The sequence below is a fragment of the Thermobia domestica genome, chromosome 1, assembly GCF_964235325.1.
Source record: "Thermobia domestica chromosome 1, izTheDome1.hap1.1, whole genome shotgun sequence".
Taxonomy (NCBI): Eukaryota; Metazoa; Arthropoda; class Insecta; order Zygentoma; family Lepismatidae; genus Thermobia; species Thermobia domestica.
In genome coordinates, this window is record NC_137454.1 from 331,991,874 (window position 1) to 332,136,052 (window position 144,179).

Below are 144,179 nucleotides of genomic sequence, written 5' to 3' on the forward strand. Positions count from 1 at the left end.
AAACGCATTAATTGTCATCGATAACGTTCACCATTCATAGTTTCACCCGGTTGCAGCAGCTCATAGTACACCACACCTTTCATATCCCACCATATGCACAGCATAACCTTTGCACAGTGAATATCTCGTTTTGGTTGTGATGGACCTGGTTCACCTGGTTCACCCAGGCCTTTTTTCGTTTAGGGTTCTCGTAATAGATCCACTTCTCATCACCCGTAATAATTCGATGCAGAAACCCCTTTCTGCTCTGTCGTTGAAGCAGCAATTCGCAAATGGTTTTTCGTCCTTCAACGTCTCTGTCTTTCAATTCATGTGGAACCCAATGTGACATCTTTTGAATCATTCCCATGGCTTTCAAGCGTTTGGAGACTGTTGTTTGATCAACGCCTAATGCTGCTGCAAGTTGTTCCTGCGTTTGACACGAATCCTGCTCGAGCAATGCTGTCAATTCTTCGTCTTGAAATTTTTTTGGCTGTCCAGCTCGCTCTTGGTCTGCCATGCCGAAATCACCACTTCTAAACCGTGCAAACCACTTCTGACACGTTCGCTCAGCTCGAGCATGGTCACCATACACTTCCACCAAAATACGATGATTTTCAGTCGCACTTTTCTGCATGTTAAAGTAATGCAGCAGGACACCCCGCAAAAACACTTTATCAGGCACAAATTGCGCCATGTTCACTTAACTACAAACTGGTGTTGTTGACACTTTAATCCACTGCCCTATACTACGAACGATACGCGATGACAGGGGTTTGCAACACATGTGTGGATACACGGAACTGTGGGACGCTCCGTTCGTTGCGCCATCTCTTGTCCACCCGCACGAATTAATTCCTAGACCAATATATGTATATGGGGGTAAGGCATTTATTGTCTCATTTTGAAATTTGAACCTTCAGACTATGTCCTTTGGCCTAATTTTATCCCCCCCCAATATAGATTATCTAATTCGCACACTGTGTATATATATATATATATATATATATATATATATATATATATATATATATATATATATATATATATATATATACCCATCCCCTGCTCCAAGTTGCACTTTCAAAGTGAAAAGATCCCAGGCTCAACCTTATTTATGATGAAAATTAATTGAGATTGGTCGGGTGGTTCAAAAGTTATTAAGTTACGAAAATTGTCACTTTCAATTTTATAGGTCTATATATAGACAAAACAGTGTTTAAGAAATAACTATTTGGTTTGAATAGTTGGTATTAAATAGATATCTCAGTAAAGCAAAAGTGAAATGTGCTAATGTAGATACTTTAATTGGTAAGAGCGCAATTTTTGATATTATAATTTCATTGGTATTTACATTTGTTAAAAAGAATTACAGATTTGAAGTTAATATGTGTTCTATGCGTTTGTAAAATTTTAGTTACAAGTCTTGTAATAATAAAATTTAAATTTTTACCGACGTGACTTCCCTCAGAAACCGCTACTGCTCCCAATTTGTTACACTTATTTGACCAACTGAATGCACTCACTAGCGAATTTATTACTGAATTTTCCTCTAATATTTCCTCGTTCTTAGTATCTATGTTAATGAAAGTCAAATAAGTGGACTACGATGAACAATTTTTGTTTCCTTATAAACTTGCATATCTACAGTCTATTTTTTTACATAGTCTCAGGACCCATATTTTAATAAAGTAGAGAATAAATAATAAATATGAAACAAACTTGGTTTGCTTTTAGTGTAAAATGTTCACCCCTTCTAAAAGAAGTCCTGCTCCCATAGGAAAAAAAATTGCTGGCTATACTGGTGCGTATGTTACAGAGCAGAAGATAAACAGAAATATACCTTTAGTAACAAATGCTTATATTATCCTTTAAAAAAGCGCTTTTAATGAAAAATAATCAACACATTGAAACAACTTCCAAGAAAGGTGTTTACAAAGAAAACTATTTTGTACTCAATGAAGCGCGAACGGTTGAATTGATTCATTTCACTGACAACATGGTTCTCTTTCTCTCTCTCACACACACACACATTCACTCACTCCCTTCCTCTCTCTCTCTCTCGCACGCGAACATTATGTATCTTAGACAACCCCTCCCCTGCATGGAGCTACCATAAGATTCGATTCCCACTTTGCTTCTTCATTGTCTTTGCACAATTGCGCCCTCTACTTCTATGACCTTGAACTGTATCGTCTCTCCTCATGCAAATTCAGTATCCCGCCAAGGATTTTCATTCGCTAGTGTTACAAGAATATATTCTTAAAATGTTGGTAGCTCTGAGAGTAGTTACTATTTTTAAACACAATTTCAAAATTGCCATATAGAAATTTAGAAGTTGTTAAACGCTCTTTCGTCGCACAACCAAATAGAATTATTTGATTGGTTGAGAACATGTGGGGTAATATCCAGCAATTGGAAACACTTCAAAGTCGAGAGGCGACCGGTTTCAAAAATAAGAAAACATCATTTTTAATTAATTAATTTTCGATGTAGATAATAAAACAAACTTTAGTGATATTAAAAACAAGTTCAGATAGCCAACATATTCAAACCTAGATGCACTAAAGACAACAGTTTTAAAAATATAAGCTTTTTTCTGATTTTAGGGGAGTCAGCGACCTTGATTTTTTGAAAAGTATATATTTTTTTAAAATTATCTTACGTTATTATTAACGGAATGGAGCGCAATTTTTTTCTAAAATTCTTTGTGTAAAACCCTAGCATATTCTTCAAATCCGGTTAAAAAATAACAAATAGTTTGCCCGCAGTAAATTTTTAAAGTTGATTTTTATCATTTTTGACTTAGTGCGAGAAGCCCATGTAAGGTATACAAACCAACATAGACTTCACTTCTGAAAAAAAGTCAACTTTTTTATTTGTGAATAGATACAATAGTAGATAATTCTTAGTACAATAATAACACCCTAAAATGAACTTTCCGCAACAAAACATTCAAATTAATTAACTAATTAATTAGTATTTTGCGGAAAAAGGTCAATGGAAGATTGAGATACATTTCACCAAAAAACTCATGGTTTTTCATACATGTTACAGAAACATTTTCTTTGACTTCAAGGAAAACAATTTGTTAAGCTAGGACATGAGAAAAGTTGACGAAAATATATTTCTTTTTTATCTACTACTCGGGGACGAAGCGACCGGTTGAAGCTATAGATAGATAGATAGATAGATAGATAGATAGACATAATAGCTCAAGTGGTAGATCATTGGCTTCGCATTCGAAAGGTCGGGGTTCGAATCCCGCGACCGATCATCTTGACTGAGGTTTTCCAGGGTTTCCCTCAGTCCTACCAGGCAAATGCCGGGATGGTACCTACTAAACAGGCCCTGGCCGATACCTTCCCAAATCCTTTCCATTGTTATTGTTGTTGTTGGATATCCAGTGTAAAATGGCCTCGGAGCTGTATCTAGTGATTGTTAAATAAATAAAAAAATAAATAAATAAATATATATATATATATATATATATATATATATATATATATATATATATATATATATATATATATATATATCCCTATTCTTGGGTGTATAAGCAAAACATTCGAAAGATGTTAGAAATTCAGGCTCGGGTAGCGTGCGACTTATACACGTAAATGTTAACAGACACATAAACCCAACAACACTGCAATATTCACTTACTTGCTACATGTGTATTTCAAGCATAAGTCATCGTTGTTGGTTTTTCGTTAGGACGAAAGTCGAACTACTGTAATTAATTTCAGCGTTTGTTGCAAACTATTTGGTCTAGGAATTAATTCGTGCGGTTGGTACGCACACATTGAAGCTGTAGTACAAACACAAAATACATAAATACCTTAAGAAAAATATTGTCCATCGCTAGCCACCACTTTCGCCCATCTGTCAGGCAATGTACGGATTCCGTGGCGAAAGAAGTCCTCATCCTTGGAAGCGATCCAGTCAGAGACCCATGTTTCGATATCTTCTGAAGAAGTAAACCGCTGTCCAATCAAATCGTTGTTTATGCAATCGAACAAGTAGTAGTCCGAAGGAGCAACGTCTGGTGAATACGGCGGGTGGGGTAAAACTTCCCATCCGACACTTTCTAATAGGTTTTGACCGGTTTTGCGACATGTGGGCGAGCGTTATCATGTTGAACAATAAGTTTATCAAGTCTGTTCTCCCATTCTGGTCGTGTTCTGGCCAGAGCTTGCTTCAAACGCATTAATTGTCGTCGATAACGTTCTCCATTCATAGTTTCACCCGGTTGCAGCAGCTCATAGTACACCACACCTTTCATATCCCACCATATGCACAGCATAACCTTTGCACAGTGAATATCTCGTTTTGGTTGTGATGGACCTGGTTCACCTGGTTTCACCCAGGCCTTTTTTCGTTTAGGGTTCTCGTAATGGATCCACTTCTCATCACCCGTAATAATTCGATGCAGAAACCCCTTTCGGCTCTGTCGTTGAAGCAGCAATTCGCAAATGGTTTTTCGTCTTTCAACGTCTCTGTCTTTCAATTCATGTGGAACCCAATGTGACATCTTTTGAATCATTCCCATGGCTTTCAAGCGTTTGGAGACTGTTGTTTGATCAACGCCTAATGCTGCTGCAAGTTGTTCCTGCGTTTGACACGAATCCTGCTCGAGCAATGCTGTCAATTCTTCGTCTTGAAATTTTTTTGGCTGTCCATCTCGCTCTTGGTCTGCCAAGCCGAAATCACCACTTCTAAACCGTGCAAACCACTTCTGACACGTTCGCTCAGCTAGAGCATGGTCACCATACACTTCCACCAAAATACGATGACTTTCAGTCGCACTTTTCTGCATGTTAAAGTAATGCAGCAGGACACCCCGCAAAAACACTTTATCAGGCACAAATTGCGCCATGTTCACTTAACTACAAACTGGTGTTGTTGACGCTTTAATCCACTGCCCTATACTACAAACGATACGCGATGACAGGGGTTTGCAACACATGTGTGGATACACGGAACTGTGGGACGCTCCGTTCGTTGCGCCATCTCTTGTCCACCCGCACGAATTAATTCCTAGACCAAATACTATTTATACAGGGTTTGTCCGGGAAGTAATAGGACTGATTTTATTCCGCCATGACTGTACTTCAAATCGTGCGCGCATCGACTAGATCCGGTAGAGGGCGTTCCTAGCTAACGAACGAGCGGCTGGTCAGTTGTCTCCGAGCACACGGAAAGTCAGGACAGGCTTTTTCGCGCGGCGTGTTTCTGTGAGTGGTGCAAGCCGAAAATGCAGCGTTCGTTAGAGCAGAGGTACGCGATTAAATTCTGTGTTAAACTCGGTAAATCTGCGACAGAGACGTTTGATATGATCAAGCAGGCTTACCCAGAGGATGCTTTAGCAAGAAGTGGTGTCTTTCGGCGGCATAAGGCCTTTTCGGAGGGCCGGGAAGAGGTCGCCGATGAAGACCGTGCTGGAAGACCTTCGACTTCGACAAACACCGACAATGTGACTCGTGTGCGCGAAGTTTTGAACTCAGATCGTCGACTAAGTATTCGCTTAATCGCCCAGATGTTAAATTTACCAAAAACTGTGGTTCATTAAATTGTAACGGAGCATTTGAACATGCGCAAGGTGTGCGCGAAGATTGTCCCAAAAGTGCTCACTGACGACCAGAAATTGCAGCGAGTGGAATTGTGCCAAGAAAATTTGAACATGTATGAAAGTGACCCACAATTTTTGAATAACGTAATCACAAGTGACGAATCATGGATCTTTGAGTATGATCCCGAGACAAAGAGGCAATCTTCCGAGTGGCACACGCCGGCGTTTTCTCGCCCAAAAAAGGGAAGAATGAGCAAATCCAAAGTGAAAACGATGCTCATTGTCTTTTTTGACATCAAAGGCATCGTCCACCATGAATGTGTTCCTCCTGGACAAACCGTCAATGCCAAGTTTTACGTAGAAGTGCTCAAGAGACTCAAACGAATGGTCAATCGGGTCCGACCAGACATCGGAGCCGACTGGAAGCTGCACCACGACAACGCCCCGGCTCACAGCGCCTTTCTTGTGAACATCTACCTGACCAAGGCCGGCATCCCAACGCTTCGACAGCCGCCCTACAGCCCAGATGTGGCCCCCCGGACTTCTTTTTGTTTCCTCGCCTGATACGCCCGATGAAAGGCAAGCATTTTGGGACGACAGAGGGGATCCAAGCAGCTTGCACCGCGGCTATTCCGGAGAATGACTTCCTTGACGCCTTCAATGCTTGGACATCGCACTGGCAGCGCTGCATCGACGGAGAAGGAGCCTATTTTGAAAGTTTTTAAAGAATTGTAACGATTAGCTCAATATTTTTTTTAAAAAATCGACTCAGTCCTATTACTTTCCGGACAAACCCTGTATGATTTGTTGGTAAGGGTAACAACGTTGCGTTGTATATACAGGAACGCATGGTAAGCATGGTACAATTTTCAGAAATGGTAGGTAAAAATTAAATTTATTGGTTACAATGAAATAAACGATATTTTGTAACGTAACAGAGGTTTTGGCATGTAGCAAATTTTGGCAAGTAGCAAATTTTGGCAACGCGACTGCAATTAGTTTGACAAGTGAATGTATTTAAATCTTTCAAGTTCTATAGTTGAACAATAGTATGATCTTGTTTGTGTTGCAGTTAAGTGAAATTTCTTATAGCTAGTGTATTATATAGCTAGACATAATATATAGAAGGGAAGTCATAGCGAAACATTTTGAAAGTTAACCGAAATATCTTCTGAGCTGTAGGTGAAATCAGGCCCGTGCTGGCCCACCGGGACATCGGGACATGTCCCGGTGCGCCGTCCGAAACATCACATTATACAGGGTGTTTCAAAACAACATCGACAACGTTTGGGAGTGATTCCTGACACCAGGATAAGACAAAAAGTATAGACCAACCTGGGTGCACAAATGCTTCCTTTCGGAGTTATAAACTCCTGAAAACATGACCCATACGCCCTTGCGAAAACACATCAAATATAAACTGTTTCATTTATTCTTCTGTGTCACAGTTCTGTACCATGAATACATACTGCTGGTAAAGAACCCGTGAAAGGTACAGTGCGCCCTTTACGTAAGGCGCCCGTTTCATGTGATTATTCCTGTGTGTTTTAGAGCAGTATTGGAATAATCAGTGCCTATTGTATTTCTGAAGTGTAGCTTATTAGTATATATTTAGCTTCATTTTGTTTGACAAAAAAATCTTACAAGAAGTAAAAAATGTTTCTCTAGTAAAGATGTTTTCACAGTTTAGCTATTTACGTCATTAAACAAACTTTGGGATTTAATACATAAAATGGCGCCCGTATATATACAGGGTACTTAACAAACTTCAGTTGACTCCTGACACGGATATAAAACGAAAAGTATACACCAATCTGGGTGTAAAAATGCCTCCTTTTGGCGCCTTGAACACACAAAAATTTGTCGGAAAAATGTAAGAACAGCCATAACTCAAGAATAAAACATCGGATCGAAGTCGGGTAAAAGAGAATGTCCATTATTTTTAGCCGTAGATCCCATTAGTGTACATTCGAATATAGTGCAGTGGCGACGCAAGGATGCCTCCCAAAGAAACTGGAGTACTCCTTCGACTATTTTATCAAACGTTGAACGAGGGCAATGAACAACAATCAAGTACAAGATTTCAACTATCAAAAGTAATAGTACATCGTTCAAATTAGAACACTTAGAATTCGAGAAAAAGAGAGTTGCACATGTGTGATTGACTATTTCATCTTAGCACAGAATAAACTCTCGGGAGAATAATGTAAACGAAAAGAACTCTTTAACGTATCACAGTTATATCTTCTACACACAGAACTACATGTGCATCATAGGAAATTTGAAACATTTACGTGCATCAAATGGAGCGTTAATATGTATAAATTTCGCTTTTGTCACTGATGCGCAGCATTTTCAACCCGAGAGAACGATCGAAAATAAAAAAAACGGGTCATTTGAGACATATAACTGCATTGTGGTTTAAGATTACTAGATTGATGCAAATTTTTACATCTGTTCTGATGCATTTCTTCTTGATGTGAGCGTCACCTGTCGTGTTTTGTTTGAAGCTAGTCTCCAGCACTTGCTGCGCATGCTCGACTGGTTTTCGTGTTGTTATGGAGCGAATTCTGACTTGTTATTGTGTGAGTTCATTTGTCTAGTGCTAACTGCTAAGAAAAACGGAGGTAAGTGTATATTACAATACGATATTACTGTGTTAGGTAGTGGAAGTATGTAGTTATTATGAAAGTACCGTTAGGAAAACAAAAATAGCAACAAGAAAAGAGACAAAGCTATAAGGGATTCTCAGAAGGAACTCGCTTCCTGCACAAATCCACAAAGGAGTGAACAAATATTTAGGTTAACTACATACAGTACATACTGTATGTTGAAAGGAATCTCATTTGCTTGTGATTCATTTAAAAGGAGTGAAAAAAATCACTTCACAAAAATCATAGTACCAACACACCAGTAATTCGTGACGAGTGCATGCAAGTGACTCATGCAACCAATTTACATAAAAGTACGTATGATTTCGAAAATAATTTCAGCTTTAAAACAAAAATGGTGCTGGCTGCTTGGTTCTCATTAAATATATCCGATGCATGCGTGAACTCCGAACCGCTGTTATTATTATTATTATTATTATTATTATTATTATTATTATTATTATTATTTTATTAATAATAATACTTAATATTCTTATTAGGTGAAGGTCGAGTATTTAGAAAAACTTCCTTTAGCTTGCGTAAGTGGGTAGTCCTGCACCAAGGGCGCAGATCCTGGGGATTTAGTGGCCTGGGACCCCCAAAGTTGAAATGATCCTCTAACGAGGGGGGCCAAATTGCTAAGTTGAAGCAGGTTCTCCTATTTCTACAATACATGGTCATTCATTTTTCCTTTCTACTAATGCATATCTTTTATAGGGCCCTCTAAAGTTACACAGAAAACGGTGCCCTTGTCCTGCACATACCAATAGTAGAGTATATACTAAAGGTCACACATGGTCACATAATTGTGATGTTTTGGTTAGAGTATCAGGCCAAAAGCCCCGATTTCGATATATTGAAGTAAATATTGACAAAACACGGGTATGCCTACTATTGAGCACTAAATAAATTGAAGGTTAAAAACAGTAGCACGGCATTTACCCTTATATATATATATATATATATATATATATATATATATATATATATATATATATATATATATATATATATATATATATATACAGTATAACCTCGTTAACACGAACTCGTTTAAGCCGAACACTCGGTTAGGACGAACAAAATTCCGGTCCCGGCATCGCTGTACGTTATCTTATAGGAAGTTTTATCGGTTAACACGAATTTCGGTTAGCACGAATTACGAACTAATTTTTAGTCCCTTGAGTCAGTAAAGGTTTTCATTTAACACGAACACTTTCAATCTTTTTTGTTTGTTTGTTTGTTTGTTTCTTTGTTGTTTCTTTTTGGATTAAGTTCAGATTTCATTCCAGATCGGTTTTTGTCATACAATATTTATACAGACGAAAATTGCCTTGTAAATAAGAGAAAAACCAGAAACAGGTATCTTTCCTCTCTTATGAGGTATTGATTCTGTCCCCCGTCAAGCGCTGAACATCCAGGTGCTTGGCAGACGAGCTGCTGGCGACAGCTCGAGACAAAATATATTATCTCCCCTGTAACTCCAAACTGGTGACAGCAGTCATAAATACCTTTCCGTTACTAGCGGTACCCAACCTGCTAGCGAACTTATCAATTTTATAACTTGACCTGGATTTTCTGCGTGGAAACTTTTTTTTTTTTTTAAATTTTCGAAGATATAATAATAAACTTACTGTACTGTTTTCACTTTTCAGAGGATAATACCGAGACCGAAACTAGTCTCGATCTCGATCTTAACTCAAATTTGAGACCGAGTCGTGCTTTCCGAAATCGAGACGAGACCGAAGCTCTGTCTCGTCTCGATACAATTCTGTGGATGATATCAAGACGGAAAATAGTCTTGGTCTTGTCTCGAATTTGGAACCGAGAGGAGACCAAGACTACTCAGTCTCGTCTCGATACCATCTCTAGTGTTTTCTATGACATACATAATAAACTGTAGTGGTATGTATAGTCTGTATACTGTAGTGCGTATGTATGGAGAAAATGTATTCGAATAATAAAATTTGGTTCCTCGGTTAACACGAATTTTTTTAACACGAACTCCTGATTTTTCAGTCCCTTGGAATTCGTGTTAACGAGGGTTTACTATATATATATATATATATATATATATATATATATTCATCCTCACGGCATTGTCAAGGCTCTATATTTGTATTTTACATTTATTATTGCAACCGGGTGTCTCTGACTGCCGTATTCGGTAGCCCGATCATCACCAATGTTCTTCACGCACAGAGTCATTCGAAGAACTGAAAACGTACTCTGTACACAAACAGTTTATGGTTGTGAACTCGGAAAGCCTAGTACTTCTGCTTGTGAAGGTCAAAAAGTGGGAGAAAAAAGGATGTGTAGAATGTAAAGAGGGTTCAACAGTGACTGATACTTGTAAGAACCATATTCATTTCTAGTTCGTGCACATTCCGCCTGTAGCGCTACTGTGGCACAACGTATATTGTAACTATATAACTCTTGTACACCGCATGTAGGTCTATTGGCGTATGTGACGACCGAAACTATGTTGTCAGCTCTGACTGCGATAAGACACTGCCGTGCTGCTTTTCTTTTCTTTTTTGTCCTTTGTCATTTGTGAGACGCCAAGCATGTTGTTTTTGCTTGTTGCACGCGCTGAACGAGTTCCTGCGGAGCGAAGTATTTAACAAGTTGACTACATATTCTTGTTTGCGATAGTTTTAAATTGGTTAACTGTTGAAAAACATACGAAAATAAAGCTGTACTTGTAAAGGTATATTAGTCGAGGACGTAACTACTGACAGTGTTGATTACAGATTTTTTCGAGGAAGAATTTAATTACAGTTGAGGTGAAAAAAAGACGTCCATTTAGACAGCCCCCCCCCCCATTATCAGACTCAATCGGAAATGATCTCAATCGTTTGTACACAAATGTGCAGGCGAAATTTTCGTTTGTACACAATTAGGGGCGCCGTCAGAACGAAAACAAAGTGGGGACTGTCTACGTGGAAGCCCCCCACCATGTCCAATTCAATCACAAATTGTCGCAATCGTTTGTACTTCGTTTGTACAGAAATGTGCAGGCGAAATTTTCGTTTGTACACAATTAGAGGCGCCGCCAGAAAGAAAAAACTGGGGGGTTGTCTAAATGGTAGCCTCCCCACCATGTCCAATTCAAGCACAAATTATCGCAATCGTTTCCACATCGCTTGAACAGAAATGTGCAGGCCAAATTTTCGTTTGTACACAATTAGGGGCGCCGCCAGAACGAAAACAAGTGGGGGCTGTCTAAGTGGTAGTCCCCCACTATGTCCAATTGAATCAGAAACTGTCACAATCGTTTGTACAGAAATCTGCAATCAAAATTTTCGTTTTTAGACAATTAGGGGCGTCGCCAGAACGAAAACAAAGTGGGGGACTGTCTAAATGTTAGCCCCTGACACCATGTCCAATTCAATCACAAATTATGGCAATCGTTTCTACACCTTTTGTACAGAAATGTGCGGGCCAAATTTTCGTTTGTACACAATTAATGGCGCCGCCAGAACGAAAACAATGTGGGGGCTGTCTAAGTGGTAGCCTCCAACCATGTCCAATTCAATCACAAATTGTCGCAATCGTTTGTACATCATTTGTACAGAAATATGCAGGCGAAATTTTCGTTTGTACACAATTAGGGGCGCCGCCAGAACGAAAACAAAGTGGGGACTGTCTAAATGGTAGCCCTTCACCATGTCCAATTCAAGCCAACATTGTCGCAATCGTTTGTACATCGTTTGTACAGAAATGCGCAGGCGAAATTTTTGTTTGTACGTAATTACGGGCGCCGCCAGAACGAAAACAAAGTGTGGGCTGTCTAAGAGATAGCCCCCCACCATGTCCAATTCAAGCACAAATTGTCGCAATCGTTTGTACATCGTTTCTACAGAAATGTGAAGCTAAATTTTCGTTTGTACACAATTATGGGCGTCGCCGGAATGAAAACAAAGTGGGGGCTGTCTAAGTGATAGCCCCTACCATGTCCAATTCAAGCCCAAATGGTCGCAGTCTTTTGTACATCATTTGTACAGAAATACGCAGGCGAAATTTTCGTTTGTACACAATTAAGAGCGCCGCCAGAATTAAAACAAAGTGGGGTCTGTCTAAATGGTAGCCCCCTCATTTCCAATTTAATCTCAAATGGTCGCAATTGTTTCTACATCGTTTGTTCAGAAATGCGCAAGCGAAATTTTCGTTTGTACAATATTAGCGGCACCGTCAGAACAAACACAAAGTGGGGGCTGTCTAAATGGTAGCACCCCACCATGTCCAATTCAAGCAAAAATTGCCGCAATCCCTTCTACATCGTTTGTACAAAAATGTGAAGGCTATAAATTTTCCTTTGTACATAATTAAGGGCGCCGCCAGAACGAAAACAAAGTGGGGGCTGTCTAAGAGATAGCCCCCCACCATGTCCAATTCAAGCACAAATTGTCACAATCGTTTGTACTTTGTTTGTACAGAAATATGCAGGCGAGATTTTCGTCTGTACACAATTAGGGGCGCCGCCAGAACGAAAACAATGTGAGGGATGTCTAAATGTTAGCTTCCCATTTCCAATTCAATCACAAATTGTGACAATCGTTTCTACATCGTTTGTACAAAAATGTGCAGGCTAAATTTTTGTTTGTACATAATTAAGGGCACCGGTAGAACGAAAACAAAGTGGGGGGCTGTTAAAGTAATAGCCCAACCCACGTCCAATTCAATCACAAATTGTCGCAATCGTTTCTACATCGTTTGTACAGAAATGTGCATGCGAAATTTTCGTTTGTACATAATTAGGGGCGCCGCCAAGGCGAAAACAAAGTGGGGGCTTTCTAAGTGATAGCCCAATCACCACGTTCAATTCAATCACAAATTGTCGCAATCATTTGTACATCGTTTGTACAGAAATATGCAGGCGAAATTTTCGTTTGTAGACAATTAGGGGCGACGCCAGAACGAAAACAAAGTGGGGGTTGTGTAAATGGTAGCCCCCCACCATGTCCAATTTAAGCACAAATTGTCGCAATCGTTTGAATATAGTTACACAGAAATGTGCAGGGGAGAGTTTCGTTTGTACACAATTAGGGGCGCCGCCAGAACGCAAACAAAGGGGGGCTGTCTAAATGATAGCCTTCACACCACGTTCAATTCAACCACACTTGTTTGTACGCCTTGTTTGTACGCCTTTGTACAGAAATGTGCAGCTGAAATTTTCGTTTGCACATAAATGTGGCCCCGCCAAAACGATAACAAACTATGGGCTCTCTAATTGATAGCCCTCCCACCATGTCGAATTCAACCAGAAACTGTCGCACTTGTTTGTACGGTTTTGTACAGAAATTTGCAGGCGAAATTTTCGTTTGTACACAATTGCGCGCGCGCCAAAACGATAACAAAGTATAGGCTGCCTAATTGGTAGCACCTCCCTACGTCCGATTCAAAAGAAAATTATCTCAATTGTTTGTACATCGTTTGAGCAGTAATGCACAGGCGAAAGTTTTTTCTACGCTATCAGGTGCGTAGACAGAACGAAAAAAGGGGGAATTGTCTAAGTGCTAGCCCCACCATGTTCGATTCAACCACAAATTGTCGCGATCGTTTATACATCGTTTGTGCAGAAATCTGCAGGTAAAATTTTCGTTTGTAATAACTAATATACGGGTTGTGAGTATTTTTAATATCTGCGATCAACGTTAACCGGTTTGAATAATGGTTGCTGAGTTTGAAAATGGTACCTATTACACTAGTCGAAAAAAAATTCTTTTTCTCTCGCATACGGAAGAAAATGCCTGATTCTAATAGAACGTTTCATGTAGAAATCGAATCTGCAATAAGTTTTTCTCCATCACCCTCAGTATTCCCGTGACAGAGGTGTTTTCGGAAAATTTCCCCTCAAATTTCTTTTCTTTTTTTTTCTTTTTTTTAAAACCATTTTCATACTTGTAGCTTGGGTACCTTAGGTATATAAACGCACAAATTATACTGTATGTTAGCTTGATTTATACTTAGTAAGCCCTCTAAGTTTCATAAGAATAGCATTATTCTATCTAGAGAAATAAACATATTTATATAAAATATGCTATGTGTACTGTTCATTTTACAATATTCATTAGTGCAGATAAAATCACATATAACTTCCACGAAAATTACAATATAAGCACGGTTTATATCTTATTGGATTTGTAATAAAACATATTTTCAATGATGCATACACCGTGTCACAATTTTATATCTACTTAATAAATAATACAATAGAAGTGAGTGGTATCTTCTTAATAAATGGACACTTACTTACCCCAACTAATATGTTTTAGTTGTCGACTTTCTTCTGTGTTTGGTTCGGGGGGCGCGGTGGCTCAGTGGTAGAGCGTTCACCTCTGGTGGTTGGGGTCCCGCGTTCGATCCCAGCCCCCGCCAAGTGAACTTTGTGGGGAACAAACACCATGCTCGTGGGTTTTCTCGGGGTTCTCCCGTTTCCTCCCACTTTCTTCATTCCACCATTTTCATTCATCTCTCATTATCACCGTCTCCTTTAGCCTCACCGGCATAACCGTTGGACGTAAAACTTAAAGATTTCATTTTATTTTTTTCTGTGTTTGGTTTCTGGAACATCTCTTTTAAGTGTCCAACAGTAATCAGCTAGCATTTTTGAACTCCACTGTCACTGGTATCTCTTTTCCATGGAGGAAATGTCCTGATGAAAATGTTCCCCCTACTCATCACTAACAGCACCAAGGTTTTCAGAAAAGAAATGCAGGTGGGAGTCTAGAAAGTGAACTTTAAGGGACATGTTGCAACCCATTTCATTGAATGATTGCCGGAAATCACTCACAATTTCACGGTAATTTGGGGCTTTCTTGTTTCCTAAAAAATTCTCTGTTAAACATTTAAATGGACACCAAGTTGCTTTCTCAACCAGAGTTAAGAGATCCGTAAATTTTTGGTCACGAATCAAACATCTTATTTGGGGGTCTACAAAAATCTTTAGCGTCACTAACCCGAGGAATTTTTTCCTTGAGGTAACAAGATCCTGCATTACTTTTGGCCATTGCCCTAACAAAGTTTTTTGAGCCCCAATTTTATGTGAAGAGGAGGTAGAATTATCTAATCAGGGCTCACCAGTGAGGAATAAACAGCATTCTTCTGTCCAGGAGTTAATACATGCTTTGGCCATTCCTTCTTGATGTAATGTTCCGCTTTGTTCCTGCTCTCCCATTCGCAGTGGAAACCACAATATTTCGTATAACCAAGCTGCAAACCCATTAACAAAGAAATGACTTGTAAATCACAGCAAACGGTCCACTTGTATTTCTCATACTGATTTTTTCTAACACTGTTTCGATGTTTTCATAGGTTTCCTTCATATTAGTTGCATAAGCCAAAGGCACTGAAGGAAATGTGTTGCCATTGTGCAAAAGGACAGCCTTAAAACTAGTTTTCGAAGAGTCAATAAGCAATCTCCACTCTGTACTTATATGTGCATGTCCAAGTGTATCCATCACAGCAGAGACATTATTACAATACACTAAGTTATTTTTTGAGAATAATAGTTTTGAAACTCTGTATGAAGGTTTCGAAAAATACACACTTTAGTGTCACGATGGAGCAGATTCCAGCCTTAAGTTTAGAATCAAGAAGTTCTGTCTGTGTCTTGGAAAGTTTTAAATCCCGTACGAGGTCATTTAGTTCACCCGGAGTTATCAGATGGGGATCGAATGTAGATGTGCTTCCTACATAAGTAGGATCATCTTCTTCATTTGGAACTTCAATAGTTGCCTCAAGTACGTATCCTCATTTACCGTAAGATGAGAAGGAGGTACTGGTACAGGTAATTCTGCACTGTTTGGAACTGGCCTAATTGCTGATGGCAAATTAGGGTACTGTACTGTGTGGTTAGATTTACTGCTTATTTCTTTTATCTGTGTCAAACAAAAGTAGCAGTCTGAAGAATGATCTTTTGGTTCCCTCCAGATCATCGGTACTGCGAAGTTCATGTTTCGTCCACCATTTGCCCACCCAGTCAGACGTTTCACGCAAGCACAACAAATGTAGTGAGGAACCCAGTTCTTATCCTGGTCTCCTACACAGCAACCAAAACATAACTGATAACACTTCCTCACAAGTGGAGTAAAACATCGACGTTGTGATTTAAATATCAGCTTCCCACATACATAACAGAAATTGTCCGGTTTATTTACACACTTCCTCGACATCTTGTATCCTGTAAGGTATCACACACACACACACACACACACACACACACACAGGAATCTACACTCCATCAAATTCCCACAAAATCCCTCTAGAAATTCCCTCATACAAAAATGGTGACATGGTGTACACATCATTGAAAATGTTTTATTGGAAGTCCAATGAGGTATAAACCGTGGTATATTGTAATTTTCGTGGAAATTATATGTGTTGAAGACCGACCCGACCCCACCCGTGACACGAATTGACTGACCCGACCCGACAACCCGACCCAAGCTGACCCGATTGGCCCGACCAAAAGTGACCAGAGTGAACCGACCCGAGGTGACCTAACCCGACAACCGACCCGAGTGGCCTGACCTTACAATCTAACCAGTTTGAGAGAGCTAGAACCTTACAAAACTGCCACCAGAAAAAAATGCTGACCAATTCTTATGCATAAACCATTGTTTCGGCTTTTTTTATTTGTAGTATAATTATCCTCCTCCTCCTCTTCAGTGTTCTGCCATTAATGACAGGCCAGTTTCCGTGAACTAGGTAAGAATCTTCCATTTTTGCGATTTCCCGCTAATATCTGCCTCGCAACCCAACATAAAGTACCACCCTCCTTATTACAATCTATCAATTGCAACCTTCTTACACACTCTCGCTCTCCTGATTATACTCCCTTTACTACATCTCTCAGAATGCAATCCCTTAGCAAGATCGAAACTTTTGATCCGTCCATTTTTTCGCTTCCTTATATCGTCTAATATTGCTCTCGTCTCTTGCATTTTTCAACATTTCCTAATTCGTTTTCCTCTCTACCCTGCTAACCTTCTTTATTTTTCTCCACATCCAAATTTCCAAGGTTAAAATTTAGGCAATCAACTTCGAAAGTCAAAATAAAATTTGACTGAGTTCTGAAGACTAGTTCTGAAGACTAAAAGAATAAAAGTTCTGAAGACAACATTATTTTCTAGTAAGGAATGTATATAGAACTTCTTTTAATATTTTTCGCTGTGTAACAAACAAAAGTTCATCACGTTAACATTCCGATTTTTCTATTTAAAAACATCGTTGCTGTCTGATAGAATCATAAGGAACTAATTGCACTGAAATATCATTCTGTAGGGAAATACCTTTTATTTTTTTCTTGATTAATTTATCTAGAAGATATTTGCAACGTTATATAAAGTTAGCAAGTATTTTATTGCGGAGAAAGTCAAATCACTACCGCAGCAATAATAATAATAATAATAATAATAATAATAATAATAATAATAATAATAATAATAATAATAATAATAATAATAATAATAATAATAATAATAATAATAATAATAATCTAAAGGTGACCAAGAAAGTTCTGTCTCTTTGTGGAAGTCTGTGTTCAATTGGCCCTCACACCGTGAGTAGAATGCGAATGGATATAAGGCGAAGGTCAGTTGTTGGACGAGACGAGACGAGACAGAATTTTCATGAAGGGGTACGAGATGAGACAGAGCTCTTTCAATAGAAACATATGCACTTTTCGAGACGAGACTACCTTCACGACACATTTTCGAGACGAGAATGCCCCAAACCTGGTCTCGTGAGCAACACTAGTAAGTATATAAAACATACTACTTGGTTGTGGCTATTCAGATACACCGTGAACGTGCGTAAGGACTGAGTGAACATGGGCCTTCACAGAGCGTCATAAGGGCTTGTTTGCTGTACGAGTTCAAATTGTTGCTCCGCGGGGCGGAAGATATGACAGGCCTTTGGTGAGGGTGTAGTGACTACGCGGAGAGTGCAGTGGTATGACGGTTTAAGGACGGTGACGAAACACTCGAAGACGCACCACGTGCCGGAAGACAAACAGATGTGTTCTTCAGGCAGCAATTGAGGCAAAGACAGACATGTGAGGAACTGGTACTACATTTCAGTGTGAGTGGAGAAACCATTCGGCACCACCTCCATCAACTTGGGAAGCACTGCAAGTTGGGTTGATGGGTCCTACATGATTTGACTTGGAGCCAGAAAGCAACGCGAGCAGACACCTTTGTTTCTTTGGTATCTCGTCTGAGGAAGGAGCAATTTCTGGACAGGGTGTTGACATGTGATGGGAAGTGGGTCCTGTACGAAGCTCCACGGCGCCGTGATTGTTGGTAGCATCCCATGAACCGGTTCAAAAACAGCCCAAGCCAGCACTACACCAGAATAAGGTTCTCCTGTGCATTTTGTGGACTGCTCGAGGCATCGTCCATCGGGAACTGCTACCAGCTGGTCAGATCATCAATGCAACTGTGTACTGTTATTATGTACTGTCTGAATCCAGCAGTTCTGAATCGCAAAGGGGTCCTCTTGTTACAAGGCAACGCTAAGCCCCACGTGGCTAAAATGACCCAGTACATCATTCTACGCCTTGGATGGAAAACACTATTGGATCCGCCATACTCCACGGACATTGTACCGTCCGATTACCACCTGTTCCATTCCTTGGACAATCACCTTAGAGAACGCCAATTCAAACAGCTAGTAGAGGTTCAATATGCACTTGATATCTTCTTCACTTCACGTCCCACCAAGTTCGACTGCGATGGAATCCATGGCCTTCCAGAACGTTTTCAGAAGGTCGTCGAGGCTGATGGAGACGATTTTTGATATTCCAGGTACGTCTTAGGTTACATACCAATGTTCGAAGGTGTTGGTGAAAAGGCGGCGGAACTTTCTTGGGCACTCTTAAAGTTATAATAATAATAATAATAATAATAATAATAATAATAATAATAATAATAATAATAATAATAATAATGTGTCCTGCCCAAAGAGGCCCATGGGTATTGATTCCAGCTCGTACCAAGTAAGTTTTCTGGTGGACAAACCCCATGTGCATGGGTTTTCTCGGTGTTCTCCCATTTCCTCCCACTTTCTTCATTCAACCACTTCAATTATTTCTCATCATCACTGTCTCTCTTAGCGTTGGTGCATAACGTGGGACGTTAACTAGATATTTCCTTTCAATTTCACTTAATGTGACATTTAACTTGACATAGAAACGCAGAAAGGAAAAAAGTCAGTAGTAATATTAATTACAATTACAATACCAATTAGTTAATATAGGGTAAAATTAAAATTTTATTACTATTTCACCTTCAATTAGTCACATTTATCATTCATTCACCAACTTCGAATTGAATTCCACAACAAAGCTCTTTATAGTATTCCGTATAGAAAATAAGTGAAGAATGTGACGACCCGACCCGAGTGACCCGACACGAGCTAACCCGACTGACCCGACCCGTAACCCGACCCGTTTGAGAGCACTATCAGAGGGGTACTATTTACAGTACAATTTATTTTGTATGGTTTAGCATACTTTAAGGCTACCATACTTTTTGAAAACAGAAAAAACGGGACATCTTACAAATTAGTAATAAATATTGCATTTTGTATTAATTTTATCTTTCGAATTTTACTACAGTATCGCACTAGTTATACAACTTAAAATAATGTATTAATATAGTCCATACTCAGTGGCGTATTTAGGGGGAGGGCTTCCGGGCTCAAGCCCCCCACCGAAATCTTACTTACTATAGTAAAGTATATGAAATATCTTGCAGAATTTTCATATTTTCAGGCAAAGCACCCCCGGAAGTTAGCAAAGCCCCTCCCGAAACAAAATCGTAAATACGCCACTGTCCATACTTAATCAACAGTGCTAAAAATTATTATAGAAGCTAGAAGCTGTTGTACAATATAAACGCAATCAGTGAACATACAATATTTAGGCAAAAATTATATTTTCAATATTATTACACATACCACCTTTACATGCTCTACATGTCTATAAAGAAAAAAATTTAGATTGATGAAGTTGTTTCCAAATTTCAATACACTGATTTATTTTTGTTAACCTAAAATGCGAACTAAAAGAAAGCAATTTTCATAATTGTTTTTCTGAAGCAGAAAAAAAATGTGTTTTTCGGGGCTGGTCTGCAATGTCACAAGAATTTGTTGCCACTTCGGGGTATACATTCTTACCTTTAGTGATAAGAGTGCTACTTAGGAGGATTTAAACATTGCATGTTATATCCGGGGAAGCAGCGATTGGAATAATAATAAAGATTAGAATGAAATTGTTCCTATAGTATTGTCGGAATTGAAAGCAAAAGGAATAAGTCGATTTTATTAACTTTTCAGAAATTTTGATATGTAATTAATAATAATAATAAAGAAAAAAACAGGACAACAATTAAAATTTCTGCACACCGGGACAAATTTTAAGAAACCGGGGCGTATGGTAGCCTTACATACTTATTTACATGCAGAGTGTCAGTACGGAGCCATTACGTAGCAGAGTTGAAACAAAACCTCGTAAATAGGTTGCCAACTCAGGAAAACAAAATTACCGGCACACCCTCAAAATTCTCTGTACAAATGAGAAACTGAAGACTGTATTGATAGTTATTGAATTTACCAGCAATTGCCACTTGTTTAAAATTATCGAAACAGATGAATAATACTGGATATTTATCTTTATGTAACAATAGTTGATTCATAAAATGAAATGTACTCTATAAACTTACACTGCAAGCAAAGGAAATTTTTTAAAAAAAGTCATTTTCTACTCTCAATAAATGTAAAATTCTTTTACAATAAAATATAAGTGTTATCAAATTTCTTATGTTAAATAAATAAAAAAAACTGCCATACATTAAAAAAAATATCGATAATGTATAATACAACGGAAATTTGTGTTTGTAAAGGCCCTGTTTAAAAATTTCGATGTTCAATGTTATATTCTGGATTGCAGATTGCAAAATACCGGTCAGAAGGGGGCTAATAAGAAGTTTGTACCGGTTACCGGCCTTATTAAAAATCACTGCAAATACTGGCCAGGTAGCAACTCTACTCGTAAATCAGAATGCTTAATGCACCAAAATACTTCACCATGCATTCTATAGTTTCTGCAAAATGAGCTTAATGAAGATGATCAAATAAAACAAAACACTGTGTTATAATTTTCCCTTTAACAGTCTACTTTCTGAATTTGTTATATCTTCCACTTATCAATTTCCTGTACGAGATGAGAATAACGGTTTCTGCGCAAGATACAAAAAAAAAAAAAAATTCTCATAAGGATTCAGCTCACGTAAGAAATAATGAATAAGTTTAATAATAAGAGCCGAGTTTAATAAACTAACTCAGCAATAATGATTGTAAGTATAAATATAAATATAAAAAAACAAAAAAACATTTAATTCCATCATCGTTAGAATAAGATCAATATAGTGAATCACACGATAGTGTGAAAATACCAATCGACACAATAGTGTGAACAAAGTCTTGTTAGAAAAATACTCCATAGTATGTGACACATTTTTTAATGTTTCTACCATTTAGACAGTCCCCCACATTGTTTTCGTACTGGCGGCGTCCCTAATAGTGTACAAACGAAAATTTCGCCTGCACATTTCTGTGCAAATGATGTACAAGCGATTGATATAATTTGGGATTAAATTGGATATGGTGGGGGCTACCATTTAGACAGTCCCACTTTGTTTTCGTTCTGGCAACGCCATTAATTATGCACAAAAGAAAATTTCGCCTGCACATTTCTATAAAAACGATGTACAAACGATTACGACAATTTGTGATTGAATTGGACATGGTCGGGCGCTACCACTTAGACAGCCCCCACTTTGTTTTCGTTCTGGCGGCGCCTTTAATTGTGTACAAACAAACATTTTGCCTGCACATTTCTGTACAAACAAAGTACAAACGATTGCGACAATTTGTGATTCAATTGGACATGTTGGTGGGAAACTACCACTTAGAGAGCCCCCAGTTTGTTTTCGTTCTGGCGGCGCCCCTAATTGTGTACAAACAAACATTTCGCCTGCACATTTCTGTACAAACGACGTACAAACGATTTCGACAATTTGTGATTGAATTGGACATGGTCGGGGCTACCACTTAGACAGCCCGCATTTTTTTTCTGTTCTGGCGGCGCCCCTAATTGTGTACAAAAAAACATTTCGCCTGCACATTTCTGTACAAACGACGTACAAACGATTGCGAGAATTTGTGATTGAATTGAACATGTTGATGGGAAGCTACCACTTAGACAGCCCCCACTTTGTTTCCGTTCTGGCGGCGCCCCTAATTGTGTACAAAAAAACATTTCGCCTGCCCGTTTCTGTACAAACAAAGTACAAACGATTGCGACAATTTGTGGTTGAATTGGACATGGTGGAAGGGGCTACCACTTAGACAGCCCCCCACTTTGTTTTCGTTCTGGCGGCGTCTCTAACTGTGTACAAAAAAACATTTCGCCTGCCCGTTTCTGTACAAACAAAGTACAAACGATTGCGACAATTTGTGGTTGAATTGGACATGGTGGAAGGGGCTACCACTTAGACAGCCCCCCACTTTGTTTTCGTTCTGGCGGCGCCTTTAATTTTGTACAAACAAACATTTTGCCTGCACATTTCTGTACAAACAAAGTACAAACGATTGCGACAATTTGTGATTCAATTGGACATGTTGGTGGGAAACTACCACTTAGAGAGCCCCCAGTTTGTTTTCGTTCTGGCGGCGCCCCTAATTGTGTACAAACAAACATTTTGCCTGCACATTTTTGTACAAACAAAGTACAAACGATTGCGACAATTTGTGATTGAATTGGACATGTTGGTGGGAAGCTACCACTTAGAAAGCTCCCACTTTGTTTTCGTTCTGGCGGCGTCTCTAACTGTGTACAAACAAACAATTCGCCTGCACACATCTGCACAAACGACGTACAAACGATTGCGAAAATTTGTGCTTGAATTGGACATGGTGGGGGGCTACCACTTAGACAGCCCGCATTTTTTTTCTGTTCTGGCGGCGCCCCTAATTGTGTACCAAGGAAAATTTCGCCTGCACAATTCTGTACAAACGAAGTACAAACAATTGCGATAATTTATGATTGAATAGGACATGTTGGTGGGGGGCTACCACTTAGACATAATAGTGTAGCAACGAAAATTTGGCCTGCATATTTCTGTACAAAGAATGTACAAACGATTGCGTCAATTTGTAATTCAATTGGACATGGTGGGGGCTACCATTTAGGGGAACTCCCTCGAGAGGTATCACTCTACTTAGTTATTGCAAAAAGCAGAATTAAAAAATTCGCATTCGTCCACAGTTATCGTGTGAAGTAACAGCCGTTCGTATGTACGTACTAATATCGATAAGTTCCACTACGCGATCCCAGTTAATACTTCATATGCCCGCGCCACACACACACACACACTAGCATATGTAGACACGAAAGTATACCTGGTAGTATCCACACGCTTACGCCGGAAAGTAGAAACAAAAACACACACCCACAGAGAGAGAGAGAGAGAGTGAGAGAGTGAGAGAGAGTGAGATTGAGAATATCTTGTTGTACCTTTATACTGAATGCACCATTACTCACAAAATCAGTTAAAAAAGAAAAAGGAAAAAAGTTGAAAATGAAACTTTCAAAGATTGGTACCACTGCTGCGTGTCACACATGAGATTGTTCCATAATGATTGATTCGTAATATGATGTATATGGGTTTCCTAATGGTAGTATAACAAAATGCCTTCAAATTGACCACTAAATAAAAAGTGAAATTTATTTCTCAAATTTTGTAAAATCGAAGTCGGTGGGCATTATGGGAACAGTCTACAATAACAATATATGCAAATAAATATTAATATACTTCACGTTTTCCAGTGGGTGCGAGAAAGCTTCGAATAGTACTTGTTGTCATAAGCATTAGCTGATGTAAATATATATATATATATATATATATATATATATATATATATATATATATATATATATATCGTATATGTTTATACGTTAGGGTTGTATTTTCATTATTCAATTTAAAAAGTACTAATAAAGCTTTTTTCTAGCGTGGAAGCATTGTGGAACACGTTGCGTATGGTTTTATGCCTTTCTGGGTCGAAACATAGGGTGTGATGTCGTCATGTCATAACTTAAAACAAAATAATTTTTTGTTAGGCCTATTTTTACTATTTTTGGGGTGACTTGCTTTTGCACCTATAACAAAACTTCCCTTTTTCTCAATTTTCCCGCTCAGATTCTCGACGGCGGCATGCGAATTGTACCGTTTCAAAGGCTGTTCTATTCTGAAGAGAATGAGGTACCAACCATAATCTTAGTACTGCTTTTCGACTTTAGGCGAAGGTCTATGAGTCGAATCGATACTAATCAGTTACTTATTGTGGGTTTACTTAGTTGTTTGCGAGTGTGGAGGGTGCTCTTCAAGTGCTGATATCGGCTAAGCTCTGAACCGCACAGTTTTCTCGTCTCTAGTTAGGGCACCGAAATTACCGGCGCGTAGGTACTTTCTGCTTACTAACCCCGGTTGTTTTTCCGCACATAACCCGAGCGGGGCGCTACACTTCCGTGTTGGCGATACGCCATGCATCTTTACTAACTTTAGTTGGTGACTCAACACTTCGGTGTTCGCGGTACGCCTCAATCTCTCTATTATCAGTTACATATCTAGCAGTCTATCTCCTCTTTTCCGGCAGCTCTTGACCGACGAAAGATTTTGCCTTTCCGACGTCATTCTTAGGACGACGCTATGCCAAAGACCCCGGGCTTTTCATCCACCAAAGACAAACATCAAGGCCTTCCTTCAACTGTGATGGGACCCCCACGAGAACCTCGCAGGGACGCTCCGCGCTCTCAGAAACGTACTAAGCTCCCTAGTTCATCTCAATCCTCCGAGGGCTCGCCCTCTCGTGAGCGAGACCGTTCTCGATCTCCACCGAAGCCGTCCTACACTGACGCTCTAAACAGTCCTTCTAAACCAACTCCTGATGCATCCAACAGCGACTCTACTCCAGTTACACCAGCCCCCTCTGTTGAAAATATCATGGACGTGGGTGTCGACAATCCGACCATCTTTAATATCCTCTTCAGCAACCTCAACCCGGCATACTCAACAATCAAATCATTCTACCAACAACTCATGCGTTACTGCAATAGGCTGGATTTGAAACAACTAATCAAAACTCAGAACGGCATCATTCTTAAATCTACTAACGCTCAACTATACCAACACCTAATCCATATAGGACACCAACGCCAACATACAACTTTGACGTCTATAACTCCAAAAATATCACCACCACCCCGTCGAACCGCTCTTCTATCAGCCGTGATACGTGGAGTTGAGCCCACCCTCACAGAGCAAGATATTTTGGACGAACTCAAGGAGGAGGGTCTTCATCCCAAACGTGCAATTCGAATTAAAAATGCTAACGGGCCCATGTATATGGTACGCGTCCTCACGGAGGACCAAAATCTCATCGACAATATTCTCCGCAACGGAATTTATATCTATCGCTGCCACCACCGAGTGGAGCCTTCCCGTACTCCACCACCAGTTCCGTTGCGGTGTGAAAATTGTCTCTCTTACAACACACCCCAGCCCACCAACAAGTGCACGCTGCCTACGATCTGCCCACACTGCAAGGGGTCCCACAAGGTCAAAAGCTGCCCCAACCTCCAACAGCCGATCACCTGTAATACCTGCGATGGTCCCCACCCTACCTATTCGTATCGCTGCACGAAGAAGGCTCAGCTGTTACCTGATAAACCGGAAACAGTTGTACCTCTCCGACTCCATCCGGCCGCTCAAATCTCCACTGGTACCCAAACCTCTCTCTTATCGCCCCAACAGTAGAGAATTTGCTTCAATTCGTTACACTTGTATTACAGAATACTTTTCCTTCCCGACGTGAAGCATTCTCACACATACTAGCAAAGCGGCCATAGATGTCTTCCACCTCCATATGGCTGCCACTTATTCCGGTTTATCAACATGTTTTCATTTTCATTCCGACCCACCATCATGAATATCCGATCGACAGGCAGACGACCGATCCATTTACTCTTTTCAAACGTCCGCTCTCTGACAACAAATCGTGTTCTACTTGAAACGATGGCAACAGCTCATCAAACGGACTGTATTATTCTCACTGAAATCTTTCTGAAGTGTACTGACCCGTATTATTTTCCCCATTATCATCTGCTTCGTTCCGATCTCTCGCAAACTGTTGCCCGGGGTGATGCTGCTCTGGCTGTCCGATCCTCATTACCATACCGACATATTACACCTCTTCATGCTGACTTATACCCGGAGAGGGTCATTACTACGGTCTACTTTTCCAATAGAATCATTGCCGTTGCCACCATTTACATTCGCTCCACTCAACCACTCCCTTACCGTTGTATCGCTTACCTCGATACCCATTTCACTACCTACGTACTTCTGGCTGACCTTAATTACTCCTCTCGCACCGCAGAACAAAAGCAACGATTTGAAGATTTTCTGCTCACGACTAAAGCATCCTTCATGCCCATTCCGCAAGCTACTCGTCCCGTCAGTGGCACTACACCTGATGTTGTACTTGTTACCCACAACCTGGTACCATCAACAACAGTTGACGTCTTGGGGACCATCGGCAGCGACCATCTTCCTGTCCTACTCACCCTTACCCTGGCTGTGATGTTCTTCAAACCGTACCGTCTGCCAAATATAATTTCCATCGGGCCGACTGGAAGAAATATCAATCATCTATCACGGAGATGCTTGCAGGTACCTCCACTGACCTCTCTACATCAGAATCCATTATCAAACTCACAGAAACGCTCACTGATGCTATCATTCATGGCACAGCCCACGCAGTTCCTAAACACACGACCAATCCGTCCAGGCCCCCTCTGCCTCCATATGCCCGTACGCTTCTAGCTCGGTCTCATGCCTATTTTACAGAATATAAATGCACCAGAGATCCACTTTTTTTCACTTACACAAGCAATTCCAAAGCATGGTCAGATCATTCATAATAGCCAAGAAACGACTCACGTGGCGCACCTCCTGCAATCAACTCTGTACCGAGCAAATTCCAACCAAATTCTGGGCCCTATTTAAAAGACTCACTTTCCAAACCAATAGCCCGCAACATCCACTTCTTGTTAATAATACAGCTCCAGCGACGGACGCAGCTACAGCACAAGCTTTCGCAGAAAATTTTAAAACAGTTTTCACACCACACATGGATCCGATCTTCACTCATCCGACTCACCAACATATTGAAGCAGGCACCCCACATCAGCAACTCTTTGAACCGCTTTTCGCCCCCCAGCCTCCTGTCAGCACCTCTCTACTTACACCAATCACCGCTGCAGATATCACTTCTGTTCTGTTCAATAGACGTAACACGTCACCGAGAGTGGACTCAATAAGCTACCGTCAGCTGTCATAGGCTCCGGCTCTCTTTCATAGATTGCTAGCTCTCCTATACACCGCAATTCTCACCACGGGCTTTTTTCCTCCTGCCTGGAAACTAGCCAAAATAGTAGTATTTCGAAAGATCCCATCCAGGTCACTTCCTACAGACCCAGCAGCCTCACCACAGTTTTCAGTAAAACCTTTGAACGCATCATAATAAAACGGCTCCATGTATATATTCAATAACATAACATCCTTCCGCTCCCACAAGCAGGCTTTCGGCCTTTTTTTTTTGGCACGACGGACCAGTTGCTCAAACTCTCTTCACTGATCGTCAACCATTACAACAAGCATCTTCCAGCGGTTCTGATCTCATTTGATATTGAACGTTCTTTTGACACAGTGGCATGCAGCATTGCTCTACAAACTTCAACGGATCCTCCCTTTTCCATACGTCCGTCTCATAGCCAATTTTTTATCTCACAGGCATGCCTTTATCCACATCAATGGTGCACAGTCCACTAAATTCCCATTAAGAGCTGGGGTACCCCAGGGGTAAATTCGATTCCCCCTCATATATCTTATATGTTTCGGACATGTCTATACCACCACCACCGGTGCATGCCCTACAATATGCAGATGACACAGTCTATCTTGCCTTGGGATCATCGGTGGACAGCATCTCAATACAATTACAAACTGCCATACATACTCTGCTAGCTTGGTGTTTAAAATGGAAGCTTAAGATAAACCCGACTAAACCACAAATGACGCTCTTCGGGCCTAATAAACATAAATACTGTCATTCACGCAATCCTGACTGTCTCCGCATCACCGTCATGGGCTCAACTATACCTCTCAGCAATAGTCTTAAATACCTCGGCGTGCATTTTGACAGCCATCTGGCCTGGAGATCCCAGTTACAGACTTCGAAGCAAAACATCCGCAAGCGCTTATATTTGCTGAGTCGTTTAAAGGGCACTACTTGGGGCTTAAATTCCGACCTCTTACTCTATACCTATAAGGTGTTCGTTCGTCCCGTAATCACCTACGGCCACCTCGCCTGGCTATCAGCAAATAAACCCTATTATGATCGCCTCAGGTCTTGGAACGCCGAGCGATCCGCATAGCCTACTCACTACCAGCACGAACGCCGACTACACTAGTTTATCAACAAACCTCAATGCCGTTTCTTCTCAACCACCTCTATCACCTCAGAACCCGCTACATCATGCAGCACATCACAAATCATCATCCAACTTCTGAAACAGACTCCTACCATTCCTCGCCGTACATATTCACATGTGGATAATCTACTAGCAATCTACGAAAGAGAGGCTCATACAGCTGACTACAACCCCGACCGCCGCATATATCGTCGCCATCCATACATATATCCTTCCTTGGCAGCCTATACGTCTATACACTTTATCGACCTTCGCTATTACCACCATAATTCTCACCTATGTTGACTATAAAGGCTGAATCCTCAACACATCCCGCATAAACTGTATCCTGACTTCCATCTATCTTTTATCGTATCTCCAGTCTTTTACTCCTCTGGCCGGAGAGAAGACGTAACCTTCTGCGACCCGCCCCTCCACGGAGGGGAATGAAAGTCTTTGGTTATAAATTATTATTATTATATCTTCTAGGCTATTGATAATGGATGATAAATGAACGGCTTTCTGTCCAAGTTACGAGTGTGTGAAAATGGAAAAAATAACTTTGACCCAGATTAGGTTTAAAATGACTGTGTATAGGACAGTCAGGCGGCATGTAAAGAAACATAACATGTAATATTGAAAAATGCAAAGATCATGTGTGATCAACGAGTATACAAGGGATTCTCCGAATACATATTGGGCTAAAGTAAGCTGCATTAAAGGATTGCCTCCTCGTAATATGTAATTCCGTGGAATATGATACTTCTGTGCACAGAAGCAACAAAAATGGACGAAACACGAGATGTTGTACACGTTGCATAATGATACAATGAAATACGCTGGAACAGTATACTTAATTTATCCGTTAGGTAAATCTTCCACGGATACTTTCGAGGGGCTTTTCTCCTCTCTTGGAGTTGGGAAAACGCCCCTTAATCCTGAACTACGAGAAACTGCATTCCTATTATGAATATACCAAAATAGTGTCGTAGTGTAGCCCACTTATATTTTGATTTTGAAACTGGTGGAACAATTTTTTAGAAGAAAATTGTTTCTAGAAGAAAACACATGCAACAAATGATGGAAAATATTTTTCGACGTTCTCTATGTACTTTGGAGGTGGATGAAATATCTACACCGAGGAAAAAAGAATGTGGCACTTTTGCTTAGACGTAGCATCACTTATGGGATTATCGTGCCTTGTGTGCCACTTGCGAGTGGCTTGCGGAAGGCTGTATTGCAGTTTTGATGTGGAATTGCATAAATTAGCCTGCATGTGTTATAGTAGACATCTGATGCAACTTGTGAGTGGTATACAGAGTCCTATTATCTGATGTTGCGTGTGGAATTTGCTGTATAACAGGATAGGAAATGTTGCGTACAACGGTAGAGGGTTGTATCCAGGTATTCATGGTCGTATAAAACTGTAGATGTTGGTGTTTAAGTAAAATTAATTTTGTTAATCTATATCTGCCTGCGCAATGGCAGATTACTCTGTCCACGAGCTGGCAGATATGCACTTTCTTGAAAATTTTTGGGTGGTCATAGCTCAGAGGCATTTCTACACCCAGGTTGGTCTATACTTTTCGTTTTATCTCCGGTGTCAGGAATCACCCCCCGACGTTTAGTATATTAATTAAGTTACACAATATATATATACAGTGGCGATCCAGAATATGATCAAAGGAGGGGCTAAACCATAGTTTGCCGCTTTATCCAATGTAAAACAGGATTGAAGTCCATTTTATCCAGTGTATACCTGAGGGTCAAGGGGGGGTATTTCCCCTATAGCCCCCCTTGGATCCGTCCTTCACGTTTATATGGGCGCCCTTTTGGTAGACTTGTTCACCGCCCTCATTAGTGACCCAGCACGGGCCTGGGTGAAATAGGAATAGACAAAACAAGAATTCATCGAAACAATACAAGCAAAGATTTCAGAGGGTCCTATGCAGAGTCAATTTGACTAAGGCGTAGGTGTAATGTTAGCTTCCATATTTAGAAACACATTGCTGAAATTAACAACGATTTATATCAAAAAAGACCAGCCCCGACCTTTCGGCAGTATTATCCCAACACAGTGGGAGAAATCACCTAAAGACAGAAGAGATCTCTCTTACTTTGATTGCTCTTAATTTGATTTGGACAACTCTGTGGGCAAATCGTGATTAGCTTTTTTCTATATAAAATGATGGGGTAACTTTAGTAACATGTTTCTAAATATGGAAGATAGTATGACGCCTTAGTCAAACTGTTAACACAACGGTGAAAATAATTTGCATCAAGAAAGTTTAGAACAGTGTTTAGTAACCAGAAATGGTATGTCAGAAGATTAGAGACTTCTCCGTTCAGGCACACACAGAACTCCATCAAAGGAAGGGTTCAAGTTCCGAAATTCACATGATTTCAAGAGTCCGTATACGTTTCTAAATAAGAAAAAAAATCTTTATTATCACGTAATATCTTGCTCAATTATAAGATACAAACAGGGAACCTCCCTTGTGTACGCCATTACTTTCGTTGATGTTTATGTTTGGTAGCCTTTGCCAATCATATGATTTCTTAGAGTCCTCCTATTATCTGCTTGTCGAATTCTAAAAATTGGAGATGGAACCATTGACGTAACAGATTATTGATTTTGAAAGGCCGTTATTTCTATATGTATTCGCTTTATAGGTGATATGTTGTTGCAATTACTGGATTAGAATGTAACATGACGCCAGTGCACGTGAGAAAAATATATTAATAATAATGAATGGAAAGAGAAAATAAATGCTGGAAAAGACAATAAAGTAGAGCGAGTAAGTGGTTATTAAAGAATATAAATCCAGAACGAATAATAAAACTAATGATAGAAAGGTTAAAATAACTCTTTGTCAAAAGAAAAACTTGTGTTATTGAAATATAATTAAAGAAGCTACTCACTCCATATAGTATCCCTTCTTCTTTACCTTATACAAGGTGCGAAAAACGGATAACGTTTGCATGACGCAATGAGAAAGGATGCGGAATGTTTGAGAAACAGAAATAGAGGGCACAATTTTAGAATAAGAAAACAGCCAGGAAGTGGCTGTATAGAATATGCTTTCAGAATATTTTTTCTTATAAATGTCTTACAACAATAATGAGAGTATAATAATAAGGAAAATAGATTTGTAGGAAAATGTTATAGTCGAAGGGCAACATTATAATTGATAATTTCTATGTAAAACCGAAAGGATAGGTGAAGAACGTAGGGTCTAATGTAAATTTGTTTATCAGGTATTATGTAAGTTGTGATAAAAAAAAAGTACGGTGAATGTAGGTCCACAATGCCATACCATCTTATATCCATTTAAACTAGTAAAGCCGGTAGCCTAAACCTTTGATACAGTTAGCGTTGAGTTTCAACGAGTTGTGATATATTAGTTGCTTTCCAGAGGCAGAAGAGTGAGGACGTATTAAGAGTGTCTGTCGCGCGTCAAACATTAAATTTTAATCTAAGCTGCAAAAATGTGCCTAAGAAGTTCACGAAATGTCAAAATCAGTGTATGGCGATTAAGTAGTGGCATTGAAAACTGTTGATAAGTGGTATGAGCTGTTCAAAAGCGCCAAGAAGTCGGTTGAATACGTGCAGCGATCGAGATGTTCTTCGACTTCAAAAACAGATGAAAACTACGAAAAGTGGCGTAAATTATTTGTTCAAGCAGACGAATGACTATTCCAGAGCCTTACGAAGAACTAAACATCTCGTATGGGTTCGTGAGAAGGCGATTAAATGGGCAAATGGTTTACTTCTTTACCACGAAAATGCACTGTGCAACAATTTGCTTTTGATCCGAGAATGTTTGGCCGGAACAAGCGTTCATGTCTGTCAATATTTGCCTTATTCACCAGATTTAGCACCATTTGACTTCTGGTTCTACCAAACAAATTAAACCGGAAATACGCAAAATGTCAATTATGCTTGTTTAGTCGCGGTATACAGGTTGTGCTCGCGGGCCAGTGTTGACACTGGTCTTTAGTTTGAAGACCTCTGTTCTTAATTTAACCAAGCAACGTTAAATGCTTATATGTGTATATCTGCTCCACGATAACTTCTGAAACATATTATATCCATTCATTGAACTTGCCATGCGTCTCCTTTCAGGATTTTCAAAGAGATATTGATTGGTGTTTCAGACAAGAAAAAGCAGTACTAGGGAGTTAATTTCTCATGTTGTCAAACATTTCTCCAAAATGAGAAGAAATATGTTTGCAAACATTTTCGATTCAGAAGAGTTAAAAGTAAATTATTCTAAATAGTCAATATGTTGATACTGAAAGAGAAATGAGCAAAAATGTGAAAAAAGTGGAAAAATAAATATTTAGTCAAAAGTGACTTAAAATGATTTCTTATTGGGAAAGTATCATGTCAAAGAACAGAATAACTCCTCTGACAAATGACACCAGGATTGCTCAAAATTTAGGAAAAATATGTTCAGAAGCTAGACACATATTACGATAAAATTGAAAAAATATATCCTGCCGTATAAATGTCAAAACGAAGCAAATAAGAAAAAGAAATCAGTTGGTTCTACTCTGTATTTAATACCTAGGTACCTCTCTTAATACAGAGAATAATAACGCAAATAACATCGACTTGGTCAATACGATACCTCTTCCCAAATATAATGATGTCATAAGAAAATTAAAATCATCAACACCAGTTCTACGCAGAGTTCCTCGAGGTGCAAGACATACTGTGGCAGAAGCTGTATACGAAAGTTATTGAGCAAATTGTGATATTTAATAATTTTCATTCCTGGATGAATCTTTTCCTTTTTTTCCATACATAGTACTTTGCATGCCCTCATATGCTGAAAATATCAAGAACCTCACAACATGGGTGAAGCAAAGAGTTCAGTATTGGTCAAATAGCAATCACGTTGATATAGCAAATCAATCGAATTTAAAGACAAAAAAGTATAAAACTCCAAAGAACTCAGTCAATAACATCGTCAAACACATAGAGAACAAGTTAGCCGATTGCGACATCCATGGAGCAATAAGACTACTTATCTCTGAAGACAACTTAATTTCAACAGATGCTTCAACTTTGCAACTGTTAAAAGAAAAACACCCGCCACATACTTATGAATTTACACCTACTGATACATCCAATTTTCAAATCGACATGAATGGAGTCTCAACCAACGAATTTCTAAGAGCACTCAAATCCTTCCCTCCAGGCTCATCAGGAGGTATACATAATATGCGTCCATCTATTGTCAAAGATTTAATTCTATACAATAATCAAGACTCCAAAAATAAGTTGGTTAAAATAATTTGCGATCTGCTCTCAATGATAATATCAGGAAACGTTTCCAAAGAAGTAAGACCCATGGTCTTCGGAGCTTCTCTGATAGCACTAAAGAAGAAATCGGTAGAAATCACTCCAATCACAATAGGAAATACCTGGAGAAGACTTTTATCTAAAATCATACGCAGCAGAATTAACCAACAACTGCATATATTCCTATCTCCATATCAACTGGGAGTGGGCATACAGTATGGAGCCGAAGCAGCGGCCCACGCAGCACGTATACAGTATATTTCTCTTTTCCTCACCCAAAACCTAAAGCTTTCCTAAAAATTGATTTCAGGAGCGCTTTCAACGAGTTAGACAGAAACTCAATGCTATCAGCAGTTAAAAATAATTTCTTTTCGATATTTCCTTACGTTCATCAGAGCTATTCAGAAGCTAGCAATTTATATTATGGGAAAGACATCATTCTCTCACAAAGAGGAGTATAGCAAGGCGATCCCTTTGGGCCAGATCTATTTGCAATAACCTTACAACCATAAATCAATAAAATAAACACAGATCTAAATACTTGGTATTTAGACGACGGATGTATTGCTAGAGACCCAGATGAAGTACAAGCAAAAACAACCATGTGAGGTAAGTTTTCTGAGAGCAACAAAGGGACAGACGCACAAATATTTTACATCATACACAGAAGCAGTCCCAGGAATCCAATTAATGTCACCGTCAAATGCTTATCTTCTCGGAGTTCCTCTTTCAACAGAAGCTCGAAGAATACTAATAAAAGAGAAAACAGCCAAACTAGAATTATATTTCTCACGATTATCTCTGATTACAGCATATTCCGCCTTCTATTTACTAAAGTCTTCATTCAGTATTCCAAGAATATTATATTTTCTCAGATGCTCTTCAACATGGCAAGATGAACACCTCCTAGAACATTATGACGACGCCATAAAATCTGGATTAGAGTTTATGCTAAATTGTGATCTGAAAGATAACAGCTGGCTCCAGGCTTCTCTTCCTGTTAGTTGGGTGCTTTCGGTATTCATCAAACCTTAGATATAGCTATTCCAGCCTTTCTGGCCTCGCTCTACGGTTCCCGAAGCTTCGTAGGATCATTATTACAACAGGACCTTCACCCATACATAGACTCAGAAATCACAGAATGCTCTTCTACATGGGCTCTACGAGTCAGCTCTGAACTTCCCCCACTAAGCGAAAGGACAAAGCAATCATCATGAGATGACCCCATCATCAAATCGCACATCTCTTACCTAAGGCACCCAACCAATAATCTAGAGGACAAAGCCAGACTACTCGCTGTCACATCTGTTGGAGCAGGCGATTGGCTTAAGGCCTTACTGTGTTTCGCTAGGACTCCATCTACCCAATGAAAGTTTCCGAAGCATTATGTTTAGGTGCAGAGGTTTGCGTACCTCATAAATGTTTCGCTTGCAGGAGCCCAGTAGATGAAAGAGGACTACATGGACTTTCCGGTTTAAAATGTGCTGGCAGACACCCACGACATTCTGTGGTTAACGAGTTAATAATTAGAGCTCTTATCTCTCCAGTGATACCACCAATACGAGAACCAACTGGATGCAATCGATCAGACGGCGAGAGACCTGATGGATTAACATTAATACTTCAATTCGGGGAGCTATATCACCAGGAAAAGAATAAGACGAAATCTTACTCCTATGAAAATGCCTCAGTGAACAAACCCATCCATGGAATAGATATGGAACCATCTACCGAAATACACACTGTTTCGTGGAATGAACTCCAAACAATGTGAAAAAGGAAGTGTGCGATATTACACCGTGAGCAAAGAAATTCTTAGTCACATTCATTTTGAATTCCAGATAATCTTTATTATGTTTAACAAACCTATTTATGTATACGGTCAACCTATGTATTTATTAAAATTAAATTATATAATCCTACCGTACTTAAATTTAAAGAAATTCATATGAAAAATTAGAAATTATCTTTTATTTTTTAAATTAGAAAATATCCAAAATTTACAAAAAAAAAATGATTAACTGTTTTGTTAAAAATTGGGGAAAAAATATTCATTTCATTTTCCATTGACAAAAGAAAACTTCCGATTCATAATAGATGGGTAGTTTAATAAGGCTAACTTACAAAATTACAAAATCTATAATAAGTTGTATCTACCACATATTCATATTGATATTGGGGAAACATTTCGTGTAATTTCTATATTAAACATTACAAAATTACGTAAATCTCGTATTTAAGCGCTCTACCTTGACTCGCCGTATGTCTTTGCAATCTGCTAAGACAGCCAACAGCGTCGTTTGAGTTTTACTGTGTCCCCGCTGTAATTTTATATATATACATAAATAATTTAATGTATATATATAAAATAATATGTATATATATACATTAAATACATTTTTTTAATTTTATATATATATATATATATATATATATATATATATATATATATATATATAGTTTTTCATTGACATTATCCTATCGATTAAAATGTATTTAGGAGGGAACGTCCTCTGCACTCTGTAAATGACGCCTCTGGATAACGGCATGCGTCGCCAAGTCAATTGGGTAACAACTTTTGTTCTGATCACTCGTGTCTAAATTTTCCTTCTTAGACCAAGTGTCTCAAACAGTTTCCGTGATACAGATAGAACTGGTGATCCACAAGCAACAGAAGCCCTATAAGCACTACAGAATTATTACGGAGTTACATAGTGAATACTGATATCCGCTAATCGAGCTCAAATATTGACATTTCTTTTTTTAAAAAATATGACATTACTGCTTAATAAAGATACAATGTCTTGATTATTTCAAATATAATTTCCTGTTCAATCACTCGTAATTTTCATAGAAGTTTCATCTCGTCTCGATTCTCGAAGGATACTTTGTAGTCTCATCCTGATTCCCGAGAAACTATTCTATCTCATATCGAAATTTTAGTAGTCTCATTTTCCAATTTTATGTACAAAATGTATGCTGATTGTTTTCTTAATTTGGTCTACACTGAAAAAAGTTTTGTAATTAAATTGCCAAACATCAATGTAAAATAATTTACCCTTCATTTTGTAAGTTGGTGTACATTTCCATAGATTACATTACAAAATTTGCTGTTTTTCTTACAGATTTACGGTAAATTTATAAAAAAATATGATATTTTTATTGATAAAAATGCAATTTTACACCATTTCATATTAGTAATTTTACTTTATATGTGTAAATTGATTTACATAGAGGTTTGGCAAACAGATTGTCACCGTTTTTTGTAAATTTACCTAATGAATTTTTTTACAGTGTAGCTGTAATGAAAATTCTTTAACTTTATGATAGGTCCACAACAATTAAATCATATTTATTATTGGAGTTTGTGGTGGACAACATCGTATCCCTGACTTTTCTCGAGGTACTCCGATTTCCTCCCACATTCTTATTCCATCAATATCCCGTTATAATTTCCTTGCCTTAATCACCTCTCTCCTTTAGCCTACAGGACATAATCGAAGGACGTTAAACTGAAAGATTTTTAAAAACTGGTAACATTGTGAAACAAATCCAGCAATCGACAACGTGGTTTTCGGTCCCAGACCAGATACTCACTCTTTCTTATCTTTCAACTCATTGCAAATCACATTTTCTTAAGAAAATATATTTTTTCAACTCATAACTTTCATACAATAAAAGACAAATTCTGACCCCAAAGACTTTTGACTCGACTCACCCTGTATATATATATATATATATATATATATATATATATATATATATATATATATATATATATATAGTAAATCACAAAAAATAGCACCACTTTGAGAAAACTGTTATATTAGCACTATTGTTGTTCTTCTAATAGTAAGCTGTTCTTATGTGTTGCTACTGTAGTACACATATGATCATTGAAAGAAAACACTTAGCTTTATACATTAAATGACCTCACGATCCACAAATTCAATCCAATGCATATCAGGAAACATTCACAATTGTTCTGAGTGGTGCCGTTTTTTGTGATTGCTGGTTATATAAGGACGAACAGCAGAATCCAGAGAAAGAATTGAAGAAGAAAGATTTTCTTTTATTATTTTCTTTTGTTTGTTCTCGTTTTTATAAAAAAAACACTGATTGTTAAAAGATAAAGTTTAGGGTTCACTTAAATTACTTTTTAAATTACTATTTCTCACGAATGAGCAAAACTTTCTCATAAGAATGAAAAGTAGAATAATACAAGAGCAGAAACATATATTTTTAAATACATTTATTTTCCACTAATTTCTCATGTTGGCTATTTAATTACTACGATCTAACACAAGTGTTATACATCAACGTTAAAGTTACAAATATATTTATAATGTCTAATGCAAAGACTGAGTATCAAAATAATCTAACAGAAGATTTATACTTTAAGTAAACTTCATGATCAAGATCAGTTATTATCAACTCGACATTGTATGACGTAGAAGATTAAAAAAAAAACTACGTAGACGTAGAAGAAATAAACCTACAGCAAACAAACAGTGTCTGAATATTCCGTCATTAGGGGTCATTCTGAAATGTTTAAAAGCTATTCTACCATCAAATTTCTGACAGCTTCACTGGTGACGCTTAGGTTAGCCCCAAGCTATGCAGGGAGCTATAAACAAACTAGATATCCACGTTTGTAAAACAAAAACTAAAACTTGCTACTGGGAATCAAGGGTAGGTTGAGTATTTCCTAACACTGATAGCTCTTCTGATACACACCTTTATCTCTTAAAACTCGTTAAGCAAATATTACACTCGATTCTACAACATCACAGACATTTTAATAAAGTTCATATTTTATTCAGCTCTCGTATGCTGCAAATGATACTACTTGTCCTATCTGACAGCACGCTACGCGCACGCGATGCTCAATTCTGTGTTACCAACTTTTGTGTCGAATATTGAAACACGAAAATATTTACTGCAAGTAAATCTCAGTTTTATAGAATTAACTGACACAAAAGATAACTAAAAAGAATTCTCTCAATAACCAGCAGGTCCACTGCTCAAGTTGACATTCGACTAAAACAATGTGCATTTGTTTATATTCAAATTGGCAACATGCAGAAAGGGTGGAATGTTTACCATTGCAGCGCAAGAAAAATGAGCCACTATAATTGGCTGAACGCGCTGTTGCCATAGAAACAGTTCTTCTTGCCTGATTGTTATGATAACGTGCAAGAAGGAAAAGACAGAGGAAAACAACTGTCAACAAGAACAAATTGTATCAAATGAAGTGTAATTATGTTGCTAGTTGTGGAGAAAGGAACATCCCCAAATTGTGACATTTCTGCATGTTATACATTGGATAGAAAGTATTCTAAGACTTATTTTTAATGACTTATTGCCGAATATCTTTTAATTATCTATTAATAATATTATTTATAATTTAATTATCTGACTATTATTATTCAATTATCGTTGCATATTTATATAAGCCCTAAAGATGGTTATCAACATTATAGAAATATCTAAAAAGAAAAAGTGTAATCTATCATATTAATACCAAGTTCGACCAATTACCGCCGTAAGTACAATTGTGATACGATGTGAAATGACGTCATAAGAGGTTGCGAATGGTAACAAGTGGAATATCACATCATTCCGCGCTCAGTGTGTCGCTCGTGAGAGACGAAGAAGACAGAAATTGGCACTTGATTCTCGTTTCCGGAAACGGACCACAGATGTTATTTCACGTCCGAGGATCTTGCGGCTAAGGGAGGTATTAAACTTCATTCTCATTTTTTTTCAAACCACGCCGTAACAGCTCCAGATGTATCAATCGGCGATTTATCATCTTGGAATATGCGTCGTTACCCGGAAATAATAACTGGAACATAGGATGCAAATAGTACCGGTATCCTAAAGTGACAACATAATCACGAGTAGACAAACGATCGGTAAAACGTCAGCACAGGATCCACTGAAAAGCAATATACTGTGGTCAACATCATAGACACGCCGCCATCTTTCATGGTTGGCCGGAAACACTGTGGACGATACAATTCTTTGGGTGTGCGCCACACATAAATACGATCCAGGGTTTGGAATAAGGTGGACGATGATTCACCTGACCATATCACTGGTTTTCAGTCATCAGTGATCCATGTTGCATGTTCACGAAATGATTGGTGTCACGATATCTTATCAGTGTTTTCGCCCGTGGAGCCCAACTCAGTATGTTCATTTCGTGTAACTCGCGGGGATTGTGATTATCGATAGAGACTGTGAGAGGTGCTGCTTGAAATCACGTGTCACTTGAACTGCAGTCACATGACAGTTCTGAGTGATGATTCGCTGTAATACTCGAAGGACCTGTCACTAATGGTTTTCTTCACACTACTGTTCCTGTTCTCCGATATGGTTTAGTTGTGACATTAGTATGACGTCATCACCTTGGACATTGTCCTTTGACACACACTTAACACTATCGCCACGCTCGCATTACATAACCAAGTGCCAACTTGCCCACTTTCGAAATCAGAGAGGCCGCCTATTTTGCATTATCACTTTCACTAAACACTGCCACACTACTGCTCCTTAATTAGAACGTAGTTTGTTTTAACACATCGCTACCAACATCCTGGCGCTGCGGTCGCCGCCTGACCGTTCACTACTTAAACATTTAACGTGTTTTCAAACGCCAGATCTTTAAATTATAGGGGGACACTATGTTCGAGTGGTTAGAGCGCTGGACTCAAGCTCCAGTGGTCATGGGTTCGATTCCCGGCCAGTGCTTCCCAATTTTCAGCGTCCACCCAGCGTCGTGAGGTAAACTGAGTAATCACGTAAATAAAATACATGACGGCCATTGGATCTAGAAAGCTTCTGATGAGCCTGTTATAAAACAAGGCAACGTAGCGCGCTAATCACGTGTCCGACTTTCGGTTGGACGTAGTTCAGCAGGTAAATAACAGATGGCGTTGGAGCGGCTCAGGCTCACGAAAAGACATGTTACGCCAAATGCTTTTTTTTTTTTAAATAGATCTTTCTTTTACTTTGATAAAGATTTTTTTGTTCAGTTTTGTACTTTTTTTAAAAAATATCGTAAAATGTAAAGAAAATTCTTTGGTTTACATTTCTGATTATAGAAATTTCAGAAATTATTTTTATTGCATTTTGATTCACTTCGAAACCTCATTGTAATTCTCTTATCTTACGTGTGGAAACTTTCATACGGTACGTATATTTGTTACTGTGCCTTGACAACTTTAGTTCTTGCAACTTCACACACTTTGTTCACAATCCACAATGACAACCAAGAGGGTAGCATCAGCATTGTTTCACTCTGTACGGAACAATAAAAGAAAAAAGTATATTAACACTTAACTATTACTATGTAAAACCATAGACAGAACAGTATTTAAAACATTACTCTACATTATTTAAAGGAAGAGCAAAAACTATCTCCATCATTATATTTTGTATACACTAAATTGCTTATTTAGAAGCACAAGATTTTCAGCAATTCTTTTTCATTGTGTCTATTAATTTTTCATATTTTTATCTCTACTGTTATTAAATATAAACAACCTTATTAATGTCTGCGGGAATTTTTGCTCCCATTGGATAAGGCCTTGAAATATTTAACACATTTCTTTTTAGTTTAACGACTCACGATTATGCACCGAGGTTAAGAGATACGATGGCCATAATCAGATTCACAATGATGGGATAAAAAAAAAAGTGGAAGAAAAGGGGGTAAACCTACCCACACGGTGTTTGTCCACCATAAAGTCTACTTGAGGGAGTTGGAATCGAACCTGGGACTTGTACAGATTTAAGAATATTTGTTACAAAAATAAATAAATAAATAAAAGTGAAATGAAATGAAATATTTAAGTTTAACGTCCCATGATTATGCCGCGTAGGCTAAGGAAGACGATAATTAAGGCAAACGAATGATGATGGAGGAATTGGTGGAATGAGAAAGTGGAAGGAAACGGGACTATCCCGAGAAGACCCGCAAACACGATATCGTCCATCACAAACTTACTTGGACGGGGGTCGAACCAGAGACCCCACACACCGGAGGTAAGTGCTCAAACACTGAACCACCGTGCCCCCCTAAATAAATAAACAGTGTATGTAGAAGTCATTACTATTTGGAATTGATGAAGTCGTTTCTGAAAGCTGTTTACGAAATTGTAGTTGAGATATGGAATGAGCTATGAGGCAGTTTTATACTGACTAAAAAATCCCAACAAAAACCTATTTTGCTGAATATTTATATTTTGTAGCCTACTATTGTTAGTATTAACGAAACTTATTTGCTGACGTATCAATTGCTTAAAAGATGCAATGAAAATGCTATCAATATGAAACTGCTGAATAGACAGATTGACCATGCGGTCTTAACTTCTGTGAAGGTGAATATGTTTATAGATTCAGGATTCTTGTTAATTATTAGAATTTTAATCCCTTAAGAGGAACGTTGTATATATTGAATGCTTTAATTGAATAGTTTGTGTTAAAATGTTACATGAATTAATACTTTTTAACAAGAAAGTGAAATATAACAGTTGTTGTTTTCGTGTTATGATTATTAATTTTTTTGATAAAGGCTTTAATTCGAAATAATGTATACTCGCTATTAGTAATTCTATTCCGCTCATTAAAGTTTTTGAAGTAATTTGGGACCAATTGTGGGGGAGCGATATTTTCGTCCTCAACATTTGAGTTGTGGTGTATAGTTGTGAACGCAAAATGCACGTTACAGACTCCAGGCGCCAGAGTTAAGTTATCTACTCCTTCGTCACCGCTGCCTTATATCTAACACAAGATTCTAAGGAAATGTGTTGTAATGAAAGCGCTGGTAAAATAAGGTCAATCTTATTAATGTTTAGTAATAATTATATATATGCTTAATCTGAAAATTGTCTTTACAGCTTTAAAGTGAAAAATAAGAAAAATAATTCCAATTAAGCTAAATTTTCTTTTTGGGAACTAGTTACTTTAGTTAGAAACACTGGCAATCAGAATAACAGGTTTCCCGTTATTTCGGAGTGGGGGTTGTAAAATAGTATATAAAAGAGAAGGGAAATTACAGAGGGAATTAATTCGTTTTATGCCACTGAGACGATATTTTCTTTCAGGGCGGCCAGGAGAAGCCGGAGCGCTTCTAAGGTCTTGATTTTCTCGTGACTTCTTTTTCAAGTTAGGAGCGAGGGAACAGCTGAAGGTGATGGCTAAGGCTTAGGACCGAAGACCTTAGTTTTGTATTAGAGCAATACATGTCGGAATATTTAGATTCTGATTGTATGTCTTGTTGTTGTTGCACTAAGGCTAAAAGTTCGATCCCCAGATAGGAAATTTGTGTGGAAATAAATTTTAGTAAGGATTATTAGATTTTTTGAAGGCAGCGTCCACTTTTTTTTATATTTTTTCAGCCAATTTGTTATACTAGTTGGGCAAAAAAATTGACGCAGCTGATTCGTCAGGAAAGAGGATGACAGGCTGTGAGTTTTGAGATTGTTTCCTTTTACCAAGCCTTTGAATGAAGGTGCTGTATTCCTGAATGAAGGAAATTTTCCTATTTTCCCTGCACCTGATTTATTGATGGATAGCTAGCTGATTTCCTGCAGGTTTGTCCAGTAGAGGGCAGTAACTGAATTAGGGACTCAAGCCAGACAATTCTCAGAATGTTGGGTCTCTCTTTATAGTCTAGGCTCTGTCCATAAGAGCTGTAGAAAAGTCGGGGATGACAGCAGATCTCTTCAGAACCTGTTAGAGGGTGATCAATTAATTAAAAAAATCGAAGGTAACACTTCCGCAACCGGGGCCTTCATTGTGAAATTCAATATTCAAAATGGCGCCCGCGCGCAAGTACCAAATTATATTTGAACTAAAATATCTTCTCACAGAAACAAGTTAGAAACTTCGTTTTTGTACCAAATTAAAGATAATTGATAGTAAAAGTAAGAAAACTAAGTATGTTGTTTACATGTTGCTGCCATATTTAAAAATAACGGTTATTTAGGACAAAAATTAGTTTTTCTCGTTCCTCTTTTTCATTTCATGACAAATAACTATGAAGTTATTAAAAATATGGAAACGCAGCCCAAACCAATTAAAGGAGCATAATCTTAGCTTTCTATCGTTAGCAATATCTTTAGTAGATCTTAAAAATGACGGAGCTATTGAAATTTGAGTGGCGCAGGGTGTAGCGGTTTTTGGACTGTTTAAAAAATTACCGGAAAAACACTCACTAGCGCAAAACTTTCAAAGCTGTTACTTTTCAACAAATTAAAGTAGTCCATTCATTTTATCGATAAATTAAAGATAATAGGTTGCTGTGTCGTAGGAAATGAAATTATAATGTTATTGCATTTGTCAAATATTATTATTAACATGTTTGCAAGGATCCCCACATCACAACAGACGCACGTGTCAGCTCATCATATGCTAATGATTACAAACAACCTAGCAGACAACAGGCCGACACGAAAGACACCGAGGAACACCGAATGCAGACGGACCTTACGGAAAAACCTGAGGAGGATAAATAAAAGGAGGACCACCGAGGGACCCAGCATTAGTCGACCAACTGATCGCCTAACCTTTACCTTCCTATCTTGCTGTGGACTAGGAGCACCTCTTCCTTACCCTATGTCGCACTGGACTAAGGATCCCATCTTAAACGTATAATCCGATTCTAACCTACAACCTGCCAAAGTGTTCTGGAAAATGCCATGAGTAAAAGGGGCACCCGGCAAAACATTTAGTATTCCTTCACTTGGTCATTGAGGAAGAGACATTGAATTAGAAACACTTGTATTTATTATATTTTGTAATAAAACTTGGTGAAGGGAGAAAGACACCCGGCCTATCATTTGACTCTACCAAAACATTACAATATGTAGCTAATGTTGCAGATTCTAATGTGGACAGTGGAATAATAAAAATCCATAGTTGGCACCAATATCCTAGACAAGTACTATAGAAAACCTGTTGGCATCTTCCTATCCCGAGACACCTCTTCCTGTGCATCCGTGCCTGCATCATTTGCCAGAATCGTGACAAATCTTCAGGTAAAACAATGTCGTCTTTCCGAGGGAGAGAATATGTTATAGCTGCGGCTGAAATTCGCAGGGACGGTGCTCTGAAAAGTCTTAAGGATCTTCAGCGAGGTGCAGAATTTGTGTATCATTGTAATGACGCATTCTATATGTTATATGCAAACAAGAATGTGTTGTTACGGAAGAAAAAGAAAAAAGAACGTAGTGAAACTGAGGAGCTGGATCAGCGTTCAATAAAATCTCAATCTGAGCCAATGGCAAAGAAAATGAGAGTAGATATTCCAGTTCGACGATCACCATCTTCAAACAATAAAGCAAGAAATATTTTATGTGTAGTACGGTATGTGGGAAAGAGAAACACAAGGTATTAAACAAAAGAACAAAATATGTGACTCAAATCGTGCAACTACATTTTTATCCGCAACCATATTCTTTAAAGATGACGGATTTACGAGAACTTGTGACTTGGAGGATGAATTACCTGTTTTCGGTGCAGATTTCTATTATCATAAGGCCTGTCTTGAGCACTACCTTCTGAAGCTCAATAAATATTCTCAGAAATTAGATAGCACAACTACTGAGTCTAAGAAAACTAATAAAAGTGGAGTGTTTAATAAAGTGGCGCCATTTATCGAGAAACTATTGGATAATGGTGTGGATTGGTATTGTCGAAAATTCGAGACTTCATTAATGGAAAAGTGAACTGACTTTTAATAACAACGAAGTTAAACTTTGGAGAAAAAGTAAGGTTTTCGAAGCCTTCGAAAAGAAATAAACCGATTCTAGGTTTCAACTCAAGAAGTAACTGACAAACTGAGATCGATTAACATACGAGTGCAGCGAAAGAAGTACGAACGGCTCTCCTTCACACAGATTTCGGTATTGAACGAGAATTTGGGGACAGTCAGCAACTTCATAAGTCCTGGACAACCACTAGAATTTCTCAACCTCTTTTGGATTTCCTAGAAGTGCTACAAGTGGTCAAGCTATACATTATATCTGGGACGCAAGCGAAGATCTACATATCACTGACGAAGACAGTGAAAATGACCTTGAAGAATTTTCCGACCAACAGAATCTAAATTTTCAGAATCTATTGAAGTCAGTATTCCAGACTTTATTCTATAATATATATCATCGTAGGAAAGCAACCTCCAAGCAACCCACAGTCAATTCATGAGAAATGAAAAATCAGACAACTGATCTCAACTATGAATAAATTAGGTGTGTCAGTTGGCTATAAAGATATCATGCAAACGCGAAGCGACCTTGCACAATATACACTAAAGATCTGTTCCTCCACCTTGTCTTTTTCAACCCACTTTCAGGGTTATAGTTTGACGGTATGAGCTAAGGACAATTTCGACCTTGAAGAGGCTACTCTGTCAGGAGTCCGTGATAGCCACGATACAGTCATGGTGTTTTTCCGGGAAATGCCAACAAAAGTCCCATCGAAACCGAAATTGTCGAAGTCGGTATTAGCAAGACCTCCAGTCATCTTCAATCCTTGCTTCCATCTCAGCAATTGAAGAAATAAGAAAGGAAGGTACAACCTATATCGATTCAAAACACGCTGACAATTTCTCACTAACTGTATGATTTGGACATCGATTATAATCTGCGTCAGAAGGAGTTAACTCAAGACATAATGCATGCTGCATACGAGCTAGAATCCACTCTAACGCGGGGTACTGTGAATTCGATAATAACGGGTTCAGATGTTTCTAAGAAACAAGTTGGCTTTCTTCCAGTACTGCCGTATCCAGTAACGGAATATAATAGTGTACAGATCGCAATGAAAGAAACTTCCAGAGCCTACTTATACACTTAAACCAATCTTCAATGCGTGTAGTATGTGACGAAGGGGTGTATCACATTGCTGCCGAAATTCAACTTAGGAGCAAGGAATTTTCAAACATTGTCCTCATGCTAGGATCATTCCACATTACCTTCTTCATAGGAAAGTACATATCTGGTAGTGGTTTGGAGTTTCTTTTCATAGAAAATTTTTGGATCCAAAGTAACCAAGAGTATTCTAAAGGGAACTATCTACGTTAGGGCAGTGAGAGATGTGTTTATGATTGCAGATGTGTTTATGCTAAAGGGAAGGCTTTCCTGGAAGAAGAAGGTGAATATTATACGTCTGTCATCCAGCAGTTCGTTGACACTATGACTATTATGAAAGAAAGACAAGCTTAACGTGCTCTTAGCAGTTCATGGAGTTGGGCATTAATTCAGATGAAATACCGAAGCTTCGCAGAACTTTTCAGAGAAACTCAGCTCAATCTCAGAGCAGTGCCGCTGCCTTGAACAGTTTTTACATCTTTTATTCTGCTGAAGAACCTTAAAAGAGCTTACCGAGAAGGATACTGGCCACTGCATCTATATATTGTACAGCAGTTGCTTCCGGTATTCATGGCATTCAATCGAATCAATTTCCTGTGATGCGCGTCCCTCTATCTTGAAAAAATAGAAATTTGGAGACTCAACACCCGGAAATAAATGCTCAGTTCATAAATGGTCACTTCGTAGTCGGAAGAACGAACAATGTATTTAGCGCAGTTGGTGCTGATATGATACTTGAACAGATTATAAATATATCTAAGAAATCATCGGAAGGAATTATGGGTCAGATGCGCAGAAAGAATTATATTACGGAGTGGGAACTGTCGTACTACGAAGTTCTTTCGACATGCCAAATCTTCAGTCAAATTCTTGGTATATCACAAACACACCATGAGTTCCTTAATAATGTACTTGATGAAGTTTGTAACTCTGTTAACAGAATGGTAGTATTTTATGGAAATCCCGTACAAAGTTCACAGTCCTCTGTAGTTGTACAATTTCATGTCGCATGAAGTTGTACCACATTCTAATGCAGAAGAAATCCTGAATTACCTGATACGTAGCTATGAAACTTATGTGGCATTCCGAAACGAGCAACTTTTGTACAAAACAACTCCGTTGTTGAAGACCATTCACAGACGAAAACTTCCACTGTTTTGTCAAGCAAATAAAGTAGTCTACTTGCCTACTTTGCAAAAGTTGTTGGAACAGTCTGAGTACGTTTTCGAAGGACATTCATCAATGAATACAGCAATTATTGCTGATGTTATGAATCAACTTCGTAAAACTCGAGTGAAAGGTTTACAAACATTTGCTGATCTGTTTGATGTATTCTTCAGGAGCTGCAGCAATGTTTAAACACGCACCCGCAGAGATTTTATGTGACTATCTAATCACCTCGGTCAAAAATGTGGAAAGACAGCAAAGGGTAACCACCTCACCTATACTACTAACTAATCAGTCATGTACACATTTCTACTGGTGCAAATGGAGAGATTTTGGGCTTTTTTGGAAAACAAAATTAAAATTCAAGATGTCTTAAAAGACTACAACTGCACAAAAGCAAAGTTTATCGTCTTTGAAATGTATCTGAGTGAATTACTGCTTGAAAATGGTGCAACTTCTGCTATATCTGTCACTGCCTCTTCAATTGTTCCAAAAATTACATGAGTGTTTCATGTTGGGTGTTAGTAATTTTACATTATGCTCTGAAAAGAAATATGTAAATATTCTCTAAAGCACAGCTAAAGTCATATATTCGTAAAAATTTTGAAACTGTAGAAAACTTAGTTAAATATTACTAGCTCTCACAAGCACACATGATATTACCATCAAATTAAAGTAAATTCTCATGACATCAAAGTCTACAAAATAAAAAATATAATAATTACGTTAGCTACATATTATATGAACAAACATGTTAATAATAATATTTGGCAAACGCAATAACATTATTATTTCACTTCCTACGACACAGCAACCTATTATCTTTAATTTATCAATAAAATGAATGGACTATTTTAATTTGTTGAAAAGTAATGGCTTTGAAAGTTTTGCACTTAATGAGTGTTTTTCCGGTAATGTATTAAACAGTCCAAAAAACGCTACACCCTGTGCCACTAAAATTTCAATAGCTCCGTCATTTTTTAAGATCTACTAAAGATATTGGTAACGATAGAAAGCTAAGATGATGGTCCTTTAATTAGTTTGGGCTGCGTTTTCATATTTTTAATAACTTCATAGTTGTTTGTCATGAAATGAAAAAGAGGAACGAGAAAAACTAATTTTTGTCCTAAATAACCGTTATTGTTAAATATGGCAGCAACATGTAAACAATATACTTAGTTTTCTTACTTCTACTATCAATTATCTTTAATTTGGTACAAAAACAAAATTTCTAACTTGTTTCTGTGAGAAGATATTTTAGTTCAAATATAATTTGGTACTTGCGCGCGGGCGCCATTTTGAATATTGAATTTCACAATGAAGGCCCCGGTTGCGGAAGTGTTACCTTCGATTTTTTTAATTAATTGATCACCCTCTAACAGGTTCTGAAGAGATCTGCTGTCATCCCCGACTTTTCTACAGCTCTTATGGACAGAGCCTGGATTATTAGAGATTTTGAAGTTTATGATAGCTTGTACGAGAACGCATGTTCAGAACCTCTTTTAGAGAAAATCTTAGTTTCTTTTTAATTAAAAGATTCTGCACTGAAGCAAACAGAAATTAAGGATTTAAGTAGGTGGGGACCTCTAGTACTAAAGAGGTAATCCTAGTTCCACAAGCAATTCAACAACTAAAGGAACTCCTATTTTTTATTTATTTATTTATTTTTTATTTTTTTATTTTTTGGATCCAATTAGAGAATTTTTGTTTCCGTGAATAAAAGTTAGTCTAATTGGAAAGGGCATAATTTATAAAATTTTCCCTGAACCGTAGGTATTAAGTTTAAGCTATTCATTTTTTTAATTACCTAGACGATTAGCGAACATATTTTTATTTTATATTATGTAAGCATCTCTTGAAATTTAGTCTCAAGTTGGAGGATAAGGAGAAAAAAGGCCATTACAAACCTAATGAATCGATTTATCTGATCCCAGTAGTATTGACAACATTTAATAGATCTTGATACAGTATGTTCCATTAACATGAAAAAGAAGCATTTTCGTTACTGATGAAGTGGATCAAACTTCAACTGAAAATAATCCAGCCTAGATAAATCTTAATTAATCTAATTAACGAACGGTCATATAATGCTACATTAAAGAATATGTGAAATACTGAATGTGTTTATAGCATTCACATTTCTCATTAAATAACTGTTCTTTTAATGAATATACTGAATGGATAATCAACTTACAAAAATGGAATGCACCCAATATCCAGTAGTGATATCTGCTCTTCCCAAAGTTCTTATTGCAATTTTGGCGTAAGTGGAAGGCGATGGTACAAAAACATTATTTTTCGTTAAGTCAGGGATGTCTTTTATGAGTTTTGTTGCAATAGGGCCAGGAGTTAAAGTTTGGAATACAATGCCTGAACCTTTGTTCTCACTTCGGAGTGCTTCTGTGAAATTATGAACGAAAGTCTGCAAATAGAAACAGAAACGCATTTTATTACCAAATACAAAAGTGCGTGAATACTCTTAATATTTTATAATTACTCCCTCTTTCTCCCAAAACTTTAAATCTAAGTCAAATTTTGAGTCTACGAGAGTAACATTACTTTTTGAATGCATGGATTTGTATACCAGACAAACAAACCAATTAACATTCATTTTTACATTTTATACATATATGAAAATAAATGTTAATTTGTTTGTTTGTCTGGTATACAAATTAACAATGTTGGCTTTGCCTTCTTCGGGGTAACTATGTACATCAAAGAGACTATAGATTTTTTGGAATTATTTTATGTTCATCCTGAGGGGAGATTGTGGCATAATATTTATTCTAAAAATGAAATACCTCACGAGTATATTTAGAAAATCTCGGTTGTGGAGAGTGAAAAGGAGCAATTTCCATAACTACTTCTCAATATGTAAAAATGTCATTGGGAGCAGGATTGTGTGAGGGGGGTGCGCCAATAATTCCCAAGATTACCAATCACAATGAAACTCTTCAAAGTGACATGTGACAATATTCTTTAACCCTGACAACGCTGTGCATAGAACGGAGGATGGAGAGGAGAGTATTTTAAAGAGGGTCGCAAGTGTTAGTATTGAGAAAAAAATGTTCCCTCCTCCTGGGTTCCGTTTTCTTCCTTACTTGAGAAATGTTACATTGTTTTGTTTGGTGAATCATTTTCCTTCAACTTTTAGATAATGGACTTAAACTATTGCTTTTGTAAAACTCTGCTTTCTTTTAAGCCTCAAATGGAAACATGATGACAGGAGGTTTCGGAAAGTGTTGCTATTTTTACACCTAGTTCCATTTTAGATAGTGTATATTTATAACGAAGGGGGTGCATGTGCACCTTTGCATCCCGTTCTATATCCGGCCCTAATCGGGAGGTTATCTATATTATTATCACAGGACAACAGCTAAAAGTTTTGAAATGATATTTTGAACGTGGTTGTTTGGACTTGGCCTGGGATGGGTTTTTATTGTGTTATTATCATTAATAGGGCCTATATGTACTTTTAGGCGTAGAAGGCTTTCAAATGTGCGCCGAAACTAGAGTATTTCATGAGTATGTCATGCTAGAGCAAGGAAACTTCTCATTTAAAAAAAAAAATAATAATGCTTGCATTCTCCACCGTTTTATGAATTTTTGCTTTTAGGAGGAAAAAAGGTCAATTTATATATATATATATATATATATATATATATATATATATATATATATATATATATATATATATATATATATATATATACTTTCTATTATCTTTCGTAAAATGGACACAGTGTGGGAACATTGTAATAATTTTAAAATTAATATTTAAATACAGTTACAATTCGGGTAGACCTGTGTTTCTATTATTGCACTTTGATTGAAATGCATATTCTAAGAGGGAAAAGGGATAATAATAATTTTTCGCAAAGAATAAAGGCTCTCCGTCTGAAATGCATTTTTGAACGTAGTTACCACTTAGATCGAGTTGAGGTTTCTTCATCACTTTGATGTAGCATCATCCTTCGGGGAGAAAGAGAGTTTAAATATAAGCATTTTCTATGAATCTATTCTTTCCGTGTAATGCTCCGTATTTCAGCTAGTAGTGAATAATGTGATTATATTCCACCACATATTTGGTGTAAGTATGATAAATGCACTACTACTACTACTACTACTACTACTACTACTACTACTACTACTGATAATAATAATAATAATAATAATAATAATAATAATAATAATAACTAACTCTATGGCCTATGGAACCCGGAGGTTCAATGCCGCGTTCACAAAAGCTCTCCACTGACTTCTATCCTTAGCTAACTGCATCCAGTTTCTACTTTCTATTCCTATCTCTGCGAGATCCATCTTCATATTGTCCTCCCATCTGCGCCTAGGTCTTCCTAATGGTCGTTTTCCGATTGGTCTTCCAGTTAAGACTTTGAAAGCGTTTCTACTTTCTTCCATTCTAGCTACATGACCCGCCCACCTAAGCCTCCTAGACTTGACGACCCTAACAATGTTAGGTAAACCGTATAAATTATGTAGTTCCTCGTTATGAAGTTTCCGCCATTCCCCATTCCCGTTCCTCTTGGGTCCGAATATTCGTCTCAGGATCTTGTTCTCAAATACTTTCAGTCTATGTTCTTCCCTCAGAGTAAGTGACCATGTTTCGCAGCCATACAAAACAACAGGCATGATTATCGTTTTGTATATTTTAAGCTTCAAATTCCTCGACAGAATTCGCGACGACAAGAGATTTTGAACCGAATAGTAACACGAATTCCCTGCTTTTAGTCGACATTTAATTTCTTCGTGGATATGATTTTCCTAATAATAATAATAATAATAATAATAATAATAATAATAATAATAATAATAATAATAATAATAATAAATCCACGTTTGGACATTTTTAGAAGTCAACATTTAACGTGTAAAAAAAAATGTTCTAAAATGTTCTATTAGTCAACAAAAAATGTCTAGAATGCATCGTAACAGTGCTTTAAAGGAAATGCCCTAAGAGTGCTCGAAAAGTATCTGAAACTCTGATTTGTTCAATGAGAATACGGACAGAAATGACCTATGAATGTAGACGTGATAATGTATGAAGTGCACTAACACTGTTTAAAAGTCGTTTCTATGCCAATGTACTCATTAAACGTATCTTAAGCTCATCTACATTTTGAACATCCTTAGGACAATTCTTATTAACCACTGTAAAGAAGCGAACTAAAAATTTTTTGTTCACTGATAACAATACTTCAATACATTTCTGGACATTTTAAGGAACAAAGAGAGGTCATTTATTAAAAAATAATAAAGTCCAAATCATGTTTACACACTGATTATTTTCAATGATATTTAAAAGTAAAATTACGGTATATACTTGGTAATGTTAAGTAAGCTGTTTTCATCTTTATTTGATAATTAGATGTTCCTCCCTTCTATTAATTAAATGTGGAAAAAAACTTTAAATATAAAATCTAATCTTATCTAACTATAGGCTTATATAAAACTGCATGAACTGACATAAAATAAGGAGTACTTCCAGTTGACGTGGAAAGTTGAAATTTGGCATGATTGTAGTTTTTCAGGACTAATCCACAGGAAAATTGCCAAAAGTGAATATTTTAAATTTTTAGAGAGTCTAAAGAGGCGATGAAAAAATTTCTCATGTTATTTAAATGGGCCATTTTCTTCGACCTATAATCTCATATTTTAGGTACTTGTAATAAAAACGTGAAATTCGGTATGCTTGTACGTTTTCGTTAGCGTTACCTACGTAAATCGCCAAAAATACAAATTTCCAAATTTAGAGTGGTTCTCTGGGGAATTGAATAATGTTTCTCATGTTATTTATATGAGACATCTTCTACACCCCAAAATGTTTAGGTACTTCCGGCAGGATTAGAATGATGAAATTTCTCATGATTGTAGCCTTTCTGTACTAACCCACAAGAAAATTGTCAAAAGTGAATATTTTTAGTATTTAGGGAGTCTAAAGAGGGGATGAAGAATTTTCCAATGTTATTTAAATAGACCTTTTTTTGGACCTCTAATCTCATGTTTTAGGTATTTAGAATAAGAATAAACACTTGAAATTCGGTATGCTTGTACGTTTTAGTTAGCGCTACCTAAGTGAATCACTAGAAATAAAAATTTCCAATCGTAGAGTGGTTTTATGGGGAATTGAAAAATCTTTCCCATGTTATTTATCTGGAGCTCTTCTACACCCCAAAATGTTTAGGTAATTCCGACAGGATTAGAATGATGAAATTTGGCATGATAGTAGCCTTCCAGGTATATATAAAGTACTACTGAAATTACGATTCTTTTCAAAGATAATTAATAATTTCCTGAACTTACTTTGGTTGCTGCATAGACTGCAAAGGAAGGAACAATCATATTTCCTGTAACAGATCCAATGTTAACAATGGCACCTTTCCTTCTTCTTTGCATCTGAGGTAGAACAATCCGTGTCATCGCCACTGTGGCTCCAACATTCAGGTTAATCATGTCCCAGTTCTTCTCCGCACTAACTTCGTGTACGTACATCGGATGATCAACTGATTGCCCAACATTATTTACTAGAAATAGACAATATATTGTGTATGTATTGAGTTGTGGGCGGGAAGTCCCTTTACATAGTAAAGTATGGAGAATTACTGTACTCCTTGATATTATTATTGTTGTTGTGTTCTTGTTCATCGTCATCATCATAGGTATTCTGTCATTATTGATAGGTCACTTGCTGCAACTGAGAAGCTCCCATGCAACATTCTTCAGCTAACCTCTTAATCTTCACATATGATTTTTCTGTTTTAATACTATCAACTCTATCCTCTTGCTTCCCCCACCGTGTTTTTGCTGCTACCATTCCTCCTAGCACGTCTCTCATAACACAGTTCCTTCTCAGCCAATATCCCAACCAGTTTCTTTTCGTCCTATCAAATACATCTAAAATCGTCCGTTTCTCCCCTATTACTCCTAATACTTTCTCGTTCGTCTTCCGTTTGACCCAGCTATTCTCTCTATTCTTGTCCACAACAACGTTTGGGAAACTTTCAGTCGTTTTTGGTAGCTTTTGCGTAATGACAATATTTCTGCTGCATAGAGTACAATACTCCATAAGAAACATTTTACGAGTTTTTTCTTAATTTTTTATTCAATAACTCACAAAATAAATTTCTCTTCCTCCTAAATGTTCCTTCCGCCATTTCTGTCCCTGCTCTTACTTCATAGTTTAGTTTAATGTTTATTCATTTATAATTATTAATTATTATTGTTATTATTAACGTCACTATAGGTCGATTAATACTTTGTTATTATTTTGTTTCAGCTGAGATAACTCTCCATTAATAGCAGTACTGGGAAAGGTCATGTCAAGAGAGTAGCACAATAGTAGATACAAGTGATTTCAGTGTTGAGAGAGTTTGATGGTATGTTTCTGGGTTCGCACATACCACATACATTGCCACAACACCAAGAAAGCAGTGATAGACATTATTCTAAGGGACTTCATTGTGCGTTATAGAAAACGGGAACAACGTGGAAAACGTGGACAGAGGACAGCTGAAATACTGACTAGGAACGGACATGAACGTGTCATCCGGTCATCCGAATCAAACCTAGTCCATTCGATAAACATAACAAAGATATGTTCATGCACAAAAAAATTAGGTGCCATGGACAATGGAGTAGGTCCCTGGGAGCCATTAACCTTGTTAGTATATAGAAAATCGTAGACTCGCAGTGAAATAGCTATTGCATCAACACTGTTCACTGGAAAGTCATGATTTATAGTTCATTCTCTTCAGCATGAAACAAGCTTTCCAGAGGTGCTATGTATTGGAACCCATAATGTACGTGAACAGTAAAAATTGGAAGAATGTCGGGAAAATTACCTCCAGAAATCCCTATGGAATGGCCCCGAATACGCGACAAAACGTACCACTTGATAGGACGGTATATATATATATATATATATATATATATATATATATATATATATATATATATATATATATATATATATATATATATATATATCGGCCAAAATAAGGTTAAAAGTTGAACAGATTGGTGGTGAGAAAAGTACCGATGCAAGACCAAGACTAAGACTAAGATCATATCTGCAAGATTCTCGCAGGACCAAGACCAGCAAGAATCTTGCATATGCAATATTTGAATATTTGCTGATTTCCATCACACTTTATCCAGATTTGAACCAGAGACGGATAGACATTATTAAAGGGGTGCGGGCGCTTTCTCCCATAAGGGCCATCAGCATCTCAATGTCACAAATCAATTGCAGTTTTCTTTCTACAGTAAGTCAATAGTATTAACAATTGACAATTAAAACCTGATACCGTATTCTTTCATCAGTATATTATTCTGAATTGTTCAAAATATTATATGAAGTTCAAGAAGAACGTATGCTATATTACAAAATTAGCAGATGTTTTAGTGTACTAGTTTTTGATGCTACTGTATCTATCACTTTTGCATTCGAAATATTTTTTTAATAAATCTTTTTCAATAGACATCAACAAAATGTTTTCAAATGTTCCTAAGACATGGTACTCGTTAGCCTATTTTTAATGTATTTCAGTTTATTTCAATTTTGAAAAATTTCTTTCACATGTTACCTGAGTTACGGGCAAAGTCAATAAATTGTGTATGCTGGAAACCTGGATAAGCATTACTGCACAAATTACAATTCTGCAAAATTAAAAAGCAGCACATTGGACAATTTTGCAACACGTTTTGCATTCGCTTTCCTTGTAAACAAATGTATTTTCTCCTAATTATGAATCACTTGCACTATCAGCACAGTCAGCACAGTCAATGTTTGTGCTCGTCATCAAGACTGACTTTCAAGGCTATCCACGTCCTTCAAAAGTCCAAGAGAATACATTTGTAGTATCCTTGGAAACTTCTTAACTGAAGTTTTTCAGAAAATATGTAAGTTTATCGAAAGGCACGTCTGGAAGTTCTGTTACTTGGTTGAAGTGTCTGGGGTCCAAATAACCCATAAAGTACATTGCTTCTTGAATCTTGAAGAAATACTCAAAATTACGATGTCCAATATTGTGTTGAATGCTTCGATGCAGTACCTAGTCATTGGATAGAAGCAGCTTCATCTTCATATTCACAGGAAAAAACTTTGTCCATCTCTGAAGGGGAATTGCCGATAGGTCAATAGAAAAAAAGAAATCACATTCTAAGTCTTCAAATTTGTTATTGGCCCATTCTGCAAAGCTTAATGCTGCATTCTTAACGGATTCAAAATCATCTCTGTACTCTTTCAGTTCGAACGGAGTAGTCTGCACCATCCGATAGGACTACACTAGCAGCACCCTCTATTTGGAAATAGTTTGACAGGGAGGTCGTCACTTGAAATATCTTAAGAAACATTTGTGCTGTCCGAATTGTTTTGAACTTGAGAAGATATTTTATATATCTTTTCGCTTTACACCTAGTTTTTGGTTTGATATTTTCTGTAGAAGCAATTTTCTTAATTGTTATTGTAAACTCTATATACAAAGGACTTTTTGGGTTCGAAAAATGACCAAACCTTTTCTGAAAAACAGTGTGTTTTCTACCATCTTGTTTCCGCAATAACTGTAAGACGCCTTTGTTAACATTTGATCTTCCAAATGTACATTCGCTGATAAGACTCACGCATAAATATCGCACAGTCATTCAGCAGAACAATGACACAGAATCAATGGAATTTTTTGTTAGATCACATATGACATGATTGAGTATATGAGCGTAACACCACACGTGTAACTGAGTATCTTAGTAGTTAAACGATTAGCGTATGCGCCTTTGTCGTAGGATACCTGGGTTCGATTCCCGGCGGGAGCTCATGTGCTTCGGATTTCCCGTAAATCAGTATGTCCTGTCTCACATAGCCTCGCTGCTAAAAGGGCCGTTAAACTCAAAATCAACTGAATCACACGTGTAACATCATAGGTGAATTGGAAAAAATCCGAATATTGTCCTTGCATGTTACTTGAGCCATCGGTTGAATTTCAAATACACTTCTTAATATCAAGGTTCAACTTCTGCAGAATTTCCAGCAGTAAACCGCAAAGACACTGGCCTGTGGTAGATATGCATTTTACAATGACAACAATACTTTGTTTAACAACCATTTTAACAACATACCGTAAAACAACAGAGCACTGGCCTGAAACTACTATATCTTGAGTAGTGTCTAATAGAACAGAAAACATTGAAGCTTGAGAGACTTTTGAAATATCTTCTCGTGTGCTGATAGCATTCAAAACATAATTCACCGTGTTTAGTAAGAGTTATGCGACCACTATCCTGCTTACTTCCTCGTATATGACTCTTCTCGGTGACCTTATCTAAATTACTTTTAAGCGGGAGATCAAATTTGCTTAAGAAAGGAATAATATTGAAAAAGTTTTCATGATCTGTAGCTGCGTCTTTCAGTTTATAGGCTGCTACATTTCCTCTGTAAATGAGCCCTCTTTTACCAATGAGTTTCTGCACTTTGACAACTCGATACATTACCTGTCTGTTCTTCTCAACCTTATACTGCCGTTGTTTTACCTGCTCATGAGGAAGTTGTTTCTTAACATGAAGTAGTACGTTTTGTCGCGGATTAAATATCCGAAATGTTTTAATTAGTCCATGGCAAGTTGTAATTTATATAAGTGGTACGTTTTGTCGTGCAATAAATATCAGAAATGCTTTAATTAATCCATGATAGGTTGTCATTTATGACAGGTCGTCAAAAGTGGTACTTTTTGTTTCGAAAATTCAAGTGGTACGTTTTGTCGCTGGTACGTTTTGTCGGGACACCGTCTTTCCGACAGCATTTCTTTTGTCAAACTTTCCGCAGAGGATCCGAGGGAAATACCTGATAAATAACGTCGGATCTCTTAGTACATTTCTACTATGATTGCGACACTTATCTTACAATTCGACATGTTTATAGGCTAACACGAACACTAAATAATTAACTTTTCCCAATAGAGGAAAACAAGAATCATTTGTTTCCCCGCAAAACTCAAACTAACAAGCAAGGATGAATGACAAGGACTTTGGACGAAAGCTGTTTCTGCTCCGCCGTGACGTCGCGATTTTACTGTATCTTCGGTTTTCAAAGAAGGGTAATTATGGCGCGAACTTAAAAGAGGAAAGGAGCAGTAGGGTCGACGGACTTTGGGTAGGGGCTACAAAGTTTTTTTTTAAGCTTTATTACTACAATTTCAAGAGTGAGCTTTGTGGTAGACAAACACCATGTGCGTGTTTTCTCCCGGGGTTCTCCTGTTTCCTCCCACTCTCTTTATTCCACCACTTGATTCATTTTTCTTCATCACCGTCTCTTTTAGCCTAGCCGGCATAACCGTGGAACGTAATACTTAAAGATTTCATTTAATTTATTTTCTTGGAATTTCATATTTCTAATCAGGCTGACTATTAGCTTAGGTAGGAGCTACCAACGCATTTTCATCTTTATTCGTGCAACTACGAACTCTCAATCTTGCTTATCATTAGCCTTGATAGAATCTGACAAACACTTTTCAACTTTAATCATTACAAATTCACACACAACCTTACCGACTATTATCTTAGATAGGACTTCTCAAGCATTTCCCTACTTTATTCTTACAATTACAAATTCCTAATTCATAAAATATTTTGCATAGTAGTATTATGGCTACATAACATTTTGACTCGTTCATATCAAGCACTGATTTTCTTTTCTGTTTTTTTCTCCTTAATAAATAAAACTTACAAGAGAATGGTACTCTTTAAAGAGTGGAAACCCATGACAGTCGTCGGGTTCGCCGTTATCTTAATAAAACAGCCCTATAATTTATGTCGCTATTCACATTGAAGAATAACTCGTGAAAAAAAAAACTGTTTCGATTTTTCATTTTTGGCGGCTACTTAAATAAGATCTCACCCTTTAAATTAAGAGATTTTTACCTATAAATGTGACAAAAGGGGAAAAAACCGATTTTCAACTTGCACTTTGCCATTTTCCATGTGTATTTATTCTTACATTAAAATGGTATTATTAATAACACTGATTTTACGCTAGATCTGATTGTTATGTAAACTGCTTGAATGGATCTTGCATTCCGTACGAGCTATTATACTTTTTTTTTTTTTTTTTTTTTTACCACGGTGGCTCAATGACTTCCCGGTGGTAGAACTATTGGAAGTTTAACTATCCTTGTTCTTTCTATGTTCGTGACCGGTAAAGTCCTGAACAATTGAAAAAAAGTAAAGCAAGAGTCAAAAAAGTGGTAGGAGCTCCTTCGTGGCTAAGCGGTTTGCGTACGCGCCTTTGGCGTGGGAGACCCGGGTTCGATTCCTGGCGGGAGCTCATGTGGTTCGGATTGCACGTTAATCAGTAGGTCCATGTCTCATATAGTCTCGCTGCTGAACGGGACGTTAAACTCAAAATCAACTCAACTCAATTATTTGCTGTACAATCTACTGCATAAACAAACGAGGATTCCGATTTCCCGAAAAACTCCTGTTACGTCATTGCCGAAGAAACATGGCCCTTGGATGTTTCCAGTCGGTATGGCTTGTGAAATTTTCCAAGTTCAATAACTTAGTTAATACTAGGTACAGAAAAGAAAGATGTATTTATTTATTTATTCCGAATAATGTTCTTTTAAATTAGGATAAATAAAGAAAGTAGTGGAAATACCAGTTGTATCGTACGAAACCATGTGGATAGTTCAAAATATACTTATCTGATAATCTACAGGTTTGTAACGGATACGAACCTTTGTCTTCTACTATGGTCGCTGGAGTTTCTTTAGTTTTGGCATAGAGTAATAAATACACTACTAGTATTGATATTTATTACTGAATTGTATTTATAAATGTTCTGTATACCCTGCACTATCGAGCTGAAAGTTGAACTAAGCGGCTGAAAAGACGGAGCCGTCTTTCTCCTATCGTTGTGTGAAGCTTAATTTGAGGGATTAGTTGAAAATTATGTGGCTGTAGCCGGAAAATACTTTGACTAACTAGGTATTGAAGTTTCCATTTGTTTGCCTTTTTGACGTATGTGAATCTTCCCGTTTATTCTTCACACTCTGGAAAGTATTCCTCTTTAGATGGCGATCCTTGTTAGCCACTGTCATCTCATGTGGTACCCACGAACCCAAACTGCTATTTTTACTGATTGATCGAAGCTGTTGAAGTACAAGAGTTAATGCCTAACTTGTATGCACAGGCACGATTACTTTTCCGAAGGTCCACTACCACGGTGTTCGTGAGAAAGTTATCAGAATTTGTTGTATATACAATGTTGTGTCACCAGCTCGAAAATTCACAAACCAATGGCGTTGGCGTATGCTGCGTTCATCACTATTCCTTGAATATAAAATGAAATCTTTAAGTTTTACGTCCCACGTATATGCCGGTTAGGCTAAAGCAGACGGTGATTATGTGAAATGAGTGAAAATGGTTGGAATGAAGAAAGTGGGAGGAAACGGGAAAACCGACGAGAACGGTGTTTGTCCACCACGAAGTCCACACGGCGCGAGCTGAGATCGAAACAAGGACCCCAAGCACCGGAGGTGAACGCTCTACCACTGAGCCACCGCGTCCCCGCCTTATATATATATATATATATATATATATATATATATATATATATATATAATTGCCTTTCGTGGTTAAATTTGCAGAGTATCCCACTTTGAACTCATAAAGGAAATTCACTTGTAAATGCGTGTTATCCACACTATAAAAAAAATAAAAATCCCATTTAAACACTTTTAGTACAGATGTTGAGGGGAAAATTGATGAAATAGTGTTTATAAAATGTGATTCGCGTGTCCAAAATCGTTAATTCTCAAACAAGAGTATCTAATATGACATATTTAAAACACTTCTTCTCGACAAACATTTCGATAACAAAGTGATGACACATTTGGCAAATAATTTGGGATACACTTGGAAAACACAGTATCCACAAGGGGTGAATGTGTTTTATTTGAAGGTCTTCAAAGATGGACGGTAATGTGTAAAGTGTCCTACTGTGTCTAAAAGTAGTTTCTTTATTTTTTGCAGTGCATGATACATTTTCAACAATATAGTGCCAAGTGGTGACCCTTGAGGAAAGTTCTATGAATATTAATTAATCTTCCTTCATTATAAACTAATTGTATATAAGAATTAGTACTTTAACAAAATTTTCTTCCCTTAGTTTGATTAAAAAAAAGAAAAGAAATGAAATCTTTCAGTTTAACGTTCAACGTTACGTCCCTTAAGCTAATGGAGACGGATGATTAAGGCTAGTGAATGTTTATGGAAGGATTGGTGAAATGACAGTGTGGGATGAAACAGGAATAAGCAAACCACAAACATACTTGGCCGGGTATCGAACCAAGAACCTCATGCACCAGAGATCAGTGTTCTACCATTGTGCTATCCATTCCCTTAGTCTGAAATGATAAGATGTTAGTTTGTACTTATTTGACTTTCCTCAGTAGCCGCCACCGCTCCTGACTGACCAGATACCCTAGTTTGCTTCCTGCACATGTACGTAATTTCTGACGTCTTACCTATGACCTTGGTATATCCACAAGTTGTGTTACAAAGGATAATTCTTTATGCGTAAGTATTACAAAAGATGTTTGTAATTAATATTTTTTTCCGCAATTTGCATGAGAGACTTCATTTGGTTCCCACATTTGTGACATTAGTGCATATGACGTTTATAATAACCTAATTGGCAAAACTGTATTCCAGGAATAGTGCTAAGGGAAAATCTTACCAAGAATTCCAACAGGAATATCCTTCAATTCCTCTTCAACCTTTGGATAAACAACTGCACCCAGACTGAAGTCGGCAACAATTATTTTTGTACTCACCCCATAAGCACTTTCTGAAAACAAAAATAATAAGTTTATTTCTGGTGCTAAGAATAGCGACCAATGTCTTACAGTTCTTAGCCAATTTGAAGGTTAATATAAGCATGGAAACGTACCAAATTCAGTCAGCAAATTATTGATTTCCTTCCTTATGATGTCAATCCAGTCAACTACACAAAATTTGAGTTTTATCGCAATAATATTTATACTAACACTATATTATTAAATCATTTTTATCAAGCGAAGAATGAATATATTAAGTAGTATTTTGTGATGGTTACCAATTCAAAACAAGGCTAATGACATGTTATAAACTGTAAACAGGTCTATTTTAGGTAGATACTAAGAAAACACTTGTCAGAAAAAATGACAATATAAACATGGTTTAGTTACGGTATCTTCAAATACTTAAACACTTAACCCGAATTTCCCGCTTCAACTGTATGATACGGATACGTGAGTGGTACCGTTGGAAAGTACCCGTTATACTGAAAAAAAATAACGCTTGAACCATGACCTAGACCAAATAGCAATGACGCAGTAATTTTTTGGAATATATATATATACAGGGTGTTCCAGAGCGACCCAGACACTACCTTTTTCTCGAGAATGGGACATGCTATCAAGTTCAAATAAAAAATTGCATCACAGATGTGGGTCCAAAGAATCCGTAGAAATTATTTACAAAATCTCGAATGACCCCCTTAATGGTGTAATGGGGGGCACATGCCCCGTTCTTGCGATTTTTAAATGGAAATCATATGTTTCGAAGGCACATTTTAAAAGGTGGGGAAAAAATAAGATTGCCCTACGAAACAGTTGTCCGTACTACCTACCGTTTTCCGTGTACCATTTTTTTTTTTTTGTTTTTTTAATGAAGGTGCGCGAAATAGAGTATACGGAGTTTACTAATTAAAATAATGTAAGCACCGTCACAGTTTCGGGAAGTGCAAGACACACGCTTTCCAATGATATGTAACATGGTGACTCAGAGTCGAAACAAAGAAGAAACTCCGTGACCCAAAAAGGGGGGCCCAAAGTAAGGTCAGAACTCGAAAATTTCAAAGGGGGGTCGAGTAATACCTCGTTGCAAAGGTCTCTGCAAATGTTAAAAGAATTCGAATACGATTTTGGAATCCACTAACCACTATCAACATGGTGACCATAACAATATCGAAACCCTGAATTTCTGGTTCGTCATGAAGGAATAAAACGTACAAGTGAAGTTGCCCACTTGACCAAAAAAATAATACCACAAAGAAGCAAGTTCCATTTGACTGCCCGTAAGCTTTTCACACGCCTGGTTCAATGCAAGTTATGTCGTACAGAGGGAAGTGTGCCTACCTGTTCTGCCAGTTCTAGTGTGCTTCCACTGATAACATGAATGCGTCACTCTAATCTTCGTCTCATTCACCGCTGTCTGTTGTAAGACGTTGCGTCGTCGAAGGGATTGTGTGATAAGTCTGGATTTGTTAACGTACATTCGTCGTGGTCATGTGCATTTCTGTCAATTACTTCGCATTGGCAAAAGGTAGCATGTAAGTTGAAATGCCTTTCACAAACGAAGAAGCATTTGATATGCTTATGGTTTTGGGTGGGTGCCAACGAAATAGTTCCGCTGCTGCTCGTGTGTATGCTTGTAGGTATCCCGATCGGGAACGTCGTTAAGACATGTGTTTCGCAACCTTGCCGAATGTCTACGCAGAAGTAGAAATGTTCAGCCTTCTAGCAGTTACGGATTCTTATCAAGGATTTTGAAGGCTAATACATTTCATCCATACCATATTTCCTTGCATCAAGAGCTACATACCACTGATTTTCAAGGCAGGCTCGAGTTTTGCATGTAGTCTCAAGCTCAAGTGCATGCAAATGCTCGATTCTTTGACGAAATAGTATTGTGGTCTGATGAGGCTACATTTAAAAGTGATGGTCAGGTAAATCGTCACAACATGCATTATTGGGCAGCCGTAAACCCACAGTGTATGCAAGAGTGTATGAATGAATACCTGAAAGTAGAATATATTTAACCTTCGTCCGCTCACGTACTGCCAATTCGCGTTTCCGCTCGCGGCGACGGCAATTTGGCCGTCATCGATGAATCACATTTTTCAACATTGTGCATGATGTAAAGTGTATGTTTTGGAGTAATTAGATTTAGTAAACTAAAACAATGTTGACCAAGAATAAGTTTACATTAATAAACAACACTGCAAAATATGAATGAATATACTGTGAACAAAACACGAAAGAACCGACTTGAACATAATCAACATCCATGTTACTGTCCTCGTTGTGGGATTGCAAGCACGTATTCCAATTAATAGTAATGGTTGAGTACTTTTTGCACACGTTTTTTCCACAATCTTTACAATCAAGGCGAATTATGTTGCTTATTCTTAACCCGTAAAGTAGCAAATACCTCCTTGGATTGATTGGACTGGTACATCATCGGTAGTTTGCTCTCTGTATTGTGCCAGAACACCAGTAATTCTTTTGGCAAAGTTGAGGTTTTAGAACGAGCTTTCACTTTTTGATAAATTAGCTGTAATGCTAACTCGTACAGATACGGTCTTCTTGTATTATTTTTTTTTATGTTAGGGCAGTTAAAAATGAAACAGCGAATGAAAAATAATGATAATTTTATTTATTTTTTATTTTATTTATTTATTTTTATTTATTTATTTATTTATTTATTTATTTATTTTGCGTAGTTGCGCAACAAAAAATTCACTTTTTCAAATTGGCCGTCCACCCTCCACCATCAACTTTGGGACTGTACTGAGCCGGAAGTAGGTACATAGATTACAACCGCACAGAATGTAGAAGGTCGGAGTGTAAATAGAGAATACATACCGTCCAATCATAATGTTAGGGCTCTGGGAAAAAGGGTATTCAAACATTAAAAATGACGGTCAATTTGCCGCTGGTGCGAGCGGATGAAGGTTAAAAGTTTTAGATTTGTCTCGTAGAAAATTGTTCAGTTTCCTTTCAGCGTCGTATTCCCTTGACAGATTAGTTCTGCGTATCCTAAAGATTATCAGTATACTAACTTGCTAATCACAACAGCAGTGCAGGTAGCCTATCAAGCAAGGATGATATCCGTAATTACTTCCATAGGGATTCAAGGAGAACTGAATTTTAATGGTCGTATCTTGGGCTCATTGTTGAAGGGGAAGGGTATAGTAGCTTAAATTGGCTTAACATCCATATTTTGTTACCACATAAATGTTATTATTATGAAATACTAATTTCTCAGATAAGCTAAGTAGAAACAGGCCTGTCTATAGGAGTATATTGATCTATGAAAAGGGAAAAATAAAATACCTTAGTAGTCAGATTAGCACAGTCGCCGATGCAAAGAAATCGTTCTCAAGTTAGTAAAGTCAGAAATCTGCATGGTAACAGAGCGACCGTTAAAACATATACAGTATGTATTGTCTTCCATCGGAGAACCCATGGTCCGGAATTATTGAAGTTTTATTTTCATTCTTTATTTTGATCCATAACTAAAGTGGAACGTTTTTTTTTATTTTTTTTATTTTTATTTATTTATTTTTGTTACAACAAAATTAAATAAAAGAATTCTTGACTCATCCTTCAACAACATACACAGTAGTGTTTGTATAAACAACTACCCATTTCACTCGAACTGAAGATGGTCTCAATGGGACTGAGAAACCTGGTCACGTCTAGCTACGGGCATAGAACATTCAAGCAATGAGAAGAAAATAGTTGGAATAAGTTCCCGAATAAGTAGATTTTCACATAATAATCTGGAGTATATAATACATGCTAATCAGTAAGTTCTTGGAACTTAATAGATTCTAAATGAAACAATAAAAGTGTCAATCGAAAAATACCATAAATCTTATAATTAATATTTTTTTAAAAATATTTATTTACCAATTTCTTTGGCAGTGTTACTCAGCTTTTCTGGATTTCGGCTAATCAGTACGATATTAAATCCCTTTTTCGCTAATTCAAAAGAATAAGCTTTACCAATGCCATCTGTTGAGCCAGTGACAACTGAAACGAAAATAAAACAAATCTTATAATTTAACTATACACGTTATACATCATACATATCGGATGTTCTCTATTAATATATACTCTCTAATAATACACTTGTTACTGTCGATATATGGAGCATGTCCTAAAGTTATTGAATTTGATTAATCAAATTCACAACTTTTTTATTCTAAAGTAGAATGTACTATTTAAAGTTCGCATTAGACTTCTCACTGCCCACTGTTTACCCTAAGTTCATGTTTTTTCTTTCCTTTTAAGTTTCTTCTAGTGATGAGCGCAAGAGTCTTGGTCTTGCAGATTTTGCAAGAGTCTTGCATGCAAGACCAAGGCCAAGACCAAGACCAAGACCAGGAATCCCGATGCAAGACCAAAACCAAGACCAAGGGGTGCAAGACCAAGACCAAGACCAAGACCATACCTGCAAGACCAAGACCAAGACCAAGACTCTTGCGCAAGAGTCTTGCACAAGTACTGGCTCGGTGGTAGAGCAGTCACGTGTGGTTATACGGGTCCTTGGTTGGATTCTAGCTTACGCCATTGGAACGTTTTGGTGGACAAACACTGTGTGCGTGGATTTTCTCGGGGTTTCTCCGTTTCCTCCCACTTTCTTCATGCCACCATTTCATTCATTTCTCATAATTACCGTCTCCTTTAGCCTAACTGGCATAATCGTGGGACGTAAAACTAGATACTTCATTTCATTTCAAAGCATATTAGTGCTGGTGTTCTTACAAAACTAAAGAGAAATGTAGTATTGAACATCGGTAATAACGTACACCATAGATGTCGACTACATGGGTATGGCCTTGGCTCCGAGACTCAAGCATCCGTTGGAAATTTTTAATGTGTGCTCATAAAATTAATATCTAAATAACATTTTCATGACATTGACAAGACCACAAGTTTAATTTCATGCTTGTACGTTGAATAACTGTTTATTAATATAACTTTTAGCCTCCTTAGGTATACGGCACATCGAGGATACCACAACAATAAATCTATATTATAAAATTGAAAGCGACTATTTTTGTAAATACTAATCTCTTGAACCAGCCGACCGATCTCGATCAAATTTTCAACATAGATGAGGTTTGAGCCTGGGAGTGTTTTCATCATTTCGCCTTGACGGTAAAACTTAGGGGATAGGAGAAGGGGGAGTTAAAAATAATAAATAAAACTTAATAACTCTTGAACCAAACGACCAATCTCGATTATTTTTTTAACATAGACGGGGTTCAAGCCTGGAATGTTATCTGTCAGTTCACTTTGACGGAGCAACGTAGGGGAGGAGGACGGGTGGAGATGTACAAAAATCAATATAAATAAAAATATAAATGACTAAATTTGTAACTTAATAACTCTTAATCAAATTTTTAACATGTATGAGGTTCGGTCCTGGAAAGCTTTTTTTTTAGAGTTTGTTTCATTTTGATGGTAGAACGTAGGGGAGGAGGAGGTGAGAGGGATGTATATATATAAAATAAAACTTCATAACTTTTGAAACACCCGACCGATCTTGATTAAATGTTTAACATAGATGAAGTTCAAGCCTGAAAGCGATTTTTATAATTTTACATTGATGGTGCAAAGTAGGGGAGGGGGAGGAGGGAGATATATGTAAAAAACTAAAAATATAAGTGGGGGTAGTTGAGCTAAACAGTGACACTTCCGAAACTGTTTAAATTCAAATTCATCCCCGTAGCTTGGCGGAAGGAAGGAAAGAGAGATAAAAATAATCGTAAATAACGAATATTAGTATCGAATCCATAGTTTTCGAGGTCGCTGAGTTGAATACTCACCTTTCGATACCGTTTACGACCAAATTCAACTTCATAACTTGGGGGAGAGGGAGATACATAATAATGATCAAAAATGATCAAATATTAGTGTCAAATCCATAGTTTTCGGCGTCGCTAAGGTAAACAGTGATACTTCCTATCCCGTTTAAATGCAAATTTAGCACCGCAACTTGAGGGAGGATATTATATATATATATATATATATATATATATATATATAAGTTTATTGAAAATGACCTATATTAGTGCCGGATCCATAGTTTTTGGGGTCTTTGAGACGAACAGTGACACTTCTGATGTTGTTTAAATCTAAATTGCACCCCGCAACTTGCGGAGAAGGAGGGGATAGAAATACGAAAATAATCGAAACTGATCGATTCAGAGAGCGCTTTACTAATAGTAAAAAGTGACTGAATAACGAAATATATTATTATTTTTTCTCGTAATTTAACAAAACGAAGTGGGTAATTGATGCTAGTAATCCTTATTCACAAGTAAAACTTCAAATAACTTGGAGTTTGATGCCGTTATTTTGTATTTCTAATACAGATCGAAAGTATTCATATATATTGAGTTTATACAAGACATAGGCAGTTGAGTCATTTTCAGTTTTGACTCAAATTATTCTAAAATATTAAGAGGATTGATTATAATAATTATTATTTTAATTTTCTCTCCCATTTTTTGGTCAATATTGCTAAACATATCATCATCTTCATCATAGCTATTCTGCCATTATTGGCAGGTTACTTGCTGCAACTGAGAAGGTTCGACGTTCGGTGGTCCTCAGCTAGTCTCTTCGTCTTGACGTAGCAATTTTCTGTTTTAATACCTTCCTTCAACTACAATCTCCTTCGCTTCCTCCCTCTCTTTCCTTCCAAAATACCTTCTAGCACATCCCTTATAATTCAGTTCCTCCTTAGTCATATCCTAACCAGTTCATCTTCCTCCTCTTAACAATATCTAAAATTCTTTTTTTTTCCCTACTGCTAATATTTCTAACACCTTCTCATTCGTTTTACATTCAACACAGCTAATTATCTCCTTTTTTTATCTCCATGCCCACATTTCAAAAGCCTGCACTTTTTTAATCGCTTTTGCGTTATTTCCATGTTTAGGCCCCATAGAGTACATATTGGAATCAGTAAAACAAAATCTCAATATTTAATTGGAAGTTTGTTTAATGCAAGGATTACCTAATCGTGTTTGAAAAGAAAAAAATCTGACGCCTTTAGGGTGTAAAAATAATTTTGCAACTGATGGTATTTCAATAATCTGTGCCGTCTTAATTTTCTTTCATGCGTTTCAGGGGTAGCCTCCCCAGTTTGGGAACCAGTGGAGTGTTGGATCTGTTAAAAAAAGTATAAACAGATTACGAAACGTTGTGATTTAGGCATATCTTATAAGTAGTGAAGTGTGGGCACCCATTAAAAAAATAAAGGTCATCACCTATGTTGTACACTATCATCATACTTACACAAAGTTAAAACTATATTACATTAAGAAACATGCATTGTATTTCCGTTACTGTAGGCGCATTGTAGAGTTTATTATCCCTTATATCCATAGTAAAATTTACCTATGGAAAGCTTGAGATTTCTTAAATGCAAGACTTGCAAGACTCTTGCATGCAAGACCAAGACCAAGACTACGTATGCAAGACCAAGACCAAGACCAAAATCAAGGATTCGAGTGCAAGACCAAGACCAAGACCACCCCGGTCTTGGTCTTGCATTTGCTCATCACTAGTTTCTTCGAAACTAATGGGCAGGAATTCATGGTATAAGAACTATAAATTTTGCTAATAGTAAACTTTCCGATGCATGGAAAAATTTTTGTTCGCGTATCCTGTACTAATTTGAGGACACTGAATTCAATGAAGCTATTTTAAAACATACATGTAAATGAGGTATATGAGACAAATTACCTGAAAGTGGGACACTTGAGCTACCACTCACGTCAACAATAAAACTTCATACGCTTTAATAAATTTTTACCTAAGGTTTTACGTATTAATTTGAGGGCGTCGAATCCAATTAACTTATTTCTTAACATATCCGTGAATAGAACTACTAGACAAGTTACCTCAGAGTGGGTAATTTTTACTAAGGACCATCCCCATGATGAAAGTGCCATAGGGTCTTGGGAAAATAACCTCAAATTTGGGAGTTGAGTTGAGTTCATCTTGAGTTTAACGTTCCGTTCAGCACCAAGACTATATGAGACATGGACCTACTGATTAACGTGGAATCCTAACCACATTAGCTCCCGCTGGGAATCGAACCCGGGTCTCCTATGCCAAACGTGTGTACGACCTCAAATTTGGAATTTTTATATTTTTTATATCCTAATTTTGAGGTTATTTTGCTGTTGACCCCATAGGCGAATATAATTAAAAGTTCATGGAAGAGTCATAAAGTCTTGCAATATTCTGGTACACAACATACCTGCATTTATTACAATACAATGAAAGCAGCGTAACATTCAAAGTTTTTCGTGTCTGATTCGCTAGAGACACCATTATATCAGTTCCTCGATTCCATATCGATTGTCCTTACAAATAAAGAAGTTAGTCCCTGTTGTTTCCATCTGCTACTGTTTGGTGAAGCATCGGGATTTTAGCAAGTATGCCATAGACCGATACAGATGACAATGCCAATGAGACAAGGCCATGACTATATACTGGATGTAGCAACAGTTCGCATTATCAAGTTCTTGATTTTTTGTTGCGTTTTTCGAATCGATAGAGGTGGTGCGTTATTCTGTTGCAGCCGGGCACACTTCTCGCGTAGTGCGGCATGAATCCGCTCCAAATGTTCGAAAGAAAGGTAGATATTGACGATATGACCGCGAAGTCAATGTGACTTACTCCTCGTACCACACACCAGTGGTACTTACCAGTGGACTTACCACACACAGAGCATGATTTCATGCTCGAAATTGCCCTGTTTGCCGACCGATTCTGAAATATAGCAGTTGCTCAATCATTGTTTTTTAGACATTCGGGTTTCGAAAAAGCTTTCACTTATCGTCGTATGTGAAAATACGTTTAAGTAAACGCACATTGCAGTACACATCCACTTTCTTCTGTGCCTAAGTAGAGTCAGCTCATGTGACATAATACATGAACACTGATGTTTTTTATGAGTTCGCGAAAGTAACGCTCTACAATGGATTCAGACATGTCGATTTTGTTTGACAATATATTCTCATGTGCTGATAGATGCGATTTCCTCAATGGTGTGTCGAATGATCAAGATTTGTTACCTTGGACGGCTGGACCTTGGCTGATCTCCTATATATTTACAACTTGACGAAATTTCTGGAATCAGCAAGTTCCTCTACTGTGGTTTACTGCACCTTTTCCTTTCGTATGACAAATGTCTTCGGTTGCTGCCGCAGCGTTATGCCCGAGTTCGAGCTTATACAGTAAGAGTTCATGTATCAGATGATGTTGAGTATTCATCGCCACTGGAACTAAAAACTGACTTAAGGTACTGACAGAATGGCGGCCTCTCCGTTAAAAAATCTGTTTGAAACACTACCTCTTGGACCAGTTTGATTGTACTTACAATCGATCACAACATATAAGTTTTACATGTGACTGCTGTTTGACTAGTTGAAGTATTGCAAAACTTATGACACATCCTTGATTCAGGACATTTTGGCTCTATTGTTTGTTGTATAAGTATATTAATAAAAGTATGTCTGAATCAAGTATGTCTGAATCACTTGTATGTCTGAATAAAGTGCATCCACATAACAGGAGAACTAAGACTATACAAGCAGAAGAATCAAAATTCACTTTATTCTTTAAGCCACATCGCTTAGCTGCTGTTTAGATACTGCGTTACAGTGATGACTGTTTTCAGAGCGCATAGATCAAATTAAGCAGACGTTTACGATTCCTGGGTTTTAGCTGGCAGGTTAACCTAATGTTAGATTTCCTGGAAGGCTCGTTATGCTATTATCTTATCTTACTTCACAAATAGCAGAATGAGCGTTAATATTAAGGTAGGAATTTTCCCTGTGATAAGCTGATTTTTGAAGCAATGTTTAGAATAGAATAATTATTTTGAAGTACTTATTGGTCCTACTTCTATAAGGACATTGTTTTTCATGTTTTAGTAAAGAGAGTTATGTTAGTTCTCTCTAGGAATCTGGTTCATTAACTGAGCTAGTCTAGCAAATTTTTATTTGAACTCTGTATGTTGAGCTCGTGTTCCTTACTGAAGACTGATACGAAATCGACCTGCCTGTTAGAGAAAGGTTGAGTGCGTTCTTCTAAATTGAACGGAGTTCGGCTTGCCCATGATAGGACCAATCACCCTGGAGTACTTAGTTCCTGTTCGGACTAATAACAAATCTTTCGAGGTATTTTCCTTTCCTTAATTAACCTTGCTCCTTAAAGAGAAGCTTTGTTAGAATCGCTAATGAAGGTGATTTTAGCTTGAAGAGGCTATATCGCAGTTGAGATTAGACGAGGTTAGTCATAAAATTAAAATTAAAGGTAACCTTTGAAAATTAAGAGGTGCACTACACATCTCGAAAATGCATGAAAAAAGGGAATGGCCTCATAGTTACCAGTAAATTAGAGTAATATAGAAATTATTAAAGTTTGATCTGAGAATTTGGTATTAGTTTCAGGTGTCTATCTTCTCGACGTAAGAATAAGTAGCTTTTAGAGGTGACATCTTTTATATATATATATATATATATATATATATATATATATGCAGTGGCGGATCCAGGATATGATCAAGGGAGGGGCTAAACCATAATTTGCCGTTTTATCCAGTGTAAAGCAGAATTGAAGCCCATTTTATCCAGTGTAAACCTGAGCGTCAAGGGGGCTATAGCCCCGTAACCCCCCTGGATCCTCCCTTGTATATATATATATATATATATATATATATATATATATATATATATATATATATATATATTAAAAAACGAAATAGAGAATAGCTTGAACTTAGATAAAGTCATTTCAGAAAATAAAATTTTAAGTGGAAAAAATTCTTTACTTTTGTTCAATTGAGGCAGCTTCCAACCTTAAATTATATATTTAAATGTAGATTTTTCAAAAATTGATTTTGTTGAAAATTAATTTTATAAATCTATAATTTAGTATATTAAATGTTAATACCGTTTTACTTTGTAAGGTTTGTTTTATTATTTCGTGAGCCGCTTAAAGGATTGTAATTATTTTGCTTTTACACGGAGTGTTAGTTATCATCTGAAATATGCAAATAATGGGACTATAAAAGTAAGATGTTATAATAGATATCATTTATCTTCTACCTCAAATCTACCCACTTACAACCTTGTACTTTCATTGTATTCAGATTTCTCAAATTAGTATAAAAATCGCAGTTAAAAATGTATTCAAGCGTTTATTTCTCATTCTTATGATAATAATGTAATTCAATAAAGAATGTTTGAGGTTAGTGTCCTTGAGAAATTCTACATATTGTTACAGTACCCGGAGGACACACTCTTGTGCACTATATAGTTTGAACCACATTATACCGTTGTAAATTCCACTGTCTGAACACTTTATTATCACAATTTAGATCTGATCGTATGCTTGATATAATCCTGTGCATGATACAAACTTAAAGTTTGAAGTGATTCATAAAATTAATCTACAGGGTGAGGCAAAAGTCTTTTACACCCCTATGAAAGTCGAACAGTGTGAGAAATACTAATGTAGTTTGTTATGGGATGTCTATAGGTGAGGCGCAACTTATAGGAGCTATGGCGACACTGTCGGACATCTGGAAATCCGCCATCTGGAAATCCATCTTGGATTTGGGTTACATTTTTTAAACAGGAAGGGGTTCATGTCGCATATCATTTTACACTGCCGTTTTCTAAGGAATACACCTGTACAATCCGTTTTGCGATATCCGTTTATTTGTGTAGGAGTTATGACCTGTTAATGTTTAAAATTACAAGAAGGTGACCAATATTCTTTATCATGGCAGGTGATTCACAATGGCACTTACACTTACACAATGGCACTGAAATTGTGTTAATGAGTGGTGGACGAAGTACCAGAGTGATTCCTGCTGACTTCAATGCCCGGCATCCTGAGAGAAATTACATTTAACATACAACAGTTTCCAAATTATTGGACAAATTTCGTGCAACAGGATCGATGGCGGACAAGCCATGTAGTTTACGTCTAAGAACAGCCACCGACGAGGAGACTGCAACAGCAATTGTGGCATCGGTTGGGAAAAGTGTACATCGCAATACAAACGTTCCTTCTCAATTTTATTCCAACAGGATGGTGCACCTCGCCACTATGCTACTGAGATCAGGCAGTTTCTGAATGAACGGTTTCCAGATCACTGGATAGGTAGAAGGGATCCTATGGAATGGCTACCACGGTCCCCTGATCTCACACTTCTTGGCTTTTATCTGTGGGTCATTTGAAATCATTTGTGTATGAGATAAAAATCAACAATGTAGCTTCTCTCTGCTGGCGTATTGAGGAGGCGTGTACCTCTGTTGACCCATAAATCCTGCGACGTGTTCAGCAGAACTAGTAAAATGGACTCTGATTGTGTGTCCAATGCAATAGGGGTCATATTGAGCATATGCTGTAATGCCAACTCTAACAAATGTCTCAAATTTTAACAGGTTATAACTCTTACACAAACAAAGATATTGCAAAACGGATTGCACAGGTATACTTCCCAGAAAAAGGTAGAGGGGAGTAAAAATAATAGACAACATGACTCCTTTTCCATTTGAAAAACGAACCCAAATCCAAGATGACAGATTTCAAGATGTCCACCGCTGTTGTCATAGCACCTATAAGTTGCGCCACCACCTATAGATACCCTATACCAAACGACATTATGATTCCTCACGCCGTTCGACTTTTATAGGGATGTATCCAGACTGCCTCACCCTGTATTTATGCTAATTCTCATTGGTGAGATAAACTTTCATAATGAAGCAATAAACACAATACTAAATCATAGAGAGCTTCGTGGCTAAGCTGTTAGCGTAGGCGACTTTGGCGTGGGAGACCCGGGTTCGATTCCCGGCGGGAGCTCAAGTGGTTCGGATTCAACGTTAATCAGCAGGTCTCGTCTTATATAGCCTTTCTGCTTAAAGGAATGTTAAAATCAAAACTAACTCAACGAAATCATAGAAAAATAAAACGAGTATACATTACGAACAAATACAGCTAGAATCGTGGTTGTTTCATTAATATTCTCAGACAAGTATATTCTAGAACTCTTATTTATTGTTTTAGATCTGGATCGTAACGTTTCTATATTAGTTTCGGCCGAAGCAGTCTTCCACTTTATTGCTCTGTCAATGTCGTTGCAACCTCGTTAATTTTACGTAATAAGAGTCCTGAAGGCCATACACCAGCTCACTTGCAGCGTACTATAGCTATCTCTTTCTGTTTTTTTGTTCTGCAGAGATCAAATGTATAAACCGGAAATGATAATAGATTTCTACAATTTCTGGTTTTGTTAAAGGGATACGGATGGGCACGGAATATCAGTAGCGTAGCGTGGTATTCCGAAATAAGGATGCCAAAGTTAGTCACTTGTGTGATACAATACTACTAAAATTAGCAATACATAGCTATACCGGTACCGATGGGAAACATAAGGTTATAAAAAAATTAGAAGGGAGGCCCCCTAATTGGTGGCCTAGTGGGGCATACAGAAGCAAGTGCGTGGATTACGTTAGAAGCCAATAAGCAATTGTCTCAGCTTCTTCTTGCCATTACCGTTGTGACGAGAAAACTCGGCCCCACTGTTGTACAACCATTGTTTCCAGCATAGTTCCCATGGGCAGCTTCTTTCTCCCGATACCATACTTCAATCTCGTTCTTGAAAAAGTCGCAATTACTACAAATTTGTCATCTTGGGTCCGGAACTCAGTCCCCTATTCGTGAATATGGTCCTGAGTGTATACTTATATCATTTGAAGATGCAAATAGAAAGCACTTAAACCAACTCTGGGGCCTGTTTCTGTGTATGTATTTCGTTGTCAGATATCCAGATACTGAAGGCAGGGGCGCAAATCTGTTTTCAACATTCGGGGAACAGGTAAGACCGTTTCCATTTTTTTTAAAGCGATGTTCAAAATATTCATGAAGTTGAAAAACAATGCTGTGGAGGATCAGAAGAGCAGAGTTATCTTCAACATTGGGAGGAGGGCAGATTTGAGGGAGGAGAGCATATTTGAGACTTATTCTGGGGGAGATGAGATGAGACTCATATTACGGTAGATGAATCTGATTTCTGAGGTGAACTTGTATATTATATACCAGGCGAGGTAGATGAAATTGTGATACGTATCAGTATTACAAATCAGTACCGTGAACACATTCTGAAATCTAAATACATGCATATTTATAATTGATATGTTTCTATTTACGCATCCACAATGATATACATTAAAATTTTAGGACACTTGTTTTGTAATAATATAAATAATGACTTCCCCAAAACTATGAAAAAAATCAACTATGTATGGTGCAACAATACTCTTATTTGAGTAAAATATGATCTCAGTAGCATTATAGGAATCGTTACAGGAATTAAACAAATAGTTGAAAATAGACTAACAATAATTAATGACAATGAAATACTAAAGAATACGATTCTTTTTTAAAAATGAAACAAGTCAAGGGACCTCAATTTCATCTCACTTTCCTTTGTGGCATTCGGATACAAATCATCACAATTTCAAATCGGATGGAGAGGACATGTCCCCCTCATCTCCCCGGGATATGTGCCAATGACTGAAGGGCCCAAGCAATCTTTGCGAGGGGCGGGAAATGCTGGCTTTCTTGGTCTTCCAGATCGGTGACCGTGATGCTTGTGTGTGTGAGCTCCCTCAAAGAGTTCCTGGCCATGCCACTGGACATACTATGTATTTATGATGAAGATTAATAGTTTGCCTTTAATTACGATTAAATTACGATGCATTTAATTACGATAAAGCATAACTATTTTTATACTATTATTTACATAACCGACATGCTTCAAAAAGGCATTGAAGTAACCATTTCTGTTTTGTTCTATCTCCTTGATGTTAGCGCTCGTACGTTCTGTACAGAAACTATAACTTAGTTCAAGATATATAGAGTTGGAAATACTTGAATACGCCAGCGTATATCTAAAGCAAAATGTTGAGTTGCAAGGGGTGTAGAGGAGTGAAAAGCAAGAAGTTGCGCATGCGCATTCGACAGAAAGCAGACGAAAACCCCGTTGCTTGCAGCAGGCCTGGATGCCCGACGAACATAGCATACGACAAGAGGAAAGACAGAAAATGTGTATCTGAGTGACGCGCATGCGTAGGTTCCGCTTGTCAAAGTAAGGCGAGAGAGCACGTCCAGAAGACTGTAGTGCAAATAATTGTGATAATTACAAGTACACAATTTATATACAATGAAATACGTATTTTTTTGTTATTAACAAGGGATGCCGGGCATACCGGCGTTCCCTTACGCTACGCCGCTGCGGAATATATTTTCAAGATGCCAAATCGAAATAATAAATTATTTTCTGCTTTTTAGCCCTTCTCTTTTTCTACACTTTGGTGCTTTCATTATTCTCTGCTTTTAGTGCTCTTTTAAAGTCGGTTCATATTTTCTTTCAAAAAAGTTTTTCTTTTCTGCTTTTTGTTATGTTTTTAAAGTATGTTATTTTTCTTTTAAAGTTCGCGTAATTTTACCACTTGTAGTGTCCAAGATGCTTCTCGTAGTGGGAGCCCAATCACAGAAAAGGTGTATGATATTCTATGAAAATCTGAATTAGGCTAGTTTATAAGCAGTCATGGCGTCGCCAATGTCTTAAATATTCATCAGCAAATAGTGCTAAATCATTTAGAGGAAACTGGATTTAATAATATAGCCTAAAGCCTTGGTTATATGCAACCCACTTCACTTTATTGATTATCTGGTTGCCACACATCTAAGGATAAGTTTTTTCTTAGGCGATGCACGAATTATTCGATTTTTTAAAAAAAATAATGAATTAATTCGCACCTTTTAAACATTTTTGTACTGGAAAACCTTCCTTGGGAACAGCTTATCCGATTAGTGAAAACTGACTCCAATTATTACCTACGATTCTTGATATAATCGCGAAAATACCCACATACATGCATACATACCCAAGGTCAAACAGAGAATCTCCTATCATTGAAGTTGGTGAAAAATACCGCTCTATTACTCTTTCTGCTCTAATGCAAGAAGTGTTGAAACCATTAATTGTATATTTCTGAAATTTCTGATTTGAATATAGAAGCAAGAATGGGGATTGAACTATTTTTCGAATTTTGAATCCAAATAAAAATACTTTTCTCTCTACTCCTTAACTTATTGGTTCTATTAAGATCAATGATACAACTGGAAAAGATAGGTTTCCACCACCTTCGGTTTTGGTGGAAGTGAAACCCATTCTTGAGAAGTTGATTAAATTTAAAAAAAAAAAAAAAAAAAAACGTATCTCCTTTTTTATTATCGTTTTAGTTTCATGGTGATCAACTTAAAAACGAGAAACGATTGATTCTATGTTTAGGTTTGATTAGAAATGTTAAGAGAGGAGTTGGAACCTATTTTAGGGGCACTGAATCAGTATCGAAAACTGTTTATTGCTATCTTTTAACGTTTATACTGATGGTTGTTGGCAGATGAACAGACAGACAGACGTAGTCGTCTCTAATGCTTTCAATACTTACACATAGGACAGTTTGGAAGTCTAAGAAAGAAAAAAACAATCCGTTGTTAAAAATGAAATGAAATGAAAGCTTTTGTTTGAGGTCTGAAGAGTATGCAGTGTAAGGTCGTGTCGCCACGCTTGGCCTAATCCTCGTTTCGCTTAACCAATTATCTGACTCTTTTATGACAGATAAATGATAAGATTTGTGTCCGCCATTTTAGGCGAAAAAAGGATCCTCGTTTGGCCTAATCCTCGTTACGTCTAAAATGGCGAACAATAAGAAAAAAATCGTGGAAATTCAACAAGAGGGAAATTATAAGAGAAAATTCCCCAGTATATGAAGAATTAACAAATGCAAATTATATAGATTAATATTATGAACTATTTTCGAGGAGTTAGAATTACCAAAACTCCTTTATGTATTTACTATGACCATGTATATATACGAATATACCTAGGTAGTATATATCGTATATATATCGACACGTTCTCTATCGATCCAAACGATTTATGCTATGGATTCCAGATATTAAGAATAGATTTCATCTCAGCTTCATTCTTCTATTGAAGCCAGAAGTAGTAAGAACTAGTGCAACTTCTGGTTTCAATATTGATTCCTAAATATTAAAATTCGTAAGAGATAACGAGAAATCGTTTTTGATGAGAATTCAGCTTCCGATAAACAGGTTGCACGTCTCACATTATCACTCTATTGCTGCCGGAAGTTATAGATATATTTCCGGTTTCAATATTAAATCTGCATAATTTGGAAATCTACAGTAATTTAACAATTTAAAAAGAAACTCACATGTAAGAGAACAAGGTATAAATGTTTTCACAACTTTGCTTACTGCATCGTACACCAGTAAATCTTACCCCAGACGGCTACCCAACTGAATAAGGAGTTCAGCCGGCTAGGTAGTAGACAACGTTCGCTTCATCGTATGGACTTCAGAAGCCGATAACCCACGAGGTTACCACTTGTCATTAAACGTCACTGCAGTTAATGTCTTACACTTGCAACAAAATGCCGTGACTGGACCATAAAAACGGTAGCATGGCGAGTCTCGATTTCAATCTCATCACGCCGATAGTGATCTATAATTTGGTGCCTGCCCAACGAACTCATGTCAGGTTGGAACTGTACAAAATAATGTTGATTTAGAATGTTTTTCTGTATGCAATGTTTCGGATCTTTGGTACCTACTATTTACCCGTATTGTATCGAAGTACGAATATCTCCAGAGTCAACAATATCTTTATTTATTTCTGTCATACGAGTGGAAGTGGAGTGTACCAGCAGGACAACCACCCTCGTAACAGATCCCGGTTGGCCACCATCTGTTTGGAGGAGCATTCCACTTCTTCCTGCTGAAAGAACCATCGAGAAGCCCGGATTTCAATCTCATTGTACATCTCAGAGACTTATGTTATGGACATTCCTGATAGTATGTGAAACGAGTGGAAATTCAACTCAAAAGTTGTAATTTCAAAAGTAATAGTAAGACTTGAAATTTATTTTTCTTCTTTCTTCGTTAGTAATACATTGAGGTGTTGGATTGTGGAATTATCCAAAGAGCAATTTGTCAGCGGAGAGATTTGTCACAAATCGTTCATTTCGATCACGGTTGTCCATTGTTAAGTTATGAGCAAATTTAGGGACATGTTGTCAGATTTAGCGCGAAATATTTACAAATTTCATACGAATTATAATTACAATAGAATCACAATAGGATCGCTATAATGCATTAACAGTTTCAAAAAAGCATTGAAACTGGAATCAAATCCTCTGAAAGATCAGCAAAACATACAATAAAATAACTTTTGCACCCACTTAAGAAACACACAGACTATATTTCCTTTAACATACCGATTAACAGTACCATTTGACAATATCAGACAAACTGCAAACTAAAAGTTACTTTTGAATAGCACTCATCTTTAAACAAAATTAATAACAGGGGTACTTGTTTTTCTCTCATCTCAAATAAGGCCACTATACACTCTGTGAGGGAATTAATATTCTCAAAATATAATGGAAAAGTAACTGTACAATTGTGGAAACACTTTTCAGAAAGCAAATAGTCCTATTACAAATTAGTTATGGGAAAACTAATTTGTATTTTTCAGTTCTTCACATAGTAGGGAATATTTTTCGAAAAATTTCCCTCCAGTTTTATCTCCACAATTATTTTATAGTCCGGCATTTTAGGCAAAACGAGGATTAGGCCAAACGAGTATCCTTATTTCGCCTAAAATGGCGGACATAAAAGTGTCAGACAATTGGTTATGCGAAACGAGGATTAGGCCAAACGATGCAACATCATGTAAGGATATGAGACGTATGATAAATGAACGTTAACGATTATCGACGGAATTGTAAAATAAGAATGTACAACGGTGAAGGCGAATCTCTCAATGCATTTAATGTTAACCATTACAACACAAATTTACATGGTTTGGAATGGAGCCAGAGAGCCCTTAAAACAGAGGTAAGCGTTCGGTTTTCCAGTTTTTAATAATAATAATAATAATAATAATAATAATAATAATAATAATAATAATAATAATAATAATAATAATAATAATAATAATAATAATAATAATAATAATAAATAATGTTGAACAAGGAATGGATGAACGTAAATTTCTGGTGGACCACATTGGGTATAAGAACTTAACTTTCATCGAGGTTCTCCCGTTCCCTCTTGCACACTCATGAGGGGCACGGTGGCTCATGCTTGAGCGCTTACCTCTGGTGCGTGGAGTCCCTGGTTCGTAGGGATGAGCACGAGTCGAGGTAAAACTCGCCTCGACTCGAATTTAACTCGAGTATCGAGTTGAGTCAAAGATAATTTTCTCCAGTCGAGTTCGATAAATGGTTCGCTCGTTCAGCTTGTTTTGACTCGTTTTGAAATCATGGTCTGATTATACTGGAAAGAGAAAGAAATAAGACATGTAAACAGTAATGTGGAATACTTTTAGTATTGCTCACGACAGGGGACACCACTCGCATCTCCTCTCGTCTCGATAACGAGACGACAAGAGATTTTTATAACGAGACAGCCTGAAATGTCGCGAGCACCAATATAAGTATAAACTGTACTTTTTACTATCAAAAGTGAGATTTACACGGTCGAATTTTTGAGTTCAAGCAGAAGCCCAACCCGGATAGTGAAGTTAAACGGCAAAGCTAGGTTCAACTGAGCGAACAGCTCTAGCCGGCTTGGTTGGAATGAGCCACTGACTTGGCTCAGGTGAGCCATCGGCTCGAGCCTGCTCATCCATCGGTTTGGTTCGACTCAGCTCAACTGAGCTGATGGCTCCAACCGGCTCGGTTGGGGTGAGCCATCATTCTCAGATCGGTTCAACTCTGGTGAGCCATCCATTCGAGTCGGCTCAGCTGGGTTAGCTGTTGGCTTGGCTAACTCCTCCGTTCGGCTCGATAATGAGCCGAGTCGCTCGAGCCGTTGACAACCCTAAACCGATGCCGAGTAGTTTTAAACATGTTCGCCCAGAGCCCTATATTGTTTTTAACAATTTTTTGCTCGAGCCCGAATACTTGCTCCTCAGGCAATCAAACCCAGAACCTTGCAAATGATGTTTTTGCATCCTGAAGACTTCTCAACGAACGATATCTGCAGTCGACTACTTTTTAGTATTCAGATACAAACCATCAGATAGCTTTCATGGATATACACGGTGTTATAATAATAATAATAATAATAATAATAATAATAATAATAATAATAATAATAATAATAATAATAATTTATAATAGTAATAGCAGTATCATTGATAATTATATTGCTTATGTAGGATACTTGGAGAGAGTTTTGGGACTCTTCACACAGGATTTAGCTCGATTTGGCCCGTTTTGGCTCGACTCGACTCGAAACTTGACTTCAATTCGAGTCGAGTTGAAGTATATTTTTCGAGCCGAGTTCTGGAGTCGAGCTCAAAAATATCTGTTTCGAGTCGAGTCGAGTTTCAAAGAAAACTCATTGGAACTTGATCGCGCCTATCCCTACTGGTTCGATCCTCGAACAAATAAGTTTATGGTGGTCAACAGTATGTCTGTTCGTTTTCTTGGGGTATTCCCTTTTTCTCCAACATTCTCATTTCACCAATTCCTCCATCATTATTCACTTTCCTTGATCATCGTCTCACTTAGCGTAAATGGTACAATCTTGGTACGTTAAACTAAAAATTTTCATTTCACTTTCTTGCATACTCATTCCATAATTTCTTTCTTAAGATTGGTTTTCATGTATATACTTCTTTAGCCCAAAGGACATAGCCTACTATGGACAGAAAAACTATGAATTTTGTTTCATTTTTACCAATGGCATAAAGGTGTATCAGAGACTTCAAAAATGTGTGTGAGTATTCAGGTTATTTAAATAAAACTGCTAGTGGGGAACAATGGGTGCTCATTTTTGGTACTAGAGGATCTTGGTTCGACCCCAGGCCAAGTGAGTTTGTGGAGGCCAAAATCGTGTCAATGGGTTTCCTTGGGGTTCTTCTCCATTCTAATCAAACAAATTCTTTCATTATCATTCACCATCATTAATGATCTGCCTCATCTATTCTAAAGAGCATATCCTTGTGACATAAAAATAGAAATTTCAATAACTGCAGTCTGTCCTACCGGAATTTTGAAGCTCGCATTGACATGTAGTTTAAATACTGCATTTCTTTATACAGAGTGTTAAAAAACAACACCGACAACGTTTGGGAGGTGATTCCTTACACCAAGATAAGACAAAAAGTATAGATCAATCTGAGTGCACAAATGCTTCCTTTCGGAGTAGGCTGCCGCAAACATCAGAAAATGAAACCTAAACGTCCACAGCTCCAAAACTATGGGACCTACCGTAGTCGGGTCAAGACTTTACTTAGGAACTAATATGTGTCCTATCCAAATATCTATGTTTCAGAATCCTGTGGTACTTCCGCATCAATTTTTATAGGGGTAGATGGAGAGTACTTCGAATTATATGCCCGTAGCCAAACTCCCTCTATAAGAATTGCTTCGTGAGTACTTTAGGATTCTGAAACATGCATTTTTGGGTAGCACACATATTAGATCCTAAGTGAAGTCTTGACCCGACTACAGTAAGTCCCATAGTGTTGGAGCTAAGGACCTTTAAAGTTCATTTTTTCATGTTTTCGGCAGCTTATAACTCCGAAAGGAAGCATTTCTGCACCCAGGTTGGTCTACAGTCTTTGTCTTATCTTGGTGTCAGGAATCACCTACACTCTGTACATGTATGTGTGTGTTCTAGCATAATTTTGGAATATCTGGAGCAATTTAAACAAACTTGGTGCACGTATTACTTACAGTCTGGAAAAGGGGAGTCTAACCCCATGTTACTTACAGGAAGTCTAACTCAACAGTAGTAGTGTTGGGTTAGACTCCCTGGAACATTTAGGGGTAGCTGGGAGAGAGTGACATATGAAAGTGATCGAAAACGACCTACATTAGTGTCGAATTTATAGTTTTCGGTGTCGCTTAGAAAAATAGCAGCACTTCACATGACGTTTAAGCAATTTCGCCTCTCATTAGTAATTCGGGAGGTGAAACGGTGGCTTGTTAAAATAATTGAAAACGACCGATGTTAGTGTCGAATCAATAGTTTTCAATGTCACTAAGTTAACTGTTGGCATTCGAGTTCATGTTCACGTTCAGCCCCCAATTAGCTCCCCTAAAAGTTGAGAAGGGAGTGACATGCAAACACAATCGGAAACAAGGCATAGCTATTAGTGTCAAATCAATAGCTTTTGGGGTCACTGAAACGAATAGTCCACTCCAGTTACCGTTAAAGTTCAGAGTCAGTCCCCAATTTGTATGGGGGGTTGGGGACAAAACGTCTAAGATAACCGAGATTACTGTTAAGTCCACGGAGGCCTATCGTCGATTACTGTGTTTCCGGAATCGCTTAGCTGTTGGGCGGCAATCCTGATGTCATTTAAGGCCGAGATTATGCAAGAACGAGCATGTCACCTGGCTCAGAAATTTACATTATTCGTTATTTATCCTACACACTTTGTTAAGGACAGCGCCAAAGTTGTTATTTATTCTACTTAGTTCTTTATTTTTTACGGTACCGCGTTCTTACATCTGCGTATATATAAAAGTTCTATATGTGTGTCTCTATGTTTCGCAATAACTCTAAAATGCATGGCATTATTTCAACCAAACTTGGTACACGTACATTGAGAAAAAAATGTATGTAGCGTACATAAAACCGTATGTTACATTTGTAAATCCTGTAGTTTTTGGACTTAGCGTACAACAAACGTATAACTGAAAATGCATTTTTATAATACTTAATGTATAAGTGTTCCATCTGTACGTACTCTCTGTACTTTCCGTATGAAACTATATAGGCGGTCAGGATCTCACATACAAATGTACGTATATAGCATATAGTTGTTGAAGGTAACATACATATATTTATGTAGTATAAGGAAGACTGTTTAGATATCAGACATTATGTAACGCATGATGTAACATCTAAGGGCAGTGCCTATGTAGCATACGGATAACGTATGCTCCGTACTGATTAATGTAGTAAGCAGGAGGATTCCGTATATTTGTACAATATACCGCTGTCCAGAGAGCGGATTTTTCTCAACGTATCATTTCCAATCTGAGAAGAATCGCTGTGGGGTAAGACATTCTTAGTTCTACTATAGTGGGAGTAGATAAAGTGACGTCAAAATAACCGACAACGAATAATATTAATGCCGAATAAATAATTTTCGGGGTTATTGATATGAATAGTGCCGCTAGCACTGGAAGAGAATGATATTTAGAAATAACCAGAAACAGCACATATTAATCGAATCCATAGCTCTTGGATCGTTATGATGAATACCGACACTCCCGAGGATGTTGAAGTCCTCGTTCAGCCTCCATCGGGACAGTAGGTAAGGAAGGATAGATATTAAAAAAAATAAAATATGCTACATAACTAAGAATAGATTCAAATCCATAGTTTTCGAAGTCAGAAAAACAGCTGACCTGCCTGAAATAACTTTTAGAATATAGCATTTACATTAAGGTGTGGTTTTATGTTGTTATTTCGATTTAAAGTTTGCAATCTATGATGATAGGGTGTTCCAAAATTTATTCCAAAAGTAGAGTATATTATGGATTACCATCATTAGAATCTGATTGAAATGCGAATCCTAACGCGGAAGAAAATTAATATCATACATCTATTCTCCTCTTCCCGTGAAAAAAGAAGAACGGGATTTCAGATATATATCCCATTGTTATGCTCCTTATACAAAATAAGATGGTGACTAATGAAAATTGATGGGTATGAAAGAAGTAATGGAATGAAAACGTGAGGGAGAAACGAAAAATCCCCGAAAAAATTCACAAATATAATGTTGTCTATCATAAAATAGCATGTGGCTGGAATCGAACGCGGTACAAGTCGTATCCAATGTCAGCGCTCTATCAGTTTCTATAAATCCTTTTTCTTAACTCGAGTTTCTCTTTCTTGCACTTTCCATGAATACTAGACTCAACAGGGAAACGAACACAGAAACATCCAGAACAGTTAACAATTCCTTTACTCTGCAAAGGGACTTGAACACACGATCTGGGGCTACGTGTGTTCATCTCACGATCTGGGACTACGGTGGCTCAGTGGTATAGTGCTTACTTCTGGTGCGTGGGATTCCAGGTTCAATCTCCGGCCAAGTAAGTTTGTGGTGGATAATATTATGAACGCAAATGACTTATCTTTTTGTTTGTATTTATTAGGATGACAGAAGTGGTACTAAAGATTGTAATGTCTATTCATTACTCAGCACGGTATAACTCTTCAACGAAAGCAATTTTTTTTATTGGGATAGATAGTTAGAGCGATTATCTCGTGAAATTTGCTAATCAATCCGTTAATATCTTAACTGGTAACGGTGACTTGCACTCGTCCGTTACTCTAGACGATAACTTGAACGAAAGCGAATTTTTGAATTCTGTGTTAATCAAGAGATCGTTGGAGCGATTATGCCGGTGAAGTTCACAAATTAAATCAATCTGCTAATATCTTCACAGGTAATGTCGCTATCCATATCCCATTCGTTAATGGCGTGATCCTCTTTACAGTGATTACCAGAGTTAATTTATTTTTACTTTTATTTTAGTGTTTACTTCAGGGAGTGGCCCTGGAAGAAGTTTTTCATATCTCCGATCGTATTCAACGTGAATTATCAATATTTTCTTAGTATTAACTACTTTCATCTTCTACCTAACGGAGGAGGATACGGTAGCTTAGTGCTAGAGCGTTTACTTATGGTGTCTGGGGTCCCTGGTTTCACCCCCAGCCAAGTAAGTTTGTGATAGACAACATAGTGCCCGTAATTTTCCGCGAGCTACTTCCGTTTCCTCCCACTTTCTTATTCCACCATTTCTTTCATCTTCATTAGGGCAACCATAAAGCAGTAAAAGCACTAAAAGCATAATTAAAATTTCAACCTATGATTGGTACCATATCTGTGATTTTGACTACTTTACATATCCAAAGTTGCTAATCTTATAAGCATACTCCATCAGGAAGTCGCGGTCGGAAAGAGGGATTGCCGCCATCGACGGTAGCAGACCGCCGGAGGCAGCCGGCACCCGTCCGTGGCGGCACGATGATCTACTTGTTCAAAGTTGCAGACCTTTTGCCGAGGCGGGAAGCGGTCGAAAATCATAAAATAAAATGCCCTTTCCCAACTCTTTGCCGACTGTTGCCGACCGACAGAGTCGGTAAAACATTCGGAAAGGTCTCTTTCCGACCCTCTGCCAACTCCTTATGCCAGCCTCTTTTCGACGGCGGCGCCAGCGCATTTGATGCTCATTTTGTGCTGTTTGCCGACTGGTCGGCAAGGCAAACATTCATCGCGGTCGAAAATAGCGCGGAAAGACGTGGGTGTCCGGCGACGGTTATCCGACCGCGGCATCTGGTCGGCACGGACAAATTGTCCGACTGTGGGCAGCAGGATCCTGATGGGGTAATAAAGCATAATTTACAGAAATAAAGCATAAAGCATAATGCTTAATGCTTTTTATTCCAGAACTTTATGTACGTATACAACAAAGAAAAATATGTTAATACGTATGGAGTCAATCCATGCTAAATGATCAAGAAAAAAGGAAGATTAACGCTCGACCTTTTCAAAAAATCTAATTTGTTCAGAAATGTTGAGTCGATATAAGAGTACTTCAAAACTACAATTAATTATTTTTTTACAACATCGCATGGCAACGCAGCGGCTGTCGCCATTTTGCGTTTTCAGTTACACGTTCCTCTCTGCTGGCAGTGGTAGGGAGCGGTATCCCAGGGGTTGCCAAAGCATCAGTGTCTACGAAAGCAAGATGGATTGCGTTCTAAGCGTTACTGCTCCCTTAGTACGTATTCACGTTTGCGAAAACATAGAGAAACTAGTACCATGGAAAGAAGATAATAAACTGTAAACGTATTATTTTAAATTAATTTATACGTGTTATATTAACTTTATTAATGTTGCAGGGCTACCTTTGGTAGCTTCGGTTGCCCATAAATTACGCCATGACAAAAATAGTGCAACAGGGCATCGTAGATGTGATAGTAGACACTATACTTGATTCATTAAGTGATATGGGTGTTATATAATAGAAGGCAGTTTGTAATTCTAATATATGACAATGCCCCATACATAAAAAAAAAAAAAAAAAAAAAACGCTGCTATGCGCTTAGCTGCAGTTGCTCCTAGATTAATGCATTCTATTTGCTGAGCACATGTCCTCCATTTATGTGCGGAAGAGATTAGAAGAGTCTGAAAGTAGCTGATACTTTTATCGCATCAATTAAATCAGCTTTGACTAAAACACTAGCCAGACCGGAAAGGCTGTTGAACCTCTTGTGGGAAGCAGAAAAGATTACCAGTTTGTCTCCAGTGCCAGTGATTACCCATTGGGGGACTTGGCTCCAGGCAGGAAAATTTCACAATGCTTGTTACAGCACATTGGAGAGAAGAGGAAGATGAAGAAGGAAGTTCTGTTGTGACAAATCTCAAAGAACTAATCGGAAATGAAGAACAATGTCTTAATACTATAGGTAAAATTACAGATGCCGTCTGTAAACAGATAAAAATTTTAGAAGCTCATGGTGTGGATGCAAGTCAAGTGTGGCTTATTCTGTCATCAGTTCAAGAAATTCTTGAAACTTCTGGTTTTGCAGTGCAGAACGCTTGCAGGTTATATGAGTGGACATCACGTTGCTACTAATTTCGGAAACATGTTCAGTGTCTGGATCCCACCTGCGCAAATCCAAATACGTTTGTAGATCTACCGAAAGAATTGAAGCGTTTCTCTGAGGCAGATATACCTGTGCGTGTATCGTGTAGTTCTTGAAGAGGAAATAACTTCCGATTCTCCCTTTTCCTTTTCGAGGAAACGCCTGGATAAGATGCCACATTTGAGCACCGTAGCTATGAAAGCATTAACTGTGCCTCCTTCCAGTGCTTCAGTTGGAAGGAGCTTCTCCGCTCTAAACTTAATTTTAAATCTACCCAGATCTTCGTTTGCGGAAGAAAGTCTTGAAGGTCACTTGCGGCTTGCTTTTAATAGGGGAGCTAACAAAAACACTGACACCATCAGCGATAGCCATGATAAAGGCTGAACATAAGAAAATAAAACTTTTGTTTTCAAATACTTATAATCTCTAGTTATGTTGACATTTTAAGTGCAATTTGTTCAAATTCCGAAGTATATTATATCAATGTAATATTTAGTGTAGAAAATCAATAGTTTCATATATATTTTAATGCTTGTGTAATAAAAACGAGTAAAATAAATATGTAATAGAAATGGGTAAAAATGTATAATTCAAAGAACAGCATATTAAGGCATAATTTAGGAGTTGAATTGATTTTGAGTTTAACGTCACTTTCAGTAGCGAGGCCTTATGAGACGGGACTTATTGATCCACGTGGAATCCGAACCACGTGAGCTCCCGCCGGGAATCAAAGCCGGGTCTCTCACGATAAAAGCATGTACGCTAACCGCTTAGTCATGAATGAGCTCAGGCATAATTTAGGAAAAGCATAATAAAGCATAACATAAGGAAAAGTGAAGAATAATATACAGCTTGTTGTGGTTTCTTCCTTCTAATCTGTTACGGCTCTCTAAGGATATCAACTCACAATGTAAACCACAAACAAATTACTAACTTCCATCAAATCTATGGGTAATTATATTCTCAATGAAAACTGCTAGTCATATCAGGGTAGATAAATATTTATTTAGATAATCAGTAAATCAAAAGTGATCCGATAAAAATTCTTTTAAGGCAAAAAAAAAAAAAAAAAAAAAAAACGGAACTCCTTCACTTCAGAGCCCTATCCCTTAAGTCGGAAGATCATCACTTAGACCAACAGACTCCTACAAATTCCTTAGTCAGACTCCACCCATCCGTCATTCCCTCACAGTTTCATCTGACGCCTACCTCTATCAGGAAAGCCTGACTACAACTTTCCGTCCAAAAATATAAGAGATCCTGTTGTCAATGGACATCACTTAGCCCAATGACTGATTCTCTTTCTCTAAAGAGAAGATCATCACTTAGGTTTTCTCTGGCCTAGCAAAAAAATAATCTAAGAAAAAACCTTAAAGAGTTTTCTGCCCCTGAGGCTAAAAAAAAAAAATATAACCTACTTCTCACTAGAAGACAACGGGAATCACTTATCCCAATAAGCTATCATTTAAGCTTATAACCCTGACTAGCTAAATGTCCTCAAACTTGATCATCACTCAGACCGAAGGAAATCACTTATTCCTTGCTCTGACCATCACTTAGGCCAGTCCCTACTATTTCATTAAAATATCAGAAAGTTCTAATGCCATCACTCAGGCCCCAGAGAAATCATTTATTCTCTGTCATCGGTCATCATTCAGACCGTTCCCTACAAGATAGGAAAATTTAAAAAAAATGAGGCAGGACCTTAATAACGAAGAGTGGCTCTAACAGCCATAGTCACCCAGCAGTATCCCCCTATGCGGCGAGAGGCTTCCTTTTATATGGTCGATGGCCCTTCCCCTTTTAGTTTGCTTAACTTTATTTTCGCTTAAAAATCCGCAAAAAAGTCTTTTGAAAAAACGACCAACCGTCGCTAGCCTCTGGAAAATTCCATCGATCACTATAAGAAAATCTATATAAAAAGAACTTGACGTAGAGTTCGTTAAATATAGCTGAAAAGAAATCCAAGCAGAAATACATAGCTTGAGCAGGTATACACATACAAATAGGCAATATCCAATATGAAATCATAAATATATATAACACATAATACGATATATGTAATTAAATATATGTCTGGTCAGACTTACCTTTATCAATAACAACATTATATACACTTGTACACTTAATTATTTATTCACAAAATAAACAGGAAGGGCGAACCCTCGTCCTTACAAGCTGTAAAATAAAGCATAAGGTAGGGTACCTTAGTCATCATTCATTTGACTTAATCGTCGTCTCCCACGGCAAAATCATGGAACGTTAAACTTAAAGACTTCATTTTTTCCTACGCAATGGAAGTTCTGGAAAACACTTACGTAATCATACTAGCAGCTTGTGTATAGCCCGCTCCCCTCAGTTCTTTGTCACCGGAACTGGAAGAGTCACTACTACTACTACTAGCTACTGCTACTACTGCTGCTGCTGCTACTACTACTACTACTACTACTACTACTACTACTACTCTACTTATATCGAGAAAAAGCCCAACCAACCGAGGCGGGCCTCCCAACCCGTTCCTACTACTACTACTACTATTGCTACTAACTACTAACTACTACTACTACTGCTACTACTACTATTACCGTTACTACTACTACTACTACTACTACTACTACTACTACTACTGCTACTTCTACTACTACTACTACTACTACTACTACTACTTATACTAAAGCTTCCTTACCACAAGATTTACATCTTATATCTTTATAACATGCGATTCCAATTCATTATGAGCTACTATGAATCGTTAGAATCACTATGATTCGTTAAAAATAACTGGGGGGAGTGGGTTATACTCAATCCATACTAGCAAATAGGCAAATGCAAGACCAACACCAAGAAACGGGTGGTCTTGGTCTTGGTTTTGTATATTGGTCTTGGTCTTACACATCCATTCTTGGTCTTCGTATTGCATTGGAACATTTGGTCTTGTCTTGCTTGCAAGAGTCTTGCAAGTCTTGCTTTAAAAAAAATCTTATGCTTTTCATAGGCAAATTTTACTCTGAATATAAGGGATAATAAATTCTACAATGTGCCAATAGTAACGGAAATACAATGTATTTTGCTAAATGTAATATAGTTTACCTTCGTGTAAGTATGATGATAGTGTACAATGAATGCCCCCGCTTTACTAACTATAAAATCAATCACAATGTTTCATAACCTTTTAATATTATTTTTTTTAACAGATCCAATACTCCAATGGTTTCGAAACTGGGGAGGCTAGCCCTGAGACACATGAAAGAAATTCAATACGGCACAGATTACTGAAATACCATGAATTGCAAAATTAGTTTTATACTCTAAAGGCGTCAGATTTTTTTCTTTTCAACCACGATTAGCTAATCTTTGTATTGAACAAACTTTCAATTAAATATTGACATTTTGTTTTACTCATTCCAATAGATATGGGATAGAAACATGGACATTACGCATGAAAAAATGGAGGCTTTCGAAACTTGAGAATGGAGAATAAAGGAGAGAATTAACTGGGTTGAACGGAAAATGAATGAGATGTTAGAAATAGTACCAGAAGAAAAAAAATAGATGCAATTAAGAGGAGGAAGAGGAACAGGTTGGGACATTGGCTAAGGAGTAACTGTAATATGAGGGATGTTCTACAGGCTGGTGGAAGGAAAGAGAGGGAGGGGGCGAAGGAGACTTAGTTGAAGGAAGATATTAAAACAGAACATTTCTACGTCAAGACGAAGAGATTAGCTGAGAATCAGCGTACATCGAAGCTTCTCAGTTGCAGCAAGTAACCTGCCAATAATGGCAGAATAGCTATGATAATATGTTTAGATATATTGGCAAAAAAAAAAAAAAAAAAAAAAAAAGAGAGAGAAAGAGAAATTAAAATATTAATAATTATAATCAAATCTCTTAATATTTTAGAATAATTTGGCTAAAAACTGAAAACGACTTAAGTGTCGATGTCTTTTGTATAAACTCAATTTATACAAATACTTTTGACCTATATTAGAAATACAAAATAACCGCATCAAAGTCTAAGTTTTTGAAATAACTTCAAAATTGCTCTCACTTATGTATGGATTATTTATTGTTGTATAATGTTATATCACTCAGTACTCGATGTGCGGTATACCTAAGGAGGCTAAAAGTTATATTGATAATCAACTATTCAAGGTATAAACCAAACTTGGGGTCCATGCACTAAGTTTTTTTCAATATAATGAAAATGTTATTTCGATATTATTGTTTCGAGCACACATTTCGACGATAGCTTCTTGAACTTCGGAGCCAAGACCATACCCATGTAGTCGGCACTTATGGTGTACAGAATTACCGATATTCAATACTACAATTCTCTTTAGTTTTGTAAGAACACCACTAATATGTTTTAAATTAAAACAAAATATTTAGTTTAACTTCCCACGATTATGCACCGAGGTTAAAGGAGACGGTGAAGATGAGAAATGAATGAAATGGTGGCATGAAGAAAGTAGGAGGGAACGGGAGAACCCCGAGAAAACTTATTCACCCAGTGTTCGTCCACCAAAGAAACCTCACATGGCACAAGCTCGGATCGAACCAGGGACTCTATGCACCAGAGATAAACGCTCTACCACTGAGCCACTGCAGCCATAATATATTTTAGTTTACTTTTCACTTATCCGCTTCTTATGGATACAACTATTTTCGTATGATTTCCCAAAATCCAATCATAAGCTATCGAAATGAATCAAATGATGGTCAAAGTAAATCAAACACTGAAGTTCTGATTTAATTGTGTCATAGAATTATGCTCTTGGTCGTCTTCTAAACACCAGGAAATCATCGTAATCCAGCACCAATGACACATTTCTTTGTGTAACAAGCTTTGATTAGAATGACACCTGTGTGGCTTGAAAACAAATAATAACTACAAAAAACGCGAACAATCGATTCAGAAAACGACATACAGTAGCTATAACACATTCACTCCAGTGCATTTTTACTGAAGCCAAGAAATTCAAGTAAAAGATGTAATGATCTTTCTCTCTTTAAGTTTACATTCCATAAAAAAATCAAGTAGTACAGGTACTTGTGCAAGACTCTTTCGCTAGAGTCTTGGTCTTGTACCCCTTGGTCTTGGTCTTACATCGGGATTCCTGCTCTTGGTCTTGCATGTAAGACTCTTGCACAAACTACAAGACTAAGATTCTTGTGCTCATCACTAATTATCACTGACTTCTTTATTAACAACTTAGGAAGGACTAAACAATTTGAAGATATATTTATTTCACATGCAGAATAGTAGTGTCCTGTAAGCAGTGATTTTTTCAATGGTTTTTTGGGGGATTCTCGGGACCATATATTCTTTCGTCCTAGTGTAAATTCACAGTATTCTTGTAATACTACTTTTCACCCTCCATATACTGAAATTCCGCCCGGAGAAATATGAAATCATTATTGCCTGTAAGAACCGAAATATGTATATAAAATCGTTCCTTTCTTTTCGCAGAAAATGAAAGAATAAGGCTGTCAGGCACGCACCCAGATTTTTTTTTCCTTGAAAAGGGTCTAATACTAAACGTCACTACGTTTATGTATTGAACAGGTATTATACTACACCCGAAAAGACGATAAGTAATTGTAAAATACTTCCACATATATTTTCAGATAAAAAATGATGAAACTAGATTGTTTTTTATAACAGAAAAGTGCAGGTGAAGTCAGTGCCGTGCTATGAGGGGGGCGAGCGGGGCGACGGCCCCGAGTGGCTAAGGAAGGGGTGTACAATTCGGGAGGAAAAAGAGAAAAGGAGGAAAGAAAAAACAGAGGAAAAATAGTTGGAATATTTTTGATCAGTACAAACTAGTGGAGTCTATGTACTTAAATCCTCTTCCTGCTTCAGGAAGTAGTCCTATAATGTTACTCATATTAGGACAATGCATATGCATACATATAAAATGGAAGGAACAAAGCAATAAAAAGTGCTCAAAATCAAGGAAAAGTAGGATTTATTTTTTAAAATTTTCTTACGCTTAGCGCCAACCATAGTGGCGCTTCGCAGCTGGTCTGTCGACCTTGCTCATACGTACGGGGCGCCGTCGTATACTCTCGCCACGGGCGCAAATTTTCCACGGCACGGCGCTTGGTGAAGTGTAAGATCAAATTTTTATTCTACATCAATCATTTCCCAGTTAAACAAGTATAGTTTTATTCAGAGTGTGTACAAATGTATGCTGAGTTAGAAAGTTTCGGGGCTGACCCGGTAGACTCTCCATGGACGGGCTCATAATCGACGTAAAATGTTTCTGTATATACTGCACGTATATACTTACATACATTAAGATAAAACATTTAAAGACATTACAAAGAGACTAAAAGTATGTTTTACTTAGTATGAACACAGTAAATGGAGTGTGGTTTAGTACGGGATGTGGTTTCCGATTCAACCAATCCCGTTTTGAACGGCCTTGAGTGTAGGAGATGTCGTTTACTGTTGATTCTAGGCTACTACAATTAATATACCTAGGTAAAGACTTACCTGCCCATGTTCCAAATTTTTGAACCAGGTCCAACGAAGGCAGAAAGGCAGAGAGAAAATGAATCCTTATTCCTTGTAAAAACAGCCATAATATTCGAAGCACTATTCTTAATAAAGCAAAAACTCCTACAACAAACAAAAATGAATTAACAAAGTTCATTTCAAGAAGCAGATGATATAATAACACGTGTTTCTACTGTGATCACGCGTCACAGAATGAATACTATGCAAAAGTAAATGAAGTTTTCGTTACAATCAATCTTTTTCTTTTTTTTTTCTCCTCTCTCTCTCTCTCGTTTTTTTTTTTTTTTTTTTTTTTAATGATTCAACATCATCGGTCAAGGTCAACTTGTTCGTTTTCAACACTGAACGAAAAGAAAGAAAAGAAAATACTCTTGCTTTTAAAAAATCCTTTTATTTACTTCAGTTTGTACCTCTTCGCGCCTTTCATGGTTCCGAGTAGTGTTGTAAATAGAAAAAAAACGGTTCGTATTTTTTCAGAATTGTACGTTTTTTTTAGAAAAAAAACATTGCCTCTCGTTTTTTTTCTAAATTTCGTTTTTTTTCAAATAGTCATTAGCAATGCATCTTACGTCTATTTAAGTATGAAATATTTTTATGTAGGTGTAATCACCGTAAAATGCAACATAAATTAAACGCTAGATACTGATACGCTACAAATATTTTACAATTTACATGAATACCATACCTATTAACAATTCGGGTTTCAGCAGTTTTCATCAATATCAACTAAGAAATAAAAATAGAAATGAAATTTTGTTTTTTCGTGAAAGCAGGCCTTTAATAAGTACGAAAATAATGTCACGAACAGTATAAAATTCCAATAACTTGTCTAAAGATAAAAGTAATACTAATTTGCCTAATAGTATTTTACTAAATGTCATATATAAATAATTTGTCGACTAGATATATATGATATGCAGAGCCGGCTCTACCATATATGCAGTGGCGTATTTACGATTTTGCTTCGGAAGGGGCTTTGCTAACTTTCGGGGGAGGGGCTTTGCCTGAAAATGTGAAAATTCTGCAAGATATTTCATATACTTTACTATAGTAAGTAAGATTTCGGGGGGGGGGGGGCTTATGCCCGGAAGCCCTCCTAAATACGCCACTGTATATATGAAACACGTGCATTTGCGTGGAACGGCAAGCTTGGATGGTCCGGCAAAATCTGTCATAAGTATATTATTTAAATTAAATATTTCTTGTTGGAAACAGACTTCATGATGATGGTAGTTCAATTTACTAAGCTGACCTTCTATTTGAATACTACATTCATAAATTATGTTTAGGTTGCATTAGTTTAAGGCCACATGGACAATGCTAAAGCAAATGGTCGAATAAACCCGAGCACAAATTGCTTGATTGTTGTCAAATGCAAGAATACAATTCTCGAATAGTAGTGAATATCTGTTCCATTTAGTAAGTTATCACAGTTTTGATATGAAAGTAGTCTTGTTTTTGTCAGAAGCAAGTTCCTTATCATTGAAGATAGAAACAAGTTTTTTTTTTTAAAAAAAATGTTAGATGTAGAAGAAAAATAAAGAAATAAAGATAAAAGAGCTAGTTGCACTGGAATTTCAAACTGATACATTGAGATTGAAGCTCGATAGTGAATTCTATAAAAAGGATTAACATCTTTCCTCTGCAGGTGTGTTTGCTTTATCTTTCACTATCATAATAGATTAACATTTAAAGAAAGAAAAACAAAAAAAAAAGACACAACGGAATTGCATTTTTAGTAAGTATTTAAGCCTTTCTGAGTGCAACTGCACTTACCCTCACCTTTGTTGTTCATGCTGGAGTAGCATACTTAAAATTATGACTTCTAAGATTTGTTCTTTCTGGAGAAAGGGGGAGGCGGCAAATTATGCCATCGCACGAAGCGAAAAATCGACTAGGACCTGAATATAGGATGACTTAATTTGAAGTAATGCAGGGTGTTTCAAAATTAATATTAGGGTTTTGAAACTTTGTAGTATCTATTACAATGAACTTACAATTATAAATATTATATCAGATGAAAGAGCAACTCAAACAGTTTTGTACGCACGCATGTACACTCATGTCCAAAATGATTGTCGCATATCTATAACTGTCTTCTTATAAGAATATAATTTGATAATGATTTTGCAGGAGACTTTTAATACTGATACTATGTGTATAATCGGGAAATGTATATTTGTGGCAAATTTCATAGGAAAAGAATTATAAATACGAAAATTAGAATGAGTAAAACAAAATGTTGCTAAATGGACAAAAAAAAGTTTTATTTTCGTTGTATTGTTCTTATTTACTGCTCTTTTGATATGAAATTTACCATATACATGCCTTTGCCGATTATACACATACAAACATTGTAAGAAATACCGGGTGAATTCGTTATCAAATTATATTCCTACAACAACATATTTATAGACATGCGACAATAATTTTGGACATGAGTGTACATGCATTGTTTCTTCTGTCTGCTGTTAGAAAGAGCAAGTAGCAAAGATGGAGATTAGAGAGCAGAAAGCTTTTTGTGTTTTAATAAAGACTGAACCTGTACAGTGCAACCGTCTGTGTGAAGAATATTAAGGAGACGCTTGCAACTATGTCTTTATTGTTTGCAGTTGCTACAGGTCTAAAACCTACAGACTATGGTTTACGTGCCAATTTCGCAAGTGAAATATTCCTGCATAAGATTTTCTGGATCGTGTCGTCTACAGTGATAAATCGACTTTTCATCTAAGAACTAATGTGAACACTCATAATGTTTGCATTTGGCCGTCAGCAAATCCTCAGGAGATGGTACAATTGAAACGAAACTCCCCTAAATTGAATGTGTTTTGTGCCATATGGCGGAAAGTTTATGGGCCTTTCTCGCCTCTCGACTAGTTGTGTGCCGTGTGATGAATGAATCTCACATTGAACATTTGTAGCAAAGACTGTTTGAAGTGCTCTTTTACTTGATGCATTGCTTATAATTGTACATAAAATGTAATATGTACTACGAAGACTTAAAACCCCAAAATTTATTTTGGAACACCCTACATTTTTCACCAAGTGTTGGAACTAAGATGTAAAAAGGAGAGAAAATTTTCCTTATAAAGTTATTGTTTACAACGATATTATTATTAGTCGAGACTATAACTACAACAACAATACGAGTTAGTAGTAAAAAAAATGTAATCAAATGTGTACTCGGTGGCCCAGGTGGCCAAAGTGGCACACACAGGTGTGTCACTTGTTTAATCCGCTCCAGTGTGGACACTAATTAAGATATCGGGATATTATTCTTGCAAAATGTGGTTGGACTATAGTTTATCATATTAATTTATTTTTCCTCTGGTGTCGAATTTCCTTCTCAAATTTCATCCCAGTAAAAAATTCGAGAATTTTCTAATTTCGAATTTCCTTTACTTTTTTTCCTTGTAGCTTCCTTCGTTGTAGAAAGACATCCTTAAGACTTGCCAGGTAGATACCTCGGATGGATACCTAACTGTTGACATCAATTGGACGGGCCTGCGCGCAGTGTTGCCAATTAGGGAAATTAAAATTCTCCTATATTTGAGCAAAAAATTAGAAATTTTTGTTTATAAATCCGTACCTATACATCCGGGTGCAAGTCAACTTACGCCGATCGAACATTTGTCCTTACTTAACAAACGAAAGTACAGATCGTTACAATGGGGTAATTAGGGGACGCACGTAAAATTCGTATTTAGGTTCTAGCCCTTGATTTTTCTAGTTTTTCCTTACTTTTCTGTTTACCGTAATATATTTTTGGTAATTAGAAGCTTTGTTCCTTAAATATCGCCATAACACTTGTAGGATATATTAGTGGCGTACCAATGTTTAATTTAAGATAGTTTGCGTCTGTCTGGTTGCAGTGTTGCCAGCTACAGAATATTTTAATTCCAGATTTTAGGGGTAAATTTTGGGAAAAAATTATCTTTTTTATTTCTACTATCTCCTTCTTGTTGGCTACATTCGAAGAAATGTACCAGTGTCTAACAGCCTCATCCTTAGGCTACACAGCGCACCATAAAAAGTTTCACTAGAATAATTAGGGGAAGTACAGTTGAGGTTTATAGTAAACCATGTTCTGGAAATGGTAAGAAAATGGTGAATTTCTGAGGTAGAATGAGACTTTTTTTTTCTAATTTCATGCTTACTTCGTTATATATCGCCATGATACTTGTAGGATATATTCTTCGAGTACTACGGTTTATTTTCAGATAGTTTTCGTCTGTCTGATGGCAGCGTTTCCAGCCAAAACAATTAATTCCCGCTATTAGGTGAAAAATTCGGAAAATTTCCCTTTTCCCCTCTATTATTACCCTCTTACTGGCTACATCGAAACAAACGTACAATTACCTGAAAGCTTCCTCTTTGCCCTACAGAACGCACCATAAAAAGTTTCAATAGCATAATTAGAGAAGCTGTACCCCGGCATATTTGATTTTTGCCTCTGAGGCGTAAAAATTGTCAAAATTTCATGTGTACGACAGAATTTTTTCTTTCCCTCTTTGAATGGAAGCCAGCGACTTCAGGATGTCACTGTACCTTGTCAACACACCAAAGATTTGTTTAGGTGACTTGAACCCATATAGCAGCAGTAGTGCTAGATACAAAAAGTTTTTGAAATTCGGTTAGAGAATTTTTGTAAATTTTCACCCCTACATTTCCCTCAATAATTTCCCACCCGTTGGTAACACTGCAATGTAACTTGCACCAAAAAATAGCCACATCCATTTTCTTAAAAACAAGGTCTTAACCATACCAATCGAATGAATAGTTTTTGAGCAATAAGTCACTAACTGGAAATGTAGGAAAACGTCAAAAATGACCTGGGGCCGAAAGGGATAATCACACAGTTTTGCTCGTATAGGTTCAAAGAAACAAACGATTTGTAAGTTACGAGGGCTTCGACTCAAGTTCTGTTGATTATTTCAATAATCTGCAACATAAATCAATAAATAATAGTTGCCAGAAAAAAAACAGACTTTTGAAAAAAAACATGAAAAAGAACGATGTTTTTTATTGAAAAAAAACTTCACAGAAAAAAAATCGTTTTTTTACAACACTAGTTCCGAGGCCACGGTGGCTCAGTGGTAGAGCGTTCACTTCTGGTGCATGAGATTCTTGGTTCGATCCTAGATCGCGCCAAATGAGCTTTTTAGTGGTAAATACCGTGTGCGTAGGTTTTCAGGGGTTCTTCCGTTTGCTCCCACTTTCTTCATTCCACCATTTCATTCATTTCTCATCATCACCGTCTCCTTTAGCCTAAGCGACATAAGCACAGGGCCTAAAACTTATTAATTTTCAATGTCTCCACGTCGTTTACTTATAACAGCTTTATCCAGTGATGGTTTCAGACAATGGTGCTGATTTCTGTATAACTTTTGGGGGTCCGTTCAGATATGTGTGTTCCATTGTACCATATTGAAGCAAAGACCCCAGGAAATACATCTAGATTCTGGGGTAATCTAATCAAACTTTGTAATAGAACATTTGGACCTTAGAATCGGCGCCCACGATTTCAGTCGGTTTTGGATTGGAATTTCTCCCATGAGCAACTAGTTTCTTCTTCAGCATCATCTCTTCCTTTATTCTAATGTGGGTTACCAGAATTCTTCTAGTAGTATTTTTCACCCACCCCATGCATTGAAAATATCCGCGTTGAAAGGGAATCTTCTATCACCACTGGGTTTATGCTTCCTATAGAGAAACATGCAGAAAAATAAAAAGTAAAGTTTTAAATCTATCCACCTCTCTGGTTTTCCTGCCTACTTTACATGATTCATTTCAGATTTTCTTGATAAGTCTGTCATATCGACAAAATTAAAATTAATTTCTACAAGCTACAGAGAAAACTCATCTAATATATTGATTTCTATATGTATATAGTGTTTACCCGAATTAGTATATTAAGATAAGTTTTCTTTCCGTAATTTTATAGATACGGGAGTGATGAGAAAGTAAGGTTACAAACGCCCGCTGTGAAACGTGTATGTATTATTTCATACAACCAATACAGCCAGCGGATAATACATACATTAGGTTATTTTTTGACGCTAGGTTATTACAGTATTATTATTATTAAATCTTGAACTTGTGATATTTATTTACTTCCATCATTCCCTCCGGCAAATTAGTGTGATTTGTACGAGAGGGAATGTTTTGGGGGTGGTAAAATTTAGATGACTGCTGCCATGCTATAACTTTGAGCTTCGCCTTATCTCAAGTAAATACAGACATGTCGGAAGGTTTGATTCTTGTAGATACACTAGTTCAAACGCTGTCGAAGAAGAGGTCTGAAGAATGACTCTTAACGAACAACATTCGAACAAATTTATCAAGAATGTTCAGAGATATGCAAAGAAAATGGTCTTGAAATTCCAGAGCCGGAAACAGATAGATTATAGGGTTCCTCGTGGAAACGAACAAGACATTCTATCACATCGAAATATCACAAATTCATTTTGAATGAATATCTTCCTTCATTGGAAGCAGAAAACGAATTTTCTAAAGATAATATACTAAAAGACATTTTTCTGCCTACTATTGATAAGGCAATTACTGACGGAAAAATGCTTTGGATCATGTAGCAAAATCATAGATCAATCACCACGCTACATCTAAAAAGTGGAAACTTTCTAAATTACAAGATGTGGAGCTTATGTCCCAGTATTATGGAAGTGATCTGGAAATATTCAAATGTGAACTCAAAATCCTCGCAAACGCAATTAAGTTTTATGAAGACGAGAAAAAACCGAAGTTAATTCCTTGGTGAATTTCATTGTTTTTTTGTTTTTTTTTTTCGTCTACAGAAACGCATTCCTAGAAACCTACAAACTATTATCATCTCTGTGACTTTATCAGTTTCTAGTGCTACATGTAAAAAGCCATTTTCTTGTTTTAAAAAGATTACAGATAATGACTGATGATAGATTGAAACACTTAGGATTACTTTATATTGAAGAAAATTGCTATATCGTTAGATCTTGAAGTTGTTCATAAGTTTGCTGCTGCCCACAAGAACAGAAATATCCTCTTTTAAGTAGAGGCATAAACCTATAAGTTATTTTCTTGACGTGTAAAAGTGTTTTTCTCTGCTTCCACTTAAATCAACCACCCAAACATATTTTAAACGCAGTGATGACATAACTACTTACTTATATTAGAAATCAATTGTAGTAAATTCTTACATTTTCACTGTAAAAGAGTAAGAGTAAAATCATCATGAACACACACACACACACACACACACACACACACACACACACACATATATATATATATATATATATATATATATATATATATATATATATATATATATATATATATATATATATATATATATATATATATATATAATTTATTTATTTATTGGAGATGGCCCCCTCAATTTTAGAATTCTAGCTACGTTACTGGGAAAGCGACAGCCTTCTAGGTGCTCTTTATACCTGGGAACAGGTAAAAGTTGCTTGGAGCGAAGTGCGGGCTGTAGGGTGGGTGGCCGATCATGTTTCAGCGAAACTGCTTCAATAGCATGGTGGTCTTCTGGGCTGTATGCGGATGCACGTTGGTGTGAAGGAACATAACGCCCTCTGTGAGAACTTCTGGTCTTACAGTCTGGTAGAAAAAGTACATTTTTCGGCATTATGGCATAATACACTTCAAACTGACAGTACCAGACGTTGTCAACACACTGTAGCTGGTCACCAACAATTCTACTGATAGATTGTTAAAAACAAGTTTGAAATTAATAATGTATTTACCTTGGCAATGACTTCCTCAATGATTTCCAAGTTTTTTTATTATTTGTAAGACTTTCCGTAGAATAGTTGGTACCCAGCTACATGTGTTGACACCATCTTGTAACGACAATATTGCCATATAACGCCATAATACCGGATTTTTTTAAGGTACGTTATTATCACGGTTGTGGGAAGTCTTCAGTTGGTGTCAATGTATGGTGCTTGTTTCACAAGGTACATTTCAACTCTATCTACTCATTAGCACTCCCATTTGTCCACAAATAAAGCCTCCTCAGTCTCCAATTCTTGATCTTTTACGTATCGTAAAGGGAAAAATGACTTTCGTATGACTTTCGTTTCTGTCATTTGTAAGGGAAAATATCGAAGCTCCTTCCCATAGCTTATATCTCAAAAATATCTACATAGACAGACATTACCTGGGTGGAGATTTAATTTCATTCTCACTTATGGTTCGAAAATTGAAGACGTCGGTGCAACAAAAAGGGGACAGTTCCAATTTTGCATTTGGTTCAGGGTTGAAACAAAACATTACTAAAAATCAGTTTATTGTACTTTAGGCTCCAAACATTTTGTAAAGAAAGGTGCTATTTTAAGAGTAAAACCTTCCTTTACAAAAGATCCTTCCTTTGGAGCTGTCCCCTTCTTGCACCGAAGTCTGCAATTCTGATGCTACGAAGTTCAGATTACGAGACTTTACGGACGTCCTATAGTTTACAGTTTCTGACTTGGCATTTTTCAAGTGTAGAAATCTCGAACTTCCTGTTATGCTTGTAGGTAGTGTTGTAAAAAAAACGCTTTTTTTCTGTGAAGGTTTTTGCGCAACTATTATTTATTGATTTATGTTCCAGATTATTGAAATAATCAACAGAACTTGAGTCGAAGCCCTCGTAACTTACAAATCGTTTGTTTCTTTGTAACTATACGAGCAAAATTGTGTGATTATTCCTTTCGGACCCAGGTCATTTTTGTTGTTTTCTTACATTTTCAGTTAGTGACTTATTGCTCAAAAATCATTTATTCGATTGATACGGTTTAGGCCTTGTTTTTTAGAAAATGGTTGTGCCTATTTTTGGTAGAATTTACATTTGGTGCAACGGATGGGAAATTATTGAGGGAAATGTAGGGATGAAACTTTACAAAAAAAATCACTAACCGAATTTCAATTTTTTTTTTTTTTTTTTTTTTGTATTTAACACGACTGCTGCCATATGGGTTCAAGTCACCTAAAAAAAATATTTGGTTTGTTAGCAAGGTACAGTGAAATCCTGAAGTCGCTGGCTTCTATTCAAAGAGGGAAAGAAAGAAATTCTCTGTCATCATACACATGAAATTTTGACACTTTTTACGTCTCAGAAGCAAACATCAACAGATATGCCGGGGCTACAGCTTCTCTAATTATCCTTTTGAAACTTTTTATGATGCGTTCTCTAGGCCAAAGAGTAAGCTTTCAGGTAGTGGTAAGTTTGTTTCAATGTAGCCAGCAAGAGGGAAATAATTGAGGGGAAAATAGAAGTTTTCCGAATTTTTCACCTAAAATTGGAAAATAATTGTTTTGGGTAAAAGCACTGCCATCAGACAGACGAAAACTATTGAAAAATAAACCTTAGTACCCCAAGAATATATCCTACAAGTACCATGGCGATATCTAACAAAGTAGGCATTAAATTTTTTAAAAAAATATATCTCATTTTACCTCAGAAATTCACCATTTTCTTACCATTTACAGAACATGGTTTATTATAAACCTCAACTGTACTTTCTCTAATTAATCTAGTGAAACTTTCTATGGTGCGCTATGTAGGCTAAGAACGAGGCTTTTAGACACTGGTACTTTTGTTCGAATGTAGCTAACAAGAGGGAAATAATAGAAACAAAAAATATTTTTCCAAAATTTTCCCCTAAAATCTGGAATTCAAATTTCTGTAGCTGGAAACACTGTTACCAGACAGACGCAAGCTATCTTAAATTAAACATTGATACGCCACTAATATATCCTACAATTATCATGGCGACATTTAAGGAACAAAGCTTCTAATTACCAAAAATATATTACGGTAAACAGAAAAGTGAGGAAAAACTAGAAAAATCAAGGGTTAGAACCTGAATACAAATTTTTCGTACGCCCCCTAATTACCGCATTGTAGCGCTAGGTACCCGCCCTTGTTCGGTAAGGACAAATATTCGACTGGCGTAAGAATAATTGCACTCGCATGTATAGGTACGGATTTATAAACAAACATTTCGAATTTTTTGCCGAAATTTAGGGAAGTTTTAATTTTCCTAATTGGCAATACTGCGCACAAGCCCGTCCAATTGATGTCAACAATTAGGTATCCATCCGAGGTATCTACCTGGCAAGTATTAATGAGGTCTCTCTACAACGAAGGAAGCTACAGGGAAAAATTAGTAAGGGAAATTCGAAAATTCTCGAATTTTTGAGTGGGGTGAAATTTGAGAAGGAAATGCGACACCCAGAAGAAAAATAAATTAGTATGATAAACTGTGGTCCAACCATATTTGGCAAAAACAATATCCCGATATCTTAATTAGTGTCCACACAGGAGCGGATTTAAAAAGTGACACACCCGTGTGTGCCACTTTGGTCACCTGGGCCCGAAAGGGTTAGGAGTGTAGGACTATATTTGATTACATTTTTTTTTACTCCTACCCGTGTTGTTGTAGTAGTTAAAGTCTCGACTAACAATATCGTTGTTGTAGACAAAAACTTTATAAGGAAAATTTTCTCTCCTTTTTACATCTTAGTTCCAACACTGTTGGCGAGAAATGCAGGGTGTTTCAAAATGAATATCGGCGTTTTAAGTCTTCGTAGTATTTATTACATTTTACGTACAATTATAAACAATACATCAAGTAAAAGAGCACCACAAGCAGTTTTTCTTACAAGTGTTTAATGTGAACATCATTCATCACACGGCACACATTTAGTCGCTAGGCGAGAAAGACCCATAAACTTTCCGCCATATGGCACAAAACACATTCAATTTAGGGGAGTCTCATTTCAACTGTACCATCTCCTGAGGATTTGCTGACCGCCAGATGCGAACATTATGAGTGTTCACATTAGCTCTTAGGTGAAATGTCCAATTATCACTGAAGACGTCACGATCCAGAAAATCTTCATTGTTATGCAGCAATATTTCCCTTGTGAAATTAACACGTAAACTGTAGTGTGTAGGCTTTAGACCTGTAGCAACTGCAGACGATAAGGACGTAGTTGCAAGCGCCTCCTTAATATTCTTCACACAGACGGTTGCACTGTAACTAGAGATTCAGTCTTTATTAAAACACAAAAAGCTTTCTGTTCTCTACTCTCCATCTTTGCTACTTGCTCTTTCTAACGGCAGACAGAAAAAACAATGCATGTACATACGTGCGTACAAAACTGTTTGAGTTGCTCTTTCATTTGATATACTATTTATAATTATAAGTTAATTGTAATAGATAAACAGTTTCAAAACCCTAATATTAATTTTGAAACACCGTGCATTACTTCAAACTGTGTTATCCTATATTCATGTCTTGTATATACATATCATCAGGGCCGGCCCTAGGCAATTTTTTCCCCGTGCAATGGCATAATTTGCCACCTCCCTCCCCCTTTCTCCAGAAAGAACAAATCTTAAAAGTCATGATTTTAAGTATGCTATTCCAGCATGAACAACGAAAGGGAGGGTAAGTGCAGTTGCACTCAGAAAGGCTTAAATACTTACTAAAAATTCAATCTCGTTGTGTCTTCTTTTCTTTAAATATTAATCTATTATGTTGGTGAAAGATAAAGGAAACACACCTGCATAGGGGGGATGATAAACCTTTTTATAGAATTCAATATTGAGCTTCAATCTCAATATATCAGTTTGCAATTCCAGTACAACTAGCTCTTTTATGTTTATTTCTTGATTTTTCTTCTACATCTGTTAACATTTTTTTAAAAACTTGTTTCTATCTTCAATGTTAAGGAACTTGTTTGTGACAAAAACAAGACTAGTTGTCATATCAAAACCGTGATAACATACTAAATGGAACAGATATTCGCTACTATTCGAGAATTGAATTCGTGCATTTGACAACAATCAAGCAATTTGTGCTTATTGATTTATTTGACCATTTGCTTTAGCATTGTCCATGTGACCTTAAACTAATGCGACCTAAACATAATTTATGAATGTAATATTCAAATAGAAAGTCAGCTTAGTAAATGTAATTACCATCATCATGAAGAAATATTTAATTTAAATAATATACTTATGACAGATTTTGCCGGACCCTCAAAATTTGCCGCTCCATGCAAATGCACGTGTTGCACATATGGTAGAGCCGGAGTTGCATATCATATATATCTAGTCGACAAATTATTTATCTTATATATAAAAGAGAACGCACAAATCCTTTGTTCCCTCATCACGCTAATACGGCTGAACCAATTTCTTTCATTTTTGGGGGGTTATTAGGATTTGGACCCTAGATGGTTTTTATCATATCACTTTAATTTTCAATTACCAGTGTCTTGAGATAATTGACCATTCAAGTGTCCATAACGTACAAATCCTTTGTTAGTTCATCATAGGTAAAAATAAACGTATTTATATGCAACCCGCATGACCGTGTCACTCGGCGGGTTAACATAAATGACAGGCGATATAATGTTAACATTTACTGGAGTCTACTATGGTTTTTATCATATCACTTGAAAGCGAAAAAGTAAAAATTATCTAAGTAACAACGTTTATTGCGTTCCGGGGTGACCGCAGCGAAGCGGGGCGGGTTAACATAAATGACAGGCGATATAATGTTAACATTTACTGCAATCTTCTATGGTTTTTATCATATCACTTGAAAGCGAAAAAGTAAAAATTATCTAAGTAACAAAGTTTATTGCGTTCCGGGGTGACCGCAGCGAAGCGGGGTGAACGCTGCTAGTATATGATATTTACAAAAATACTAGTAGGCAAATTAGTGTTAGTTTTTACCTTTAGACAAGTTATTTGGATGTTATACTGTTCGTGACATTATTTTCGTATTTATTAAAAGCCTGCTTTCACGAAAAAACAAAATTTCACTTCTACTTTTATTTCTTAGTTAATATTGATGAAAACTGCTGAAACCCGAATTGATAGTAGGTATGCTATTCATATAAATTGTAAAATATTTGTAGCGTATCAGTATCGAGCGTTTACTTTATGTTGCATTTTACGGTAATTACAGGTACATTTCTGAAAAAAAAATAGGAACGTTTTCTTTTTTTATATTTATAACACTACTTGTAGTTTTTGTTAGTGTGTGCACGTAATGCCATGCTTTAGTATGTGCAGTATACTAGAAATCTGCTGAGAAAGAATTGAAGGTCATTCCAGCGGGAATGTTTGACTGTATTATTATATCCTTTGCCAAATAGTATTATTAAATTTCACTTAGTGGCTTGAAATACCAGTGATACATATTTAGCTGATTGGCACTATGGCTAACATTGAAAACATCATTTTTTTTTCTTTTTTAAAATTTACTGTAGGCTGACTTATATAGTACGCTATAGTTGGATTCCATTAAATTTTAGCTTTTTACGTCAAACAGAAGCACGTGACTTCTGTATGTGCAAGGCAGCTAATAAAGAATAAATAAGACTATCCATAGCTTTGGATTGATTATTTTAACAAAAGAAACACTGATCAAAGCTTAAAATACACTTTACTTTAAATTATAATAACGGTTTCGGATATCTAACATATCCTTCTTCAGACAATATCGAAAATAATAATAATAAGATTTAATTTATTATAATTTAAAATAAAGTGTGTTTTAAGCTTTGGTCAGTGTTTCTTTTGTTAAAAGTTATAAGTTGGTAAAATGCTGCCGGTAAAATTGTCTACTACGAAACAAGAATTGAAGCCGTCTAGTGTAGGAAAAGTATCGTGAAAGTGACTTCTCGTCTCGGAAAGTATATTACAGTGGCGGATTTAGCTTGGGTGCGGGGGCATCGCCCCCTAATTGTTTGAATGACCAAAATAATTGAGTCTATTATTTAGATAAACATTTTTGAAAGTTTATAGTGAACTCACGACATGCCTATCATAATCTGGGTTATAGCTCGCTCCCCCAGTTTTTACCTTCTAGATCCGCCACTGCTGTATTATACCTGTATTATACAAGGTCTGTCTCGTCTGTCATATGTCACTAAAGCTCTGTCTCTTCTAGTCCCGGGATGTTACTGTCATGTTACTCTATTGATCCGAGACGCAGAATTTGATTCATAGAACAGGATTCATAGCAGTCTATCGCATAGGAATATTCTATAGATTTTAATAAATAAGTGAAAAGCAAAATGGAACGTACAACCGAGCCTAGCATAGTTGATTCTTATTAGAAAAGAACACTTTTCTGAAGCAATAAAGACAGTGAATACGCTAAAGATACACTAAGTACATTTTAATGGCTATAGTAAGATTCGTAAAATTTTTTGGTTCAGACGGAAATATTGTGTTATGTACTGGCGACTTGTATTCACTTGAATGGAATCAAAAATTAATATACAAGTAATATATTAAGTTGTGTCGTATAAATGTTATGGTGAAAACACGATATTATGGATTTGGTGCTTATATAGCCAAATAAATATAGTAAATCAGGAATATTCATACAATATGTAGTGCAAAATATACATATTTTGAAATAGTACTTAGTGGTCAAAATAATTTTTATAAAACGCATTTAAGATGTGGTATAAATTACGAAAAAATTCTAAATAATTATATGTCACTGACATTGGATGCAGACTTCGTATGTCCATTAGTATTTTTATTTCTCGATAAAGATAATACTAAATATTTTGGTAAGATTTGTATTTCAACATGGAAAACATGTACTCATATATATTTCTTGAAATAATTTTACCATGTTATATATTTATCATATTTACAACTTTTTTTATCTTACCTTACCGTATTATGTATTATGAAACATTTGTTATTACATTTTAAGAAATAATTTTATTTCAAACAATGTGAATATTAATATACATTTTAATTCCTATTTGTAGTGTTAATTAAAGAGGTTAGTACTTTATTTATTTTTACTAAAACGAAAGACTTACATCTTTAAAGAATAACTATGAATTTTTAGAAGATTACTAATGTCTACAAAACAAATATGAAGTGCAAAAAAGATTTATCGATTAAGTAACATACATAATGCTTATAGAAATATATAAACATTTTCGTTTCCGATTTTGTTTTAATCGATATGAATCTTCTCTCCTACCAAAAATACACACCACATAAAAGTTAGTTCCAGTGACGGTCGGTGGACTGTGGTTTCGGGTGATGCAGTACGAACGATCGGAGACGAAGGATAGAAACTGGACTCATTGACCAATCAACATATCTTTAGACGCAAATGGAATGTGACATGTAAAAACCAATAAAATTCGGTTTTAAAAAACGAAAAACTAAAAATTAGAAAATTTCATCCAATTACTCATCTTATTTAAATAGAAAGTCTATTCTCCTTTTTATTATAGCAAGTTCTTAATTCTTCTCAGTGTGAAAAAATGTCTTTCTCCTTCTGCTAATGTCATAAATACATTTTATATAAAATTCAGAAGCTTTGCAAATTCACTAAATCAGCAGGGTTTCATTTCCTGCTCGTGGAGGTGAAGAAGAAAAACACGCTCTCCCCTATCCACTCACACCATTGTTCCTCACTGATCTTCAAAAAGTTGGTAGGGAAGGGAAACAAGTTACGAAATGAGATAAGATCGTTCATCTAATAATGCGGGGAATGCATATCTTCGAAGTTATGTTAGTTGACAACCTGATCATATGGTCGGAAGAAGAAAGAATTGCGAGAGGCAAGACTGGCTGCTGTCAGAAATGAGACAACCTTATCTACCTTCACATCATTTACTTGTACTTTATAGTAAACCTTGTCAATCAGGATGCACTTTCCCTATTTTCATGTTTCAACCATCTTCGATCCTAAATCGTGATTCTTGAGCGGTGAAAAAGGTAGACACGTAAGAGGAAACGCAAAGCATTATCATCAATATTTTACTTTCTAAAATATGGAAGTAACTTTAAAACATAAAACTTTAAAAGAAATATCTGGGAAGATGAAAGAACAAATCATGACATTTCATGCGTGTGCGTAACAGTAATATACAACAGAAAGAAAGAAATATTACAATATTTGTGAGGGTCTAGATCATTTGAAGCCGATATTGGTATTCCAAGGATAAGCAAGTGAAATATTTTTTTTACTTGATTTTGACTGAAAATATGATTGACAGAATTATATATATATATATATATATATATATATATATATATATATATATATATATATATATATATATATATATATATATATAGAGAGAGAGAGAGAGAGAGAGAGAGAGAAAGAGAGAGAGAGAGAGATCTTAGGAATTTAAAATTACGTCACTTTTGAACAGAGACGTTTATGTTTGTTTCCCCTACGTAGTTCATAATACTTCATAATTTTAGGGAAAAATACCTGGCAACGTGTATCACTTCTCTTCTCCTGATTCATTTAAAGAACCAATTATCGGTTGGTTGCAAACTGGAATTATTATTTTCGACTGACGGATCTTATCAAACTCTCAATCAAATTTGGCCGATACATGAACTTGCCACAAATTGGAATAATAACAAATCGCACGGAATCAATAAAAATATATGCACAGAAAGCTATATTAATCCATATATCCTCATTCGTGTGTCCTTCCATTTTGTAGTTGACCATCCATCACAACAGAGTTAATACTTAATCTGTTGATTTGCGGGTGAACCATCTCAACCAAATTCTCGCGGTCCACAATCTCGCCTGGCGAAAACCTCGTGGATCAAAATCTCACATAGCCGAAATCTTGCCGGACGAAATCTAGCTTGGCCAAAACCTCGCGGGATAAAACTTAGCCATTTAAATCTCATGGTATCAAATCTTCCATTAGCGATTTCTTCTGTGTAGAATGTTTAAAATATATATTTTAAATATTCACAGTACAATTGGAAAATAATTATTATTATAAATAAATGACAAGGCAGAACATAGTAAGTGATTTCATTAATTTTTATAAGATGAAAAGAAAAATAGGTAAATAGTTAGTTCGCAGCTTATTAATATAACACTTGCGTTGAAAACAGATTTTCGCAGTTCATACTCTCCTTATAATATAATTAGATAAAGGTGCAGAACAAGAATGAGGCGCCATTTTATTTGGGAAAATTTACGGGTAAAATCTTTTCAACTCAGAAACTAAGAACTTACTTATGCAGCCGGATAACGTGTAGCTCATGTAACTGAGATACAGCATTGAAACGTTTGCTCCAACACCATGATAATGCCCTATATGAATAATGCAATGAACTAGGTATTTAGTGATATTATGAAGAGCAATATACTCTTATGCATTAATAATTATAACAAATATGTTTTGATCAATGACGCATTTAGGAGGCTATTGGATTCAAGACCCCCCGAAATAATTTCATTATTATTTTTTTACATTATACGTACGACACAAATGCTTCTTACTGGTTCTCAAGCCTCCCCCTCCGAAACAAGATCCTAAATACGCCACTAGTTTTGATAACATTTGAAAAAATGAAGTGAAATCTTACGTCCCACGGTTATGCCGGTTAGGCTAAAGGAGACGGTGATGATGAGAGATGAGTGAAATGGTGGAATGAAGAAAGTGGGAGGAAACGGGAGAACCCCGAGAAAACCCACAAGCACGGTGCTTGTCCACCACAAAGTCCACACCGCGCGAGCTGGGATCGAACCAGGGACACCAAGCACCGGAGGTGAACGCTCTACCACTGAGCCACCGCGCCCCCTTGATAACATTTGAATCAATATTATAAGCAAAAATACTTTATAGGAAGTTCAAGCGGGTCAAGCCTGAATTATCACAGAAATAAATACACGTAATATGTTAGTAACTGTAGTCGTATTGTTCAACGAACTCCTAAAGGATTGACCTCTTGAAAGTGTCAAAGATACTAGTACAAATAATTTGCATTTGAAACTAATATCTCTACATGTGCCTTGGCAGCTTATACTGGAAAGTATTTTACTATGGCGTAAGAGAAACAGAAATTGGATATTTATCGATATTCGAGATGTTTTAAATTTTAGAAATTCGAAATGTATATTTTATTTCTAGTTCACATAGTTGTTGGATAAACTTCTAGTTTACGCGCAGACCCACCGTTGCTAACTCACCTGCTCCCTGCAGACGCATCCGAGCGCTGATCCACCAGTTCATCTTATTCTGGACGTAGTGGTGTCCATGAGACCAGAAATTTCTCGTTTCGTCTTGATTATAATCTCGAAGACCACCCGAGAAGTACCTTTCTAAATTCGAGACGAGGCAAGAAACACAACAATTATCGTCTCCTTTTCGGGCAACACAAATTCACTTAAGTCTTGGACCTCAAACACTGTTTCAGTGTTACGTGATTCATATGTTAAAAAAAAACTACAAAAATGGTAAAATAGTGGGACGAAAGCAATGAAGAGCATTTATTTACGTTTAAAATATGCAAGTCATTACACAATTTACTCCAATAATAAGTATGCTTTAAATGCTGTTATATCACACTATTTGTGGACCAATCGTGACGTGGAACGGTTGTGATAACTTACAGATGAAATTAAGGAAAAAATTAGGGTATCTATTTTTTTTTTTTTACATAAACGGAACAATAAAATTTCGAGACAAGAGTGAAAGAAGCCTTCGAGTATCGAGACGAGACGAAACCTATTAAATTTAGGAGACGAGACTAGAAAATCTAATTTTTCGTCTCATGGGAAACAATATCGGAACGAAATAGATATTCTTGCTGGTAAGAGATATCGAGAAGGGTTTTCCGGATTCTATCTAGCGTCTTAAGAATAGATTCCATATCCTCCTTCAATCTTCTATATTAATCGGAAGTGATAGAGATCGACCACTTACGGGCCATAAATCAAAAACTATAACAGCTAGCGACGAGGGTTTTAGGAAATTGATTCAACGACTCTAGAAAATATACCTCTTCATCTGGATCTCTATTGAAAATGGGAACTGGTAGAAATTTAATGCTATTCCCGGTTTCAATATTGATTTTCATAGTGCATAAACGATATGATATATATCGAAAAGCAGTTTTCGATCGTTTTCTTCTTACACATATATTAACCATTTTGCAGTTCGCTATACATCACTACAGGGTAAATCCTCTTTGATCTCTTTGTAAACTTTTGTCAGTTGATGCGACAAATAAGCGAGTTTACTCTACACTACACAAGTTGAAACTATAGGATGAACACTTCCCTTACTTGAAAGCAACATAGACAGATTTTCTGAAACTTTCGTACGTCGTTACTTCCAATATGCCTCTAGGGTTAACTATTCGTGGAGATCTTTTAGAATAAATAAAATCTTTAAGATCTATGAAGAGAGAGAAAACAGACTTCGCTCTTATCTGCTGTCAATCTGCATTCCATCGTTTTCTTTATCTGCGGGAACAACCCAAAGTTCACGCACGTGACCTAGCGGAGTCAGAGAATGAAATAAACCTACCTGGTTAGCCTCCTATCTGCTGTTCTGCGTTGTTGGAAAATCTGGGGCCATATATTAAATAGCTTTTATATGGAAAAAAAATAAATTTTAATTAGCGTGCTCTAATATTATCTTAGCAAGAAAAAGTAAAAGTGAACATACAATATTAATACTAACAAGCATTCGGACGAATTTTGAAATGTATAAAATAAATAGTTTTCATAATATTTTGGAAAGAAATATGCCATGTTATTATATAGGGAAACTTGGAGGTCACAGCTTAGAAGCCATCACAAGAAACATCATGAAAAAGAAAAGTGTAATAGCTGAGATATTTAGTTCGCACGGTGCAAAAGGAAAGAGCTTTTACTCAATTACTAACACATTAATAAGTAAGATACTTTCACTAGCGTTCTTTAATCTCATTTTCAGAGTGGAAAAAATTATAGAAGTTGTCATTTGAAGAAGGATACACTATGTTTAAATTCTTGTAAAAAAAATTCTGGTACCCTATTTATTTTTCGCTTTAACTACATACTATTGTGCCATGAATGCTTCTCAGAATCATCTTCCTGTAAACTTTATTTCCCAAAAGCATGTACTACAAGGGCTGTTATAACATTTAAAACACTTTGAAAATCCTTATTTTAGCAAAATGTGCAATTTTTCCATCTTCAAGTGACCCGTTACATCTATGTGTCCGTGAAAGAGAGATCTGAACATGTATAGAGTATATTTCATCCTTTTACTGAATTGTTCTGTCATGTTGGTAGTTTTTTTTTGAGCATTTCATTATTCATTCCTACATTCGCGATTTTTTGTATTCTTTGCAATGTAACGTTATCAAAATTATTCATTTGTATAAGACAAAGTAATATGTATGGCCTGCTCCGTGGGAAAGAAATCGAGGAAGGTAGCTTTCATGAAGGCCTTAGTAACCATCTCGGCATTCACATGGTGCGACTGAGGGAAAAAGAATGATCGGGTTCAGATTTGAGATCGGAGCCTTCGGAATGAGATGCTAGTTCTTCATCAACTCAAATGCTGCCACATGTTTTCTAATTATTATTTTTTTTTTAATATTAGGTTTAATATTTATAAGATGCTATACTTTTTAAAAATAAATGTGTGACCGCTTAAACATGTTACAACGTCCGTAATTAAGCTACAGTCTGAGGTATGTCACTTTCAGCTGTAGCTGTTCTCTTCCTTGCCCTTTACATTTTCTTCAGGATGTTACTTTTGTAACACCATATTGTCTTCACAAACTGCTGTAGGTCCTACACAAACATTTTAAATATTTTTGTAAGTGATCTTTAATCATTCCCTGCTGTTATTATGTTATTAAACGCTGCCTATTATTTTTATTTTCAGAAGCTGCGTAACACAAGAGAAACGTAACTAACGATGAGATAGCGTAGATTATTGGGATTTGGCTTCAACATGTCATACAGAGACGAACAAGAAAATCAGTTAAGAATTCAGCTGCAGTTCCATAGAACTTAAACTGACAATTTGCAGCGTCGAAATTATAGTTAGTTGTGGTAATCAAAAGTGACATTATAAAGAAGCAAATATGTATTTCTGGTTATTTAGCATTGTGATATTTCTTGAAAGTAGCAAAAAGTGACATTTCGTGAAAAGATCTATTCCCCATGCGCCGCAGATTCGTAGAAAATATTTTCAGCAACATACATTAAATATTGTTGTTGATTTTTATTTAATTAGTGTAAGTGACATAATTTTCTAGAACAAGTGTTTACAAGTTAAAATATGAATTTCTGATATTTGAGAAGATTGTTCTTAATGTATAGAAACAAATAATACGAGCAGCATGAAGATGCTGTGGAAGAGAATTTAAATAAATAAAGCCAGAATAGTGTACATTTATATTTTTATTTAACTACTAACCGATATAAACGTATATAGATGTGTATTTATTATAGTGGACAGTGTAAATTATAACTACATAATGTTAGCTTGCTCTCATAATTTTAAGCTGTTTTTATTATTATCATTATTATTATTATTATTATTATTATTATTATTATTATTATTATTATTATTATTATTATTATTATTATTAATTCAAAATCTTATTTACACACAGAATGCTTCTGGGTGATTCACTGCTACTACTGATATGTGGCCACGCCGTCTATGTATGTTGAGGTGTCTTATGTGATGTTGCGAGGTTCAGACTGCAAATTAGAGCCTTCACAACCATCGCGTGCCAGTTTTCAAAGCGGCTATATTGGATTTATTATTTTTAAGATAGGAAAAGGATTGCCAGCAATTGTTTCTTGAAATGGATGTCTAATCTTCAATCCTTTTCGTATTTAAAAAAAATCCAATACAGCCGCTTTCAAAACTGGCAGGCGACGATTGTGAACACACTGATATGCAGTTTGAATCTCGTAAGTCACATAAGACACCCCAACATATATGCGCGGCGTGTCCACATACCAGTAGTACCAGTGAAACACCCAGAAACATTTTGTGTGTAAATAGGATTTTGAGTAAAAAAAGGAAAAAAATGCTTAAAATTATGAGAGCAAGCTAACATTATGTAGTTATAATTTACACTGTTTATTATTATTATTATTATTATTATTATTATTATTATTATTATTATTATTATTATTATTATTTATTTATTTATTATTTTTATTTTGTTTTAATTTATTTATTTTTTTGGTCTGAGTCTGTGGGCCGCAATGGTTCCTCGTCATGAAGACAGAGTGAGGCAAAAACGTCTAAGCAGGTAAAATTGTACAGAAGAATCTTATGTTTTCTTCCAGCTGCTATGTCACAGCCTGGCCGCCTTGTTTTCAACCTACTATTTGTTCCCAGCAAGAAGGCGTTATATATGCAGAGTGACGCAAAAGTCCGGAGCTCATAGGCCAACTCAGTTACTATTGCAGGTATGGAAACACGGTAAGATATGTAAGGACTCTTTTAAATTCCAGCAACACTTTTGTTTCTGTACTAGTATACCGCTCAATAAAGAAAATACGTTACCATACATCATGTCGGGCTACACGAATGAAAGAATGTGTGGTTTGAAATTAGCTACACCAAGAAGAATTGAAAGGAGACACAGTGAAGGATAAACATGCAAATGCAATATCCACGCCAGTGGCGTAGCAACCACGGTGTTGGGGTGAGGGGGAGCAGATACGAAGGACGCGGAATTGGGTCTTGCACTACATTTTTCATTGTGTCTTTCCGTTCCCTTTGGTCCAAATAATTTCAAACCACACTTTCTTTCATTCATTGTTGTCCAACAGTGGCAGCGTTGTACTTTTCGTTACTATTGGGCGGTATACTAATATAAAAACAAAACTAGCTGCATTTTAAAATTTTACTTCTGTATCTTACCTTGTTTTCGTATCTGCAGTAGTAACCGAGTTGGCCTACGGGCTTTGGGTTCTATCATGTACAGAAAATATTCTGTAAATATTTTGTCATGTACAGAAACTATTTTCTAAATATTTTCTGTGATGTAGAAAAAATATTCACTAAATATATTTTGTCATGTAAAGAAAATATTTTGGCATATCTAGGAAAATATTGTCTGCGTTATTGGTAAATAATTTTAAAATATTCCATGAGAAACATTTTAAAAACCATTCCGTTAACATTGTATAAAACGTTTCAAATACTTTTTCAGTAATGTTTGGAAATCGTACAGGAAACATTTTTAGGAAAACTTTTCTAACGGCGTATAAAATATTTCTACAACGTTTTTGAGTGTATTTAGAGAATATTTTCAGTATTATGTGGAAAATGTTTTCAACAACATATTGAATATATTTCCTTAAGGGAAGTAGGATACATTTTCCGAAGGAAAATGATGGCACGTTTTAGAAACGTTTTAAAAATATTTCATTGGTGGGATTATACTTACTTGTCTTAAAGCTGACCTTTATCACAGGTGCCTTTATTTTCACAAACATCCACGTAATTTGAGGTTGTTTTCCCGTTGCAAGTGCCCGCTCGAAACGACTGGACACATTTCCGTGGGGTGACCTATATGTGGTGGTGTATTATAATTGGATTGTACTTCTGTTTGTTCAGAATCACTGTTTATTCTTCAATAACAATAATTTACATTCACCCAGAAAACCATCATAACACAATTCCGCAAATGACTCACGATTCCCAGCATGCACTGCTCAAACTGCAGTTACAGTACGAGGAACGTCCGCGCTTTTTAGCACCTAAAACAGACGTCTATTTTTGGTGATGTTCGACACGTGATTCTTGGTACCATTCTGGCACGTGATAAACACGTACAATATAGGTCATGTTTGACACGTCATTTTTGTTACCATTTTGGTACGTGATAAAGACGTTCCAAATTTTCAAAAGACGTCATTTTGAATTCGAACCCCAAAAAAACACGTGTTTATGACGTGACTGTGCTACTTGGGTTGGTCTAGTGGCTATTAGTTTGTCTTCAGTGCGCTTTGTCCCAGCTTCGATTCTCGGTTGTGGTACAATTAAAGGAAATAAGTGGTTCGGATTCCACTATAATTAGTAGGTCCGAGTTTTCTTTAGCAGCCGTGCCATATCCGTGCAATAGCCAAATTACACCAAACTAAAGAACTTTTTCTTGGTGAAACATATTATATGTCTATATCTATCTATGTATATAAAATACTGAAACTAATCAAAATCACATTTGATATCACTGCACTAAGGGGCCCTTTAGCCGGGTCAGTCACCTCTAGTTACGCTACTGGCTTGCTAGAAATCGAAAATGGGTCTTCCGCTTTAATACGCCTACATTAATCAGATAGCCACGAGGAAACTCAAAATTAATTTTGCTTTTGGGAGCAAACTAAAGTAAACCAGGTGCATGCAGAAGACCTCCTTTGTCTTGAAGATTTGAACATACAGTAAGTGAATTCTCTTTTTTCACTTACTTCTTACTTACTTCAATGTAATTTCTTTGTCTTTTTCGTACACTTTGATCAGAAGGATGATCCATTTCTTGAGAATTCCTTTAGTAAATCTCTATAGGAAGGTAAAAGAGGTGAAGTGCGTTTTGTTCTTCTATTCTGTTGTTCTGTATAAATCCATGATTCACAAATTCGTTGAAGCGTATCTTGTCTGTGAAATCGGAATGTGAGCATAGCGAAACACTTCTTTCTTAACCTAAACTATGTAAAACCCTTATTGTTTCCACTCTTGCTACCAGAATATATGTTCTCACTCGGGACATATGCGGCTGCCAATCACAATAATGCAAAACCCTATCGGTCTGCATGGTTTAGCAAGGAAAGGAAACCGTTAAGAACCCCGCCCAGCGGTTATAACCTGAGGCTGAGAGTGATCAGTTCCATTTGAATAGCACTCCCTCTCACTGGAAGCATTTTATTACTTTCCACTTGAAAATTTGCTAACATCACTTGTGCATGTTCGAATTATGCCTTGAGTTGCTTCGTGTTTCAAGTTTCTTTTTAAAAAAATCTAATGGTAGCAACATTAAAAAAACATTAATTATGTGTTTTAATTACTGTTCATGAAATGATCAGAAAGAGTGTTAATTGACGTAGAATGTGTATGACAGCTTAATATAAATTTTATTTATTAGTCTCTCTCTCTCTCTCTTATGAATTTACTTGTACCTAATGAGTTACTTTCGTTAGGAAGAGCGGACGTTTCGGTGTAAAGATTGAAATTTTTACATCGACCAAGGCTCACAAGTAAACTTCCTTACATCGAAGCTGCCTGGTTATGATACCATGTTCAACTATAGGTTCACGTCTGATATAGCCTTGATGCTGAACTAGACGTTAAACTCTTATCTAACTAACTAAAAATATGTTACATAAAAGCTTATCTAGTTTTTTTGAATTTTAAGAAATATGGCGCATATGCTTATTGCGGCTTTCACATAATCCTTACCTTACGTGGTTTAAACCATTTAAGAATAAAAGTCCATTAACAATGGAGTATAACCTATCCCTACGACTTGGAAAATGTGAGGCAATACTTCAATGTAAAATTATATTACATTTTCATCTATTTTAAAAATGTATTTATTTTATTTTATTTTATATTAGGCCTATATTATTTTTTGCCAATTATTTCCACTCCTAGGTTTAAAACATGGTAGAAATAAGAGAAGGTAAACCCACGCGCAGTCTCTTCCTTCGCGTGACGTCACTTTCGACACCAAGTCACTGTCCCTCCGTACAAGAAATCATTGTCTCACCCTCTCAGTTGACAGTTTGTTCGTTGCATTTGTGTTGAAGATTTTCTTCGTTTTCATTGTTTTACAAAAGATTTGGTTAGTTTGTTACACACTGTTGTGTGTGACATTTTCTGCTTGTAAATATTGTATTTCTCGTACTGTGAATCTTGTGTAAATAGAACTCATATGTACTTCTTACATTGACTTTGGAAACTTTAACAATGCCCTGATGCGCTATGTAGGGCTGTACAACGAACACACGAAATAGAAAAGTTGGTGGAGAGAATGTCAACTTCTATTCATTTCCATAAAGCAGGAGGATTTACAGAAACTAGGCCTACTGGGAATACCACTTAAGAAAAAAAACGCACCACGGACTCTACGCACTCTAGGGTGGTGAGGAAACTTGTCTAAATAGACTTTTTTCTATTTGCATTTTTTAAAAATAAAATACATTCAAATACCGGAATAAAATTCCAGTAATATAATAGACATGCAGGGGAGCATGCATAGTAACTAGGGGAACGGGGCTTGTGCCCCGGGCGCCGGATTGGGGGAGCGCAAAACTGGACAATTATTTATTTTTACTATAAGGCAAGGAAAAGGGGTTCAGGAAACTAAAAATCATAAAAAAAAAATTATCTCAGAAACTTAGCAGGACTACAACGACTCACCAACCTTAGGATCATATCTATAGAGAATAAGTTAACTTCAAAGTTATCTTTTGAGAACACTGTAAAACCTTTGCAGTCAAAAGAGCCCGCAAAGTGAAATTTTAGGTCCAGCTTTTTGTGTTGTGTCCAGCATTTAACGCACATCGATTTAAGAGATTTGTAAAATGACCAAGTATAATTCTTGAGACAACAGCTTGACATAATTAAATATTCTATTCTAAAGCAACAGAGTGTTCATTCATTCTACACATATGAACATCCCGATATAATTCCAAAACCATTGTGATTTGCAGTTATTATGATAAGATTATAAGAATACGTTAAGCATGCTACTCACAGATTATTTGGCAATCAAATTCTAATTAGTTTGGTGTGTTTACGGGTACTAAAAATTAAATTATGTCCTGCAATTTTGAAATCAAGCTTTACCACTTGAAGAAAAATGAAATAGGAGAATTACTGTGTGATGCTAATATCAGATGTAGTCGGGGAGCGTTTTCATTTGGCTGGTCAAGAGAAGGCGAGTTATTGCCCCGGGCGACAGCTAGCCTAGTTGGTCGCTGTAGACATCTAAATTAGAAATAGCAAATAGACATCTGAAAGTGAGGAGAAAACTGTAATTTGACATCAGATTCCAAAGACAATATACGACACCAAGCAGACGACAAAGTGACTCCTGTCCCGAGCGTGTGTCGAAGGTAGCGTCAATGCGCGAGTAGGACGAAAACGCGTCCGCTGATGGGCTTACCTTGTCTTATTTCTACCATGGTTTAAAGCCACCAAAGAATGAGAAAATTACTGTAACTCCAACTTTAAACTCTCAGTTTAGAAAAATATTCCACGATAAATCGTAAAAAATAATACAATTCATATATATGGTAAATACTGTATGCTCGTTGAGTATTTCCAACAATCCTCACTACTTGGGCTTCAAACTGGCCAATTGCATAGGAGTGAATCTACTACTTGGCTTCTAGCTGTGTTACGTGTACACCAGGCGGAGGAGTTTGGTATTCATCCCTTGATAGATTTCACAATTAATATTTAAACTGAAACTACTAGTGGATATCTCTCTCTTTCTTCTTTTTCAGTTTAACCCGTTTCATGGTTATGCCAAGACGACTAATATAGACGTGGACGTATTGATTGTAGTGAAATCTAAACCACTTTCTTCGTTCAAGTGTATTTCCACTGGGAATCGCATCCACGACCACACGGGCTAAAGGACAGCGTGCTACCCACTAGACCTAACGAGGGTCTAAGTTACTATCACTTCCCGTTTTAGTAGATATATGAAAGTGGAAATCTATCGTATATACTTGAGATGCGTAATTGATTGCATGAAACACTTTTCTTGATGTATATTACCATTTCTCACTACAAGTCTTTCGAGACCACTGATTTTCGGCATTTTCGTCAACTTTCAGTTAATGAAATATAACTCAAAGACTATTAATGTTATTGATATTAATAGTCTTTGAGTTATACCCTCTAATGTTATTGATATTGTTAAGGTCTTGATTTTTAGACCAAACATGTGACATTTTTTGGTGCAAATTTGATTTTAGTGTTGTCAACGGGAGGTAAATTATGGTGGGAAATGTAGGAGTGAAAATCAAACAAAAAATTTCCTTATCGAATTTTAAGATTTTTTGTAGCTGACAACACTGGTGCCACATGGGTTCAAGTCACTTCAAATAATACTTTTGTGTATTGGCAACATAAAGTGGAAACGTGAGATCGCAATCTGTCATACAAAGACAGAAAGAATAAAATCTTTCTCATCATACAGGCGAAATTTTGATAATTTTTTGTCCTCAGAAGTTAAAATCTATACAGTTATGCAAAAGCTGCAACGTCCCTTATTATGCCGTCAACACTATATATGGTGCGTTATGTTGGCTAAGAACAAGCTTCTAGATCCTGGTACGTGTGTTCCAATGTACACTATAACAGGGAAGTTATAGAGACAAAAATGGGATATTTTACGAATTTTATACCGAAAACCGGGAATTTTAATTTTATGTGGGTGGCATCACTGCTAGAAGACAGACGCAAGCTATTTTAAAATAAACTTTCGTATGCCAATAATATATCCTAAAAGTATCATGATGATATCTAATAAACTATGGACGTCATTACCAAAAATATCTGATTCAACGTTTATAAAAGTCCTATTATCGTTCCACTTAGAGGGACAAGGTCTACTGTACTTTCCCAAATTATCCAAATGAAACTTTTTATGATGCGTTGTGTAGGCCAAAGACGAGAGTTTCAGATAGCAGTGCGTTTGTTCCAATGTAGACTATAAGAGGGAGTCAGCTATAGAGATGGGAACTTAGGAGGGGAAAAAAGGGAAATTTTCCGAATTTTTAAGATAAATCGAGAATTACTGCTGGAAACATTGCTACCAGATACGTGCAAATAATTTTAAAATTTGGCCCATCACTAATATATCCTGAAAGTATCATGTCAATATCTAAGAAACGAACATTAAAAAAAAGAAGGAAAGAAAAAGAAATTAGTATGGTAAACAGAAAAGTGAAAAATCAAAGTTTGGAACCTAAATTGGAATTTTGTTTGTACCCCTAATTACTCAATTTTTACGGACGATATTTGCTTTTGTTCAGTAATGACTGATGTTTGGCTGACATAAGTTGACTTGCGTTCGTACGTATAGGTACGGATTTATAAACATAAATTTCGAAAATGTCGATTTTTTAACCCCCCCAAATAGGGAAATTTTAATTTCTCTAGTTGACGACACTTATTAGAAGTTCTAATTGGTCTAAAAATTAGGTATACATACAAGGTATAATCCTCACAAGTCGCAAGTGAATTTCTCTAATACCCGACGAGATTTTTATACTTAAAAACTGAGAAAGAAGATTAGAAATTCAAAAATTCTTGAAATTTAGACTTTGAGCTCTAATTTGAGAAGAAAATTCGACAGCCAGGAAAAGATTCGGTCAAAATAAACTATGGTGCAATCATATTTGGCATAGAAAAAAATCATCCTGATATCTTAATTAGTGTTTACACAGCAGAGGACTAAGTAAATGGTACACACGTGTGTACCACTTTGGCCCGGTGGTCTTGAAAGTGATAGTGATCAGCATTAAACCCGGAAGTTACTTATGCCAGCCTCGGATTCAGTAGAGATTTAGAAATAGGTATGAAATGTATTCATTTAACACTTAATTGTTTGCATAAAACGGCTTCTTGTTATCGATTATCGCTTTTGCTATATAGGCATCAACGTTAAACCAGAATTAATAGGTTTCTTCCTCTTTCGGTTTTAATATCTCCATCAACTCATTCAACTACTAGCTTTGGACCTGTTATATTCTGTTTAAAATTCATAGTTAACCATAACATACTTCTTTATAATTCTTGTATCCAAGACGGCGCTCCTTCTCACCTCTACACACACACACACACATACGGTCACGGTAAATGATAGAGAATTTTTGGTAAACCTTACACCCTAAAAATATGACACATGGTTAATTTCCCTTCTTTCTTTTATTTTTATTAGTATCCCATGTTACAATGTATGTTTACTATACTGTTGTGTGAATATCATTTTGATTGCTTTAATCATTTTTAAGTTCTTTCTGTGTCAATGTATCTTTTGCATTGCTATCTTCACATGATTCTAGATCCTTCTTTCCTCTGTATCTCCTGTGTTTCCGCGTGTCGGCCCGTAAAATTTTGGATTTCTCATTTTTCTTCACTCCTCAATCGATTGCACATTGTTTGATTTCGCAACGCTACTATCAATATAAGATGTTCAATTGTTAGACACGCGTTTCAGCGTTTTTTTGGTATATGACTTAGAAGGAAAGAAAAAGAACGAGAAGAAAAACAGGTGAAGATCACAATTATTATAGTAAGATGTTCAACCCTTTAAAGTTATAGACTTGAAATTTAGTATTTGAGTTAATTATTATTATTTTTTTTTTTTAAAAAAAAAGACACGTAGGCTATTAAGCGTTTTTGATATTTTAGTAAAAAGGAAGAAATGAGGTGGAAAGGGAAAAGAGAATGAGGACTCCAATTATAAAAATAAAATGTCGATATGTAGGAATCTCTGGAGGTTAGAGACATGGAATGTGGTAGTTGGACTTTTCATTTAAAATAATTAGATACGTGTTTCAGCTCTTTTATATATGTAATAGAAGGGAAGAAAAAGGAGCGGGAAGAGAAAAATGAAAATAAGATGTTTATATCTTGGAATCCAGAAATGTTAGAGAAATGAAACTTGGTATTTGAACTAAAACTCGGTACGGTTGAAATTTTATGAGGTGCGAGCCCGTAGACCGAACAACTGGGATGTGGGTATGGGAACTGGGGACAAAGGCCCCGGGTATTTCAACTAAAATTCAGTATGCTAGCAGAGTCAAGAGCTATAAAGTCGTAAGCCGAGCAGTCTCGTGGACGTGACGGCAAACCCCCCAGCTAGCCGGAGGGTAGTACTCAATATAAGCAAAATTATCTCAGTCATTTTGGAGAAAGAGACACGCAAAAAAAGAAAGAAAGAAAACAAAAAGAAAAGAAAAGAAAAAGAAACTTATCCTAGGAATAAACTATATAGTCGTAGATTTTTTCAGATCAAATGAGTTATAAATGAGTTTTTTTTTTTTTGTTTGTTTCATCTAAACTATGCTTACTTTTAGGGTAGGAAGTAAATATAAATCTATACGAGTTTTCTCTTTTAAGAGCACCCTGTTCTTGATCTTGAATTTCCCTATCAGTAGAGAGAACATAGTATTCTCTATATTCTTAGAACGCTAACGCTATTCCAAAATAGCTTTTCGCTATCTCTTACCATTTTGGATCTAGATAGATCAGTATTGACATCAAAAATTGTAGTATTCTTACCATTTTCGATTTTGAGAGAGAACTAACGATGAAGACAGGATATATTCTTGGGACGCTTTATTGATTGCAGAAAACCTCTTCTCACTATCTATTTCCGTTTTTAATCTAGAGCGATCAACGTTAAAACAATAAGTTGATGAATTCTACCACCTCCAGTTTGAAAATATGGCTAAAAGTAAAGATAGTGGCTATTCTTAAAAAACTGAATCGATTGCGGGAGAACAGCTTCTCGTTATTTCATAATTTGTTTCTTAATGTAGATCAATATTGAAACCTTAAGTTGTAGTGAATTTCTAGCATTTCCGGTTTTAGTAGAATATTAAGTATGGATGTGAAATATGTTGTTAAGGTCGGTAATCAATTACAGAGAAACAATTCTCTGTACCTATTAACGTTTCAGTTCTATAGTAATAAACCTTAAACGGGAAAAAGGTTGATTTCTACCCCTTTCGGTGAATGGAATAGCAATATTAACAAACTCGTCCGAGATAGTTACGCTAGCTATCGATTGCAAAAAAAAAAAAAAAAAAAAAAAAAAAAAAAAAAAAAAAAAAACTTGTTCATGAGTTGTACGGAGTAACAAACGTACTAACACTACGCTTTACCTGCTTTATTTTAATACATTCCGTCCTCGTTAATCCGAATATATGTTTGCTCGAACCGTTAGGATTACCAATGAATGCTAAGGATATGCCCAAACCAAGTTTAAAATACACGCATACATAAATTTATTGACAGTATGTACCCTCATGCGAAAAAAAAAATGCGCGTATACTGTAACTCACGATTTTTCGCAATTATTTAATTTTCCTTATGTTTATGGGTAAAATTCAGTTATCAGAACGTGCGATAATAGAAAGCAATCCATCTAACTAGATATTTCCCAAAAATATAATAAAATAATAAAAATATAAGCAAAAAACAAAATTATGTTCGGTTTTGTGTATACTGGCAATAATGTTTTCGAGGAATTTTTTGCAGTAGCACAGCACGATTGCAGAGGGAATAACAGGATTGGTAGGGGGAGAGTTGAATCAAAGAACTGGAAAGTGGAGTAAAATATTGCACTTATTGGCTTAAATCTAGGGTGTAAATTGTCTGCCAAATATAAATTAGCTTCTGTAACCAAGATGTTGTACGGAAATATAGAAACAAAGATAAAAACTGTTGTCTTAAGTTTGGAAGTGACATGCTTTATAGCCATGAGCATTTATTTGTTAAGGAAAAGACAGGCAAGAAAATATGGTCTGTGTGGTCAAGTGGGTAGAGTAGCGTACTTGTAATTCTTATACTGTTTTGACACCAGACCGAATCTCATCCGATCCCACCCATTTTTTTCTTTACAAAACATTGTAGAAAGTGTATAATTTTTATGTTAATATGAACCGAAACAATATAATAATAAAATATTTTTTTGTTTTTTTTCTGATGACGTATTTATTCAGAATTAGCTTACTATTACTAATAACGATTGTTTTGAGTTTATGGTATGGTATGCTTAATCATTCCCTCTCCGTTTTTACACAGCAGAAGTAACTTCAACTCACTGCGAGAGTGTCTGTGAGTCAGGAACAGTAAAAAACAAAACATGCGCGAACTGCAGCCTTACACACAGCGTGACGAACGCAGTCACAGCGATAGCTCGTTGTCATGAAGAAAAAAACCTGATGTTAAATTACTGTTCTAGTGTTTCTGTGTGTATGTTTCTCCTGTTAAGAAATAAAGAATGCTTTCTTTAAACAAAACTAAATTTTACAGCTCTATTTGTGAGGAACACGAATGCTTTCAAAAGATGCCATGGGTATTAACTATAGTCATACCGACTTATACACTAGCGTGAAAAACTGATAATAAAATGATGTAACATGCATAATTTTTTTTTCTAGCGTGACAACACATTAAACGTAACAAATTAAATTTTTGGGATTACAAATTATCACATTACGTGTCGGTGTAGGCCTATTCGTTTTCACATTCGAGCGACGAAAGAAGAAGTGTGGTGATAGTTATAAAAACCGAATACCAGATTTCAATGAATTCAAGTTACATTGCTCCTACATATCGAAAAAATGATTTTTCGATGTCTGTCCAACTATTCGTCTCTCGGTTCGTCACGCTTTTAAATGCACTCAAATAGAGGCCATGCTGTTCAACGTATCTGGACCGAATTCTAGACATAACGTTTTAATAACATAATATCTTTCGAATTTTATACCCTTCGAACCTAAAAGTAAGGGTGATTTACTGAAGGATTAAAATTTAAAATAATTCAATTTTCTGAAGAAAAAAAGCTGTGACGATTTTATTTACTTTTTATAAATATATATTTTATTAACAAATCTCCACCGTATATAAATAATTTTTCTGAAAAAAAATATATTGTGTAATTTACTGTATGGTGTGCGTTCTTTTTGCACAATTTTCTCAACCACATTTCATAAATAAACGTATCATTAATAACTTAGCAATATGACAACTCGTTCGAAGGAGTAGTTTACTCTTAGGATGAGCTTTCCCCCGATGGTTTTCCCATTTACACCTCAGGCAATTTTGTTCATATTTCGTAAATAAATGTTTCATTAATAAACTAACATAGAGCATAAATAGTTTATTGCGATAACATACAGTAGAAGTGGTTTTCTCAAGGGTTGAATTTTTTTGGACAACTTTCTCAGTAATAACTGAGACAAATTTGTTCTAATTTCAGTAAAAATATTTTCTGTAGTAATCTTGCAATATGGTATAACTCGCTTGTTCCGAAAATAAAAATCCAACAGAGATAGTTTACTTTGACAGTGATTTTTTTCCGGATAATTTGCTTAAAAATTACTCGATATACTGTCAAAATTACAGATAGAAGAGTTTACCTTTGGGGATAAGCTTTTCCCGATGACCTTCCTAAAACAACTCAGGAGATGTTTGTTGTTCATATTTTATAAATACATGTTACATAATTAACCTATCTATATGGTATAATTCCCTCATCCTGAAAATCTAGAAGTGGTATATTACTTTTGACAGTAAGTTTTACCCTGCGATTTTCTCAAGAACGACTCAGGCGATTGTGTTCGTGTTTCATAAATAAATGTTTTATGAAAACACTAAAAATATAGCATAGTTCGTTTGTCCTGAAAAGATCCACAAGGGATAATTTATTCTTGGGGGTGAGTTTTTTCATGATTTTCTCAGAAATTCCTCAGACTCCTTTGCTTATAGTTCACATACAATTATATCCTCAATAATTCTAATATATGAATCAAGTTATTTCTAACGGAAATACGACCTATGGGTACTTTACTTTTAGGCCTGAGTTTTCTTCTAGCAAAGTTTTCCAAAATATTATTTTATTCGCAATTTCCCAAATAAATGTTTCAATAATACTTGCAGCCTAACACGAGTCAGTGTAAAAAAATCGAGCGAGAAAGTACAGTGCGTTTGCTCCGTACCCTTTCTTAAATATATTTTTAAATGTTACACCTAATCACAATTTTCCGAACAAAATCGAAACTTCTTTTTAAATGTGCCTTGTTGTGGTCAAATGCTTAAAGTGCATTGGTTCTGGATTTGATTTCCAGTGAGAGCTAGTGTATTTTCATCCAAGAGATGTGACACGTCGGTGCAAAGAGAAAAGTGTTTACGTAAGCCTAACCAAGCTAATCAATAAAGAAATAGTACAATCTTACGAAATTATTGTAGAAACGTTGTTAATATTAGGTAAGTGCGACTGAAATATCCATACGATGATTTTCAATTCCAAAGATAAAAAAGTGAAAAATACAATGCCAGGTTAATCAGTGGCCTCTAGTTTTCGTCCGGCGGGAGCTCATGTGATTCGGATTCCACGTTAATCAGTAGGTCCACGTCTCATATAGTCTCCCTGCGGAAAGGGACGATAAACTCAAAATCATATCACACATCTTTGTTTTCGCCTTTGTTTTAGCCCATAAATGTCTCTGTTCATGAACTCCTTAGTGGTTAAGCGGTTAGCGTACGTGCCTTTGGCGTGGAAGATCCGGCTTGGATTCCTAGCGAGAGCTCACATGGTTCGGAGTCCACGTTAATTAGTAGGCCGACGTCTCATATAGCTTTCGTAGCTGAACGAGACGTTAAACTCAAACTCAATGTCTTTGTTCATAAATTTCTTTGTGTATGGTTTTGCATATACGCGGCATGGACATTAAATTTTGATTTCTAGCCATATTACATACACGCCTATAGAATGAACACAACAAACTTGGAATATCTACATTGTTTGAGTATGGAAAATCATCACGCTCAGCTGCACAGGAGAGCCGTGTGAATGGAATTTTATACACATGGCAATCAACGTATTAAGAAATGTATAATAATAATAATAATAATAATAATAATAATAATAATAATAATAATAATAATAATAATAATAATAATAATAATAATAATAAAAACAGAAAACGATACAATCACTTACATAATTTATAAACATTAAGTTAACATTTAATAAGCATATAACTACAATGGAATTAAGTTGTTTCTCTCTCTTCCTGAACGCAACAGCCCTTATTGTGCTAAGGCGTAGAAGAGAACTTGTTCCACTCACTATTTGCGGCGGTGTGTGGTCAGAACATCGGATCCCTTTGTTGTTAGTCCTAGCTTTCTAGACGGATGCAGTTATTCTCGGTAGAATATACAAACAAATAGACTTTTGTATTACTATTAAAGAGAATAATTATACTCATTCCCTCAATGTGATACTTGTGGTTGCTTAACCGTATACAAACAGCTGATCCATGGAAGAATCGTTGATAACAACAACAACAACAACAATAATAATAATAATAATAATAATAATAATAATAATAATAATAATAATAATAATAATAATAATAATAATAAGTAACAGAAACTCGACAAATATTCTTGCAAATAATAGGAAAAAGTTTGCGTCACACTGTTCACTTTGCTGGACACACCGGTGTGCCGCATTATACCGATTGTGGCACACTGGAATATAGGGTATGACTTTTAATTTTTTCCAACTATTCCAACTGCTTCAATTGAAATGGATCTATAATAATAAGAGAGTGAATTTAGTCTTCTTACCCTTCGATTTAGAAATAAGGTTCGCGAGACTTTCATAAAAAAAAGTAATATACTCAGAATTGTATATAGTAGTTTGTTTCATTCGAAATTACATATTTCCTGCAACTGTTTGTTGATTGAAATTATTTGAAATGAAATCTTTAAGTTTTACGTCCCACATTTATGCTGGCTAGGCTAAAGGAGACAGTAATGATAAGAAATGAATGAAATGGTCGAATGAAGAAAGTGGGATAAAATGGGAGAACCCCGGAAAACCCACGCACACAGTGTTTGTCCAGCACAAGGTTCACTTGGCGCGAGCTTAGATCGAACCAAGGAGTCCATGCACCAAAGGTGAACGCTCTACCACTGAAATATCGTAGCCTCTGAAATTACTTAAAGGAGAAAGGGACTACTTTATGAAAACTTGATGACGAACACATTTGTTAAAAATACCAGCTTTTCGTGAAATATTGCTTATAGATAGGGGCGGATTAAGGCTTTTGGGGACCTAGAGCCGACTACTTTAAAAGGGCTTTATGTTAAGAATAGTTCCAGTGCCAAAATTTTCTTTGCTGACTTCCACAGCCTCATACGCCTATGGAACTACCGAGAACTATGCTCTAATATTTGAATGTGCTCAAAGTTTACAGTAATTAGTTTAGTTAGACTCATTATTAATAATTAAATAATTGCATTCATTATTAACAGTTAAATGCTGCTGATGGAAAGACTTGAATCTAGCGATACCGCGAGCGTAACGAGCGGGAAAAAAATAGCATCGGTCTGAAGCCTATAATATAGTAAGTTGATTACTATATTTTAGTATTAAGCAGAGGGATTTTAAAGGGCCCCCTGAGCTTGGGGCCCCGAAGCCTGGGCTCCATTGGCTCCGCCCTTAATCCGCTAATGCCTATAAATTATATATTAAAGGGGATGGGCCGGGTCCGTTCTAAAAATTACGACCCGCGCAGACCTCTAGCCCCTGTGTATATGCTATCTTTGGAAATACAGTAGAGTTTCGCCTATCCGACATAAAACAGGCAGGCAGAACGACGGATAATATGGATGTGTTAAGGAAAGACCTATTAAAAGTCAAACTATGATATAATTTTACATATTACGCATCTAATAATCATGTTTTGCAAGAAACAAATATAATGCATTGACTCAGGGACGTATCCAGAGTGAGGTTCTGTAAGCTGTCCCTTTTCAAACCTCAAGAATTTTTAATAAACCTACCTTTTCCCTTTTGCGGTTTTTTATATCAGATTACTTTAAGTCAATGTCCAAACTGTGGACAATGCGTTGCTGTTATAATTCTATAAAATATCAAAAGTGCTAGTAACAACATGTCAGATGTGTGTAAAGGACATGAAGAATTGCAACGACACTTTGTGTATGAGCAATACGCAAAACATAAACTAATACGGTTTTTGATTATTTTCTGCGGAAAAACGGTTCTAGGGGACAAAAGCCCCAACACAAAATTTTGAAAGTTGACACGCGAAAGGCAAGAAAAAGTGAACCGAAGTGAATGAAATTGTGCATAGATATTGTAGAGGATAAATGAGGGAATACGGGTTTCGTATTTTCCTGAAAAAAAAAAACGGTTAGGTGGGGCACGGACTCCTCCAAACCTTTGATCATGAAATATCAAAAGTGCTAAGAACAGTATGTCAGAAGTGCCTAAATTTACATGAAGAATTGGAACAAAACTTTGTGTTAGAACAATAAGCAAAATATAAACCAATACGGCTTTTTTATTTCCTGCGAAAAAACGGTTTTAGGGGGCGAAAGGTCCCATTTAGAATTTTGAAATTTGAAGCCCGGAAGGCAAGAAGAAATGGACCGAACTGAATGGAATTGTTCATAAATGTTGTAAAGGTAAGATGAGGGAATACGTGTTTCGTATTTTCCTGAAAAGAAAAAAAAACTGTTGAGTGGACCGAGGCGTTGAGTGTCAGAAGGAGTGGACCGAAGCGAATGAAATTGTCTGTAGATATTGGATATGAAAAATAAAGCCACAAGTGTCTCCATCAGATTTCTTCAAATTTGGCAGATCAACAACAAGCACAAACTGTATAGCGCACTTTATAGTATTTCACGAGGCAAATTTAACACTTACAATGTTTTTCCGCATAATCAAAAACACGTGCCGATTAATTATTTTGCTGTTATTGTGTCAAAATTATAGGGACATCTTAAAAACACGATAGTTCTTATTTTACACACAGTCTATACAATATCTGCACACAATTTCATTTGCTTCGATCCACTACTTCTTGCACTTTTACGGTAATATTTACTTTTTTTTTTTTTTTTGGAGGGGCTCTACGCCCCAACACTGTTTTTCCGTACAAATTAAAACACATTTCATTTATTGTTTTGCAAATTGTCCCGATACGAAGTTTCGTTACAATTCTCCATAATCTTTAGGAACTTCTGACGTATACTTATTTACACTTTTGATATTTCGTAATCACCAGCTTAGAAGGCCCGTGCCCCACTCAACCGCTTTTTTTTCCAGGAAGGTACGAAAGACACTTACCTCAATTTACGTCTAGAATATCTGAGCACGATTTCATTCAATTTGGTGCACTTCTTCTTGCCTTTTTGCCCTCAAATTTCAAAATTTTGGGTGGGGAATTCTGCCCTCTAAAACCATTTTTTCGCAGAAAATAAACCCGTATTCGTTTCTTTTTTTTGCGTATTGTCCCTACACAATGTGTCGTTCCAATTCTTCATGTCCTTTAAGCACTTCTGACATACTGTTATTAGCACTTTTGATATTTCAAGATCAAAGTTTTGGAGGGGTCTGTGTCCCACCCAAACGTTTTTCTTTTTTCAGGAAAATACGAAACCCGTATTCCCTCATTTTTCGTCTACAATACCTGTGCACAATTTTATTCCTTTCGGTTCACTTCTTCTTGCCTTTCGGGCGTCAACTTTCAAAATTTTGGATGGGGATTTATGCCCCCTAAAACCATTTTTCCGCAGAATATAAAAAACAGGCATTCGTTTAGTTTTTGCATATTGTTCATACACAAAGTGTCGTTGCAATTCTTCGTCCTTTACACACATCTGACATATTGTTACTAGTGATGGGTAAATTCCCGGGAAGATATTTTTCGGGAATATTCCCTGGGAATATTCCCGGGAAGATTCCCAAACTGGGAATTTATCCGGGAATTTATGTTCAATCAGAAAGAAAATTGCATTCTATTACTATATTATGATTTCAAAGTGGAATTAATTTTAATATCACAGCATATTATTACTGTTGTCCCCAGAGAATTCTTTAAAATGTATATTCTGAACGGTAAATGTATATCTTGAAGCATTTTCTGATTCAAGTGTTATCAGTGTCTTTATTTCTTTCAATTATAGTATATAATGAAATAATACATTACATACACAGCAATATTGAGGTTAACACATGATGTTCATTGGACAATACGCTCTGAACCTGAGAGATTTATCTCAGAATGGAGAAATGTTTCATGCGTGATCTACTTACAACTTTACTTCGTTAAAGACTTGACTAAGTTGTGAGTTGTTATTGCCTTATTATTATTATTATTATTATTATTATTATTATTATTATTATTATTATTATTATTATTATTATTATTATTATTATTATTATTATTATCAGAATGGAAAGAAAAAGTAACATAGTCGAAGGTATTTATAGCAGTGTTGGGCAAATTTCAATTGAATTAACAATTAACAATTAATCTGTAAATTTAATTGTTAATTGCAGTTGGCCATTAATAATGGAGAATCAATTGCAATTAATCAATTGACTGAAAGTAATTGCAGTGGAAAGTAATTGCAATTGAATTCAGTCATTAAATTGCAATTGAAATTAATTGGCATTTAATTCAATTGTAATTGATTTCCACAGCAATTACTTTCAATTGATTGATCAATTGCAATTGATTTTTACAGATTAATTTTCAACACTGTAGTTCAGAGAGGGCGTGCGGCAATGAAAACTTTAGCCAATTGACTCACCACCCATCGTGACCCACTCTGACCCACCACCCACCATGAACTACTCTCACACACTGTGACCCACAGACCCACCAAAACCCATTGTCATCAACTCTGACCCATGATTCACGCCCTCTTCTCTACTGACTAAAGAGTTTAAACTTGTAATAAAATAAGCGTATGAAGTTATCGCTCATCGTAGTTTGAATTTCTACGATCAATCGCTCAAGCACCGCTCTATTACAATAACGGCGGAACTGACCTTTCTAATATAAATCAAATAAAGAGTTTGTGTCTGTCTGTCTATCTTTATGCGGCCTGTGGACCAGACGAGTGAACCGAAACTTTTCAAAATTTGGTCACGGGTAGCTTGGTCTAGGCCGCAGATCAAGACGAAGAGTTTTTTAATTTCGAACTAGGGAGGTCTCAGGGGAACGTTTATCGGGACTGGCTTGGAGACCAGACATGGTGACCGAGAGTAACCAATTTTTTTGTCACGGGTACCTTGGTCCAGGTCCCACACCAAAACGAAGCGTTTTTGACAAAATTCGAACCAGGGGGTCTCAAGGGGGCGTTTACCGGGACATGCAAAAGTAGTAGAAAATGACCGATATTAGTGTCGATTTCATACCTTTCGCGGTCGTTGAGATCAATGGTGAAACTTCGATCGCATTAACTTCCAAATTCACCCTATTCGGCTGCGGACCGAGGGTCAACGGGGAAGGATACCGAAACGTAAAAGTAATCCAAAATGACCGATATTAGTGTCAAATCAATAGTTTTCGCGGAAGCTGAGATCAATGGTGACACTACCATTAGCGATTACTTTTAAATTCATCCACTGTGGTATCAGGCCTTGGGTCACCAGAAGGGGAAATTCCGAGACATGTAAAAGTAATCGAAAATGACCGATATTAATGCCAAATCCATAGTTTTCGGGGTCGCTGAGCTCAATGGTGAAACTCAAGACCGCGTTTACTTTCACATTTTGCTCCCATCAGCTAAGGAACAGAGGCATTATAAAGGGGATCAAGAGACATGTAAAACTAATCCACAATGACCGATATTAGTGTCAAATCCGTAGTTTTCGCGGTCGCTGAGATCAATGGTGATATTTTCATTAGCGATGATTTTCAAATTTAGCCACCATTGTATGCGGGCCGGGAGTCACCGGGGGTGGAGAATTACGAGACATGTAAAAACATAATGGAAAATGACCGATATTGGTGTCAAATCCATAGTTTTCGCTATCGCTGAGATGAATGGAGATACTTCCACAGGCGTTGACTTCTAATTACAGCCCCCATGGCTGTGGGCCAAAGGCGTTGTTTTTTGAAAATTGTAACAGAGGATCATAGGGGCTTTTACCGGGATATGTAAAAAGTAGTAGAAAGTGGCAGATGTTAGTGTCACACTCATAGTTTTCGCGGTATCGGCTGGGGGCCAGAGATTTCTTCCACAATTCGAACCAAGGGGGTCTCAGGGGGCGTTCACCGGGACATGTAAAAGTAGTAGAAAATGACCAATGTTTATGTCGAATCCATATTTATCGGGGTTGCTCAGATGTATAGTGACGCCTCCGATAGTGTTTACGTTCAAATTCAGCCCCCATCATCTTTCCCAATGAAAACACATGTTCGTTGTTGGATATATATTCACAAAGAATATATTCAATTTTAGAAATCTTTTTTAATTGTTCTCCCCTTGTTCAGTTTGTTTACATTGATATTTTATCTGTTCCGTGCGAAGAACGGGCATAACAGCTAGTACGAAATGGTAAAGTGTTTGTCATGGACCAAATTACAACGAATTCAATTATATAGATAATTATTATAATTATCATTGATAATTATTTCCTTATTGAATTAAAGATACTTTAGAGTTGAAAAAAGAATAAAATTTGAAACTCCCAAATCAACATAAAGTACACCAACGTAAACGAAAGATGCATAAAATTTACCATATAATTAAGCGTACCGTACAAACTTAAAATTTCCATGTAATTAAGCTAAATTTCCATTTTTGTGTACTTTTGTGCGGTTATTTCCACGTTTTGTGCGTCACCGGAAATGGGTCAAAGTTATTTTACAAATATGGCGGAAGAAGTTAATGCTGTTCCGTTAGGAACGATTTCGAGCTCGTTTCCTTCACATTGTCTTGTGCGTGTTTTCTACCTTTTTGTAAGCCTATTTCCACGTTTTGTGAATCAATGGTAGTGGGACAAAATGGACATTCAATGTGAGAGAAAAATGACCTACTCTCCCACCAGTATCGAATTTCGAGGTCCCTCTTTTTCGCATTGTTTAGTGCATGTTTTGTACCGTTTCTGCGCATATTTTCACGTTTTGTGCGCCACCGAAACTGGGTCAAATAGGACTTACAAATATGGCAGAAAAAGACATATTCATCAAACTTTCGAGGACCATTTTGACCCACTTCCACTGATGCACAAAGCGACACAAATCATGCATAAAAAATGTGAAAGAAACGACCTCGACATTCGATGGTGACGGAACAGCATTAAGTTATTCCGCTATACTTGTAGGCCATTTTGACTTTGTTGTCGCACTAAAGTGGAAATAGGAGCACAAAACGGTACAAAACAGGCACTATACGATGCGAAAGAAACGACCTCCAAATTCGATAATGGCGGAACAATGGCTCTTTTTCCTCACACTTTGGTGGACCATTTTGACGCATTTCTGGTGATGCTCAAAATGTGGAAGAGTGAAAAAAACGGTACAAAATACACACTAAACGATGTGAAGAAAATGTTCTCCAAATTCGTTGGTGGTGGAACAGCATTAACTTCTTTCGTTATATTCATAGGTCCATTTTGACCCACTTCCGGTGACGCACAAAACATACACTAGTTGATGCGAAAGAAGGACCTCGAAATTCGGTAGTGGCGGAGCAGTTGGTCTTTTTTGTTCCACCTTCGAGGCCCATTTTGACCCTCTTCCACTGACGCACAAATCGTCGAAATAGGTGCACAAAAGGGTACGCAATGTGAAATTAACGACCTCGAAATTAGATAGTGGCGGAACTTTTCGTCATTTTCGTCCCATCTTGGAAGCCCATTTTGACCCACTTTCGGTGACGTACAAAACGTGGAAATAGGGGCACGAAACGGCACGAAAATTCAGTAGTCGATGCGAAAGGAAGGACCTCGAAATTCGGTAGTGACGGAGCAGTAGGTTATTTTCGACACACTTTGGAGGCCCATTTTGACACACTTCCGGTGACGCATAAAACGTGGAAATAGGGGTACTTAACGGCACGCAAATTTACTAGTCGATGCGAAAGGAAGGACCTCGAAATTCGGTAGTGGCGGAGCAGTGGGTCATTTTCGTCCTACCTTTGAAGCCCATTTTGACCCTCCTCCACTGACGCACAAATCTTCGAAATTGGCGCACAAAATTGTACACGATGTGAAACTACCGACCTCAAAATTCGATAGTGGCGGAACTCGTGGTCATTTTCGCCTCATCTTGGTGGCTCATTGGTAGAGCGTTCACCTCCGGTGTTTGTGGTCCCTGGTTGGATCCCAGCTCGCGCCGAGTGGACTTTCTGGTGTGAAAACACCGTGCTCGTGTTTTTCTCCCATTTCCCCGTTTCCCCCGTTTCCTCCTACTTTCTCATTGCACCATTCCATTCACTTCTCATCATTATCGTCTCCTTTAGCCTAACCGGCATAACCGTGGAACGTAAAAATCAAAGATTTCATTTATTTTCATTTTAACCCACTTCCCATGACGCACAAAACGTGGAAGTAGATGCACAAAACGAAACAAAACGATGTGAAGGAAACGACCTCGAAATTCATTGGTGTTGGAACAGCAATAACTTGTTCCGCCATTTGGTAGACCCATTTGGAACAACTTCCGGTGACGCGCAAAATGTGGGAATAGGCGCACAAAGCGACAAAAAAAGATGCAAAACAAAGTACCTCAAAATTCTTTGGTGGCGAAACAAGTTAGTGACTCCGTGAGCACCAATATCCATCAAGGCTGAGAACTGTATGGTCTAGTTTTTTTTTTCTTTTTTTAGAAAAGTAGAAGCCCAACCGGGTTAGTGATGTCAACTGGCTCGACTCGGTTCAACTGATCGAACAGCTTGAGCTGGCTTGGTTGGGATGACCCATCGACTGGGTTCAATTGAGCCGATAGCTTGAGCCGCTCGGTAGGGACGAATCATCGACTCGGCTCGATTGGAGCCAATGACTAGAATCAGCTCCGTTAAAATGAGTCCATAAGATGGGTTCGAGTCAGCTGAACTGAACCGATAGCTCAAACCGGCTCGGTTGGCGTAAGCAATCAGATCGATTCGGTTCGGCTCGTGTGAGCCACCGGCTCGAGCTGGCTCGGTTGGATGAGCTGTTGGCTCGGCTCACTTCTCGGTTCGGCTCGATAAGTTAATGAGCTGTGAGAGAGCCACTTGAGTCGTTGACAACCCTAAACCCGGGTGGAGCAGTTTTGAACATGTTTGGCTGGAGTCCTATAACTATTAACAACTTTTGGCTCGAGCCCGAATACTTGCTCCTCCTCAACTCAAACCTAGGACGTCGTTACCGATGTCCTTGCCTCCTGAAGATTACTTGACGACCGAGATCGACAGTCCACTAATTTTTAGTATTCAGATACAAACCGCCTATATTCCATGTTTATACACGGTGTTATAATTAGTTATAGTAGTAGTAGTAGTAGTAGGAGTAGTAGTATCATTGATAATTATATTGTCTATGTAGGATACTTGAAGAGAATAGTACTTGGAACTACACAAAAGATTTAGCTCGAATTGGTTCGTTTTGGCTCGACTCGACTGGAAACTCGATACGAATTGAGACGAGTTGGGGAAATTTTTCGAGTCGAGCTCAAAGATGTCTGCGTCGAGTCGAGTCGAGTTTTAAAGAACTCGCTCGTCCCCATCCCTATTGTATGCATGATGGACATATAGATTTCTTTCGAGGGGGTATAACCATAAACATAATATATTTAAAAATACTTAGTTTCACGGCTTTCTTCCCAGAGGGGCGAAGGCATGGTAGTTATCCAGCATTTATTGAAATATGTAAAACAGCAACAAGTGGACACATATCTTCTTATGTTCAGTTTTAATTGCTGATTTCAATTGCTATTAACAATTACAATGAACAGTTACAAGTTTGAATGTGCAATTGCAATTAACAATTAAATGTTTCAATTGCATTCTTTGCGATTGACAATTAACAATTAAAAGTTTCAGTTGCCTGGTGTCCAATTAACAATTAATAATTGACGAAAATTTAATTGCAAATTTTATGATTGAATTCAATTGCAATTGAAATTAATTGTCAATTACAAATTGAATTCAATTGCAATTGAAATCAATTGCAATTAATTTTCAGAGCAATTATTTTCAATTGGTTGATCAATTGCAATTGATTTCAATTGATTTTGACCAACACTGATTTATAGGAACAGAAAAGATATACAGTTTGCCAGATGTTTCTTAGGCTTACACATGAACGCAATAATATTATTACGTTTATGGATTTACACATAGAATTGTCATTTTATGACAACAAGGAATGGAATATAAAGATTTGTTAGCTAATAACAGTAATGCATTTTGTTTCGCTCTTCTTCTAAGTATAAAGGTGAGGTGATATCTTAAATATTATCAATCTCGTGACTAGCGATCCCTATTGTAAGTTCGATCACTATTTGCAATTTGTGCACACCTAGGAGCAATTCCTTGGAATTCATTTTTGGCCCATACTACAGTAGTAAGGACGTGTTTAGCCCTTATGTGTTCATCAATTCTTGTCCAAACGCCTTACTTGCCAGACAGTTATGAACGAAGGTTGATACGGATGTCGTAATTTTGTGTTGTTGGCATTTCACCTCTAAAGGAAGTCGTCTTAACTCTTAGACCCAGAGAAATTCAATATTTTTCATGTTAGTATACCTCAGAAGTGTCAGTTTTGTAGATAATAAAAATTTGCTGAATGGCCACACTCGGGATCGAACTCGTGTCCCGAGCATTACAGAACAAATACTTAATCCACTACTCTAAGACATCACTGTTTTGGGAGAAGAAAAGAATGGAGCCGCAGTGAATTCAGTAATAATGCTGAAACTTTCTAATTCATGAAAAAATAGTAAAGTATTATGGAAAAAGAATAATCCAGAGAAGTTAACTTTAAATTGAAAACTCATATGTACGAAAGCCATGCTGCCGTATGATTTCACCTCGGACCTCTATTTTTCACTGAGCGGCATTGGACAGATAATATATTGATTGGAATCTGGTGTTTCAGTGCACTGGATTATTTTTTTTAACTATTTTAAACCGAACTTTCTTTGTTTCCTATTTTGACGCATTTTATTCACTTTTATAGTTTTTCCACTAACTCTTTAAGAACAGAGATAAAGACACAGAAACATGGAAGACAGTAAAAATCAAAAACACTATTCGCGCGTTCTTCCCTTGCCTGAAGTAAAACAATAAAAAATGGTGAACATGCAATTTTTGGTCTTTCGTTTTCTATGTGGTGTCAAATCCAAAGTTGGAGTGGGTCAGTCGGTCAAATGGATAGAGCTTTCTGAGTGGGTCAGTAGGTCGTGGGTCAGCAACATGTAACCCACTGCGACCCATCATCCACCGTGACCCACTGCGACCCACCGTCCACGACTCAGTATGACCCACTTCGACCCACCGACCCTCTCTGCTCACTGCATTGTAGACAAAATCTTTTCAACAGCATATTTTTTCACTGTCGACCCTAGCCATAGAATCTAAAAACACGTTTCTGATTGGTTGCATCTTGCGATTGTCCGAACCTTCTCGTGCATGTATGGTGTATTATAATATTAATAAAAGAAAATTGTCATTTTGTTGCAATTGAAGAAGAAAATTGAAGTAGTTGAGATGAAATTTATATCATGGCAGCCAAGGTTGAACAAAACGAACCCTGCGGCGCTTCTAACCCGCTCCTCCAATAACAAAACTGCACATATAAAGTAATCATTTTTTAGTATTATTTTCATCTTATTTTAATGAAAAAAGTGTTTGAACCCACACCAAAAGCAATCGTAATTAGCAGTCTATTGCGCTAATACTTTCGGCCACAAAGACCGCCAGTAACCTGACAGTTCATTTTTGCTATATTTCTGCTACGTGGCAAGAAACGGATAACTCCAACTTACAAGAACCGCGTATTTATCTCCTATGAGTAAAGTCGAGCGTGATTTTAAAATATGATTCTGAACACTGTTCAATTAGCCTACGTTTTACTTCTAAGGCCTCCATTGCCCTTTTTCATTTGTTTCTGTTTACTTACCTGAGATGTGTATCTCTAAGAGAAAAAAGAACTTGAGGCATTTTTAGATATTGATATTTGTGATTGTAATAATATCTATAGGACATATACTACTGCTAGGCTTTCGAGACAAACAGCCTGTGTGTTTTAGAGGAGCTAACTACCGGAAACAATACATTTTTGAATCCCTGTAATATATAAATTATTATATAAAGAAAATTGAATGTAACTATTTGGGCCTAATCATCACGGCCAAATTGCAGTCAAATAAAATGACTTCAGGTATATAGTTAGGCCTTAATACAAACTGTGATGTTACCATATTGCGTTCAAGATAATAATGTCCTAAGGGATAGTGGG

At 36.7% G+C, this 144,179-nt stretch overlaps 1 protein-coding gene across 1 annotated transcript; it reads right to left on the reverse strand.

Moving 5' to 3' along the window:
• Nucleotides 1–38,352: 38,352 nt before the first annotated feature.
• LOC145663115 (hydroxysteroid dehydrogenase-like protein 1) lies at nucleotides 38,353–96,528 on the reverse strand. Its single transcript, XM_081729399.1, has 6 exons — nucleotides 96,326–96,528; nucleotides 66,910–67,032; nucleotides 62,910–63,020; nucleotides 54,485–54,705; nucleotides 50,358–50,585; nucleotides 38,353–41,421 (listed from the first exon to the last, which is right to left on the reverse strand). Exons 1-6 carry the CDS (start codon nucleotides 96,483–96,485, stop codon nucleotides 41,326–41,328), a joined length of 939 nt encoding a protein of 312 aa, XP_081585525.1. The 5' UTR covers nucleotides 96,486–96,528; the 3' UTR covers nucleotides 38,353–41,325.
• Nucleotides 96,529–144,179: the final 47,651 nt, after the last annotated feature.

Bases quoted from the DNA above. Each gene is read 5' to 3' on its own strand.
- LOC145663115 (XM_081729399.1), bottom strand. From the start codon at position 96,485: ATGAACTTTGTTAATTCATTTTTGTTTGTTGTAGGAGTTTTTGCTTTA. The intron at 63,021-66,909 runs GTAAATAAATAT...TTTTGTTTTCAG, and splicing joins TAACACTGCCAAAGAAATTG to AAAGTGCTTATGGGGTGAGT. The intron at 54,706-62,909 runs GTAAGATTTTCC...GTCTATTTCTAG, and splicing joins TATTCCTGTTGGAATTCTTG to TAAATAATGTTGGGCAATCA.